At 37.4% G+C, this 130637-nt stretch overlaps 3 protein-coding genes and 2 long non-coding RNA genes across 10 annotated transcripts; 3 read left to right on the forward strand and 2 right to left on the reverse strand.

The window, feature by feature from the left end:
- The first annotated feature begins 1151 nt into the window (after positions 1-1151).
- On the forward strand, positions 1152-92979 carry LOC139106295 (lachesin). Of its 3 annotated transcripts, XM_070662926.1 has the most exons (8): positions 1152-1626; positions 2935-3047; positions 3324-3369; positions 6251-6358; positions 35348-35556; positions 58231-58430; positions 82825-83044; positions 92357-92979. In XM_070662926.1, the coding sequence occupies exons 5-8, from the start codon at positions 35424-35426 to the stop codon at positions 92767-92769; spliced, it is 966 nt and encodes a 321-aa protein (XP_070519027.1). In that variant the 5' UTR covers positions 1152-1626; positions 2935-3047; positions 3324-3369; positions 6251-6358; positions 35348-35423; the 3' UTR covers positions 92770-92979. The 3 variants fall into 3 exon arrangements, with proteins under 3 accessions (XP_070519027.1, XP_070519025.1, XP_070519026.1); XM_070662924.1 differs by having other exon boundaries at positions 3324-6358; XM_070662925.1 differs by lacking the exon at positions 6251-6358.
- Positions 7044-9375, reverse strand: LOC139106296 (uncharacterized). Of its 3 annotated transcripts, none has more exons than XR_011546331.1 (3): positions 9320-9375; positions 7851-9027; positions 7044-7453 (listed from the first exon to the last, which is right to left on the reverse strand). It is a non-coding gene; the product is annotated as an uncharacterized lncRNA (long non-coding RNA). The 3 variants fall into 3 exon arrangements; XR_011546332.1 differs by having other exon boundaries at positions 7851-8615; positions 8845-9359; XR_011546330.1 differs by having other exon boundaries at positions 7851-8119; positions 8276-9353.
- LOC139106297 (uncharacterized) lies at positions 61576-78124 on the reverse strand. Its single transcript, XR_011546333.1, has 4 exons — positions 77601-78124; positions 77230-77483; positions 77023-77074; positions 61576-61940 (listed from the first exon to the last, which is right to left on the reverse strand). It is a non-coding gene; the product is annotated as an uncharacterized lncRNA (long non-coding RNA).
- A 14973-nt stretch (positions 92980-107952) lies between the features above and the next one.
- LOC139106034 (F-box/WD repeat-containing protein 9-like) lies at positions 107953-110655 on the forward strand. Of its 2 annotated transcripts, XM_070662489.1 has the most exons (8): positions 107953-108309; positions 108440-108599; positions 108754-108890; positions 108974-109221; positions 109354-109612; positions 109700-109819; positions 109903-109984; positions 110256-110655. In XM_070662489.1, the coding sequence occupies exons 1-7, from the start codon at positions 108109-108111 to the stop codon at positions 109972-109974; spliced, it is 1197 nt and encodes a 398-aa protein (XP_070518590.1). In that variant the 5' UTR covers positions 107953-108108; the 3' UTR covers positions 109975-109984; positions 110256-110655. The 2 variants fall into 2 exon arrangements, with proteins under 2 accessions (XP_070518590.1, XP_070518588.1); XM_070662487.1 differs by having other exon boundaries at positions 109700-109984.
- A 262-nt stretch (positions 110656-110917) lies between these two features.
- On the forward strand, positions 110918-114020 carry LOC139106035 (transmembrane reductase CYB561D2). Its single transcript, XM_070662490.1, has 3 exons — positions 110918-111808; positions 112376-112634; positions 112963-114020. Exons 2-3 carry the CDS (start codon positions 112380-112382, stop codon positions 113461-113463), a joined length of 756 nt encoding a protein of 251 aa, XP_070518591.1. The 5' UTR covers positions 110918-111808; positions 112376-112379; the 3' UTR covers positions 113464-114020.
- Positions 114021-130637: the final 16617 nt, after the last annotated feature.

The following is a 130637-nucleotide window of genomic DNA, read 5'->3' on the forward strand; positions in this document are numbered from 1 at the left end:
AGATGTGAGAAAAATTAATATAATGTAACACTTTTATTAAAAAATATTTTGTTAATAATCTTTAAGTTTGCTATTTATTTCTTATTTGTCTTATTAAAAAATAAATAAAACATCGTAATTTCTTACGCAAATATCGTCGTGAACATTTTACACCGTAGAAATTTTTCTGTCGCAAAACCATTTATTTATAACGTTTTCAATTGCATACTAGTTAAATCTTATTGCTACTCGTGTCGAAAATGCAGCGATTCACCGAGTACAATACAAAAAGCGTAAGAGGAGAATACGGGTGGTATAAAGCATCGCGTCCAAAGTGAACCGAAATAAACAAGCCAATATCATATCGACTGACTATATCGATCTTCGAAATCCCCGACGCATCCGACTTGAATTTTCGATTTTTCCATACCAGTGGCGTCGGATCGTTTCGCGGAAAGAAAGAGTCGAAAAGAAGCCGCAGGGCGTTCGGTGCGAAAAAAATAAATAAAAAAAAAAAACCCCGTCGACGCGTTTTTACGCGTCTTTTTCGAGGACAAGCGTGTCGGCAGGCAACGTACCACTCATAATAAACGATAAAGGGAAATAAAAGTGCCTAACGGAACGTAGAGAGACCGGTCGCGGGAGGAAGACGAACGCGACGAGGGGCCGTGACGCGGAGGAAAGGAAAAAGGGAGAGAAAGAGGGTAGGAAAAGAGAAAGGGGAGGAAAAGGCGCGTCAGCATGTGTGCGAGTTCGTTTTCAACGGCGCGACGTGCCTCCCCGTGCTTTTTGTTTTAATTTTCTAGAGGCCACCGGCTCCATCTCGTCCGCCGCTCGGATCGCCCTCTTTTTTTTCTCCCCCTCGTATCCTCCTCCCCCCCTCATTCGCCGCGTCGCCCTATCTACCGTCACGGCTTCCGCCGCCACTGCTCGTCGTCCCTCGTGGGAGCTTCGCGAAATGTACCACGGTGGTTTTCAGCACTGTGGATGCTGCTAGGGTATATATTCTCATCCTCCCTCCCTCCCTCCTTCCCTCCCCGAGCTATCCCCCGCTCACCCCTCGCCCGTCTTTCCCTCCGCACTGCCGTCCCCACTGCGTCTCTCGTTTTCCTTTCCCTCCCACGCCGTTTATCCCTTCCTCGCGCTCTCTCGTGCCGCCACCCCTTTGCCACGGAGTTAAGGGCTGAACCGGTCAGTACAATTCCCGACGAGATCGGCGTCGAGTCCGCGTCCCCGGCCTCCCGGGAGAACGCGCGCGTCGCGCGTTATCTTTTCATCTCCGTATACCGTCGCTACGCACTGTCATACTTTTTTCCATTTCCCGCGGCAAATCACGGTCGTTTTAATTCAACTAACGGCGCGTCGGTCTCGTCGGCTGTGCGAAACGTCTCCGAAGCGTCGTCGGATACTTTCCGCGCGGAGGAAGTGGACGGATATTAAGAGAAGGCCGATCAAACGGTCGAAAAAGTGATACCGGTGTTAAGAGTGGACAGTGCAGCTACCGAAATACAAAATCGCAGATGGAGTCGCGTTCTCGTGCTCACGCAGAAGGGATTAACCGACGCGATGTCAACGCAGTGTGACGCTCGCCGCAATGTGCGGAGTCACGATCCAGCGATCCGATCCACCGATATCTTGCCGCGACACGTAAGTTCCGTTTCCGTGCGAATTCTCAGAGAATATACTTTAAAGAGAGGAGGAGGATCCATCGGAATTCGGTGGGCGCGTTGCGGTCCCGTATTGATCAGATTTACGTTGTCGATCGCAGGTCGGCGGGACGCTACGTCTCGACTTTACTTTCCTTCTGCTGTCCCGGTAGAGTTACTTTCGGTAATTCCGGCCTTTCCTGCGGCGAGGATTTCCACGGCGTTCCCGCTAATTGAACACGCCCGCCGATCGGCCGATCGACCGAATCCGCTTAACTCGCGCGAGTCCAGGATTTCCCCCGGCCATCTTCTTTTTTTTCTTCTATTTTTTTCTCGCTCGCGGAAGTCGCCTTACGACCGCGTCGCCCGCGGACGCGCCCGCCTCCGGCGATTAATTAAAATAATCCTTTCGCGCGCGCGCCGCGCGCGAATCATCCCGGAGTACTACCAGGGGGTGTCCACAGAGTCCTGGGACCGAATGAATGAAACGGGGAATCGGAGCGGACGGGAGATGCAGATTGATATTGACGTGAATGCCAATCAATTGTTTGGAAATCAATTTTTTTTTTTTTACCGAATTTAAATTACGTTCGCTCGGCGGGCGAACAATGACTGTCGCTATCCTGTTAAACCGATCTCGGGGAGGGCTCTAAAAAATCGCCATTGTTATTTCCAGTTCAGCGTTATTTAATTTCTTCGCGTCGCGCCAAAAGCTATTGTCCGTAGAGTCCGAAGGGACGTCACCCAGGACGCCACTTTTCGCGAAAACGTGTACTGTTCGGAAGTGCCCGTCATGCTCCAGCTTAATTTTACAAAAATGTCATTCGATGACTGCAAAATTAATATGCAAAAGAGGCAATACTTTGTTGTTTAACGAAACACGATGCTGTCACGAGCGAGAAACATGATGTGACGATGACGCGAAAATTATTCACAATATTTTCTTGAGTATAATATTTAAACAAGCCAGCGCGAGGTGTAATTAGAAATAAAAATAATTTAAGTGAAAAATTACCCGTAAACGTAAAAATGCGTTTAAAGTTATTTAATGCTTTAAAAAATTATTGACTGATTGATTGGAACCCGAGTCGAAATATAGACCCTCCGTAAAATCTAATCGTGCACTTTTCTAGAGTCAACGGAGGTTTGCAAACCCTCCGTTCACTCAGTCAAATGGCAGTTTTTACCTATTTAACGTTATCGGAGGTTACACGGAAGGTCCAAATTTCGACTCGGGAACTAGTAAAATAATAATGTAATGAAAAAATATTGTAATTTAAACAATAATAGAAATTTTTTTCTGTTTCAGGGAAGATTTCAAAAGTGTTGTATGTGCAAAAGAAGGATCTATATCAAGTGTCTAGTGCTGAGAGGAGGAGGAGGCCCGGGAAGGGCATCCTGCTTCAGCGGAGCAACGCATCGGTAAGGATTATTTTTAATTATATAAAATTAACGATTTCTCGCTTGTCATTTCGATAATAATTAGAAGCAAACTAAATTTCAAAATTAATAAAGTAAAGAGTTGTTACATTTTAAATAAAGTTTGATGTATGAGATTCTGTTTGCATTTTATTTGCAGAAGATAACTTTCTGTTTTATTATTTAATTAAAAAATGAATTAGAAGCTCGTGGAAATATTTATTTAATGATAAATATTTCAAACATGTCTACAATAATGTTTTATATTTTCTGTTATAGGATCGTCGCATTTGACTGATTATCTCCGCTGTTGCGCATCGAACCGGTAAGTCTTTTATGAAACCTACATAGAAGTGCCAAATTATAAATCCCATTTTGCGTAAAAAGTTCTGCATAACGAGGGCGAATCTCATTTTACGCGAAAAGTTGAAAGCTCACATGAAATCAGATTTAATTATTACAATTTAAAATACTTCAAGGAACGTTTAACTTCAGTAACTTGCAGTCGATTTAAAATTAAAATTGTTACGGCAAATTGCAATTGCGTCACTTTAGAGAACGCTTAACCAAAGGCATTGATTTGTTAGCATATTTATGCAAGCTCGGGTTTGTAAAATCATTCTCAAACAGTTTTCTTACGCGGGGGCTTTTCCTTCGATCATTTTCTATTTTCCGCCGTAACATCCACCAACCATTTTACTTTACGTTAAAAAAAAAATAAATTTAATACTTCCATTCTCCACATTACTGGAAAGGAATATTAAAATAATCCGACCATTTAATTATGCCTTGAAAGGAAAAAGGCTAGCTCTACGTAGAAATTTAATTTCAAAAAATCCAGCTAGATATACGTAAACGACATCTTGTACATCTTGCATACGCAAGAGCCGAGAATGGAATAATCCGCGGAATAGTCGAAGCCGACATATGGGACGGTGCACACGTGCATGGAAAAAAAGGCGCGGAAAGTAAAAAGGAAGCCGATTTTATCTCGATTCGCTGGAATTATTAACGCGGTCAAATATATACGTATACAGGGTGTATCATTTATTTTGTATCAAAATAAAGACAAGACAGGTAAAACTGCCAGGAAGTTGGAACAACCGGCCCTTAGTGTCTGTGATTTTACACGCAATTTTTGATTTACATTCACGTATGATTTGTCTTTATGCAAGAGGGATTTTAAGACTGCGGTATACACGTGAGCTCGAATGTCGGAAAATTTAATTACGATAAAATCTATGGAAACGTTACTTATCCGTAATCCGATTGCTCTTTGCGTATGACGTTACAATTCCTACCTATTTGCCGCGTAAAGAGAATATTTTGTGTGTAATTAAAATGTTGCACGCTGGCGCATGCGGCGCAAATCATATGTCTATCTTCATCTTTCTTCCTAAGTAGATAAAGATAGACATATGATTACCTGACAAGTAAATCTGCCAGGAAGTTGGAACAACCGGCCCTTAAACAAGCCCGATACGCTGCGGCGATTGATAAAATAAAATCTTACGTTCAAAAAAAATAAAATAATCAGATAGCAAATATCTGATTTCCTCGGAATAAAACGTGTCAAATCATAATCATAATCGTTGAGAGACACGCGCACATTTACGAAAGGAGTTATTTCAAAAAGTGTCGTTCGACAAATACGTCTGACAAATATCTCTCATAAATCTTTGTAAAAATTCGAACACGGGAAGGGCGGAAAATGCAACGGCGTCTTCCCCGAGCTTACCGGGCTTCACGTGAATTAATGCGATCTAGTCCATCCTGATCTACGACAAAATCTTGTTAGTATACCTCACTGAGCGGCTGAAATTCATGTCTCCGACGATGTACCAAAGACAAACGTGCGTAATTAAATGTGCACGTGAACGATATAATGAGCGGACATTACGGCGCGAAACGGTATCATTTTCCGCGGCTTCTAAATAGCCCTGAATTAAACAATAACAAATATCCAAGTCACAATTAGATTACATTAATATCCCTAAACGATTAGCTGAAATTCACCACGGTGGTAGGAGTAGACGAAAATCGCACGATATACACGATCAATAACGCACGCATTTATATGAATATGAATGCAATATTAAAAATCAAGCTCGTAACGCTCGATTCGTTTATTTCCTGCAGATAACTTCATATTTTATACATATCGCATATATTTGTGAGCTAATTTCGAAATGCGAATTCCATAGGTGACTCTTAATTTAAACCTTTTTAAATATAATTACAATTTTTTGGCTTTATTTTTTTTTGTCACATGTATGTAATATTTATTTATACATATTTATGTATAATTTTAAAGTCGAATAACTAAGCTACTTCTTTTAGAAAAAATTCTAGCTTAAAGATATACTTAAAAATATATCCAAAATATTATAGTGTAATATTTTAAATATATTCCGTTCAGAACCCCGCCAATAAATCAGAAATAATGAAAAAAAAAAGGAAAAAAATATATTTCAGGCACAAATTAATTGTGCTAATTTTGCAGATTTTTTGCTTATTCAGCAAGCACGATGTTAACTAGTAACAAACGGACGCGCGAATACGTTGATACATGTATGGGAATAAGATAAATTAAAATGCGCGCTTACGGAAATATCAGATGGACGCACCATACCAGTGCATACTGTGGCGCGATTCTATTTTTATTAGTAATTTTTATTTGTTTCGCGGTTAAGACAGTGCATTTGGAGATTGCAACAAGCTACTCCACTGACGCGTTTATAGCGGCATTGCGGCGTTTCGTGTCACGACGGGGCACGCCGATAACAATTGTGAGCGATTACGGAACAAATTTTCGTGGCGCGGAGCGGGAGTTGAATCTCGCGGCTGAGAGAATTTCGAAAGAATCGGTGGTTCAAGAATTTGTATCAACTACACGCATAAATGGCAGTTTAATCCGCCTGCAGCACCTCGACGCAACTATTTTCCAGACGCAAGCTGTGTGCGACGTTTCGGCGAGGAAATTAGCGGATCGTTGCCTATACGGCGCTTATAGCATTGTTAATTTTTAATAAATATAATTTATATTTCCGAAATTTAAATTAAATTATTTTTTTTTTGTATATAATAATCTGCCCTGTCCTAACTTTATATTTCGTTTTTCTTGTAAAGTTACGCTAGCAAATAATATCAGAATATCTTATTACGATAAGATACAAAATACGCTATTAGGGTTTTTCTAAATATAGGTCGAGATCAAAGGACTAACAGGAGAGATACGATTCAACGACGATGGACGGTGACAGAATTATACGCTTCACGTTGTCGAGATGACTGTCAATAGCGCTATAGTGAAAGTGAGTCTAACTTTTTTCTTTAAATAGTACCGATTTAATTATTTTTATTTTGCCCCATAATAAAATAACGCAGATACAAAAAATTTCTCACTCACCGATTCGATGCGCAGTGGCAGAGATACAGCAACGCAAATGGGATGAAACTGAAACATAAAAAAATATATTAATTATAAAAATGTTCAAAGAGTAATTAGTAAAAAAAATATTAATATTAATCAAATAAAAAATTATGCTCACCAAAACGTTGCTCTGCCAAAACAGGATGCCCTTCCTGGGCCTCCTCCTCCTCTCAGTTGGAACGTGTAGAGTCGTCCTTCCTCGTACAGGAAACTCGCGACACTCGCGACCGGGTGAATTTACTTTGTTACACGCGATAGAATACGGCACTCCCGATTTAAAAATTCGTATAATAAAATAACTCGCCCGAATACTTTGACGAAGTTCGCGAGACGACCGATGAACCAGCAGTGGTTCGTGATTATCGGCGGTAACGGCAATTTATTCTTCGGATATTATCAAAGCAAAACGTAAATTTTGCTACGATAAAATCCTCGGAATAGTCTGCTGTAATCATATCAAATTAAATTACATAGTTGTGTGACAATGTAATTTAAATTGGATATGTAATAAAAAATGTAATTAATTAAACATCCTATCATACATCCTACCTATGTATATGAATTGAAAGTCTTTAATTTTGTATTTTATTTTCCCGTATACCTAATACGCGTATATTTAATTTTATTTTGCATTATTAATATTAAATTTGTCCGCGTGAAATTAATGTGTTTCCCACCCAAATTTCTAATATTATGTAAAAAAAACCATGCTACTAACTTGACCGATGCGCAGCAGCGGAGTTTTGTGATGATCCTGTAACATACAAACAAAATTTAAATTGTAAAAGCGTTCAAAATAATTTTCAATGAGGAAAAAAAAATTATGCGCTTTTAATTTTACATAAATAAAAAATAATACGTACCGTGGGGTTGCTCCGCTGATGCCCGATGCCTTTCCGAGGCCTCCTCCTCCTCTCAGTCCTGGACACTTGATATGGATTCTCATTTTGGGCTCAAGATACTTCTGAAATCTTCCCTGAAACAGAAAAAAAATTTATATTAAATAATAAAGAAAATCAAACATATCAATATATTATAAAAATGTTTTCGCTTCGTACGTACTATCCGCGGAAAAATAAAACGCCGGCGAGTATCGAGACCTTTAACTTCGTCGTCAATCGCGCGAGACGATCACAGATAACATCACGCGCGCGAGACGATCGCAGAGAACACAACACGCGCGAGCTCTGTCCTTCACCGTCGTGATTGTCGTAGGTCGTCTTGTAGCCGACCAGCTGCGTTGCCTGCCGCATGCACGAAAGCGACACGTGAACACTACGCCCGCGCGAGTCACGTACACACCGCGCGATACACGTCCTCTGCCCGCGCCCGCTAAGCATCGGCACCACGTTACATGAGAATGTCTCACTTACTTTGCAAGAAGGATGCACGGTCGTAGATGCTCCCAGGCTTCAGAGTACGGGTAGGGGATGACTTGGGCCCGCGCTGCTCCGTCCTCCGTCCAAGATACGTTGTATTCGCAGTACGAATATTGCGTCGATCTTCCGTCGATCTTCCATGGTCAGAGGGTGCGGGGGGAAGGAAGGGAAGACGGCTGTGCGCTGTACGTTCGGAGCTCACACGACCGAACTCCTTCGAACGTCTCCGAGTATGCACGACCGAGCTAAACCTTTAATCACACCTGCAACGTATGTGTGTATTTAGCGACCTTGGTGAGGAATTTACGAGGCACATACACCGCCTGCTATGTGCCTTCTGCCCGCCCCCCTCCCTCCGCGACCTCGGCCCATCGCCCACTACGCATCGGCACCACGTTATATGAGAATATCTCACTTACTTTGCAAGAAGGATGCACGGTCGTAGATGCTCTCAGGCTTCAGAGTACGGGTAGGGGATGACTTGGGCCCGCGCTGCACCGTCCTTCGTCCAAGATACGTAGTATTCGCAGTACGAGTATTCCGTCGATCTTCCATGGTCAGCGATCGCGCGGGGAATGAGAGGAAAGATGGCGATGCGTCGCAACACGTCCGATGCTCACGCCACCGAACTTCCCCGAGCGTTCTCGAGCCTGCACGACCGCGCTCGACTTGTGGCTGCATGCACAACGGACCCCGCGCGTACCCATTTCCCGCGTATGCAAATCCTCCGATATTCAGCGTCTTTGTCTGTCTCAATCACTGTAAAATTCAATACGATTAAAAAAGCCGCGATACACAAAAGAGTTTACGCGAACATTTCGTGGGCGGCAGAACGCTGCATCAAAGTTAATTTTACTTGATATCTCATCGAAATGGATTTAAGTCGATTGTTAAATTAGGCGTGAACGACTCAGAAAAATTAATATAATTAAATTATAAATGGGGATATACGACTTACGTTAAAGAAAGGAAAGATGATTGTACGTACTCTGGCATCGTAACTGGCATCGTCGTTCGTCAAATATCCTTAGACTTTCTTGACAAGCGGACTACCTCTTGCACACGTCCTGCCCGGTCGACTGCCAGATTGGCACTGAAACGGCAAGCACAAGGAAGTAAGATGGCTGACGGCTGTAGTTCGCAACTCTGGCGGCGCTTGAGTCACTCATATCTGCAAATATTGAAACGCTGATTACTTTAGCTATCTCAATTGCTACGAATTTTAACATGTTTACAAATTAAATTACCCGAATATGACATTAAATATTAATTAATATTAAAAATTAAAAATCAATGTAACGCGAATGAATACGTTGCTCTGTTCAATCTGCCCCGGCTGCATCGATAATTGATTGTTTAACAGAATATTGTTAACTTTCGAAATTATCATTTAAGAAAGTCTGGATAATTATAAATGGGGATATACGACTTACGTTAAAGAAAGGAAAGATGATTGTACGTACTCTGACATCGTAACTGACATCGTCGTTCGTCAAATATCCTTGGACTTTCATGACAAGCGGAGTGCCTCTTGCACACGTCCTGCTCGGTCAGCTGCCGGAACGGCACTGAAACGGCAAGCACAAGGAAGTAAGATGGCTGACGGCTGTAGTTCGCAACACTGGCGGCGCTTGAGTCACTCATATCTGCAAATATTGAAACGCTGATTACTTTAGCTATCTCAATTGCTACGAATTTTAACATGTTTACAAATTAAATTACCCGAATATGACATTAAATATTAATTAATATTAAAAATTAAAAATCAATGTAACGCGAATGAATACGTTGCTCTGTTCAATCTGCCCCGGCTGCATCGATAATTGATTGTTTAACAGAATATTGTTAACTTTCGAAATTATCATTTAAGAAAGTCTGGATAATTATAAATGGGGATATACGACTTACGTTAAAGAAAGGAAAGATGATTGTACGTACTCTGACATCGTAACTGGCATCGTCGTTCGTCAAATATCCTTGGACTTTCATGACAAGCGGAGTGCCTTTTGCACACATCCTGCTCGGTCAGCTGCCGGAACGGCACTGAATCGGCAAGCACAAGGAAGTAAGATGGCTGACGGCTGTAGTTCGCAGCACTGGCGGCGCTTGAGTCACTCATATCTGCAAATATTCAAACGCTGATTACTTTAACTATCTCAATTGCTACGAATTTTAATATGTTTACAAATTAAATTACCCGAATATGACATTAAATATTAATTAATATTAAAAATTAAAAATCAATGTAACGCGAATGAATACGTTGCTCTGTTCAATCTGCCCCGGCTGCATCGATAATTGATTGTTTAACAGAATATTGTTAACTTTCGAAATTATCATTTAAGAAAGTCTGGATAATAAAAACTTAATATTATTCTATTGTGCGTTAACGTAACTCTTCTTTTTTTTAATCGTACAATTTCTCTTTGTTACATTGTTATCTCTCCAAATTTTGTTATCGATAGTAGTATTGTAATTTCCTTAGTATTTGCTATTATCGAAACGCCACGGTGACTTATCTCGTGTACACCGGTACGAGACGAAACTACGTGCGCATTAGGATGCTACAATTGTCATAGTCATTACATGCACAGTTGGACAGAATTTGCGACGCTAAACTTTGGTTGATATAGTGGGATATGATATGCTGTTATTTGCGCTCGAAACTGATTTCTATTCACGGAGTGTTCAATATGTAAGTTGGGACTTTGCCTTTAAGAAGGATTCTGCATCCGTCCATTTAGCCAGAAATATCTGAGCACACCGATCTTAAAACGTCATAGATTTAAAAAAAACTATTTCGCGATTGAAGTATTTACAGGAATCAAAACAGGAAGATTTCGTGTGAAAAACATTTTTTTTTTTTTTAAGTAATTACAGTTTAAATAAATATATTTGGGTGGGAGCAAAAGAATTAAATAGCCATTCGGATATGAAACGTTCTCATATTTTCGTTTAAATTTATCTGGTGTGAAAAAAAAACCTAAGGTGCCGAAGACCTAAGAGTGGATTTTAAATCGAGTTATAAATTTCTGAGGGGGGGTGGAGGGAGTCCAAGTTATCTCGAGTAATCAGGCACGAAGGTTAATGAAGAAGGTAATTTCGGGACGTAATTTGCGAGCTGTGAAATGTTGTAGATGATTCGGTTGGCGAGGAAGTGTCGAGCCAGTCGGAATATTGAAAAAGTAAAATGACCGAGGACGGTTTCTCTAAACGATAGTCTCGCTACAGTGAGTTTATCAGAGAGAGATGAAGCTTAACTGCTCAGAAATAAAATAAGCAATTTCTACTGCAACTGGATTTCTTGCGTTCATATAAAGTTCAGAAAAAATGTGACTTCAAGTAAAAAATTGTTTTTTTCTAATTTCAATTATCCCTCGATTTTATTAATATCTTTCGCATTTTAATCGATTTTAAAGTCAAGCCGAAATAAACTTTGTTTCTGTCGAAAAAGAAAAATTTGACCACATTTCTGGACAATGATAGCAGACGTATAGGAAACAATTTACAATCGTAAATCGGATATGATCCTTTATTGAAATTCTTTTCATGTAATCGTTTGATAACAATGCGGGCTTCCAGTGCAGCTTATCGCGTAGCAATAAAAACGACCAAATAAATAGACAGAAAAATGTTTTCTCAATTTCGGCCTTTGTTTTAAAATCCTATCGCGGTTCTTTTTCTTGCATACATCTACATACATACACTTTTACCGGCTCACTTCCGCCTACAGCTTGTTTTCTGTACCATATATTTTTTTTTTCTTTTTTATTTAGAAATATATTTTATATTTATATATGCGAATAATACGCAAAAACAAAACCTTACGTATACAAAATTTTTTATCCATACCATTGAAATTCCAAGTAAAAAACTGAATTTTAAATCCGAATAAATATCTGTTTTAATTTATATTAAAAATGTTACGTGAATAAAAAAAATTCTTAATGTAAACTAAAACTAATACATTTATATAAGTTTCCGAATAGTTTTCCCCTGAACCTCTTTACTCTCGAATCGCCTTCAATTAACAGATATCATGAAAAAATAATTTAAAAATGTTTTTCCAAGATCTAAAACTTGATGAAGAAACGTAAAAGAATTCTCGAGTTCTGAAATTTTATGTGAAAGAGCCCCTTTAACACGGATATCCTGTGTGCTTTCCCGTCTTCATTGGAAGTAATAGCAACCCGTGACAACGTCGTAAATGGACGAGCAATTACATTGGAGAGGAAAAGAATTTCGCGGAGGAATTTCGCCTCCGCCGTTTCTTTTGTCCTCTGTATTTCTTGCCGCTCTCGTTGTCGGGCGTTTCTCCGACGTGCGGCAGAAAGAAGCGGCCGGAGAGAGTTCGGTTACACTGTATTTTACGGGATTACGCGTTATGACTGGACGAGACCGTTCGTCGGAAAAAAAGGTTCTTTCAAAAACCTACGAATGGAAGGCGGGAGGAGGATTAGGACAGACGACACCGCGACGAAGGCTCATTAATCTCCGCATCTCCGTTCTGGATAATATTAATTCGTTGACGCACACTCATTTTTCCCACCCCCTCTCGACCACTTCGAAGACGCGCGCGCTAGAATCACAGTGAAACAAGTTCCGCCGCTAATTTCGCCCTTCTCAGGTGACTGAAAGGGGAAAGAAGTTTTCGTTAAATGAGCGACGGTGGCGGCCGGTCCAAAAAGGGAATCGAGAGGGGAAGGGAGGAGGGCCTTGCAAAGGGGGGGCAATTAAATGCCTGTAATTGCGGTGATTACCGGCCGATTAATCGCCGTTATCGGCAGCTTCATTTGGCGCGTTAATTTCTCCGGCGTCGGCCGGCACAATGCGGTTACGATTTGCAAACGATTATTTTAATTGCGCCGAATCGCTTTTACCCCGAATCGTTGTCCAAGTGGTAATACGCAACAATAAATACCGCGGAAACGGCGACAGCGGCCGATGAGAGGGCGGGGTGGGACCAAAGCAAAGGTAAAATAGTTTAATATTTGCGCAAAAGCGGGTTGTGAAAGATAAAAGATAAAAGCCAACTCGTACAAAAGAGAACGTTACTTCTGTTTGCGCCGGACAACGCGACCGGGTTTGTTACTGTACATGTAAAAGCCGGCTGATTGTTCGAATGAACTCCAATTTTAATCGCACACGACTTTTCTGAATGCGTCGCGGATAGGTTTCGCTCTTCCCTAAACAGTAGACTAAAGGTGCACAATGCCGATTCCTAAGGCGTAATCCCCTTCGTAGAAAGGAATAGCACAATGCGCCGTTGAAAATGTTACCGCCTGTTTGTTGAAGTTATTTTCCTGGAGAATCGCGCGCGACCAGATCTCTGCTATTTTCTATTTTACTTTTTTTCCCCTTTTTTTTTTCCTTTTGTTTATCCTATCGGATACGTTTCGGTTGGCCGCGCGAGCAATCGTATCGAACAGTGACTTTCAACTTCACCGGAGGAAACTTTATTCGTCGAGACGTGCGAAATTAATAAATAGATTTTATTTCGGGATTGCGAGGCAAGATTAAGTGGAAGATTAAAATTCTAACCGGAGGAGACGGAGAATTTTTCATTTTTAGCGCGTTATTTTATTAACGCGCTTCTTTTTAAGCGTAAAAAATTAGATTAACGTTTTAAAATCGGTCTGTCGGCGGCGATGTATATTGAAAGGGATAGCCTTGAGTCTTATGGAGCAAACGCTCCTCTACGTCATCTTTTAAGCAAATTCGTGATAATTCGTATCGGACAGAGACTTTTATCGACGGATTTGGGAAACACTGACGTAACGCACGTTTTTTGCGGTGCTCATCGGTTTGTACATTTTATCGCCTGTAGTAGAGCGATATTTTCTACATTCAACGCGGAAGGAACTGTGATAGCTCGCACAAACCCGTACACCTAATAAACTCTACGATATACATCTCTATCTTGATACCATTTGTATTCTTGAGCACAAGTTGAGTGTATTCTTTGAAATATTTACAACTGGATTTAAAAAAAATTGCATCATACCATTCTCTTTTAAATATAACAAATAACAAGTTAGTTTCAAATGTCAGTTTAAATATATATTTCTTAATCTGAAACTAATTACTCTCGGTTTAAAAGAATAATCTGCACTACCTACAAAATTAGAGCAGTTGGATGAATTTTTACTGTGGTATACGAATACTTGAATTAACTGCACAATCAGTATTTTACTTTATACGAGAGTAACGTTTTCAACTTTAAACTAATTTTTTTTCTGTACAGATAGGACTGTACATTAAAAAAGATTTTTCTTTTTTTTTCTAACTAAGAAGACCATGATTATTCCACCTATTCGGACAAAAATTATGAATCCGGATTTGAAATCTGAATATCCGGATCGGGATCTGGCTATCCGGATCGGAGATCCGGGATCCATCGCAGAATCCGGTTTCTTGGATTTTACAGTTCTATGAAGATAACGAATTTGCATTTATATACTTATACCAGAGACGCTTGTAATCAATAGATCGGAGCTTTTACTGAAAAGTGGTTGGATATTGGATGTAATCCACGAAATTAGTGTATTTTCGATGCGATCCATTTAGCTTTTTAATTTAATTACAGAGCGAAAAATTGATTTTCTGGATGATTGACAAATTTTGATCTAAACTCATTGATCAGATTAAATGGGTAATATAAATTTCTTTTCATATTTGTCGAATCCGGTTCACCGAGTTTGAGCTATATACTTTAATTTTATAATATAAATTATAATAAATATACCAGCGGAGTTTATTGTTGACGAGAAAAGCTATTAACTTTTGCACAGACGTAAAAGCATTGTTATAATTAAATAAATAACAAAGCTGATAAATTTGGATATAAATCAATGCTCTTATTAGGTACTTTTATTTAATAATCGTAACCGAGGAGTGCCGCTTTTTGATACAAATAAATACAATGAAGAAAAATTATCACGCGCAGCACTCGATAAAGTACTTGATAACACGAAGCGCATTATATACATATATATAATATATATAACGTAATTACTCATTTCTGATCAACGATACTTGTGCTGCAACCACATCACTCTGTGGTACATTTTAGCACCTAACTTTATTATCGAGGTCAGCCCGCTTGAAACTTTAATGGCATCTTAAAAGCATGATGTTTTATACCGTGATCAAATATGTATTATGTATACATGCATCTTAATTTATTCTCTCTTCCACCGCTTTTCTATCACTCTCTCTCTCTTTCTCTCTCTCTTTTCCATTATTTGCTTAGCATTTCTGCAGACGAGTAAATGTTCGTCAGCCCGGGTACGATCGCAGAACGATCAGATTCTGCGAACGTACATTTTATCGTTTAACTCGGATTGCGGAAGGTTTCATTACTGTTAACAGCATTTTCTGTGTTTGCCATTGACATAACAACGCAGCGGAACACGTGCGGTTCGTTGGCGAGATAGATCGAATGTCCTCGCTGATAGCTTCCTTCAGTTACCTTCGCGCTTCACGATGATCAATGATACTGTCGATAATGATGAACGACGTATCAGAAGCACATTTTTCCGTACTACGGCATCATTGCGAGAATCTCAATCGAAATTTTATACGCCGCTTGAAAGAAAGTAAAGACTTGTTAATGCTCGTAAAACTCGGCTGAAGCTTCGTACGTAAATTTTTCGTATTCATGACGTAATCGCAGCTCAGATTTCTTACTTAGGCGGAGGTAGAATAGATCTGTGTAATCTGATCGGTGACGTTAGTTTTCCCTTATGCGTATAAGTCTAAAGTTTAATAGTTTGTAAGCCTTACAAGACACAAAGCGAAAGCGCGTGAATAAAAAAAAAAGAATAAAAATATGGGTCCTATCATACAAAAAGCGAAATGCAGTTAACAGGATTATTTCTGGTGACACTTTAATTTTAGTGCTACCGACTCGCCAAGAGATTGCCGTGAACAAAAGAAAAGTATATCAAGGTCTAATGGAAAAAATAAGCGTAGTAGCAATATATATGGCGTTATTTTCTGCCAAGCTTTCAGGGATAATAATGCCGGGAAAGTGGAATGAGTTAAGCGAGGTGCAAGCAACTTACTGGTTGTTACGTCAATGGTTTTTCTTTTTTTTTTTCTTTTCTTGTTTTTTCTTAAACTAATTTTCAGTGAAAAGAGAGTAAAAAATCCCTCAATCATTCGACTCGGTAAACGCATCAAACGTATCGCATATTTTTCTGGCCATTTTTAATGTGCTGCAGGCGAAAAGCCTCGAGGTAGTCTTTAGTGTCTGTTGTGCTCTCGTGAATCTCGTCGTTCTTTTTATAGGTCGGAGAATTTTTGCAAATCTATCTTCTAGATACGATAAAGGTTGAGGCTCCCGCTGGTTCGATTACGCAAACTGTGTTAAAAATATATACGCCACACTTGACGAAATTATAATTTAAAAGCGCGAAAAATTATATTATAAAATTAATTTATTTCTGTGACACTTTTATTGAAAGATATTTTTATTGTTATGTTAATTATAAGAATTTTAAAGATTTATCGGAACACGCCGCAGTTATTATTATTTAATAAGTTGATATTATTATTATTTTAATATATTTAAATATATTATTATTTAATAAATTTTGTGAGTATCAGTAAAAAGACATCGCTACGCTATTTCGAAGGTGCTTATTATTTTTTCTCGAGTCAATTTTTTCAGACCTGCCGACTTTGCTCTTGCGCAAATGAAAGCGAGTAATGATCGGTATATAGCAAATCGCGACAAAGCCAAATGTTCTTATTTGCCAAAGCGCTATGACGAGCCTGAGGAAGTCCTACTGCACAACCAAAGTAACGTCAGCAAATTGCAACGTATGCGTTTGATGTCAAGTAAATAGTTAACTAACAGCAGACTTGGCTTGGGGACAGAGGGGAGGGAGAGAAGGCGAGTATTACGAGTTCAATGTAAACTTGGCCTAGAATGCAAACCGAAAAGATATTCAGTCGAAGAGATACTGTCGACTCAACTCAGTCAAAACTCTGTACGAATTCTCGTAGGTGTGGCATTAACTACGTAAAATCGGCCGTGTACATACTTTAAACATTGTTTAACTTCGACATTTAACTTTCTTGATATCTTCGACAAATTTATCGACGGTACACGCGTTCAACCGTTCAAATTCGAAACTCAAAAGTCGACGTAAGAAAGGCATTTACTCCCAAAGATCTTTCTAAAGAATATCTGTTAATTCGAACTAGTAAACCGTCCTGCTTTCCTCAGCATTATGCCTCGCTCGGGACACGCGATATTAACTTCGTCACCCCTTCGGCGGCAATGATAACTTCATCAACCAAAGCACCGCCTAAAGGGCACGTTAATGGTCTAGTAGGTTTCGGGGATCGTCTTATCCCGGCGTTTCAGTGGCGATACGGTGTCCAAACTGGCGCAATGGCCATAATCGTAAGATTTCCGGCGGTGTGCAGCTGGCAGTCCGCAGACCGCGTTCTCGCTCGTTTTGGGAAGCGGCGCTCCTATGATCTCTACCATTTCGCCGACTACTTCGATAAGTTCCGCGCACTTTGCATTTGCAACCGGATCCCATTCGCTCGTTACCGCAGCACGAGACCTCTTCGCGTAGACACTTCCGCGAGGCGGGAAAGAAACTTTCAGGTTCCGCGCCGCCGCTTTGCTTCTTCACCGTGTGTATTTCTCACGCGCGCGAGAGATAACGGAGCAGACGTCGGTCGGGGTGTAGCCCCCGACGTTCGTTCGTGACCCAGAAGCTTTCCAACGTTCGCCGAAGCGTTCACCGGCGTGCATTTTCGAGCCGTCGCGGATGCCACGCGTGCGGATCTTCCATTTGGCAGCTTGCATTCACCTGGCGTCTTGTCCTGGAAGCGAGAACTTTGATGTCTCGCTTCGAGGAGCAGCGTCGTTACTGAGTAAAGAGTTGAAGAAACATTACGCTGTGGTGCGCCGCAGTATCATAGCCCGAAATCCCCGTAAGATCAAAAAAAAAAAAAAAAAGAAAAAAAAGAAAACGGAATATTTTAGTAAGAGTTCGAATGAAGAAGTAATGCGAGAACGAAACGACGAGTGGAAAGAGGATTTTCAAGGCTTCCCAAAGTATTCATATTTCTTGTCTCGCGACAGTTTAAGGAGAATAATAGTTGGCTTACTGCGCGCCTCTGAAATATTTCCGAAAGGAAATTACGTTACGTATATAAAAGTGTATGTAAAAATGCACGATAATTTCTAATTTGTTAAATAACTGGGAAGAAATAATTTATCTAAGCGCGAAGTCAGTGCGAACGTTTATATAATTTAACTACAACGGCGATTTGTGTACCCAAAAATTCAAACCCATACTTCATTTATGAAATTTTATTTCGAATTCATGTCACGTGAAATCTGATAAGCGGTATAGCTTTAAGTAGCTCTCGGAGCCAGTGCTCCTGGAACTGCTTTTGGAAGAAATACAACTTTTGGAACACTCTAAACGCTGTGAAGTACTACAAGAAGCTCTTGAATATTATATCCAACAGCAATTCATAATCCAGTTATAAATTTAGAGCATTGAGAATGTGATACGGAGCGTTCACAACAAGTACAAAGGAAATTGAACGTATATGTAGAATTTAATGATGACTCGCATGACTTAGGTTTTCACTGCGGATATTATTTCAAAGGGAATTATTCAATACTATTGTCGCAGTTCAGGAATACTTGTAGCGAATACAAATCGTATAATATCACATTTACAGATTTTCCACTGCGCAAAAAATTATAATTTTATTATGAAATTTATATTAAAATAATTTCTGAACGATTCCGACAGTTTTATGTTAGTTTTAATATTTCTCTAAAGTTTTTTAATATATATGAAAATAAATTTCTTTTTTCTTTTTTTTTTAATAGAATTTGACAGTCATTCTACGTTAAGCAACATTTTCGAAAAGCCTGAATGCAAGCTGCCATATTATTTTCCACGAAATTATTATTCCACGCCGCGAAAACGTCTCGCATATCAATAAACATACGTGCATTATCTGCAGAGAACGTTACATTCCATAGCTGGTGACGTCTCACGTTTCTCATAATATTCACGCAGAGGTTACGCCACTCTGGAATGTCTCAAAGACATTTATCCGCAACATTGGAAAGACAGATGGTGTCGGGGAAGAAAGCGCTTACGGGATGCCATTAGCTCTGTTACCTAGGACATTTCCTTACAGAGGCATGATATTAACTACGTGCTCCAACTGTCAACGTCTGTCTTTGTTACGGTAGTCACTGCGACCTTGCATTGATAGTTGTATAGAGAGAATGCGTTTTAAGAACATAAACATAAAGGGATTCGGGGCAAACAGTACGCGCGATTTGCATAACTTCAGCAGCTACGCTGCGTTATTCTGCTTCAACGGAAGAGAACGATGTGAGCGTAGACACGTATACAGCGACGCGTAACTCAGAATACAACAAATGTCGCTGGAGAGACTTAACGATACTCGAGTAGGCAAATCCGCCAGGAGAATAGAAATCACCGTGAAACTCACCACCCAACTATATCCCCTTCAAATTACCGCGCGAAACGTGTGAAACCGATGGAATAATAATTCAAAACGACCTCGGCGCGGCGCGCGTTATTTTGCTGCTCGGACCGCGCGTAGATATTAATTTAAGGGATGTAGGATTCGCCCGCAAGTTTGCGTCAGTTCGGCATCTCCGAGAGTCGAAACTTCCGCTTTCAAGGGCTTTCAGTAGTCGTACGATTTCAACGAGTACCCGAGCGAGTTATCGCGAGTCAACTATGCGTCGACAATTACGTAATTAATATTAATTCTCGCCCATTACTCCACACACCAGTGCAGTCGGGAGGCGCGCGACGTCTGTCGGAATATTACAAGAGCCACGGTGACGTTCTAGGTCACGGAACTACTTCTTCTCGAGGTAGCGTCAAAGTTTCTCTGCCTCGGAAGTACGGAAGACGCAAACTCGAAGATCCCGCGCGGACCACCTCCCGGTCCCGCGGATATTGTGCAAGTTTTGGAGATATTGCGCGAATGTGGGCACGAGTTACGCTTTAACGGAAGCTTTCTGAAACACGCAGTTAACGTTATGCCCTTCAGAAACGGTATCATACGTATCTTTGAGGCTAACTTTGTCAACTATCGTCGCAAGCACGCTCGTAGACCTTTCAATTTTTATCCCATCGCACTTGTACTTGCTCTCGATATATTAATTGCGATCATACGCGTCACCCTGCGCTAACAAACATACTTTTTATTTCATATTCGTTGTTTGGTGACAATAAATTTTAATTAACCATGTAAGCAATAATTTCTAAATATATAAATATAATTCTTTATCATCTAAATGTATACTTGAACGCTACTTTTTTTATCCCCATTAGCACGTATTTTTAATTCGAGAAAGATATAAACTTTTTTCACGCAAAGCTGCCCGTGTAAAAATCGAGGAGAGTTTAGAGATAAACGCGCGGAAAGACATTTGCTACTTTCACACGTGAGTGAAATTGCAGGTGGAAAAACGTTTTCTTTCTTACTTTGTTTATACATGAAAAAGACCACGACATTAAGCGTACGAACGTGCACGTAAATAATCCGCATTTTGCGAGTAACTAGCTGTTTATACATGCAAGCACATTTACAAATAAACGTTCAAATCTTTTTTCTACAATGGCATGTTAATTATATAAAAAATTTTACAAAATGTAGGCACGTTTGAAAAACCACGCTACACGGCGTGATAAATTTAATTTCAATTTTTGAGACGTCCGAGAAAATTGCTTTACTAACTCATTATCGACCCCAGAATTTTCTGTTAAAATTGTCATTAAAATGTGTAGTAAATTTTAATTGCTCGGTGTAAGACGGACACCATTAATTAGATCACATAAACTAACTTATTCCAACCCTACTTAGCCTAAATAATCTGTTTTGTAGCGTCCGTTTCATACTTTACGTGTCTAGAACTCGTTCGGAATTGTGGCGCAGAGCGCACAATAGTCACCGAAATAACAAAGAAACGACGGGGAAGTATCAAAACCGCAGCAATTAAAGTCCTGATAAATTGTCAAAGGAGTTGTGTCACCGTGTTGAGAGGGGACGCTATACGAATATCTTTATCGAACGTACATGCCGCGGCTAGTTCGTGTCTTTGTGGAATTCGAGACGAGGTTCATAAAGGATATCCCGGTCTAAGGCCTCTCTCGAATGTGTGGCTTCACGGATTACGAGGGACTTGCCTCTTTAAGGATCCACCGTCGCTCTTGAAATTCGAGCAAAGTGGATATAGTTCGCGGGGGGCAATTCGGCCTCGTACTATAACCAGGACATGCTCGAGCTATCGTAAAATGTTGAGGGTAAGCTGTTTTTTTGTTGAAAGCACAGGGAGTTCGGTATGTAAGGGATGCGTTCCCGAAGACACGGCGCGCTAACTTTAAAAGAACTCCTCGTAAAAATATAATTGCACGTATATCACGATTTATCGTACATATACGGGTAATTGTGGAGCTTAGAAAGTATTTTTATGACGCAACGTAAACTCGAAGGACATTATCTTTGCCGAGCCGCATAACCACGTGGAAAGTACCGATCCGATCAATCGTCGAATTCATTGTCTATTCATTATTTAAACGTTCGAATAATCGTAACTATTTCACATTTTCTTGAGAAAATTGTTCGATAGCAAAACGTTGGAAAATTAAAAAATTGAAATATGTCACGACTGAAATAAAAATATTATTATACTCTATGTGATTATTGCAATATCAAAGTAAAATTATCATTATAATTTTAATTCAAAATTATCATATGTCACGATTATTTAAAAGAATTAATTTTAATTATGTAAAATTTTAATTAATTGGAATTATTTATAAATATATTATTAAATTCATTTTTTTTCAATTTTAAAACGTGTCCTATTAACAAGTATTATGTGTCCTTAACACCATTAAAATACCTATTAACGAGAATTCAGTTTCAACGTGAGCCGAATCAATCAATATATTCTTATTATCATGCTAATGTGATGGTCTTATTCTATATATAATATCTTTTGTAAGTCCAGCATTACTTACACATTAATTTTATAAAAGGAGCTTTTCGTAAGAAAAGAATAAAGCGCTTTCTCTTAATTAGCGCGTTCGTATAAGCTTTCAAAAAAATCTCGGGGCTCTATGTGGCGGAGGAAGAAGCTTTCAAAGCCATTTTCTCTTAACGACTTTGCGATGTCAAACAACGATAAGAGAACAATGTAAAATGATACGTTAAGAACATTTCAATATTTAAGAAGAAATCGTCTTTGTGACGTTTACATTTCCTTTTCCAACAATCTTTGCAATGAGACTTATCGTCTTTTATGTCGTACATCGGAGACGCATATAATCAAATAATGACAAAAATGATATGAAGCAAACGCAAAGAGATACGAAATATTTCAGTCTTAAAAAAATCGCGGGTTGTAAAACTTCTCTCTCCGGAGCTAAACCGTCGTTACGCGAAATCGATAACGACATACGCTGATCAATCAAGAACTCCAACAGCCAGGGGAGTGCGTTATCGTATCGCGGAGAACGCACTTTACGAATCCAATCGTTTGTTACAGCGGCTCTTTTTCTCTCTCTTTCTCTCTCCCTCTTTCTCTCTCTGTTTTTCACCATCGTCGATTTAAGCGAGAGTGAAAAAACGTTAGTGCGCGCCCCTGGAAAATTTTCCGATACGTGTTAATCATTCTGAGACATCTCGATCCCGCGTCTACAGCGCGCCGTCGAAGGGTAGCTAAGTACAGCTTCGCAAGTGGATGGGCTTTTCGTATCTCTATTACGGCGAACGTTAAGCTCCAGAAGACGAGCACTGGCGCGAACTTTAACGAGCGACCTAGGCGATATAAGAACGAGTAATAAAGAGAAAAAATGAGGCGAAACGGATGCGAGCGTCGTTACGACGATAGAGACGGCGGAGCACGACGACAACCACTGTAAGTAATGATACAGCACAGATATACGCGGTGGATTGAATACAGCGCGGCTTAGATTAACCAATGGGCATTTGTACGGCAATACGGTGGATTAAGTTACAACCGGGGCCTCTCTCCCATGGGGAGGGGGAAGGGGGGAAGTCTCTCCGCACTTTATGAATACTAATTGCTATCGGAGAAGACATTTGCCGCGGAAATTTATCGGCTTTATCGGAACCGGACGCTCCCTCCATGTCCCGCAGGACCTCATTGAAAAGAAATATCTCCGCGAGGTGGACGTGGCTCGATCGTAATACCCGAACAAGCGCCCGCATTACGTAGCGAATTATATTTATAAACTTTTCTTTTCCTCCGGCGTGCAAACGCACAAAGAGTTAATTGCAATTGTCAGATTCAAACCGACGAGCCGCACGCGACGTAAACACACGCGAAAATCCCTTATCATGTCAGTTATGAAAGCAATTACATTCTGTTGTTTTAGCTGGAATTTTTTTTTTCAGTTGAAAACCTCCCAGTTAGCTGCAACTTTTATTTGCGTTGAAATTTATATTTTTAACGCACAACATGTAATTAAAAAACATATGGGAATTGAGTTTACGACATTAAGGACTAGTTGGTTGTTACATTTTCTAGGTAACTTCACTTAACCTAATATTACCAGAAAAAAAAATAAATTCTATGAAGAAAACTAAAAAGAAATAAATAAGAATAAAATATAAAAAATTAATAGAACATTAAAATAAGAATAATATGTGTTGTACATATAGTGTAATTACTGATTTATTTTGTCTCCTAACTTTATTTCAACTTATTTAAATTAATAACAAATTTAACGAATATTAGACTTTTTTTTATTAGATGCCAAATAATTTACAATGAATCTTTTTCTTTCATATTAATGCGTTTTCATCTTGCCCAGAATTTCGGGTGCTTCTCTAAACTACACATAGTTCTTTCATGCTTTTTAATGTTGAATAAACAATTTCTCAAAGTATAGATAAATTACAAAGTACGCCTGTCAAACTTTGAATAAAATTAGCTAATTAAGTCAATAATATTTGAAAGTATTTCTCAGGACAGTATTTTGCGGACAGCTACCGAGTTCGCGTGCGCTTGTCGAACGTGGAAACCTGCCATAAATGAAATTCCGACATTTGTCCGCGGTATAATTCGATTCTCCTGATAAATGCACATTTTTTTTTTGCGCGCGGTTTCAGTTTGACACTTTTGATGCATATTATATGTCCGTACAATCACGCGTGCGAGTGCACGCAGAGTGCTTTAACAAACTTCTGAATAGGTTTTTATCTTCACAGTTACGAACACGCGGCGAATATAGCCCCGCATAGAACCCACGTTCGCAAGTGGCTTTGCGGAAATGTAGATTTATGTTGTCAAGATCCGCGGTTTTACACGTCGTAAAGGAACAAAGTGGCTCGGAATGTGTACGAGAAATAAGTACCTATATTATTTTCAATTTATATTTCAGAAACGTAATCGCATAAATTTTCGAGAGAATTATCTCGCCCGTAATGACAGTTTCCTCACATTGTGCACGTATCAATACTCAGTTTCATTTTATACACATAAGAAGTTAAATACGATAAAACATTATAAAAAAAAAAAATTGTGAAAGATACTAACGCGTTGTGCACTCGATTGCGCCCGCGACAGCTGCCGCGTTATGCAAATTTTAAACTTTTAAATCGCGTTTTCTCAGAACAAAATAAAAGATTCATTGTTCCGCAATTATTCAACTTTTTAACTCGTTATGCTCGTAATTCCACTAATGTGCATGTTAGTTTAATCTGTTGAATAATTATATTTATGTAGTAAGTGCCTGTCGCAGTGATTTCTTTTTTTTTTCATATTTAGATTTTAAATGACAATTATCTTTCAAAAAATAAGTAATCGGATAAGCTGAGTGACGTTACCCCGAGGGAAAAAAATACAAACACCGGGAATGCACTAAATGAAGGTGTTATTCTCTCTGCTCTCCTGAGCCCATATATCGTTAGATAAAAAAAAGGAAAAGAAAACTAACTGGAAGATTCCAATTCCACGGTTTCACGCATACTATACCGATGATTGTAACAATAATGTTCCAGTGCGAGTTTACCTAGCCATTTTCCACCACTTGCAAAGTAATACTGGTTTATTCACCAGCAAGGGGCGTTCGTAAAGCTGTTTCTGTTTATTTTACTGAAACGGAGACAAAAAGAGAAAAGACTCACGGAATACATACACCGCTCTAGTAAGAATTACAATCTTAACGGAACTGTAGGAGATAAATAAGAGAGAAGAATTGTAATTTGCTAAAAATACTTCTATTGTTAAATTTAAAAAACAATTCAACAGTGTTTCCCGTAATTTTATTTTATTTTATTTTTTTTTTTAAGAAAGGAATGAGAGTAATAAAATAAAATTATGAAAAATATAACATATGTATATTAATAACATGAAACAACTTGGATTAATAACTGAATAATTATAATTATGGTGAATAATGCTACTACTTTTTAATTTATTTTGAAAGTGGATAACTCTCATTCTTTATTCAAATCAATACTCGTATATATTACACACGTATTGATTCAAGTGACTCTGCCTATTAATTTAGTTATGTTGATGAGATTTTAATTCATTCGTGTCCTATAAATTGAAATGTAGCGAAAAAGTCTCTAAATGGAATTGGAAAAATTTCAAGTCTTCTTTTTTTTTTTTTTTTTAATTTTTTACGATATAGAAATAGTTATAGGAAAAAAATACTATTGAAAAGTATATTAAATTGAGAGATTCAGATAACTCTTGGGCTAGATAACAAAACGCAATGTATCACTATAACTGACACCAAGAGGTCCTCACTTGCATGCAGCCTGCCGACATGCATTTGGCAATTGCAGCAATTAACTCTAGCATCACCTACAAAACTCCATCAAAGCGTTGAATCCCGCGAAGCGTGTATCGCTAACCATTTTCTCGCACATTCTATGAAAAGTTTCAAACGCCAGGTTTTTTTTGGGTTTTTTTTTTTTTTTTATATATAAATTAAACCCCACAGGCTCTCTAGATAATTGCCAGATGGCATGCCTGTAATGCGAAGACCATAGATGAAAAGAGATTGAATCACGAGTGAAACGAAACCAATTTGTTAATAAATTCATCGGACGATTTCTACTTGCTACTTTACGTTATTTCTATTAACAATTTAATTTTAACAAATTCTCGCGGCTTATAAACGCGTATCTTATATATGTATATACAAATTTGCGAGTTCTAAATTCAAATACTCGGCATGCTGCGTTCGCAGCGTTTTGCAATACAAAGCGCATTCGAGGGCCAAACGCACCGAAGTCAAAAACGACTGAAAGCCTGCTTTCGAACAAGAGGAATCGCGAGATTCCTCAAACGCAGCGGCCCGTAACGCAAAATTATTGGATCGATTTGTACCGCGATACGCGAAAATTTCCCCTCGCAAGACGCATCGGGGAAAATAAAATATCTCGTTCTCTAATCCGATAGCGCCGAGTCTCTTCGAGTGTAGCGCATCGCGTCTCACCGAAATTGTATTTTGCCGTTGCTCTACTTGGAAGTTGCATTCCGCCTCTCGTGCTTCGCGTGCGTCTATGTGCAAAACTGCGTCGCGGTCACCTGCGTCGATTAAAGAAGCGAAACCACGTTCGGCGCTAACTCAACAATGTGCGGCTCGGTATCGATTACCCCTATCAATTGTCACGAAATGATTTAACGTTTAATCGGTGGCGCGTGTCCGCCAGAAATAACAACGGGATAAATTTGTTTTAATTAACCCGTAATGACATTATTTAGATTAAACAAATAAATTAAATGATTCGTAAATATCGGTTTGGCAAAGTGTTATTGTGGTTTCTCGTTTCGTAAGAATTAGTTTAATTCACAAAAATTGATTATTTTAAAAAAGATCTTCGCGTTAAAAAAAAATTTTTTTTTTAATTAATTTACAGCGCACCCCCTTTCTTTAATCTTACAACAATATACGAAGTTTATTTTGCACATAGAAGAAAAGTGAAGAATTTAACTATTATATTCTTTTTTTCTTTAGTTATGAACTGTTTATTAATTTCTAAAATTAATATTGAAATACTCACAATCAATTAAAATATTTATATAATAATACTGTCTGCTAATACTGTTTGTATTATAGTATTTACTGTAATATGGTTTTCGACCAGATAATATTAAAAATGATATTATTAAAGCAACAATAATGCTTTCATCAATAATACATTAAATAAAAATTTTTATATTTAAATTGTATTTCTTGTTTCAGCAAATAATACTTGTTTGTCGCTATAATTAAATCTGAATTTAATTTTCAACATTTTATGTTAACCAATATAACCGTTTTACGATGCATCACTGGACGATTTAATGAGATTTATTATACATATATATTTTTTTTTATTCCGCCGGATCGAGTATGTGAAAAAAGTAAATAAAAAAACCAAGAACTTAAGCGCGACGCGCGAAGAAAATAATTGGAGCATAAATCGGACCTTTATTAAAATATTAATATTAACTAGCAATTAATATTTCATCTACTGCCACCGCGAAATTGCACACAAACGTGTACGTATTTGTAACAAACAAATAGATATTGACACAACAGAAATAAAGCTCACAATCAAACTATTAAATAGATTGCATTTGGATTTGTATATTGTTATTATTATTATTCCGTTCCATTGTTTCGTTCTTTACACTTATTCCGTTAATTAGAGGCTTATAAACTTCCCCAGAGAGATTAAAATTATTGCATATTTGAATTTCTCTCGTTGAAAGGCTTTTCTAATTATACGTGTCTGCGAATGACACGCTTGAAAATAATACGCGGAAAACGGAAAGTGTTCCTTGCAACCGGCGTCATCAATTATGCTACATTAGCTCATAAACCGAATATAATACATGCAAAAATAATCAATTGGAAATCTATATTCTTGGCGACCAATATTCATTCACATTGCACGATCTCATTATACACTGAATATCGACCTGTATTATATATGTGCATAATTTGTTTCAAATACCGCGTGCGCCGCGTTAACATTTTTTTCCCCGCCCTCTTCCTTTTTTTTTAATCGGCAAATATTATGCAGAAGCCAGCGAACCTACATGACATATTAATGGTCCATAGATAATATCACCGTGAAGTCGCGGGGAAAATTATATTCCTTTCGTATGGGTTTAGCGATCGCGACTTTAATTAAAAACTCTCGCGAAGGGCAATGTAAAACGTTTAGCTCTCGGTTCGATTGCCGAATTAATTACCGAATTTTGCGTTGACGGCTTGACGAATTTATAAGCTAAAAAACGTAAATGGTCAAGAGAGAAAATTTATTCTCGCGGTGTCATTTTTCATTTCAATGTGATGCTTTTGTATTTAAAATAATTGTCATGGCGTTGAAATGTACCGCGGACTTCCATTTTGTTGTAATTTTACGTATATAAGAAAACATTTATTTCCATTCCGGCTGTCAAGCGGCTTATTCTTGTCTTTGATTAAAACTCAATTTCATTGGATTTTGCATTAACTGCCGAAACAAAAGGGAGAATTTTTCGGTGCATTTCGCGAGTTTATTTAATCGACTGCGAGCGCTATTTTGCTGGGAAACGTTTTTATTTTAATGCACGTCGCAAGAATTTTTATAATACATTTTCTCTCGCTTTTGACGTCACGTCAATCCAAGATGGTCAGGGTGATCGCGAGTAGCAGCCTTAAATTGAAATTTTTACCACGCATATGTGATGAAATCCATAAAACCTTTTTAATTTTATAATTAACTTTCTATTGATATATTAATATAAATCTGTTCTAAAATATCTTGATTTATGACCCGTCACAAAATTAAATGTTGTAGATAAAAATATAACAACTTGTGTTAAAAAATATAGAAATAAAGTAATGTTCGCGTATTTCTTCTTCTTTTTTTAAAGTTGTTTGTCGCGAAATTAACAATTAACGCAATTCAGTTTTGTATTAAAAAAAAAATTCCAAAAAATATAAACTTAAAATATTTTTTAGACTAGTTTTAAGTAAAGTTGTACGTGGCAATCATTAGTTTATTTGACACAAATACTCTTAATAAATTTACATTTCACACAAAATAATGTCAAACGTTCGAAAATGAAGTATTAGCAATAAATAAATATTACACGTAGTGTCACAGAATATTCAGATTTATGTTGCGCTGCGTAATTTTCGAGTTTTTGAAGTTTTAGGAAAAATTCGAATTACTCGAATACCTACTGTACTATGCTAAACAGAATATGAATGTAAAGTAACGACTACTTCCAACGAGTGCGCTCTTCTTTTTTATCTGGTTTTTTTCTTTTTTTTTTCCTACAAGCTTTGCTAATGGGATCGGCATTTGTTCGCTAAAGTATTTTAAAGCGATTTCTTTTAGAAAATATTAAACCGCGGACATAACCACAATAAGAATACAAAGTGAATTCTCAATGGAACACATAAAGCATTTTTATTATTGAAATTAAAAAAATAATAATAATAATTCGCAACCGCGTATATCAAGTTTTTCTGCGCCAGTACGAATTAACATTTCCAAATCGGGAATTTATCTCGCCGTTACTAAAGACATTTATCAGAAATTTTAATGCACGTAAATTATTTTAAATTTTTCCATTCATTTTCAGTTTGCGTATTTTTATTCGACACGTAGATACAACTTAACGCTGCAACGAGCACAAAACACCCAAGTATTACAAATATATGTAAATATATTTAAATAAGTTTTAGAGTTGATTTTTTTTTCCGCGCCATTTCCGCAGGCGGTATCGAGACGTCGTGTGCATCTTAGAACAAAAAGCAAAAAAAAAAAAAAAAAAAAAAAAAGTCATTCAACTAATTGCGCGAATATTTAAAATGGAACCAACATACTTCCGGCGAGAATTTTTTTTAAACGGCAACGGAAGTGTTAATGCGGGGAAAAAAATATATACAGTTAGCGCACAGTGAGCAGGTGTAGGCAGACGTAAAAAATGCACGCAAGTGAAAACATTTTGAGACCTTGGCAAAAACTTTTGATAAAAAATTCGCACGCGCAGTGCACGATTATCGGGTCTGCTACGTATGTATCGTTGACCTCAACGCGAAACGTTTCATGCTCGAGGTTTTTTCGAGAGCGAAAAACGTCAGTGCCACGGAAAAAAAAAACGCCATTCCGGGATGAAACGTGAACGGCTGGAAATATATTTTAAATGTTATAAGCGATGCCGCTTACAATTAGCGACGACGCCTCGTACTTCGGTCAAAGTAAGCGAACAGGAGCCTCAAAGTAACGTTATCTAGTTGTACGACAAAGGTGCACGCACGTATCGATTATTGTATTGGTATTCAGGTAACGTACAACGTTATTTCTGTAGAAATGCGCTCGTGATTAGCGTCGACGTTGCGGCCGCGAGGACGTAATTTGAACGATTGAAGTCTGGTTGCGCGACTTTAGCGTTCGCCGAAATACGAAGTCGCAGCGTCTCTCTATTGCGGGTATTGCGAGGTGTTCGGAAAAATCAATACAAGTAACGATAAGTGATTTTAAATGATAAGCTTCAAATTTTCGCATTACGTTCGCGGACGAAATTACTCGTTTCGCACACAATTACTGCTAAATAATAATTACGCAGCAGTGTAATTGCGAAAATTATTAATAACCGCTATAGGTAATTGACTGAAATGCCTATGCAAAGTAATGCGAATTTATCTTGCTCGGGTTAATAATTTCTGTGTTGTATGTGTGTGATATTCTATTCTCAATTGATTTAAGTTCAATATAATGCGCGAATTAATAATGAAGTCATTAATCTATCGTTAAACATCGAAAAGTTGGTGAGGCAATTTGATATTTTCACAGATTTAATTCATAATTTATACTTTTAATTACATATTGCGTCCAATTAATAATTAAATATTTTTTATTTATATTATTTATTGTATGTTTTTTTTTTATTTTATGTAATACAATTTCCAAAAATTTATGGAATTATGTACTATATGTGTAAACGTGATTCGAAAGTTTTGTTTTTTCTCCTAAATAATTCAGCACAGTTAAAATCTCTTGTTTTTATTAATTCTACGTGCTGAAGATTTTAATTACATCGTTTTTAATTAATATTTCATCACGTTACTTCGCTCATTCCCGTTTTATTTGACACAAAGTTATTCAGTATCACCGCGACGAAGTTTTATTGATAAAGTACGGAAAATATGCAGGGAGTTACACCGAGACAAAGAAGTAACCCGCGATCTTGAAAACATGACCTCCATTTTTTAAATCCATTATTAGGTCGTGGGGAAGTTTCTCGCGTCGAATATATATAAAAAAAAAACCCCTCGATAAAAAGTTTAAAAACTTCCGCCATTTCAGAGTTCTTCTTTCTTTGTTTCGCATTATTTTTTTTTTTTTTATTTGCTCTCTCTCTTTGTACATTTTTTAAAGTCGACGCCGCGTTTAATTTTCGTCCCCAGAGTGGAATCTGAATTTCCGCCGATTGAATTAGCCATTCCCAATTACCGAGCTCTATGAAAGCGCGTGACGATTTAAGAATATTAACGGGAGGTCGACCGGGCGATTCTCAATTTGCGAAAAACGAGTGGAAGTCGAGCCTGATGTCGAGCTTTCTGGCTGGTGGAAGTCGATCGAAATAACCTTCAAGAAGGAACGGAATACGAGAACGGAGGTTTGCGAAACGTAACGTTAGCGTGCACGTGATTTGCTTGGTCATCAGAATAGAAACGCCGTTGCAAAATGTCTGCCCGACCCTTTCATTCGACGTTTCGCATTCGAAATTAGCAACCGAAGAGAACTTTGATGTTCGGGACGGTAGTACGTTGCGACAGTGGACTTCGAGAACGTTGTTACATTCCGTCAGTGAAAGATATTCTATGTAACCGTTATACCTTGCGCCGATAGACGCTGCAGGACGGAAAGCAGCATTGAGTAAAATACTTGCTAGGAAACGTTTTATTCCCCTTTTAGACTTGTACTGAAGTTCTCTTTACCGGGCCGCTGAAGCTACGACAGCGTTAATAATTCGTGAAAAAATCTTGTTCGATTCATTTTCGAAAATGGCGATTAATTACTGAATAAGTATTTGCTTTGCTGGGTAAATCGTTAGCGAATATCTTCTTGCGTGTCTTTATTCAAAGAAATGTTAAAGAAAGTCTGCGTCGAAATACTTGGCAAAATTAAAATATACTAAAAGATATAAAAAGTAACGTGAAGAAGCTAAATTATTCTTGCGACTCAAATCCATATCAAACTAAAGATTAAGATTGGAATTAAATTGAAATTTAATCAACTAAAAGAGAAAAAAAAATCTGAAGCGAGTGAACAAGAGTCTTAATACGATATGTTTTCATACATTTTTTGGATATACTGTCACACTTTGACAGAGCTTTAGTCGACAGGAGATAGACAGTGTGAGAGAAGATTTAGGTGAAGATTCTCGTCCGTTGAGGTGACGCATTCTAGATTACACTTTCTTACGCAAGACGAGTTTCTGAGATCTTTTGTTGCGCGAGAAGAAAATTTTGGCGCTAGTAACTACTCGGAAGTCGATTTATATCGCGTATTTCCTTAACGCAGAAAAGACGGAGAACTGAACTGGTTTACGTTGTATTAAATAACTTCGAAATATCCACTTATATTTAGAAGTTTCGAATTGTTTTCAAATTAAAATTATTTTAAAATGTTCTAAAACATATTTCAAAAATTATTCATTTTATTTATTTCTTACGTACTTGGCTAATTTTCTTATAAATTCAATTAAAATATTTTTTATATTTTTGTGTAAAAACCTAGTTCGTTTATTAAATTGATACGTGGGACATCTCTAGACAAGCGTGCTTGACATTGATAGAAATTATTCGGAGATCTTATATAATATCTCGCGACGGAATCGAGAGATTTTACGACCGACGAACCTGTTTACTCACATTAATAGGTACTATCGGCTTCCTTCGCAGTATGGTAGGATGATCACCGAACTATACCGCATCTCAAATAGCCTGATGCGTTCCAATCGATTCTCATTCACCGCAAGTAGAATTGGGCGATCAATACCTACTGTACCTCTCTTGAAGATTTAATTATTACTGAATCAGTTTCAACTTGTTTATATGTTTCTATATACATATATGAAAATATCAGGTTTCACGTTTGCTCGCCTCTTTAATTTTTTTATTATTTAAATTATTAACGTGTTTTCGGGTTTTGACTTTTTAAAACTTTTATTTCGAACCTCCCTGCGACAGTATTAAAAAAAAAATTACGTCTGACGTCTCTACATATACATATGTATGATCTAGTTAATTAATCTAGTATGCAATCTCATAATTTCTCACACTTAAGCCTGCGTCTCGCAATATACGTTTTCCCGTATAATTAGCTGTATGCTAGTTTCTATGACGGCACATCGCTTGCTTTGCTCTATACAGCGCTATGCGAAGCTAGTTTCTTTGATATGCCAGCTACATAATTTCAACGTATAGCATCTGTCAAAACATATAATACGCAGGACTACAACCATTGTACGTAAATTAAATTTGGCAACGACAGAGATTGCCGGTAATCACGCGATTATTACATCGCGAAGTAAACGGTAGAAATTTTTTAAGAGTTAATTATAACGAGTTATTTGTAAAATATATAATAATATATATCGATTGAGAGAAGCGCTCGCCTTTAAATTCAGCGAAACATACAACGTTCCTCACTTATTTAGAATTAATCGTTTGGGAGTAATTAATGGCATCATTCGTTAATTAAAACCATGCCGTTTTTCAGAAAAATAAATATAATTAGCCGGTCTTAGATAAATATAATCTGAGATAAATTAAACCCGTTAATCGTAAACATTAATAAAAAGATAAATTTGTAAAGAACTGCATATTTTTCGCGATTAAATTTTAATTTATTTTTATAATGAATTTATTGATCAGCAAATCTGAGTATTTTCGACTTTGAAACTCGCTTGCGAGAATTATATTCCCGAAAATTAACACATAATTGTTTTTGTTCGAACAAACATCAAGTTAATTAAGTGTATTATAAGTATATTATGCAGTTAAAATACAATTAATAAATAGTTAATTCCGTGATATACAATAATTATTAACACAGTTGTAACAACAAAAGGTATTGTTACGCAATAGAACACAATAGAACGATTGTAAAATTAATAAGTTGTTAATCACTTTCTTTATAATATATGTATACATTTTAACAATTCGCTTTTAAACGTTTTGTAAATATCATTACATTTTTAAATAATATTAGAACAAACCTTGTGCACGTTTCGCGTAAGCCATTTTCCGAATGGTCCTAATTTGTGCACGTAATTATAATTGAGTGATCTATGGTTTACGACGTGTTATCGGTTTCAGAGACTCGATTAAAAACTACAGAAAACTTGTAAATAAAATTAATAAAAAAAAAAGTATAAGTTTTTATATAATAAAACAATGTTTTTTCTAACTCAATTTACTAGGAGAGATTATAAAAGTTCGTTACCGACTGCTTTTGTAGTCGGACTGTTAATTACTGTGTCTCATTGACTTAATTCAAAAGGTTTTATTCTTTTGACTCTCTTAACAGTGTTTGTGTTATCTGGAAGCTGAATAGCCCCGAGGTTTACATGTTGACGAGGTCTGTTTTTATGACTTGCAGCAAATTTTTTTATCTCATCCCTCGCGTGTGCTATACGCAAGGCTTTGTGTGGGTCATTATTTCTCGCATCAAGAAGCATTATTTATGTTATTTAATATTTTGTTTTTGAAACGTTGAAATATTTCAATGTTACATTTTTTGATGCATTCCCAGTGTTGTAAAGATTTTCCCGTCACCCAATATATTTTTTCGTAACGAATAATAAGTTCTTTCTATTTTTTTCTATCTTTACACGTTTCATATGCTATTTCGTTGTTCGTTTCGAAATTTTTGGAGCAACTGCGTATAGATTTTTTGTCGAGTTTATTTTATTATAAGCTATAGTCATTGCTACAGTTTCATCGGTCAATGTAACGATCGTAATACTTCCTAAAGTTGAAATATCATGAGTGCAAAGCAAACACAGCACGGGTCCCAAGACAATATCTTGGAAAACGCTCGCCTTAAACTTTCTCGTTCTTAAATAATTCTAAACGCTCTTACTCTTTTTCAATAAAATATTGTTAGAATCCACTTCGGCACCGATCGGATCGGACAAAACTGACGCTATAGATCAAAGTAATTGTATCTGCGACGAGCAAGGGTAAACGCGCGCGTAAGTCGCGTCAGGAATTTCCGAGCGTCTCAACGTGACTAATATCTTATCGTTTCTCTTGCAAAACGAACTCTCTCGCCGTTTAAGCTCGCGTCGACGGCATTCGCGAGGGCGCGAGCTCCTCGTGGCTCGTAGAAGTTGTAGATGCGAGATCGAGATGCGAGAATTATGTCACCGAATGGCGTTCGTGTTACATCGTTTGCCGCTCACGTTGCAGAGTGCCGGCGAATGAGGACGAGGGGAGCGCACATGCGGAACGTCGACGGCCTTGAGGCTGGTCTGAACGGGAAAATATGGTGCACGAGGGCACGGGCGTATGGCATGCGGCAGGATTCAATGCATCGAAGTGGCTGATGATCATAATACACGGATACCGGGTCACCACCCTCGTCCTGTACATCCTGCTCAACGTGCTGGTGCGCACCGGTGAGTATAACCATCTTTCCGGCTTCCCCTTCGACTGGGGATGTTTTTCCGCGGGTTGTTTGCGCACGCTCTCCCCCATCCTTCGTCAAAGTCGAGCGGATTCCGGACCGCGCGGAGTAGAAGCAGCTACGAGCATTATTCGCGCGCACGTATTGACTGCTTCCTTTTGTCTTATCCACTTGACATTCACGTATTCTCTCGAAAGTTTCTTCTCCAAATATCGCGCTTTTTTCAGTTTAAATATTGGATTACAATTTTTCGTTGCTGGGCGATCGCCCGCGAATTAATTCTTTGTCTTTTGATATTATTATTGGTATAAAATATATCGTAAAGTTTGTATTACTTTATTGGGGGGAAAAAAAAATCTGAACTGTATGAAATTTACACGATTTTAAAGAGGAGGGTGTTGAAGATTCGAAACAATTATTACTTGGTAAACACAGATGCATAAATGTAAAAGTAGATTATATGTATAATAAGCATACATATAATATAATAATTATATTACATCTCATTATAATATTAATTAATAATTGTAATAAGTTACATCTGTGTCACGTAATTTCAACAAACTGTTTAATCGACATAATTCTGGTAAAATCATTTGAGTAGGCATTTTAAATAAGGAATATAATTTTTTCTTTTTTTTTAATAGTGGAGTTCCTTATTCCACACGTAAATAAATTGATAAATTTTTTAATTAAAGAATTAATTTAAATATTAATGAAATAAATTAATAAATATATAATAATGTGTCAAAAGACAAAACCAGTCAAATAAAAAATTAAGGGAAACTTTCCTTGTTTTCAAATAATGTGTACATAAGCGTCAAAAAATACAAGAAGTACATTTTCACTTAAATATACACGCCAGTTTATCACACGGCATACGTTGATTAAACATTTTCTAATTTTCCGGACGCTCGTGTTTATATTATTTACACTTGTACTCTCAGTGGGTACTCGTGTCAGATGAACGTACAGGACGATTAAACGTGTACCGTATATTTTAAAACATGTGTTTAACCGAGAACTTAACTCTTTATTACTCATTTATAACTAGAAAATTTAATCTTTTTAATAAAAATGTTTAGTTAAAAAATTTAAAGAAAATAATTTTTGTACATTTTTTTAAAATAACCTTCTTTATTTTTTTTATTGAAATGCGATTCTTTGAAAATTTTGGTATTATAATAGTTTGAGCGATTTAGTTCTGAGGTAGAATGTTGAGTGAACTCGAGAAAGAGAGACTATATAAACATGATCTATTGCTCGCTCTTCAACTTCCTAAAGAACTTCTTCCAATATGATTTATTAAAATGATATATTAGAACGAAATTCTCTAGAATGGTATTTGGGACACATACAAAATTAAAATTGAAAGTTTGAACAGAAGCTTCTAAAGTCAAACAGTAAAAATTGAAATCCAAGTGTACGTATATCTGAGTAATAGATAAATAAAAACTTGCAGAGAAAAAAAAAAGAAAAAAAAGAAAAACTCAAGTGCGATTACTTTCAAAGAAAGTGGAAATGATACGTGTTATCGTGTGTCATAATTAGAGAAGTAAAGAACGGAAAGCGAGAAAGCGAATATTGATTCAAAGGATTACGAATGAAGGGGAAGAGATAAGAGGACTCTTCTGACGAAAAGAAAAAGGGAGTAAAGAGGAGATTGAAAGAGAATTAATAAGTTAAGCAATGGACCTTGGAAGAGTTCGATATTCCTTTGTTTAAACTAAAAAGTTTTGCTTCAATTTATACGAATCACTTCTGAAACAAGAGTTTTAATGTAGAAAGGTTCGTGATCTAGAATTTTAATGTGCAATGTGCAAACGCTTTTTCTGTAGTTTGGAAGTTACGGTTATGATACTAAACTCAATTTCAGCAAACGTAATTCGTTACGATGTCAAAAAGTCTCTTTTTAACGATTTGTCATTATCAGCTTGAATGTTTTCAAATAAATATGTTTTGATTTGTTTGAATGTTTTTCTTTTTTTTTTTTTTAATTTTTATTTTGTTATCTCAACGATTTGACGAGACAGTGCGGGATGACGTTCACATAGATACCTCAATTATTCTGTGTTGTTTTTGAGCATTAAAATTCATAGACACTCTTTAAAGTATTAATGTGTGTGCAAACATGAAATTTATATCAACAACCATTTACCTAAAAAAATTCATGAAAAATCGTTGTTTTTTTATTCTTTTTTTTTACTTTTATTTTTATTTTTTTATTTTTTATTCATTTGCTTTCAAACCAAGTAATTATTTTAATTATTTTCGTAAAATTACCATTTACTGAAAAAGAAATATAGATACTTTTGTATCTAACCATAACTTTATAATTATTCATTACTTATTTGTCCAACCGTTAATCTTTTATCGATAGTTATTAATAATTGTAAATAATTGTAGGCTCGTGACCCGTAATGCTTACTCGTATTTAACGATAGTCGAACGAAATCTCGTTTAAAATTCCGGTACACCTATCTTGTTTATCTCGCGAATGTAGCGGCAACGACGATAAATCGACGTTGCCTCTCCAGGCGTACGCATGATATGACGATATATCATAGTTCACCACTCAAAGGATTAATGCATTTAAATTACGTCCTAGTATGCGCAGATATACTGCCGCATATCGATACGAACATTAAAAGTGTAATCTGGTCGCGGGCGCGTACGTGTGCTCGTCATATTATGTTTTATGAATTCGATATAACATTGGTAAACAAAACATGATGACATACTTGCCACTCAATCACTTGCAGTAAAATTTATGAGGGTATTTACTTTTACGCCAGCATCAATCACGTTATCGATAACATTTTAATCAAACTTTTTTCATACTTCGGCGGTGCTAATTCTTCCCGAAAGAAAAGATCTTACGCGATATGCAATGCGTTGGAAGCTGCTAGTCAGATTTTGCACATCTCGCGCGCGTATATGTGTGTGACGTGTTACGTTACGAGTTAATCCATATTTGGAGCAAAATGTCTCGAGCGTAAATAAGAAATCGTTGCATTAACATGCGCGAGCGGCTGAAAAAAGTAATCGTGCATCGTGGAAATAATAAATACTCGATATTAAATGCAATTTTACACAGTTCGCACCCACGTGAATTTATTTGTTCGATTTATGCATTTAAACAATTACTCAAAGTGCTATGCATCATGAACACGCGCGATCGTGAACGCACACGCGCGCACACAAGTCATTCGTAACGCTCATGTACAACATGCAAAATCCGACCGGCTTCATCTCCATTGCACATCGCGGGTAATTCCAATGCAAGTAGTACCCTCTAAATTTTTTAGATTTAAATCTCACACCAAGCCATTCTACTGGACTGAAATGGGATTAAAAAAAAAAATTTTTTAAGCAGTTTAGTAACGAAAATAAATAAAATAATAAAAGAATTATAGTTGTAATTTTCACGGGAACAAATGGACAAGTCGTTTCCTAGCTTCCGTTAAAAAATGTGCAGCTGGTTATAAGACGTTTCTTCTTAAAAAATCGTGTCTATAAATCCACGCGCAAGATTAGCTACACGGCGCAATAATATTAGAAATAAAACTAAAAAGAAATAAAGTAAAAAAAAAAATAATAATAAAGGAGTAGAATTTGTTGGTGTCTAAGAAATTAAATTTCAATAAAATGCAATTAAGCGATGCAGCGTGAAATTTTTATGCGGCTGATTTGAAGCTCAACTTTTCAAGTTATTATTTCCTAGCTAGTGCATTCGTGACTTGTTGAGGTTGAGATTTCCGAATACTTCAACAGTTTAACAGAAACAATATCTGTATGAGAGAAATCCGGAACGAGCTATGCGCTGTTTACCGTCGATTCAGTCTTTAGCGACTCCACCGTTAACCTGACAAAGCAACACGATTGCATCCATTCAAATATACGTTTCAGCCAGCGATGGTTGCGATCCAATTATCGGCCTGTAAGTTTCAATCAATTCGAGTAGAAAGTATTCGCGTCCGACAGTTTCGATCAGAATCTCGATCTGAGGAAAACTTTCAAACAGGAAATTTCCGATTTGATCGTAACTTGGATATTCGGAAGAATTCTATCTATAATCACGTCTATCTTTTGCAGAAAATTGAACATGGTCAAATAAACGTATAGTGTCTCTTTCTCCCCTGCAATCCCACCTTTTCCCTTTCTAGTTATTTTACAGCTATTTTATTTACGTGTGCATAAATATTTTAATATTCATCGAAAACTATCGATTTTTATTGCGCACAATTAAAAAAAAAAATTTTTTTTAAAGAAGAGAGAAAGATGCGCGGTAATAAAAAGATCTACGCATCATTAGTAGCTTTAAAAAGATAAATACGAGTTTTGTTTTCTGTATGTGCGATGATAAATTCGTCATGTTGCGCTCACCACTCCGGCACGATTATATTATTTCCTGGATGCTGCAAGTTGATAGTGTCGGTAGGAAAACGTATTTTCTACGAGAAATGTAATGCTGGAAACTACAAACTACTCGCCGCGATATAGAACTCGAGATACTTGAGGTATCATCGTGCGCAAGTAGATGATAAAGCGCCGCAAAGACGACGTTTTTGTTTAACGGAAATGACGTTTAAATCACCGTTTTCTTTTTCTTTTCTCACTAAATATCCGCGAAAGTATAAAGTCCTTAACACCGAAAATAAAGCGATTGCAGTTGAACAACATTGCGAGATATAACGAATTTGTTTTATACATTATACGCGCATATAATGGAAGCGTTCCAGATGCGCACAGAAATAACGGACACCACTAATTGGATTAAACATATAAATTTATTTTAATCCTACCTTAGCAATCTGATTGGTGGTTTCCATTTTATACTTTGCGCGTTTGAGATTCACTCCATATTATTATTTGTCTTTTACATACGTCGGTTTGCGTTTGTAGTTTAAAACTGCTGGACATCAAAGAGAGCATTCCTATATACCAGAGCTCTAATTAAAAAATTCTTACATTATAAATTGTTTAAATAATTTCTCTGTTGCGCGACGGCGCGATTCCTTTCAGTTAAAAAAAAAGGAAGAAAGAAAAAAAAAAAAGAAATTAATTCTCCGTTTCGCTGAGGTTATAAAAAGTGATTTTGTTGTCGGCTTTTACTAACTCGCACAAACTGTTGAAAGAATAAAATAACTTTAGGCTAAAAAGTTATCGTCTAAAAACGTAAATGCCATAACTTTGAGTCGGTACAGTTGAGAACTTTGTTCGATAACTAACCTCGAAGTAAACGGCAGCAGTATATCCGTCGTTAAAGAGTCCGCAGTTTTTACCGTTTATGAAAAACGAAACAATCCCCACGGGAACTAAATATTCATTCACGAAACTGTCATTGAACAAATTATTGGATCGCGGCTCGTGCAATTTCATAATGTCAAGTAATTATTTAAAGTGAAATAATTACTGAAACTTGTCGAGAATATTTCAGAGCTACTCGTGGATGTACGCGATCAAATAAATTTATATTTCTTTATCTATTCTCGCTGAATAAATTCTGCAATATATTTTGCCGAACACTTACGATTTATTCGTACGTCCTGAATTATATTGAACGAGGTCAAGCTTAGTACCACCGAAAATCTAGGTATTTGAAAATTTAGTTGAAGCAACAAAATTATCTTAACGTCAATGTTTAAATGGTACCTCCCTTATTCTGAATTAATTTCAGAATGTCGGTCGTTTATTTTTAGATTATTTCGTTGAATGCATATTTATTCCGCAATTTAATCTGTATTTCTAATTATTTTTACATTTAACAGGCATGTCATTAAATTAATATATTTCTTTTTCTCTCTTCTATGCCAACCTTTTTGTCTATTTTAATATTTACTTATGATAAATTTTAACTTTCTATAAAATCGTGTATTTATTCCGAAATTTAACGCTTGAAGCGTCAAAATACTACACAATTATTTCTGGATGATAACGATCTAGAAAAGCTAGATGTCTAAACATTTTTCGCCGCGTACTAATCTATTATGTGTACTGACTTAGCCAGCGCACGCTCGACTGTCGCGGCCGCTGATCTCCGGGACCGTCGACCGTACAACAAAGATGGTTGTCGGCTGACGTAACGTGCACGTGCTCGCAGCTGATCGCGGGCCCGGAGGTCATCGACCGCGGCAGCCGAGCGCGCGTTAGTTAGGTCAGAACGCGCAGTAAACTCGGTACGCGGCGAAAAACATTTAAATATCTACTTAGATAAAATTGTTTCTTGGTTAATAAACTTTTGGTATATGTATGTATAAATGTAGTAATATTCCTTTTTCTTAGAAAAGTATTTTAGACAGCATTTTTTTTTATTTGCGCATAGTATGAAATCAATTAGTCTGTACGTTTGTTTTCTATTAAAGGGGAAAAAAAAAGAAAAGAAAAAAAAAGCGGTGAAAGGGATTTGTCGTCACTAAGTCGTTGTCAAACATCAAATTATCGTTGAATGCCTGGAAAGCCAAGGCTTATTTTGGACATGTCAGACTCACAGATGTGTAAAGCTTTTTTTATACCCGTTTAAAAAGCGTCACGTAAGGTATTTTCTTTCAATTTCGTGTTAATTTTTTTACAAACAGTGCATTTTGTTAACAGTTTAAAAGTATTAGGAGTAAAAATTGAAAGAAAATTTATTTACAAAAGCATAAACTAAATCTTTTTTTTTTGGAATTTAGATTGTTTTCTTTAGAAAGGCAGTATTGTAGAGACGCATTGTGTACGTACACAGGTATATCCTCTGAATAGAGTTTGGAAAGTACTGCTTTAGTTCGAGAGTAACTTCATCCTGACCAAGTGAACGCAGCATAGAGAGTGCAGTGTCATTGTTTTCGATCTCGAGACAAAAAGTACTCGATATGCCGACAGCTTTTGGAGTAGTTTAGAGTCTAGACAGAAGTGTCAACGTCTAGAGTTGTATTATACAACACTTTGCGAGGTTACGAGAAATCAATTTCATATTACTATGCAAAAAAAAAAAAAAATAAATAAATAAATAAATAGAAAAAAAAGATTTATTTAACCAGTGTGCAAATTTACTGCATTTATACATACAATATAGCATGCCTCGTAAAGAATAATTTTATATATTTTCGTACATCGTACCATTTCGCATATTTCGTCGGACGGAATTCAGATCCAATCGCTATTTAATTTTAGGAATACTATTACGTTTATTTGGAACACTATTTATTTCTACCAGTGACGCACCGCTCTCTCTCGTGCGGAAAAAACGTGCAAAGCGCGAAAAGTGCGCTTAATGGATCGATCACCTCCCGTCACGAATGTATAATAGAACCGTGGAGCGCGAGGTGGCGAGGAGTTGCGAATTACTTTATCGAGAAAGATAAAAAGTCAGGACGTGAAAGATTAATCTGCGCGCTCGCGCGCGACAAGCTCGCTCTTTCATCAGGCGGCCGTGTGTATTCATCTTCGAAAACTGTCGCAAGTCAGCACGCCCGTTCCTGCGTGCGCATATTTGCGATTCAAATGAGCGGTGGGACGTGTCGATAGGAGTCCTTAAGTGTATAAACGGCACCAGGGCGAGGCGGTAGGGGCGGCAGTGCCAGCGATAAAGTGACGGTCGACCGCAAATTACGGAAGACGGAGACGTTTCGCGTCGAACGCTGCGCGCCGGCTGTGTACGTTGATAATCGGGGGGCGTCAGTAAAATACCTGCTCCGCCGGCAATTAATTACGCATATCGATGTAACGCGCGCGTAAGTATCGCTACCGCCGCCGAGCTGTCGTTAAAGTGGAACGGAATGACGTCCGAAATGAAGGGCCCTCGCGTAGATAGATCGGTCGCGTGTTTCGAGAACAAGCTAATAGAAATATAGATGTTTCTTACGGGAGAATTATAGTTTACTATGTTTCTACTCGGCTGCTTTTTCACTTTGTCAATTCCAATAAGTTTCTAATTAATTGGTGGAACTTTTTTATTATTATTATTATTTTCTTTTTTTTTTTTTGTTAAGAGCTTTTTATATGCAATATTATTTACTTCATTTTATATACAAGATTGTGCAAACAACATCATCGATCTGTTTATTATTTAAAATCGAAGATATTTTAATTTTAAATAAGTTTTCTTTTTATATATAGAAAAAATGTGATAAAATTAATTGCGAAAACGTAAGTAGAATTTTTATATTTTCCGTGAATTCAAGTTCTATTAATTTATGTGAGATGTTAATAACTGCTGCGGCAGTTATGACCTTGTTTATAAATTACAGGTGTGCTAGATGTACTTGGAATTAATTCATAAATTTTCTCGACGAGTAAATCACGCGGGCAAACCTCCGCTGTAAAAAGCGCCTGTGAATGATTAATCCGGTCGCGCTTGGAAGCTGAAATATCTTATTAATGTGTATTAGAAAGCGCGCAAGATCCCCGGCAGCAAGAAAGCGGATTTAAATTACCCGCTCCGTTTAAGAATTAACACTTGGGAGTCATTAAAGTTGGAATTCACCCTTGTTCGCGAAATTATTCTCTCGGGTGTCCTCTCCCTTCAGAGAAGCGTTAATACGATGTAAATTGTCGTAATACTAGCTTTACGTGCTTCTCACTTTATGTGCCGCGATGCAAATAAGACTGCTTTCGCGCACGTACGAAAGTAAAAGTCCTGTCTGTTGCGAATTGGGTTAGGTTTAACACGCGAGAGGTTCATATACAACTGCTTACGGCGGGGCATGTTCGTGAGTTATTCATACTTTGATACGGCAGCGTCCCAGATGCGCATAGCGTAAAACGAACGTCACCAATCAGATCGCTCAGTCAGACGAGATTAAGACAAATTCGTGTAATCTCATTGATAGTATCTCATTTTGCAAATTTATCTATCTAAGATAATAACACGATAACAGGGAACGTTTAATCTTATTTACCTTAATCTATATTTAGTAAGATAAATCGCATATCACGTTAATCTAAAAACGGCCTTACGGCACCCTCCCGGAATTCTTTCCCCTCCCCCCCCTTCCCTCCCGGGTGCCTAATACTTATTAAGAATTCGCGTCAGACTCGTTTGTAACAACGAGCAGCCCCTAGTGACGTAATGAAGCGCGAAACAGCGAATTGCTGTTTCGATTTGCCACGAAATTTGGCTCCGGGTTGCCGGTTGCCTGCAACTTTCCTGCCGTGAGGCACGGGTAGCGCGCCAGGTGTGTTACTTCCGTTTATCTTACACCCTGATTTGTTTCCGCAACGGCTTAAGCGCCAGCCCCCAAGCGAACGCGCTCCTCGGGAGAAATTTCGCCGTTCTAAAAAGCTTACCGCCGTAAGCCCGACCCCGAAGAGTTTCAAACGCGGACGGGAGTTCCTCGAGCTGTTTAAGGTGGTACGTGGCGCGCTGCAGTGGGCGATCGGTGGCTCGGGATTTAACCATCTCCCTACCCCCCCCCCTCCCACCCCGCGAGGGGTTAGTCGGAGCCGGAATTTTGAAGGGACTGCGCTTACTTCGTTAAAGTTACCGCCCGTGGCAGACTTCCTGAGATCTCCTTCGTTTAAAGTCTTTCGTTAGTGATTGGTGAGAACGTTAGATTCGTAAGGGGGTGAAGGGTGGCTTATCCGGGATGATTTGGAGTAATTGGCGGAAGCGGTGGACCCAGAACTTTTAAAGGAACTCGGATAAATCAGAAAGATTTCACATTTCTAATTGAGGAAGATAATCCCAGTCTTATAATTGGTAATTGGAGAAAGTAAATGTTAAAGATCTTAAAAATGTATCTTTAATAGCCTAAGCTACTTTTGTTTTCGCTGCCGCATTTGCGCACTTGTACACGAGCGTTTAATAATTAATAATGTAATGCGTGTTATGAGTAAGATGGGATTTTTCGCTGAATGCAAGTGTGCGATTATAAAATATACAGAGTATTATTTTCCAGAAGCGTCAATGTTTATGCACACATAAAAAAAAAAAACGAAAGATTATTCTATTATATCACATGAGTAATAATTACGGCAGTGCGGTCATATTTTGCGTGATAATTGCTTCTTCTATAAAAACTTAAAATTAATTAACTCTGCAAAACGCACGAAATTTGCTTCGAATATAAAAAGTTAAATATCAATCAGGTTCTTTGGCATTATTAAACAATTCAGAAAAGTTAATTACTGAGCTTGCGAGTAGCTGAATTATTTTTTCATGCCGATAACGTTAGGTACGTCAATAATTATTACATGAACACTCCGCGCACGTAGAATATATCAAATTATTTTTGTATTTTTTAAATACAATATTCATATTGCGTGTATCCGCATTATATATGTTTTAACGTATCGAATAGTATTCTTTTTACGCTTCTGGCTATACATTTAATCCTTCCTTTTTTGTTACGCATATATATCATCTGTGTTTTGGTACGACTTTATAATTCTTTTCTAAATCTCTTAAGCAGAATCAGTTAAATAATGTAACAAAATTATTTTAAAAAAATCCCTTTAAAATCTAAAATAATTTTAAAAATTATTCCGCATCGTATACAAGTCGCATATGGGCACGGGCCACGGAGTTTAAGTAACCTCGAAACAAAAACTTCAGCTTTAACCAGACTTTCATATAATTACTTTAAAATTAATGCAAATATCTCGACTGTAAAATCTGAATTATACGTAACTGCGAACTGCGGGATTCGCAAATGCGATATTAAGCGAAAACTTTTTCTCGAAACCCCGTTGCGGTTCCCTTGCACGCTGGCCGTGACGAATACAAACGTTTTGTCGCAAAAGAACGGAGGTGGGAAGCGAGGGGGCGATAAAATTTCATTTTTATCTAGGTCGCAAATTAAAATTTTTCACCTCCCCGTTACAATTCTCTAAGCTTCTCACTGTGCATTAAATTTCACGTCATGCGCGTTTGTGACACGCATTGTTTAATCTGGTTAAACACGGACATTTACGCCGCCCATTGTAAACAGGTAGGAATATCTCCCACAAAATATATTAAATTTGGAATCGAGAGTTTCTCCCATTTTTTAATTTTTTTTTTCCCCCCTTTTTTTTTCTTCTACGTTTTTAAAACTTGTTGTTGAACGAGGTTGAATGAAGTATTTAAGCGGCAAATAAAATCGATCAGACTAATTGGATGATCGGGGTATTAATGCCCTTTAAAACAATGGGCTCGTTTAACGAGATGCTAACATCGCTGAAACTCAATGTCCCCGGGCACTCTGCAACGCATTATATGTAAGCCTCCAGCGAGATTTTGAAACGTAATGCGCGGCCGAAAAGCAAATTAATCTCCGTAACTGTAACGCTCAGCCGTCGGCTAAATTTAACGCGATTTATTCGAATTTGGATACACGGCGCACATCGAGGTGGACACTTTAAGCTCGCATAGCCGCGTGGTGTAATCACGCGATACTAAATAAGTCCTATCACCGCGAAAGAAAGCTGGACCGACGCGCGATGCGTACCGGGGACTTCTCCACCCGCTAAATATACTCGCGCGAACCCGAGCGAGATGAAGTTCCAGGCTTCGCATTCTGTATCCGAGACCATCTGCACATCCGTTTGGTGGGAGACTGCTCCCTTATCTTTTTACTCTGTTTCTGAATTCCCGCGCCTCCACACAAATCATACGCGCAGAAATAACGTGTTTAGGTGAAACATATTAGTGTGCGCGACATGTGATATAAATTTAACGATTTACAAGGGGTCTCTGTAGAGGATCGGGGGGGCGGCAAAGAAACCGTAGATATGTGTCGGGATGAAAAAGATATGTATAAATATACGAGCATATAAATATAGACGTGTATATTGGCGACATTGTACCGCGTTCGTTAAATGCGCTGTAAAATCGGGACTCCCGCGAAGCGCGCTTCCATGCAAAGCCACCTCGACCTGGTTGCAAAAATATCGACAGCATTTTTCACTTCCGATCCATTTTTTATATGGAATAATGTGTCGTATTGGGTAACGAATTGCGGTGACATTGCAAATTGTTAGATCGAGAAAGTACATATTTATATACCGGTACATACGGTGGCGATTGCTTAATACCGAGCTCAATACCTTTAATGTTAATTTTGCATTGAAATTTTACTTTGTTGACTTTGTAATTAAGAGATAATAAGAGACTGTTGCCTGCTAGATCGCAAATTGCGCTTATACGTTAATTTCTCATATTTAGTTTTTTTTCTTTTTTTTAAGTTTATTAAAATACCAATTTATTGTTTATTAAAAAATCATATTTATGTACAGTCTCTTTATAAAAATGTATGAAATAATTAACGTCAAATATTTTTATAATAGAAAAAGAAAATAAAGTAAATTTTCGGCGAGTAAACTGACCTAGCTAACTGCGTGCTCGACCAGCGGCCGTTGCCCTCCACGGACGAACACGTAAACACCGCTCGCACCGAAACCTAACGCGTGCACAAAAGAATTTATACCGAATATTAAATTCGGAATATATCGCAATGCTCGTCAATCAACTTTCATCTCGGCCGAGTTCTGGCCGACAAATAATTCGCCGCCTAGTACGTGCTACCTGTGTATCGCCCGGTTAAGAAACGCCGAAAGAAGCGGAGAAAGAAAATCAAGCGAATCTTACGTCTCGACGGAGAGTAAAAATCGACAACTTTTTAACCTACTCCTTTATCGTTCAATGTTCACTTGTGGAATACTAAGTGCCTCGGAGAGCACGTTAATCGTATCACCATTAGCGACTGGAATAAACAATAGACGTACAAGAAAGTTCGTGACGTGGTAATGTAGTTTTTATATCAAGATTGAAATCCAATAAGTTGTATTTCAATTCGGAGACGTTTTACGGTCTTCATAGAGCAATGCGCTAACTCCTCGAAAAGAATCGTGCCAATTTACTCCGCGACGTCGGCGGGGCAGTCCCGTATTTGCACGCGGCTTTTCCACGGACAATTCAGTATCGCTCGGTGTAAACATATCCATCTTAATTTCAATGTAAATACATTTACAACTGTCTCGCGTCAAAAGTACCGCAGGGTACTTGCAAGTGGATTAGTTCCTTAAGTGTGAAATCGATCGTTTGCGGGAATAGAAGGCAGAAGTAGAAGTAATGTTTCGTCCACGTTTAGCTTTTTCTGGCGCCATTGAATACTTGAAGATTTGAATTTCAAACGCGCCTCGCGATCTCGATGGCTAAGGTGTCAAAGAAACGCGACTCTTACAGTTGTACTTTTTACATTAAGCGAACCAAAATTACAATAGTATCGTCGGCGGCGAGTATGCGGATAAATTTGTCGCGGTGGTTTAATTAAAAAAATTTTATCTAAAGCAGAAAATAATGAAACAGTGACGGGTTTACGTATCGCGACCAATGAACCAATGTTGCCCGCCCTTTTAATTAAGATCACGACGATTATGCGTATAAATCATGAGTGTCGGCTAGACGTGCAAGGGAGGATTAAATGTGCAGTGTGAGGGCGAAGAATTAATTGCATTTTGCGGCCTCTCTTCTTTAGGTTTCCTTAGAATGTAATAATAAAAGGTTATTATTACATTCTACGACGCTGCTATTGTTTTCGGCCTCTAATGAAAAGACATTCTCTATGTGTAGTAAAATATTGCGTTACGTACACTTCTTATGTGACTTATAGACGTACTTTTTGCTGTGAAATTTTTTTTCAAGCAGTCGTAGCATAACTTATTGCTCTTGACCTTTTTGAGGCGAGTTCGCGGCGACACATTGCGAAATACGAGGCATTCGAGGGTTACGTTTTGATAAATGGAAGCAAGTTGAACTTTCTACGCTAACAACGTGCCCTGTACTGATGTCAATTAAGAACTTTAAAATATATAATATTTTGAATTAATTTGCTCGTGAAAACTTTACGTAGAAGAAATAAAAATGGTGTCGCACATTTTATTTTCGAGGTGCGCTCGGCGTGAGTAATTTTTATTTTACATTTCTTTCTATTTTTACGATTCGTTCTACCGCATTATTTCGTTGGCCGTTTGCTTTCTGTTGCATGTTGTAAAAGTGACCGCATATCGCCATGTATAATGTATCTAATTATGAGACAAATTCGAGTGACCGCAATGAAATTGTGAACACGGACGAGCGAGGTAAAACGAGCATTCGAGACGACTGCAGTATTTTAGTTTGGCTTAACCAACGCTGAGAGAAAGTTCGTAGCTGAAATTAGTGCGAAAGATGCACGTTACGGAAATTCAAGGAAATTACAGTTGCTTAACCGCATAAATTTCCAAAGTCCCAGGGTGCACGCGAGCAATAAATCATAATTAATGAATTTTCCAACCGAGAAAAATTTTTACTCGCGCGGTCTCTACGAAGGAAGGACTGATACAGAGAATCCGATCTAGTTTCTCGCGCATTTGTCAAGCTTTAGGTCCAAAAATGGCTAGAAACAAACGCTATTTATTTACACGTTTAATGCATAAAATTGTTGCGCACCTAAATTTAAGCTATCACGAACTAACAAAGAAGAGATGATTTATTCTGATATTGCTATTTCCTAGCTATTTATGTTTTATAGAACATGTAACGTTTACATTGTTCCTCATGTTTGCCATTAGCTACATGAGGCAATCTAGTGCGTCATCTTTCTCTCTCTCTCTGTCTCTCACTCTCTCTCAAAATCAGAATAGACAGCGCATACGTCGAGCGAGGAAATACGTAGTTATCTTCAATTATAATAATTTAAAAGTAAAAGAAATATTTTCATAATTTTTCCATCATGACGAGAAAATATTGATAAAAGTTCGCTGTCTTGTTGAGAGATAGCTTACTGCGAGCAATCGCTCGTATTAAGGTAGAAAAAAAATTATTAGAAAAAATAGAGGGAGTATCATATGTATAATGTATGTCACATCAATATTATAATTATATCGGAAATATTTCATCTATTTATATGTCGCCTTTACCGCGACATTTTCTTCGATTATTAGAAAAGAAAATAGAGTAGATAAAAGTTTAAAAAATGTAAAGTTTCCATCAATTTAAATTGTATTACAGCAGTAATATTAAAAAAAATATATACTTTAAAATTAAAAATTTTTATAGAAAAAAATGTTATGTTTATATATTAAATTTGTTAGAGATTTTTCATGTTATTTATACATAATTAATGCGTCATTTTTCCCCAAATTATTACTTTATTACAAATATTTATATTGAAATCCATAAAACGTGCAAAATATATTTTTTTTATAATTTACGTGCAACGTGAATATCTTTTTCACATATAATATTCATTTATTTGTACGTGGTTTAATAACTAAAATTAATTATGGTAATCTGTTATTTATGAGCCTGTCAAATCTCAATTTCCTGACATTTACTTTCATAACGCGAAGTGAGCCAGGCGAGAAAACTAATTAGCATCGCGGAAAAGAGACGACAATAAATTCAAATCAATCTAACATTTTCTATTAGCGGATCAAATATAAGAATATTAAAATAAATTGTTCAGGTTAAGAAATCTTTGTTTAAATTTAGATTTATGTTTGCCTAAGTTGGACCTGATAAAAAATTACATAAATATAAAAAATCATTAATAAATAAAACGTTGGTTTAAAAGCGAAACGCGGTATTGCAGTGGTCAATTAGAATTAGCGTTTATAACAGCAGTACGTTTAAAAAGCAGAAAACTGAAACTAATAATCAACGTGAATTCTGACTGGGTCAGCCTTTCTACTATTTGCTTTTCCACCAAGGTCTGAATGCGCCCTTATTCGTTTTGTAGTACTTTTTCTCTTCGTTGCCTTATTTGTCACCGAACGCGGTGATGTTTGATCAGTAAAACGTACTATAACTCAAGTGGTTCGACCGTTTCTTTCGACGCGCTTTTACTCGCCCTGTACGACTATAAAATTTAATATTCTAATTAGTACTGCAAATATCGCAAAACGGAATAAAATTTTTTTATGTATTTTAATCCATTTTACTTCCTCGCGGACAATGAAAAAAAAAAGAAATCCTATTTAAAACTTTATTTGCGAGCTTAAACGATTTTGCCTCTCTATCATGCTAAGCGGGAGAAACAGAGAATAAATAGAAAAAGGCTGATACTATACGGGCCTATTCTGACGAAACTTTAGCGCGCATTTTATTTTATTTTTTTTTGTTTGCGCTCAGTTTCGCTCTCTCAAGGCGATGAAGAGGCTATGGAAACGCTTGGAGCTTGTGAGCAAAGTTTCGAACGGGCCTGATGTAGATGAGCCAAAAATGAGGCCATAGTAATTAATTTTATTTTTTTTATTTTTCTAATTTTAGCGCTAAAGTGCTTGATCTTTAACGTTTTATATCTAAAATAAATTTCCTATCTTTTGTTTTATGAAGTTAATTGATGTGATAAATAAGCGGATTATAATGAAAAACTGAGGAACAAAAGTTTTTGCACGTAAACGAAGTTGGTGGCGAATATTAATAGATTGCGCACATCGCCATTAATAGAAATGCGCGGTGGAGAAGACGGGGCCGGGGCATTGCGTTTGTTGTTTGTAAAAATAAATTCATCGTTATTTACCACTGATTACATAATTCATGAGAGTGACCGGAGATCACGAACCGGCGTGAAACTTTTCCGGATACATCTAATTCTAGGCACGAGGGGCGAGCACATTATTCCGGCTATGTCACTTGAGGCTAACTCACTGTGCTCGCGAAGTGCAAGTGGAACGCGCGGGCTTAACGTCGCAATTTAACATGCCGCGTTTCGCCGCGAAGTGCATGGCAATCCCGCAGCTGGTACTTTTAACGAAGTCAGCGAGTAATTAATCGAAAAACGCGGTGTAATTACGGTTACGTCAAGAGACGCAATCGTTGAAATTGCGTTTACAGAGAAGTATAACTCTAACTGTTTTATCGCCGGTGCGTTGGATTGTTGATCAGAAAAGCAAATCCAGCCAGATAAATAAATTAAACACAATATACAAGTAACAAAAGTTGCGTAAAGTTGATTTTGTGTAACAATTAGCGACGAATAATCTATGAGACCTTTTTTTTCAATATTTTGCAAAATGTAAATTATTTTTCGTCAACTAAAAATGCAATAAAAGAAATAAAATTATCTACACATTTTACGAAATTTGTTTGTAAGAGTTTAGAGAGAGAAAAAGAGAGAGAGAGAAATGAGAGAAGAGAGAAAGGAAAAGAGAACACTGCGAGGTTAAAAGTTAGAGTTAAAAAAAAAAAAAAAAGCAAAAACAACGAAAACAAAAATGCTACCTCGAAACACGAAGAATTTAGATCGTATAGCTTTCAAATTGACTGTATAAAAGTTGTACGAGTTCGCGTTCCTATGTGCGGAAAAAGTTGGCCGCAACTTTCGCTCGGGAGTTAAAACAAGAGTAGTTTTTTAAACAGCTGAATATTTAAAATATGATATAAATCAAACGGTTTTTACTTGTTGCGATGTCATACAAAGTTGATAATCGTGACAAATACGATCGCAATACAATCTCGCCTGCGTTTCATGTAACGCAATGACATATTTTTACTTTTCGTTCAGCTGCTTTTGATCGGGAAACTTTGAGACCCTCAGATTTGTTTACAGCTGTTCATAGTTTCGCGATTAAATGCATTCCCGATAACGTTTTATTAAAAACACGCGGCACGCGTGACCTTTCAGAAAATAAAGGAACTTCTCCAACGACCCGAAACTTTCGCTATTCGTTTTGGGTCCCTCGGGGTTTATCTTCGAGTTGTATCTCGCGGCAACGTGATGCCCGAGATTTGAGGCTGCGCGTGAAAGAAAAGCGAATAAGAATGGGAAAAATTACAGAACAAAGGGAAACAGGAAACAAAAGGCAGGCGATATTGTAGGCGATGTGTTCAATTTAAGTTTCTCAGAAATAATAAGCTCGTCCTGCTGTTGTTCGCCACTTATCAGACTGTAAGGCCAATTTTATTTCGCGCGACGTCGTATCGAAAGCCATTCGCTCGCTCGCTCGCTCGCCATGATCGAGATTCGCTCTCGGAATCTTTTTTCTTTTTTTTTTTCCCCCCCCATTTTTTTTCTTTATTCCTCCACGAGGTTGGGGAGCGGCGGTTTAATAACCCAGCACGTAACTGAAAGTAACGATCTCTCCTTATAAAAAGTTACTGCGAGAAGGATAATGCGCCCCACGAGTACACAGCCATGGAATTAAAACCTCCCGCCGATCGCCAATTGAAATCACCGTTAAAATTGTTCGCCGAAACCGCCGCGTGTTTTCCCATTTCGCCCTGACGTCGAAAATTAAACGCTATTATTTTCTATCGATTAACTTTGCGCCGCTAGAACACATGTTCCGGAATCTCGTTAATGCATTTTAATAATTTGACTTGTACCTTTTCGAACTTCTAAAGTAATTTGAAAATGCAGAAGTTAATATTTGATTTAGATTAACCAACATTTTCTTACGGTTTTAAAATTACGCAATTCATATAAGAAAATGTTGTGTTAATATTAGACTCGGTATATTGAATTATTTTACATTTATGCTTGAATAATATCGTTGTACTTTGTTGCTGTTTTAACATTTTTAAGCTATAAATGACGTGCTGAATTATGATAATCTATACCGATTTTCAAACATTGGAATTTAAGAAAAAAGAGAAAGGAAAAAAAAACCTTTTGTTATTTTTGAAACGACTCGAATATTAACATTTTTATGACTTTTTCACTAACATATTCTCTTCCGCAGTGTTTGGTATATCGATTGAAAACAATACTTGAAAATTGATAGATCCCAGGATATAAACAGAAAGAAACTTTGAGCTTATGCTAATCCACGAATGGTGAATTATACTACATCGACTAGAATAAAACACTGTTTGAGAATTAAAGTGATACAGAATATTTTGTAGTAACTTTAGGACGAAAAGAAGCTTTAACTATATTGTTGCAAAACAATTATCTTTTTTTTTTACGTCCTAACTTATCCCAAGATTAAGTAAAAGATAAAAAAATTTAGTATGTGTAACAGTGCCCTCGTTGCTTATGTCTTTTTGTCACAAAAATACAAAAATTTTATTCAGAGATTGACGAACAGAGAATTGCGCTTGAAAGGAGAAAGTTCTTTGATAAAATCTTGGAAATATTTTCGGGCAACCGAGCGGATTGCAAATCACCGAATGCGCCTTTATCTTTGACGGAAAGCGGGTCAAGAAAGGCTAGCGGGATCAAAAGACATCGGCACAAAGCTAATATCTCGAATGCATATCGTGCTCGTGCCTTGAGGAGCGCTGCGCGGCAACGTTTCTCGGGAATCTCATCGAACGGAAATTTCATCGTCGCAAAATGTGAACAATATCCTCGCACGGTACGGGGGCTGATGTAAGGAGTCTTCATTTGCGAAAGCGTGCATTCCGCTTTAGAACCCCGCGCGTTGTGTAATTAATTGCACATTTCATAAATTTACAATTACGCATCGTCGTGAGGGGCGATCGCGAAAGAGAAACCATGGAAATTCTTGAATAATTAATCAATGGTAATTAATGCTTGGGCTCTGTAGTTCCAAAACTTTGACACCCGATATTTCGACTTGAATTTCACATGGTAATTAGGAAGCTTTGGGAGGATTCTGTTTCGCCGAAGTTAAATTACAATCTATTGATCGTCATCAAAAATCGTTACCTTGTTATTTGACTGGGCTTCCCCCAAATTTTCCACCGAGGCGCGTGTATTATTTAAATCCCGTCGTCTTTCATATTTTACGTTTGCCACGTCGGGCGAGAGGCAACGGCTTAAATCAAGTTGCTACAGCCCTCGATATATATTTTTCGCGCACCTTCCCGTGTTTTCGCGCCGATTTCTTTTCCGCGTCTTTTCTATATTTCACGTCGGAAGCTGGCGCGACTCCAAGCTTCGGCTTCTGCGTTTAAACTTTTTTGCGCCCGGCGCCCTTTTTACAAATTTCGTGACATCTCGCCACGGCGTATCAGCTTTGAACCTATCATTTTCCTCAACTTTCACCCGGCCGGAATAATGGCGTGGCGGGTGCGCGAGCGATCGTTAGCGGCACGGTCCGTCAACAAAGACCCGTCGCCGAGCGGGCGGCCTCCTCGTGAGCATTTCCTTCTAACGAATTTACCCCGTTGATTATATCGCCGGGCGCGATAAGCGCCCGCTCTGAAAAATAGACGTTAAATCAAAGCAGTCGTTACGAGGTTGAACGAGGTTTAACGGTTGCTCACTCAAAGCCTCGACGTCGCGTCGTAAGGATTCTCGTTAAGAGGCTTTCCATCTAACTCTAACCACCCTTGCGCACCACGATCGCCCTTGCACAAACATTTGCACGCGCAGGAACGTAGATTTTTTTTTTTTATCTATTCGATACCTTTTTCTCTTTTTCGCGGCAAAATGGACGGCGGTCTTACGGGGATTCGCGTGACGTGAACGGATAAGCGGCTCACACTTCTTCCTAATCGTCGGGAGGGGAAAAAAAAAAACTGTTCTGGCAAAATGACGCGCCCGGTGTAACGTAACCACAGACGTCGCGCATGACTGGCAAAGTTCCGCAAATTTTCATGGATGAAAAGTGATGCATATGGTAAAGAATACTCTTTAGTCGTACCTGCGAATACCCGCGGCGTAGTAAAAACGTTAGCATGCTGAGGTCGATGAGCAAAATAGCTCAAATATAAAAAAAAAAAAAACTGGAAATATACGGTGGAAGGGAAAAAAATTTGTTTATGCTTGTAGGTAATACTTATTTCCAGTTCAGATAATGCTAGTGCGCGAGTAAAATGTATGAAATTTTTTGTATGCGCCCACCCGATGACGTGGATCTCCTTGTGAAATATTAAACGTATAATATTAATGTACGTTGGAACGTGAAAAAAAATTGAAATAATGCGCATTCTGAGTTGAACCGAGTAACGCAGTATCAAATTTGCGCGTGATAAAAATTTTTCTATATTTAAAATCATTTTAAACTTCAATTTTGACCATTTTAGCGATGCGGCGCAATCTAATTTCACGGCTACACGTTTAACAAACATACAATCGAATTAATAAAAAAATTAACAACTATATTTCTTCTCGGTGTAATTTATAAAAATAATTTGTTACGACAAATAAATGGTAGCCTCAGTAAAAATTCATCAAGCTATTCTATCTTCAAAAAATAAAGTTGTCGTTTAAAGAAAAAGAAACAAAGTCTGTCTAGTATCGGTCGTATAGTTTTTGTCCGGTGTGTACCGTGTATCTAAATAGACGTCTAGACTTTTTTTCTCCGCGTACTTGTTTATACTACGCGACCAGACCTTACGCAACGTTCGCTCGACTGCCGAAATCGTCGGGCAAACCGGTTCTCGCCGCCCGCCGCTCCGCGCGTCCTCCACCTTGCGAATTTCGAGCGCAAGGTGCCGGCCGATAAAAAACATACGCACGTACTCACACTACCGCGGCGGTCGACTGCCGAATTCGCCGAGCAAAACAATTGCTGTCCGCCACCCGCGCGTCCTTCACCTTGCGAGCTTGGAACGCGAAGGCTGCCGGCCAGATGTTGACATACGGACGTACTCACACTACCGCGGCGATCGGCGAGCCCGGGATAGGTCAAGACTCGCAGCAAGTTTTAGCACGCGGCGAAAAACGTATAGATATTTGGCTTTTCTAGATCGTTATCAGATTGGAAAAATTATCTCGCACCTACTACGCTTCGAGCGTTACATATCCGGCTCGGTGCTGGACAGTTTTGCTAGACAGCGACGAAATAAACCACGAATTGGTTGGCTAATTATTAGATAACGGTGGGAATTAATTTCTACTCGAGGTTTTTTCCGTTTTCTTTTTTTCTTTTTTTTTTTTTTTTTTTTTTAGCAAGCTAATCAAAAATTTTAAACGAAGCCAACTAATGTTTAAACATTGATATAGATTTATTTCTCGATAGAAAACTTATTGGTTTTCTTTTTAAGTTTAATGTATACTTCTGCGACATTTTTAGACCGGACTTCATATTGATGAATCTTTTAAATTGCTTTAAACTGCTGCAGTATAAATATACTTTTGATTTACGATTTATTTGTATACCGCTGCGAAAGCTATTAATTATAAGTCGTTTGTTAATTAAATTAAATTTTATAGCTGAAGGCGGTGTTTTAAAAGTGAAATATGAAACTGAATCTTGGAATCATATTCATGGGCGAGCTCATATTCTAAGAAAGTTTGACTTCATAAAGGTTATGGTGATTTAAAGCCAATTTCTGAGCGAACTTAACAGTGTTTTTCTCAAGGATAGTCGATGACCCTCCCAAAAATTCTACCATTTTAATATTAATTAATTCGACTTATCTGTTTGTAAACGAACGTAATGCAATTGAATTATACGTATGAATTGACATTTAATGAGAGAAACAAAACGCAATGTAGAAACCATAATATTGTACTTGCAGGAAGTATTTAGATGAAAATTGACAATAATTCTCATTTAAGCTCGTATCGAATTAATTATATATTTATGCAACCATAAATGCCATTCGCACACTAATTATGAAATTAATTAATAATTTCTTGCATTAATTATGCAATTTATTCAATTGAGCTAATATTGAGTAAGGCAAACTCATTCAAATGGTATTTTCTTTTCTAGTGTTACTTCCGCGTTTAATTAACGTTGAATATTAGATAAGTCGTAATATTACGTTGTGAATTCTTTTTGTCCGCGAATTAACATGGTGTAACGTATCGCTACACGATCAGATTTTAATAATAACGATTGGGGGGTAAATTTGTTTCAGACTATCCAGCAACAGTCACGGCCGAAATAGTCGATGGCGGCATGAACTCGTTAGACGGTACGACGGGAAAGCCATTAGATGTCGATCTGCCACCAACTCTGCCGATGACTTTCGGCACGGAAAATTCAACATCGGTTTCGGCGCAATCAGGCTCTACAGCCTTGATGCCCTGTGTTGTCCACAATCTGGGAGAAGGCACGGTAAGTGCTCGCTAAACCATGTAATCCGTTGATTGGGGCTTGTTTGAATTTGTTACGCGACGCATGACACGTTATATGTACACTAATATACATAGAAAAAGTTTCGTACTAATATTAAAATTCCTTTGCGTAAAAAGCTTGGCTTTAAATTTTTAACACGGCTGTGTGTTAATGTAACGCAAATAAAAAAATATAATTTACTAAATATTTTTATTTGTTTTTCTAAAAAAAAAAATATTAAGATTTCTTAATTTGTCAATTTTTTTTTTAAGCTGCAAGTGCATTAAGTAATTAATTATTTTTGGTTAAGTAGGTAAAGCATGTAGCTACCAATATTCCGTAATTAGCACAAACGAGCTTTCTCTGTAACTGACATTATCATCGTGAAGCTATATTCATTAATTACCCTCGATTTTGTGATAATCAGTGTCACTATATGATATGAGAAAATCGAATTCTTGCCTAAAGCACGAATAATATGCGCGTGTAACGTGAATCAGTAAAAATAGATGAAATACCGTATGTTAACTAAGTATAATATCGTAATTCTGCGGGGAGTATATAATTTCTAACAAATTAAGCGTACCGATAACGCGACAATTTATCACTGAGTGAGTTATCGATTTGTTTGCTTAAAGATCAGCACCAAGTCGGTTTTTATTCGTTCACCTTAACGTGAAAATACTGCAAAAGCGCTCGCCGTCAATACCGATGGAACAGTCGAGGCGGTATCAGTAGCCAACCGTCGTTCGACGATATCGTTGTAAAGTCGTAGCGACATAGAATCACAATTGGGTCAATAGTGACGCAAGGGGGTAAGTTCAACGTCGACTTTACAATAGACATTATTCCTGATGTTTGCTCGGTTGAAAATACCTACTGATATCAATCTCTTAAAATTTTTCTCACCGGCGTCCCTAGCGCTTAATTATTGAGTAACACCCGCCCGATGGATTGCTTTTTGCTACGCGCCATTCCTTTCATAGTTAATCTTCACGGCGAAGTAGCGTTATGCTTATTTGAGCTTTAATTAAGTGCACGAGACGTAGCCGAGTGACGGCGACGTCTTCGCAATTGTACAACGTAAAAGCATTAGTGTCATCTAATTTCGGCACGACAAGATAACAGGGGAAATAAACGAGATTCCACCGGTCCGGGAAATTTTCATCATCACCGCTCCTTTTCGCGAATCGTAACGACGGCGCGATAAGCTCTTTTGAGATCGACAGTCAGCATCGGGGAAATCGCATTGCCTAGCTCTTTGCAAATAAGACTGGACGCGCGCGACGAATAGCGTCTTTCCGAGGTAGTTTGTTGAAAATTAAACACGTATTTTTCATACCGAGATAACGCACACGCGTACGTAAGTCATAACTTTCGTTGACGCTAAAACGTAATTTTCGGATTTTTTTTTATCCGTATATTATATTTGTTCTTTCGTATTATTCTTTCATATGGCATTCTAATTGCACCTCAGCTCTATTTAATTTTCTTTTTAATAGAGTATATTGCTAAAAGCTTTTCGCTAACCGCAATTTTCAAGAACATGTATTTTGTATACGTTATTCTAGTGAAATATTAAAAACAGCTCATATTACTTTTCATTAAACGTAAATTTAACAGTCGTCGAAAAAGCAGGTCTTTCGTTACAGTATTATAAATGTAGTTCTTTTTTTTTAATATTACTTTTAAATGTTAATATAATAATATTAATTCTAATTAACTTTAAATATTGTTGTTTGAAGTTTTTCATACGTATAAAATTTTTATATCACGCAATAACATTTCAAGTCTAAATCGAGTCGCTTATTTGAAAAGTGTACGTTCAGTTTTGAAACGTCATGAATTTCAATGAGACGCGAATGTAAACTGACACGTGATCCGTATCGGTCGTTCTCGAAATTGAAAAGTTGCATTATTTCCAAAATGCATCGATACACGGGATACGTTATTAGATAACATGCCGATATCTGCCACGTAACGAGATCGTGTAAAATAATAGAGAGCTCTTGCAAATCTGCCTTGTGAATGAATAAAGTGATGTCACAGAGTCGAAAGATGAAAATACGCGCGCGTATCTCGTTTCACGGTAACCGATAACGTTGTGACATGTTTTATATATTTAATTAATTCCTTAAATCTATACGCGATAAAATAACCTTTCGTTAAACCGAAAAATTCAGGTATTATTCTTAACACGTTAAAGAATTAACGTGACGACCGCGAGTTTAAAGCGCTGTTTAATTAATCCGATGTTTTCACAACTGCATCCGCGGTTTCTTATGCGCTGAATCGCGAGCTGGGTTACGGCCGCGCGACAACTTCTCCTTCGCCGGTGGTTAACGTTGTTATCAAGTTCGTTTTCTTTCCGTTTGTTTACGTGACAGCGTGACAACTTCACCGGGGTATCAGCGCGAAGTTTTTTTTCCCCCCTTCCCTCCCCCGTGAAAACCTGACGACGGAGACGCTTGCCGCGGATTACGCGAAGAGAAATTTTTTGTTCACGAAAAAATATATACGAATGCTCGAGATGTCCGTTTCGTGCGGCAAAAAGCGCCCACTGACGTTGTTTCAGTGGATGGATGTCAGCATATAGCCCCGTCATAACTTAATACAACTGGCATTTGCCCGCCGCAATGTTGCGCTGATTTAACATGCGACGCAAACACATAGCAATACAATCAAATAGAGTTTAATGAACCGTTTAATGAACCTATTGCTTGTTCAACTTCATTTACCACTACACATGCACGCGTCAAAGTTTGATAACATGATGCGGAGTATTAATTACCAACCGTATGTAAAATAGTCAGCGGTTCATTGATCGGCAAAAATATATAATGTATGCAACAATAACCTTCTGCAACGTGAACCTATTCATCGCTCAAAATCTTTTTCGCCCCGAGCAATATCTTTGTCTTACTTATTATCTCTTCCGCGCGTAATTTGCGACACGTTGAAAAGCACGCGTTCGAATGCTGATCGTAATTGTAACTGTTTGACGAATTCTTACGCGCGAAATTTATTTAATGATAAACTTTCCCCGTAGTTCCACGGGTTTAATAAGATTCTCGATTTCTTGGAGGGACGCTTTAAAAAATGGTGTCGCGCGAGAAGAATGCAATCCACTTCCGTGTACGACGTTTGACCATTTCCAGAATCTCAAGAATTTAATTAATTAATTTGCAGCGCCCTCGCGGTTGGGTCTTATTAGAAATAGTTCCTTTTGCTTTCTAGGGGAAGCTGTAGTTACAGCTAGACGCGAATTGTCGCACGACCGAAATTCCAAACTGCAATATGGCATCAACGTAACGGTAAATAAATTTAAAGCGTGACTTATTTAATTCAACCGCGGTGTTCTGATTGCTACTTTTATTTCTATTAAAAAAAAAAACATGCGCACGCTTCGCGTGCGCTATTTTTCGGACAATTTAAATTCGTGAAAAAAAATTATGGGATTTACCTTAATTTGTATAAACTTCAGTGGAGGTGTAGTGTTTTGCCGGTTGACTGTAACATATAAAAAAAAATATTAATGTAGACATGAATTAAATTAATAAAATTAATAAAACATACTTATTAATTAAATATTAAAATTAAATTAAGATTGAAAATCGTCGACTTGATAATTGACACATTAATGCGACTATTGAAACCGAATTTTTAACGTAAAAGAGATGATAAATTTTGAGACATATTTATTAAAAAACGGAATATTGTAGTTTTAGGAGGAACAGCAAACTTTTTGCAAAAGCAGCAATGGATACTCCGTTCGCGATACGATTTTCCTTTGAAGATGAAAGCACACCATAAGCTCACATTTCTTTGCGTGATGCATTGCCGTGCAAACGCGAAGTTACAATGATATCGCGAAACTGATATAAAGCGCGGAAAATTAAATAAAATAGCCGCGTAACCGCGCGTCATTTGCATGTCAAATGACGAGAAATTTAAGCGAAACGCTTGCTCGCTCGCGTACAATATTTGCACGGGGTGTATAAAAATCGAACAAAAATTGCGAGGCGCGTATCACCTCCGAAAAAAAAAAGAGGGAAAAAAGAAAAAAAAGAAGTTACGATTGGAATCGCTCTCGTGGTATCTCGTTTGTGAGTTATGCGGCTGCTATCGTTCTCGCTGTTCCTCGGGCGATGTTCCGGAAGTTATTACGGAATTATTACGCCCTTGCCGAGCACTCGAGAATAATTGGCGCGTTATAGGGCAGAGGAAAGCGGCCGCGCGCTCGAGTCAAACGGACGCAGGTGGAAATCGATAGGGGCGGCCTCGTCGAACGACTCGCTCGGTTGTTATACCCTATCTACCCGGTCGTCGTTGCCCGATACTGCACGCATCGTTTCGCGAACATATAAGATTTCATTGCATCCGCAAGCTCGGGGTGAGCGGGACCCGCGGGCCGCGGAGCGACGGGCCGAGAGGCGAGTCGCGATAATACGAGTGAGCTTTTTCCATCGTTTCGTCGAATTTACATTTTCAACGAAAATTAAATTTACGCGGTACACTCAGCCTCCCGATGATCGCGGGACGAGAAGGTGGCGTTTGCCGTTAGAGGACGATGAGGGGGAATCCCGTGCGTACGTTTACAGTCACGGCAGACGTGAATTATGATGCGGCGTGTGGGTAACAATGGAGATAACAAATGATCTATCGTATCCAGGAAAAGATATTCCCGGCGCAGCTAAAATTTTCTTCTTTCAGGCGGATAATGCCGCTGCCACGCGATCGGCAAAACCGTTCCGTCGAATGAACAAAACTGTTTTGCGAGATACCGTCTGAGTAATGAGATCTTGTCATATTTACGCAATAATCTGATTCTCGGACGAAGTGCTTCTCACCGAGCACGCGGAGTGATTCTATAATGAACGGCGTACTTTTTACATTAAATTATGTTTTCGGCAAGTTTATTAAGACGAAGAAATTTGCATGAGAAGTCCCCAAATCGACTGAGCCGTCTTAAACATTGTTTCGCTTTAAAACCGAGTAAATTTAATTTCGAAAAAATTGTTTTTAATTTAATATTTAATATTTACAAAAAAAAAAAGTTGAATATATCTCTGCGTCTCACACCTCCGCGCAGGCTTTGCGACGACAAATCTTCTCGATCACCCAATCTTTTTTTTTTTTAGATAGAAAACAAACATGCAAGGTTGCTGGTTTTAAAATTATGAGCAAATATTATTTTAACTCGGACGTCTCAGTCCCACGCAGACGCACTCGATAAGTTATATTAGATCACCTTCAAAGAAGTGTTAAAATAAATTTAAAGCTTCTTTCAAAGTTGCTTTACTGTGTTTATGTGAACGAGTAGCGGAATAAGCTGCATGTATCGCGCAATAAGGAAATACCAATAGCCTTATAACTCTATCCAATTAAGTAACGCGATTATTAATGTTCGATTAACTCTGCGTTCAATCGGGACAGTTTCTAAATTCTAGGCCAATTATATTCGATTATTCTTCCCCCTCTGATTCAGCCGTGTGATCGATTAACTTTCACGGCTTACAAGTACTGCGGGCCGTTAGTTGAATAAGCCCCGGCATTTCTCGAGGAAAATTTAAATCCGCGTTAGCGTGAAATTCGGACGCGTCGAGTTCATCGTAAGTCGCAAGCTCGTATGGATTGCCGCGCATCATTTTTTTTTTTTTTTTCCTGTTCGAGCGAACGGAAGTAACGATGTTACCATTCCGAGTGCTCGTAGGTTGCGGAAATACAATCACGACCGAGCGAACTGGGTCGCACCGCCAACCTTTTTATCCGTAATTTACAGCAATATTTGGAATTCGTTCAAGAGAGATGAACGCCCCGGCATAAATCTAATTATAACGGAGTCGGCTAGATTGCGGGACCCCCGCAATCTGGGAGGGGGGGAGGGTGTCTCGATATGAAAAATACATGGATATGCGCGGGCTCCTCGGCGTGTGTTGGCAATTTTAATGAAGTGCGATTGCGTGTATTCTACGGCCGGATAGGAAAGACGTCAAACGATCGCCGGAACGATAAATCAAACGGCGCCGGTAATTTATGAAATTCCGCGACAGCGACGTCGGTGCTGGATCTGAGAATAAATGAACGGGGAAGGAAATGGCGGTTGCATTCACTGGATTTGCGCGATCGTGGATGCAGTAATTGTTTATCGGGAGGGGGCTCTTCGAGCACTAATTGGATAACGCGTGTTAAATTGCAAGATAAATTATTCCATTGGAAATTAAACATTTGTATCAGGCGCAGGTCTGATGTAAAAGATTCACGAATCAGTTTCTACTTTGGGGCGTAAGTATGTTTGTTTGAGATATCGATATTTAAATGTACACGTATCTCTCAAAGTATTTGAGAAATTCTTACATGCTTAGATGAATTCTCTTCGTGAATTGTTATGCACTCGGAAAAGCGTTCTCTTTCTATAGAATATATTTCTTTATTTTACATACGTTTTTCAGAGCGTTTACAAATATTCTGTCTGTGAAAACATTTATAAGTCAATTTTATTAAAAGCAAGGAAAAAAAAAGAGAGAGAAAGTATTGATAAAAATTTTCTTTGACAGGATAAAAATAAATAAGAAAGTTGTAAGAATTGGGAAATAAATAAGAAAATGTTGAAATATGTAAAATAAACCTTACAGCATTCTGGGTCATTGCGTACGCAAGAGGGTGACTTATTTGAAGTTATTATTTTTTGGAATCGTTAAATATTGAATGGAAAAATATGCACGAGATTTAATCTTAAAAATTTAATTTTACTAAAAAAAAAAAGAAATTATTAAATTAAGAAAATATAATGATTGATATTTGTGTCACTATGCATTTAATATTCCAACTAGTCAGTAGAATGCTCAGTAAACTCTGATGTTTGAGTGACGTATATTTTTAGATCTAAAAAATGTGCTAATGAACGAAACAATTATTCTGACCAATCCACATGTATTGGATTAAATATAATAATTAAATAGAATGCTTTTTTATTATTATTGTACGTTGTGCTGTGCGTTGAAAAGGCGATTATTTAAAAAATAAAATCGCATGGTGATGCAGCTTTATTCTTTTTTTTTTTGTATTTCGCTCATTTCTCGTCCATTAATATCGCGTTGAAATATTGTCAAGAAGCGTGTGGACATAGCGTCATTAAAATATTCAAATCAAAGCGAACGCGTGGTGGCTTTTGTCGCGCGCATCTCTCGTTTTGCCTTCTCCCTCTTTTCGTTATCTTCTCTTCCGTTTCCTATCTCGTCTTTCTCTTACTCGTTTTTCACACACGTACATATAAAACACATTGTCTTTCTTTCTTTATCTTTCTCCCGCTCTTTCTCTCTCTCTCTCTCTCTCTTTTTCTCTCTCGCTTTTTTCGAGCATGTGGCAGGAATCGATTTTCATTTCATTTCTCCGAGACTTCGTGATTTTTCTACAAGTAATCTCCGAAAGTGTGGCAGCCTAGTTCTCAACGGCGAAGTGTGCGACACATAGTTTGTTATGCAAGGCGATATTTTTGCGGCGGTCAGTGATTGATGGAGTAGCGAGAATTGGACGGAGGAGGGAAGGAAAAAAAAATATAAAAAAATGAATAAAACGGCAAAGGGTTGTCGCGCGATGCGGCTCAAACTCTTTGAAAATTGCAAACGACCTGTATCCCGGTAATTGGGCTGCTGCAGGGGGGACCGTCTGCGCGTGAAAGCGGCGCGGGGCGCAGGGCGTTGGCGCTGGATATGCCGTTCTAGCGCTATCCGACCATATCCGAATATCGCTCAATAAGCGTGAACCGCTTATGGCTCAGAGAGATGCTCCGAGAGCCGGGTAGATAAACATGTATCATCGGTCCCGGAGGTATTCGGTATTCGATAGGTGCGAGCGCGCACACCTGCTCGCACGCGCGCATCCATAAAGGCGGTGCCTCGAAAAATCGCGTCGCGACCGATGGAGCATGGAAATAACGCGGCGCGACTTTCGGTGAATTTTAACACCGCGCGACACACAAGGAACGAGGTAGCGTATCAGATGTGCAGCAGGTGCGTCCGCCGACGGGCAGATGAAATCACCGCGCGAGTTTTCACGTTATCTTTGTCGCGCCGTTTTCTCGAAAAGTTAAATAGGAGATGTTTGCAACGGAGACACGCGGGTGTCAAGCGTCTTGCTAGCTTACCCCGACGTAACACATGAATAATATTATTTATTCAGTCCGGTTATTTATGTGGCTACTTTAAAATCCGTCGTTCTCGTTGCAGCTTTATTAATGTTTTAATATTAACGAACGGGGTAGCGTCTTTATGCTATTTTTCGCTTAGCGAATTTTGTTTACTTCCTTTCGTCGAATATTGCGCCTTTACAAATATTAACCCCTATCGCGAGTCGTAAATATTTCGAGCCTGACCGATTTTTATTTACGAAAGTTTCTTGAAAACTTTAAAGATTCCCTCCCATACTTTACTCCCCCCTCTGCCGAGTAAAGTTTGCGATGAGGGGAAGACCTTTGTGCGGCGAGGCAATCACGGACTAGGTTTTTTTATAAACAGTATTGAAGAGATCTGACCTGGACTTCAAATATCCATATTTGTATTCCACGTTTGCCTTTTGGAAAATATTTCTTTTGTTGGAACAAAAGATTTGGAACGGAATTCAGATGTTGAGTTGCGCACTGGTGTTGCGAGCAAGATAATGCTGAACTTTTTCGCGAATACGGATATATTGTTTTCACGCGAAAATAGAAAACCTCTTTTGCAAAACTAGATTTTTTTCTATTTGATCTCTGTCGAAAGTTATTAATATTCTTACGCGCGAATAATAATACTTTATCAAATTTTTTTATTTTCTTCAAAAACTTTATCTCAAAATTGTAATTCTTTTATGTACGTTAATTTATTATACATACAGTTTTACTTTTCTTTTTTTATATCCAATTTCAGTTTAATCTGTGATAACTAAATTATACTACAATTTATTTCATTTTATTTTTAAGTAAAATATAAATAAATATTTGATTTAAAAGCTTGTAAATACGTTCATGAATTTTTGGAGAGTGTTTGAGCCGTTTTAAGTAAATAAAAAAAAAATTAAAAAAAAATAGTTCAATTCAAAATGTGATTGTATCGATAAAACGTCGTTTTTCACATTGGAAAAAAAAATTTTTTTTACCGTATCCGATCGTTAGTTTTATTGTCCGATAGAAATTACAACGGGCATACAAAATTAGCAGTCTGGTACGTCATTCAATCGGTTAATCTGACGTGAATTCTTTTCAGGCGTATTGCATTGTAAGAGTTAATTAAATACGTAAATCAAATGGCTTGAATATTTTGTAAATTTCATTATACAAACGTTTATTTACTATACGCTCAGATTTAACATTTTCGCAAATAATCGGAAATTTCCCCGCTCAATCAATATTTACGATTCAGTTGCGTCTCTTATTGAAATACATCGGCAGTCTCCCAGAACATAAATCGATGTCGGAGGTGACAGCCAGGTAATTTCTTTTATGGAGAAGTTGTCGCGATGGGAGAGCTGGAGCAGAAGCGAGGAGGGCCGGCGGAGGGATTCGCGAATCGCGAAGATGGACAACGGGAACTCGTGCCATGAACCGGAATCACGCGTGGGCTGTTTCGTTGCACATAAATTCAACGTGCACGATCGATGTAGCCGATACTTTCGGTGTAGTAAGACTCGGCCGTCCCGCTCGCGCGTATGAGGCACCGATGGCTACGAAAAATCGCGCCGGGGAAGCGTGACGGGGTCGGATGCTGAATATATTCGACGTGAATTCCCGCTGCCGCGCGACGAGCGTGTGTGACATAACGTGAGAACTGACAAATATCATGCAAGTGCAGTGGATTGCAGGGTCTGCGAAAATTCTGGCGACCGACCTTCGGAGAGTCGGAGAGTAAGATCTGAAATACCAGTGAATCGCGGTGCGCTATAAATCAATTTGCCGTGTTTTGCGTTGCCAAAGCTGCCATTATCGCAGGGCTTGTTCTTCGTACGAAAATATATCGTTTTCGGTCCCTTCAATAATAATCGTTAGCGTAGGGATTCGCGTAAGTAGAACGACGAAAATTGCGCGGCGTGTATCATATATCGAATTAATATCTTGATCGTTATTAAATTAAAAAGTATTTGCAAATAATAATTGTACATTAATTTTTCTTTTCTTTTTTTTTTTGTTTTTATTTAATATATTTAATATTTTAAATGTCTTTATCAACCACCCTTGCTATATATGAAATAATTTGAGAAAGTTGATAGAATTCGGTGAATAAAATTCCCGAACAAAATCCTTTTTGCTTATTTCTGATGCATTATGCATGTGAATGTGCTAATGGGAGACGAATTGTTGGCTGTTGCTCATACATTGCCGTTTTTGTGCGTTATATACATATGCTTGTCTCGTACTAGATACTTATTTAAAATATTTAAATCAGCAAAAATATTCAAGATTATACTTCAATAAAATAATTCTATTCCAGCAATTCACGATAACAATTTCAAAAAATAGTTTTTAAATGTAAAAAGCAATACTAATACAAATATACATATATAAAAAACGAGATTTGCGATAAAAAAAGAAAAGAATATCTCGATCTGTGAGATAAAAAAATTTAATAATTGACCATATTTTGATAATTGATAAAAAGGAGTTTAAATTATTTGCAACCACTTTGCGACTGTAGCTCTGGGATTATAAATACGTTGTTTGTAGATTAACTGGAGATTATAGAGCGTGTACATCGCGCGCGTTATTAAATTCGCACATTAGTCAACTATATTAATTTCTTTAGAATAATTACAATTAATTAATCTTTGAAAGGAACTGAATTGACTGACTGATGAATTTTTACAATAATAATAAAAATAAAAATTTAAAAGTATTGAAGTACGTTAAGAACTGTGCAATGCGGGCACTGCGGCAAACATACCGCGTAACAACGCAAAAATGAAAAATAATAACGCCCGCGGTACGGAAAGTCCAGCCTCACGCACCGTTTCTGACCGCTCGCGCATTATTTCTGACTTGCCACGCATTGTAATTTTGCACGCGACACGTCACTGACGCCACTACGTCGCAAAATATATATTATTTAGCGAAATTTATTTGGCGAAATGCGCGATTGTTCGCCAATACTTTCCAATAAATATTTCAATTATTGGAAAAATTGTAAAACAAAAAAAAAAAGAGTCTTTCCCCTCGCTTTATTGTGCTCTGTAAACGAGTGTTGACATCAACATTACGAAACCCCATTTATTTGTCAAGCTTTAGCTTGATCGTGAATTAAAAAGAAGAAATTAAATAAATAAATTATCTCGTTCATTTTTAAATTAATTTATGTAAATTGTGTAACAAATGTAAGTGAATATAAAACTCATAAGTATTTAATGTAAAATCATATTCAAATCGCGAATTGCATTAAATGTTTCTCTCGTCGAGATTTAATCGATTTATAAACTTTCGAGTGAAACAAACCGCAATATATCATTTCCACACGGGTATTAAAAATCTCGGACAAATTATACAATAACAAACGCGAATACGAAAGTAAAAAGTTTCTGGAAATATGCATTTATTTTCCTTTCACGATTCACATTGAAGAGAATATAGAAGCGCGTTTTGATGGTCGTCGTCTATGCGTCGACACAGTTTTCAAGTAGCTTTCAATAGATTGCAGAATCCGGATAAAGAAGAAAAAAAAGAAAAAAGAAGAAAGACTCTTTTTGTGCGCCGATAAGATCTTTTACGCGCGCGTTTCTTCCGCTCTCTCTCTCTCGTGTCCGTCATATTTTTTTGAACTACCATTTTCCAGCTCTTCTTCGGCTTGAATATAGCGTCGCGACGTTAAAATTGACAGCACCCTCCCCCCCCGCGTCGACTCGCGCAATTTCCGAGATGACTATTCGAATGTTTACCCACTATCCGCGGATATTTTCTTCGCGGCGTCTTTTATCGGGGAACTTCCGAGGCGGACGATGCACAGCTGTTTAAAAGCCGACTAAAAGAATCGTAAGGAAGGGAGAACAATTGCACGAGTTGCGAGCGGGTCGTGCCGTCGGAAGAATAGCGGAAATGAAAGAAGACCCGAAGCGAGATGGATAAGCAGGAAGGGATGATGAAAATAGCCGTCGGTAGATTCGCGAAGATTTTCCGTGCCTGAGCGTTGAAATCGGAGTGTCGCTATGGGGAAGCGAGTCGACGTGCCGTCGAAACGCGAGTGCGCTAATAGCGCATTGCGCGTAATGGGAGATTCATTAAGCAGCAAATTTGATTTCCGACCAATTATCAGGGAAAGAGAGAGAGGGAGAGAAGGAGGAGAGGGAGGAAGTTCTCCCGCGCGAGGCCACAGTGACGTGAGGGTGTCGTACAGCCGAGCGTCGTTGTAGAAATTTAAAGCAGCTTACGGCGAATCCCGGCAACGACAACGATATGAATCGATGATGTAGTAAGTAATCGAGACGCGCTTAACGCGTCAAACGTGATGCACGTACCGTGGAGGGCGTATCGAACGCGAACGTGCTCGCCTTGCGCGATGCTCTCGCGAAAAGGGTATTACATAGCCACCGGCTGCAATTTTATTCGCGCTTGAAGGAAGAATTATTGATAGCCACCTTCAGAGCTTATTACGCGGTGCTTTCAATCTTTCTCGCCTTAAGAAATTTCATAGAGTGTATCTTGTGTGTGAAAAGACAGATCTTTTTCCGCGTAAATGTGGAGTGCAGATTAAATTGTTCGGCAGCTCCTCTGAATAATTGAACGAAATAAATGACCATAGAAACGTTCATGATAAACAGAAATAATTACGATACAATTAATTATTGTATTGTTAGAAGAAAAATATAGTAGTACAGATATATTATTAATTTATGGCAAAAAGAAAAAAATCAATATTATAATTTAATATTTTTGACGTTAAAAAAAAAGAATTACTTGCGATACAATTTATTGATATTTTGTTACGATAAAAAAATTATTGTATATTTATATATTATTGTCATTTAATATTTTTCACATTTAAAATTAAAAAAAAAATTAATAAAATTTAAATTTGTAAAATAAAGAGGGTATTTGCGCGCATGAAAAACTGCAGAATCTCCACATTTCTTAATTGGAAAAAAAAAAGTTCAGTGAATTCATATTACAGATAATTAGCGTACGGCTAATTGATGTTAAAAGAGGCAAAATCTCCTTACTTCATAACTTATGAATAGTGTTTCCACAGCGGTATTGAATTTATAATCTTCGAACGTAATAAGAAAAACGTACTAAACATTTGTTATCACGTACCGTTCAACGCGCTATCTGTCGAAATATTTACATTAAGGTTTTTTGCAGTCAATTACAATTATCTCGCGACGTTATTATGGAATTTTCGATTAAAAGCATTCTATCATTCCGTAAATATTTTGCCTGCGAGTGGCGCTTGGCATGTTAATGTCTCCCAGACAGTGGAATAGCGCTCCATTCGGCAAGCAAGAGGATTCCGTTCGGTACGAACCACGGATCATTAAGCTGCTTTAACAAAGTGATAAATACTCTCGTGCTTTACAGCTTCCAGATGCAATCTCTCTTTATCCTCCCTTCCTCCCACCCCACGCCTCAGCCGCCCTGACCTCTCGGTATTTCGCGAGTACGGCAAAACAAATATCCGTGTCATCGGTCGCGGCACATATCTCCCCGACTACGAGGCGGCTGGGCATTTATCTTCGAGGAGAATCATCGAGGAGAAACCGAGAGGGATAAACGCGTGAAAAGACGCAATGCTGCCCGCACCGACGATACGCGAAGGGGTTAAAATAATCACGCTCGTACCCTAATCGATTTCATTCGGCTGATGAACGCATCTCCGATATCTGAAGATAGTCGCGCCGTGCATACGCGAGGGGAGGGGAAGGGTCATTATCCGCACATCACGACTCTTTGTTGCGTGATTCTTTTACCGACTCCCGTAGGTATTCGATTCTCTCGCAACGGATGCGCGCAAATTAGCGCCGAGACGGAAGTTCGCGGGGAATAAAATTAATTAAATAAATAAACTAAATAATAACTAAATAAAAAATAACTAAAATAAAAACTAAATATAAAATAAATTAATGTATAGTGCGCATGGTTTCTTGTAGTTATATTAATAAAATTCTAAATTGAAAGTAGCTCCTCTTATTTTAAACGCAACATACTACGAAACGTATAAAATAACTTGTATATTTTTAATTTCAAAACTATTTTTATAACTCATCTCTCATTGCGTGGAATAATTTTATTCAGAAATTTGTACTTTATTGCTTCGCGAATTAATTAGTAATGATGTCAATACTGTAATTCAATATACAATGATATCATTACGATTTAATATTCTATTAAATGCAATTAATTATCGTTATTAAAAACTTAGTAAGCCGTGATGGTATTATAAAAGAGGCGGATCAGACAATTACCAATTAATTATATAAATGATTTTTGCCCGTAGCAGACAGTCGCGCGCGTGAAAAATAATAAAATCATTAATTAAAAGTTTCCGTTATCCGTCGCGGCATTAATCATTCTTGCCGCGTTACTTTCTTCCCTCAATTCCAAAAGTAATGTAATAAATACAAGACATCGCACTTGTAACACGCTCCTCAGCTATAATAGCACTTTACCGTATCTTCTCAATCCTTCCGCGGAGTAATTTCTCCCTCCGGCAGTTTCTCGGGGAATAAAGAAGCGTAATGTACACGGAATGTACGTCTATGAAAATGCGCCGTACTTCAAATAATAGTCGATGGTAGACGTAAGGTTCAGTCTCGCTTAATAATGTTACGTGACACTTCATTAAACGTTAAAGGACCAATTTCATCGTCGATATAAATGGGCGATAATTACACTCCGCTTTGTGAATTTTCTTTCTCACTCCACCCGGCCATTTTTAATATACTTTCTTATTTAAAATTAATTTTTGTCAGCGCCTTTGTTTCCTCGCATATACGTATATATTTATGTATATATAAATTTTTGTAATCACGCGTACTTATCTCGTGCTCTCCACGATGAAATATGCATTTTGTTGAGCTGCGCAAATTCTCTTTCTCGACCACACGTATGTGTGTTACGTTCGCATGTGCGCCGCCTGTTTTCTATTGACTGGATGCAAATAATATGTTTGCATATCCAAAAGTACCATTTTTATTTTTTTTATATTTTTTTTTTTTGCGGATCACTCTTAATTCACGATGCATCATGATTTATGCATTTCATGCCGTTCTACTTTTTTGGCCAACTGGTGCTCCGCCGTTGTATTATATAGTTTTACTTAAAATTCGAAAATGCAAATACTGTCCTTCACAGTGAGACCAGAAAAAAAAAAGAAAGAAAAAAAAAAAGGGGGGAAAGAAAAATACACGCTGATGGTCAGCGCTTTATTTATTTTTATATCTTTCTACGGCGCCCGAAGAGCGTCGAAATAAAAATATATCGGGGAAGTAGAATAGAATGAATATTAATACGCTTTAACGCTCTTCTCGAAAATAAAAGGGGGTCGCCATTGTTTACGAGCACGAGTTAGTTTTACTTTAACGAATTATATTAAATGCCGCGACGTTAAGCGTGAGCTACGACTTGATAAGGGTGATTAATAGTAACAAATGAAAGCCCGCGATAATGTATATTATTAACAACGACATTGCTATTCCGAAACGCACCGACGTTAGTCGATATGTGAAATTCGCGCGACCGTGCGACCCTAATAGGTTGCCAAATGTGTACACCGTGCGTGTAACCTACGTGCGCGCAAAAATCGCACATGTGCGACACACAAAATATTTAACGCCGCTGTACGCGGAGCGTATAGACGTTCTGATTCGTAGGTACATTTTTTATACCCCCCCGCGCCATCGGTTTTCCGATCGTCATCGGCGAATGCCCGCGAACTGCACGCGGGGATTACTGGCGGGGCTGTCGGCAAAAAGTCGGCAGTTAAGAAAAAATGGATTAGCCGCGTGGTCATTGTCCCGGAAGCTACGCCGAATGCCCGGCGCTCGATCAATTTAGATCGATCCTACAGAGCTCGGCGACGCCAATAGAAGCGTCCCTTTGAATGGCCGCGCACGTCGGTCAATTTTGCCTTTCGCGAAATCTCTTGTTCTCCCATTCTTCGCCTAGCGATTGTCGTCGTATCGCCCCCCAACCCCGCGGTAATCAGCGAATAATCAACGCATGCAGATTGAACGCGAGTAGCACACACGCTCTAGTAGCCCGATTCGTTATTTATTTATTTATTTTTGCGCGCACCGCTGCACTTCCGTGCGTAGTGACCACGCATTTTACGCGGTTAACGCGCTCACGTTTGTGCGTTCCGTGTTTTATCTCTTCCTCCCTTTATTTCCCTGGCCCGCGCGTCAACGCGGTAAATAAAGTTTTGCCATTTTCTGTTCTTCAAAATTGTAGATAATAATTTATTATCCAATTTATAATGTAGAACCGGCAACACCCGGGTGTCTCTCACCAACGAAAAAGCGTAATCGTATTTTTAAAACGAATTCCGACGACTAGCCGAACGATTAAAAAAAATATTAATGTAGCAAATCTATCGAGAGAGATAATAAAGCTTTTGAGGAAAAATTAAATCTACCCGGATCAACATCGTGAATGCGACCCGAGCACGTTAAGATTTCGTCGGAAAATATTTTGACGGTACGTACTGCCGACGACGGTGGCACTACTGTGAGACGAGAGGTATAACAATCAATATCCGTTCTCGCAAGCTCTTCCGGAAGATATACAAAGCCTAAAAACGGTCAGTTCGGAAGGACGACTATCAGCGGGGATTATCTGGCAAATACGCCGTTCCTCGAACGATGGGTCCCCCCCCCGTTTTTCCTAGACAGAATTGACCGTCGAAATCGGAAAAGAAGTGGTCTGTCTGTGACGATAAGATCTCTTCGTTCATATATGTCCTTATATTTCCCGTACAGTTCTAAGCACCTGCTAAAGCGAGCTTGTAGGACTTTTTCTCGTGGAAAATTGAATTCCATCGATCGCACATGTTACGTCGTTGCGCCGTCCAATTCTGAACATTGGACATCTATGACGCTTTAATCGAAACGGTTCAATCAATCTCATGCAACTAAGTTTTGCCGACAACCGCGCGTACGCTATCATTATGGATTTCGTTAAGGTTCGACGTTCTTCGCTTTATTTATTACAAAGTTTAAGTAAAAAGCATTTTTAAAGGATATTTTTTTTATGTTTATATCGAGAAGACTTTTTTTTACGATTATTTTGCGGTAAATTGTTATAAATTATTATAGGATAAAGGCTCGTAATGCTACCATATGTAACGCGTTGTGAACACAGTGCTAATGTTTGACGGTACTGAACTAAATTAGTAGCTAAACATGTGTGAAAGGACATAGTTCGAGGGTTAGTTATTATATTTTGAACAAAACGTTCGCTGTAGAAGGCAAGTTTAAATGAATTTAAATTGCAGAGGTATTTGGTTAAACGTCTGACTTTGTAGTGAGAATATAATATAATGGAACGTTGTTTTCAATACATGAATATTTACTAAAAATATATTTGCAATTTATTACGCGATTGATATTATTAATTTTTCTAATTCGGATTTGTAGTAATTACTCCAAAATTACGGGCAACAGTTTTCAATTTTTCTTTAATTAAAAAATATTGTAACCTCGTCATTACCACGCGTGGTTGTCTTAGAAATAATCTTTATAGGTCGCTTATATACATACATTTTCATGAACGTACATTTCGTATTAAGCCGGGTATCATTGCGAGTAAATGCGATACCGTTACTCACGTGTAAAATGCGCGCGATGCATTTTATACATAAATAATGCATTCAAATTTTACACCCCGAGGAAGCTCACACACGCGTGAAATTACAGTCGCATCCATCACCGTCACCATGCACCTCAAAACGCATCGGTATAATGAAAATGTTCGAAAATGAAATTCTGACGAATGCGTCGGGAAAAGCGAGAAAAAAAAAAAAAGTAAAAAAAAGTTGGTGCGAAATGAAATATCAAACAATGATTCCTCCAATACCGCGCGATGGTTTTAGAAAGAGGATCGCGGTGATTTTGCAATTCACAACCCGTGGACGCGGGATATCTACATAAGCACTCGACCCTTCTACGCCGACATTTGCATTCGTATCGCGTACAAACAGATAAAGTTATGTCGTGCTTGCTCGCGCGTATGCATATATCGCAGGCATTACTCGTAAACTCGCGAGTGGATAAAATAAACTAAAAATTTTCGTTTCGTTAATTTATCTCGGTTAACAGTTAGAATAATAAAAATAATTGAATAAATTATTGCGACAAAAAAAAATTAATTTATTTTAAAGAATTTAAAGAAAAAACAATGTCGTATTTAATTTCCGCGTTTTTCTTTGAAACTCTGATTCTTGATACGATTATTTACCGTTTCGGTTGCTTGCGATTTTTTTAAACAAATATAATATACATGAGGGATGAAAAATGTTTTTAATTTTTATAGGAATTTATAATATACTACAAGAAACCATGCGCACGCTTTGTGTCCGCTATTTTTCGTGTCGCTATTTTCGAAAGTCTTAATTTGTAAAAAAAAAATTATGCAAATTACCAAGTTGTATAAATTCCAACGGAGTTGTTGAGGTGTTAAGTTCCGCCTGTGGCTGCAACATACAAAGAAAAAAATTATTGTAGACGTGCTGAAAATAGTTTAAGTTTAAACAAAACAAAAATTACGCGTACGAATTAATTTTTCAATAAAAATAAATAAAAATTAAATCAATAAAATGATAAATTAAGAAAGAGGCTTAATTCTCACCTCGTAGATCCTTCGTCTGCGTATGATGCCCATCCTGAGCCTGCTCCTCCTCCCAGATGGGACGTGACGAGTCGTCTTTCCGCGGCACAGGAAACTCGCGAACGCGCCCGGGTGAATTTAAAATCGCGATTCTGACTTAACACGCGCGCGTTATTTATCGGCACTGCTGAAAATAAAATCCTGAAAAGAAAAAATAATTAGTAAACTCACCGAACTGCATGAGCTTCAGCGGAGTTGTTGAATTCAGGCGGTGGCTGAAACATAAAAAAAAAAATTAATGTAGACATGAAAAATTGGCAAATAAAATTAATTAAAAAAAAAAGTACAGGTTTTTATTTAATAAAGATTGTATAAAAAATATTTGTACTTACTTAAGAGTTGCTCCGCCGATGCCTGATGCCTCCTGGTGGGCCTGCTCATCCTCTCAGCTGGGACGTGACGAGTCATCCTTCCGCGGCACAGGAAACTCGCGAACGCATTTCCGTAAAAAATAATCGTACAAAAAACGCCCGAAAATTAGCGGCACTCCCGGTACGACCGACGAACCGATGGTTCGTATAACATTGATCGGCGTGCGGCACACTCGCGGGATAGTCCACGGAATAGTCCAAGAGTCTCATCGGCGGAATGAACGTCGCCAGAAACCTGCACCGAACAGCAAACGAGGACGAATCGCGACACTAATTGTTCCTCGCGCACTTTGTTTTCTTTAAGTCCTTTAAAAATCACTCGAAGCGGGTTAAGACTCGCGACCGCGATGGAGAAGACGCGCGAGGTGCAGGAATCACACTCCGACAATGACGGTCGTCGGAACTCGCTGAATGCCGCCCAAAGAGACGGCGACTGAAGCGAGTCGGTAATACTCGTCGCGGACGACGCGGCTAATATCATATCTGACGCTCGGTGAGCCGCACTCGCGACGTAACCTTGTCGTTCCGAAGCAAGTTTTTGAGACACGAAACGAAGCGCGGAACGATGACTCGGATGACACACGAGCACAAAAAATGATTGTCTTTTCCCGACTGACGACGTTGATACTGACTGTACGCGAGACTGTCCTTACCGCGGTCGAAACACCGCGTAATTGCAGAGCGATTAACAACGCGTCCTCACGCCCGAGTTCTCTGCAACCAGACTGAAGTAACCGTCGGATTTCGGCCCTTAGAGGAACAGAGAGAACCGCGTAAAAAGAGACGGCAATATGGCCAACCTCGCTGTCCTTCTCGCACGGTGCGCCGCGCTCGCGATGCAACCTTGTCGTTCCGGAGCAACGTTCTTGAGACACAAAACGGAGCACAGAACGACGACTCGAATAACACACGAGCACGAAAGATGATTGTCCGTTCCTGGGTCGACGACGTGGACACTGCCTTGTATGCGAGACTGTCTCTACCGCGGTCGAAAACTCGCGAAACTGCGGTGCGACTAGCGACTCATGCTCGCGCCCGAAGCTCAGCAATTAGACTAAAACAGCTGTTATAGATTCCGGCCCTCGGAGGAAAAGAGAGAACCGTGTAAAGAGAGTGAGTGAGGCCGTTTCGATGCTCGTGGTATCGCCCAACTACAGGTACGTAAAGCTAGACATGACGGTGGAACGAGACAAACGGCGGTGTCCCGTGCGGGTCACTGCGGTTCGTAGGGCCCCAGAGCAACGCGAGACGTAGGTACGCGACGATAAACCGCGAGAGAACCCACGCAGAAGCCTTGATATCCGTCGCGAAAGCCGCAGCTCTGCACGTGGCCGGCGTATTCTCTCGACTGCGCAGCGAGTTACGCAGACCGGCAGCGGAATCAGGCCATCCGCGGAGCGCTGTGATTGGTCGGCGCGCTAGTGACTTCTAGTACTCCCCATATTGTCGAACATCGTAATTTGCATACGTTCACTAGTGATTGCGTAGGAAGCACGGGAAGGTCACGAAGGCGATATGTGCCCAGAACATATTAATTTAATGTTAAAATTAAGTCACTGCTCTCCGCGTGGTCGGTGTGTTCTCTCAACTGCGCAGCGAGTTGCGCAGAAAGCGTGAGGGATCAGGCGATCGATGGAGCGCTGTGATTGGTCGGCGCGCTAGTGACTTCTAGTACTCCCCATATTGTCGAACATCGTAATTTGCATACGTTCAGTAGTGGTTACGTAGGAAGCACGGGAATGTCACGAAGACGGTGTGTGTCTAGAACGTATTAATTTAATATTAAAATTACGTCGTTGCTTTCCGCGTGGCCGGCATATTCTCTCCACTGTGCACCGGGCTGCGTAGATCGCGTTAGTGATCAGACAATCGATAAAACGTTGTGTGACTTGTCATCGCGCTAGTGTCTTCTAATACTCCTGAGCGCCGAGCAACATAACCTACAAACGTTCACTAGTGGTTGCGGAGGAAGCACGGAAAGGTCACGAAGACGGTATGTACCCAGAACATATTAATTTAATATTAAAATTAAACCGGATAAAATCTCAAAAGTAGTTTGTGTAAAAGGAATGTCGTAAAATAACGTCAAGGCAAAGAAAATAATTTATACAAAAATTCGTTTAAAATGTCAATAAAAAAGAGAACAAAGTAAATTACATTGCAAAAGAAACGTTGAAAAATGCTTATTTATTAATCTCGTGTATTGTTCCTACTTAGTTTAATGCGAATGATCACGGGACCAGCTCTTTAATCACTCGAGTGAATCACGTAATTGAATATTTCGTTGTATTTTCATATGATACGGTAATTGGAATACGGACTGCCAACGCATCTGTCGCAATTGTTAGTCATAACAGTAGGTGACTACTGTCCGTATATAATGAACAGTAATCACTGCCCGTTCATAACAGTTAGAAACTACTGTCCAACATAGCGATCCGCAACTACTGATACGCGCTCGTAGAATACAAACAGTAAACTGCTGCGCGTAACTACCGCAGTCTGCAGTTCTCGTTATTACATTAATTGCTCGTGTCTTAATTCTGCATACGCAACTATTTGACAACGTTAACTAAACAAAGGGTGCACGTATGCTTCACGTGCCTGAAATATTTCTCGCGAGTTAACGTTCGATTTATTACGTCGTTTCCTGCAAAAGTACGAACGTGTAAAATAAAAAAAAAAAAAATAAAAAATACTAAAATAAGACGTAAGTTTGTTCAATCTTTCAAAGAAAAAATAGTTTCGTATTTTTATAAAATTGCAATTAAGGTTGCGTACAGATACTGCTTTTATACACGCGTCTCTTCTTTGACTTCCACTCATTTGCACCAAATTATAAGCTATAAAGTTTGCGATGTCAATTAACTGCACACATGTGCCGTCACACGTAATAAAACTTCTCAAATGTCGGCTGGACGTTCACGTCGGATAAGAGAAACTCGCACAGGTCAGTAACTGCGACAAATATACATATACGTGCTCGGTAACTAGAGGACATCAATAACGCTCGGTAACTATCGTACGTATTTCCACCGGACTCGTATCACCTGAAAGCCCTAAGAAGGGCCGTCAGCCAGAATAATCCGACTGTGCCGCGAGATGATTGTAAGGCTCGTGACCGGAATTGATCGTGAACTCCAAAGACGTTTAGATCCCCCTTGATAACCACATATTTCTTACGCCCTTTGTCACGCTCTTCCCGCGATAGAGAAAAATATACGTGTCGAATGACGAGCTCCGCGATGCATAAAACATTTGATGTTTATAAACCGAAGATGCATTTGCATCAGAAGTGCGACCGGTGCCTTATACGAGGTGTTTATTCCAAAACGCAGCGAAGACGTAAACAATATAAATAATATATGAAAATTAAAGCTAAAGAATGCCGTTTGCATTCAGAAAAATATTCTGCGCGGCACTATTCCAGCATCGGGACCGATAGTTTGATTTGTATCTTTCTACGCGATATAAACCGATGCGATATTTGCTCGCAGAAGGATATACCGTTGGAGTAATATCCTACGGAGTCGATCAGAAGGCGTATCTCCGCAAGAAAAATATTTTACGGCGATACGACTTGGCTGGTATCCATTTTCACATTTTACCGCGGCGGAAAGTTCACAGTCTGTAAAGTCCAGCGATCGTGTCGTTTGCCCGGGCAGGACACGCGTCACGAATTGGTTAACTTTATTGCGCATTTAAACGTGCCAGACACTAAAGAGATTTAAAGTGATTTTCCTGCTACGCGCGAAATCTATTTTCGACCGCAATTTAAAACGAAGGAAAATAACTCGGTGCGATCATGTGTCGAATTAAAAATAGGAAAAAGTAAAGAAAAAAAAAAAAAAAAGAAAAATTTTGAAATTAATAACTATAAACATTGGAGCGCCTCGCGACAAACTTATCAATTTTTATGAACCTGAAACTCTTCTAGTACGTTCAATATACAAACGATGTCTGTAAATGCAGAGTATTTTGCAAATAGCAGAACGAAATATTTGTAATGAATTCGCATGTATATACACGCTGGAAGAAATAGCGGGAAATTTACATAGGAAATGAAGGTAAAAATTTTTCTGGAGGAGCTCGCAACGCGGAATGTCTGTAAATAGCGAAGAAAAACAACCGGCGGAAACAAAATGTAATTAACTCTTTTATTTCAAATGACAACGTATCTCGGTATCTCTGACTTTCCATTATCATTCTTTATCATCTCGGTATCGGGTATTACTTGTTTTCTTTATTCTACACTAATGACTGCGTATGTAATAAAAAAAAAAAATTTTATTTACCGCGTGCTTTTATAAAAAATTAAATACAAATTCATAAATTTGTTATATTTATTTTATAAAAAAAAAAACGTCAGGAAGTATTTGAAAGTAAAATCGCTCACGTGTATCGCTGACTGTACAGACGCAAATTAAATTATTTTAAACATTGCTGTAGTCATATATTTATATATTTTAATTCTTAATATATTTTTTAGAACTTTTAATATGTAATTATAATTTCTAATAATATTTATGATACATATGTAGTTCACGGTATTAAATGTAATTTAATACCGACATACTTTCGAGGCTGCAAAACTGTTCTTTGTCTAATCTCTAAAGACATACCCTATTTATTTGTCTGCGATAACCCGTTATTTACGCGTAGCACACTAACAGGCCGGAATCTTTTATCTTAACGAGGAAATATTTTATGTGTCACCTGGATGGTCGATACCCATTAACCTGTAATTTTAATGGAGTTGTATTTTGCAAAATGGTATAACAAGCAAAACGTAATTAAAATTGTATTGCATGTGTGCACGTTTGTGTATCGTTGCAAGCTTAGGTGTTGTATTCCATCTCTTACTTATCAAAAAATTTCAAATAATCTTTAGCGAGGAAGCACAAAAGAATCGTAGCTAGAGGTTACGAGGAACCGAAACTTACTCCGTAATAACGAGTAGAATCGGACAAGTTACATGTTAAATTATTCCACCACAAACAAGAAAATAAATCTTTAATGTAACGAAAATATGCGTTAATTTAGGTAGATTAAATTCAGAGTAAAGTATCGCAAAATAGAATAACTGGAACGGTGTTCCATTAGGTTGTTAAAAGTAGCCTGCGTGCTTTTATAAATAATTCGATTCGTGGATTTATATTTATTAGTGAATTTTGCTTGCTCGCAGGTATCGTGGATTAAGCGGAAGAATATCCAGTTACACGAGCTACTAACCGTAGGACTCACGACGTACGCTAACGACGAGCGGTTTCAAGCAATTCACTTCCACCACAGCGAAGATTGGACGCTTCAAATAAAATACGTTCAACCGAGGGACGCCGGACTGTACGAGTGCCAAGTGTCCACTCATCCGCCCACGAGCATATTTCTAATTCTTGAGGTCGTCGGTAAGTACAAAACTATACTACTAAGTTAAGTGCCTCTAACAAGAGCGTGCGCAACCGAGTTATTCTCGCGATTAATATAGAAAACTGTCGGGAAAAGGAACCAAACAACCATTCCCCCTTCGTTAAAGAAACCTTGAACAAGTTTAAAAAAAAAAAAAAAAAAATTATCCCGTACATTAATACCTATTTCTGACTTCTCAAGGTCTGTTTCTATCGTAATTATAAAAGTTAATCAACTAATGAAATTCTTTGAGCGAGATAAACTCTAAGCAACACCTCGGTGTTCCTCTATATACATTTTTTTGAATTATCTTTATATATTAAACTCACGCGTTATACGTAAAATATACACGCGGCTTTTGCGCAAATCTATAAGAAAAACGGACGAGCTTTCCTATGCGCGGCATATGTACGTGCGTATCGTACCGTATATTTCAGCTTTTCGCGGAAAGAAGGGTAGTTGTGAGGAGCCATTGCTTGCGAAAAATGCCGCAATGCTTTTGTCCATTTGCTGATAAGAGCACATCTATGAATATATATGTATATATACATATAATATATGTATATATGTATATCGTGTATGTATACATACGCCGGAGAGCTTTCTTTCCCATCGTTCGTAACGCCTAGCGTCTGAAAGGGAGGGCTCGATAGTTTATCCACTTGATACACATCCGCGCATTTTCCACGACATTCCTCGCGTAGTCTGTCGTTGTTCTAAGCCGAAAGACCGCAATTATTAAGCGTCTCCGTGGGAGCCGTCACCAGGCGATGCCGGTACTTTTATTTAGATTTTATTAAGCAAGGGGCTAGGACGGGAGATCGATAGCGTGAAAAATACTTTTCCGCCGTGGTGTCGCGGGAATTTCGCGAAATACGCTTTCAACGCGACCAGCCGCCGCGCGGCGCTCAATGCACGCGCGCCAGCCAGCCGCATATTTGCATTTAGATTCGGCTTTTTCCGGGCGCGCATCTCTTATGCGCGAGGCTATCTAATTTCCACGGGATTTTCCTGGTCTTTTTTCGACACCGCGCGCGTAGTCGGCGCCCGCACGGCTCCACCTTTCCTCAGAGTGCTTTCGATATTTATGCCCCTCGCAACGCGGGTTGTTGAGTATCACCTTAGCACTGGTTTCCTTTACCCCATCGGTGCTTTCCCTGCTCGCAAACGATTCGAGAAACTCTCGCCTGAACGATAATTTGAAGAAAATAATCGATGACGATTGGTAAATTTCTGACGATTCGAAAATTATTACATCGCCGCAGACCCGGCTGTAAATATCCAACACTGCTGAGAAATTAAAATACTTCTATTGGGGTGATTTTGAAACTAACGACAGTAAAGAAAAAGTATTTAGTACTTTAATTAAAATTATTATTTTATTTTAATCGTTAAATATCGAAGCTACAAGATGATAGTTTATTATCCCGCACTTCTAGAATAGATATCGAGCTGTGTATACCGATATTTTTATTTAGTTGCACATTGGAACAAACAAAAAAATTTATTTAACGAAAGAAATAGAAAGAAAAATTTTTTTTTTAGTAAAAACTGAAAATATTTGTTAATCTAAATCCAAATATTTCTTTCGCTAACAGTGTTTTCTGTATAGAGCTTTTATATTATATAAACGTTAATAGTCGTTTCATGGCAACAGATATTGCCTAGAGCGAGCAATATTTCACAAAGTTAGTATGGAAATCTTTACGTGCGTGCAACGAAAGCGAGGTAAACTCGAAACACAACTAAATTAAAAAGTAAAAGATGAAAATATCTGTTGAGGCAGAATTTTTACATCGTAATATCCTGTTCGGAATAAATATCTAAGTAAGAAAAATACCCTCTGTCAAATAGCTCAATGGCTTTTTTTTCTTTTTCTTTTAACATAACTTAAAAAAAAATAATTTATCGTTTATAACAATATAATTTTTTTTTGTTCCTTTTTTTTTTCTTTTACAAAATGTTATACGTAAAGTTGTACGTAATAAATGCTACAAATGCTTTTTCATCTGCATAATTTCCTCGAGGTTCGGTTTTTACTGTTGTTATTTCTTATTCAATTACATTTACATGTGCTTATCTTTCTCACTGCTTTTCCTTCATATTTATGTACTCTCCGAAGTACATTGGGTATATTTCTTTCCGCACGCGTCTTTTCTATTATCCCTAACATTTTCGGGGGTTCGAAGGGTAAAAACAATTTAAGGAATTGAATTAAACTTTACATTAATCGAAACGTCATAATACATTAATATAAATGCAAATCGTTGAGGCATTTGAAGAAATGCGCGCGCTATTTTTTAAGAGATCGCAATTACAAACTACGAAAAAAAAAATCATATCATTCGGCCGGTGACTGTAACATAAAAATAAAAATATTAATGTAGACATGCCAGTTAGTTAATAAGATTAATAAAAAAAAAGTAAAGGTTTTTTTTAAATAAAGATATTATTTAAAAAATTTATACTTACTTAAGAGTTGCTCCGCCGATGCAGGAGACTTGCTTCTCCTTTCTGATGAGACGTGTCGAGTCATTCTTCCGCGTATAAGTCACACGCGAACATCGAACAACGTTTTATTTGTTCCTTCGCGCAAGTGCTTAGCGTCGTTCATTCCGCCGACGACGAACCTTTCGAAAAAATTTCTACTCGGGTTTATGCATGAAAGTTAATTTATGCCAAGTTGTTTATAATGCGTACTCTAATTTCTGACAGTCCATATTTTATGTATGCAGCATCGTAATTTTCTCGAGATGTCGGCCCGTGTTTTTACCACCGAAGCGTCTTGGCGCGCTACATGTAACTAAAGTCTTTTCTTACGTGCTTTTAATATTTATATTTCTCTCTGAAGCTATCTTATTTGCAGAACTTAAGATATTTCCTCGCTGATAAATTATATATATATGCATATTGCCGTGCGTTGCGACATTCCCTGAATTTCGACAGATTTATAATTAATCATTTAAAAAGAACCTTTAACAAGATGTGAATTCTACATTAATCGTTTCTACGGCAAGAGAAAAAAAAAATTAGATTTATTATTTAAATCTACTTAAAACGACGTGCAAATCTTTTTCCGTACGTGCCATATCGCGATGGAGAAAATTGAAATGAACATGTCGAAATTCCTATACACCGGCGCCGCAAGTAAATGAAAAAGAATTCAATTGAGACGGCAAAAAAAATGGGCTTCGGGAGGGAAAAGGTGAATTTAATGGAGACGGTGAGTTGGAAGGAATCCGGTATAACTTTAGAATCAATATGATCGTGATATTGTCTTTGAAATGAAGATAGTTTTAAACTCGGCCTTAATGAGCTCTCATTAAAATACAATCGGAGCGAGATGCGCGCCCGCGCTCTCGTTGTCATCTATTTGTTCTAACTCCGGGCATATTTCGCTCTTAACAGGATCATCGCCGGTCCTTCTCCCTCGGCAAGGCCACTTTAATCATCCGATAATGGCACTCCGTCCTTAAGTTCGCAATCGCTGGGGCGATGTTATGTTTCGTGCCGTTATTAGCTGCCCAATTTCTCGCGCGCGACATCGAATTTCGAATTTACATGCGGGGTTTCCCTAGTTTCCCATTTAATTACAGTGTGCGGGTGACGCACCCGATAAATCGCGAACGATACTCTTGCGCGCGTCGCCGCGCCGCACGTTCTTCTTATTAAACGGCACAATGCTTTAAATTATTAACCCTCAGCGGACCAATAATGTTCCCCGTGTCACGCATTCTGCGCCGTGCCGCGCGGATTTATTGTCGGTTTTATTATGCTTTCATGCGCCCCGCGATGAGATAGGCAAGGTCATGATGTCGCGTTAATGTCTCGCGCTGAGATTTTCGTTGCATATTCGTGAAAAACAACTCGGGGCTCCGACCAGAAAACAATAGCGAACGAGGTTCAATATATTTAAAACACAAGTTGTGAATGTTAATGTAAATTTTAATTTAGTTTGATGCGCGATAAGACCTGCAGACAAACATTTATTTTGTAAGATAAATTAAATATAAAATTAAAATTATTAAATATCGATTTTAATCAATTTTGCATTTAAAAAACAACTTTATTTAATACGAAATTTAATACGAATTTATGAACAATTGATTTCTTTTTTTTTATCGTCGAATGAGAAGGACTTGCGTAAAGAACGGAACTGGTTTTGACTGAAGAATTATTGAGGCATAAAGAAGTCAATTGGAAAACGTTAAAAATGCATAAAACGTATGATTGTATTACCGTATATATCTGCACGTTTATATCGCTTTCCTATAATTTTCCATAAACGAGCCAATTATTGTTTATTTAATTAATTAAATATTAATTTGTTTTTCTCGAACCACGCTGGTAAAGAAATGCATTATTCTAATAGATTTCACTACTCGTTCTTTTGCTTGAGAGCAGCGATTGCTTAGCATTACTTTTTAAATTAGTTTTATATTTAATCGGCAATTCAGAAGAATCTCAAAAGTCCGAATTAACTTCAGTGAGGAGTAATTCAAGCGCACAAAGGGTTTAATTAAAAGTGTAAAAACTATATCATTGACATTCCTATTTACGAATTTTGAATCGACCTTAATTTAATTTGCCACAGATTTTCACAAAAACTAGTTGGCGTTTATTTATTAAACTTTATATCCAGCTTTCCGAGTGGATTTATGTTATTTTACCAACCAGACAATATTTTAAAATTCTGTTTTATTATAAAAAAAAAAAAAAAATTTTGTAGAGTGTTGTTTTAATTTTTATTTATTTAATGTCGTGTTATCTATATTAATTTTATTTTTGGTCGTTAATTGTGCGGGGATTATTTTTGAAAGACGCAGGATTCTTGAATGAGAAAAACTTTTACGGTGAAGTAGCTCTCTAATCGGTATTCAGAATAACGTCGCTAACTTAGCTTTTCTATTCATCGAATTAAATATCCCGTGACTTTCATTTACGGAGATATTTAGAGGGCTGCCTCTACCTGAATAACTATCCTGCAGTTGACTATTTGAAAAGCAACGCATAAACCGTTGTCGAGAGGATTCGTTTACCGCAATCCTTGAAAAAGTAATGAATAATTTTCGTAAGTGTTTAAATATGATAGTAAATTTAATAACGTTAATCCCTTGAACCACAGTGGCATTTATTTGGCACCGCTTTTCGCAATTGAGAAAAATTATATTAATTCTACCCTGATTTACTTAAAACTACGTCACGTTGTAATTCTTGAGGTCACTGAATTTAAATTTCTAGTCAGAATTGCAAAATTTTGATACGCTGATTCAATATGGCGAGTTTAAGCTTGACAAATTTTCTACTTTAGAAATTTGTAGAAAATCTTATGTATTAAATTCTTTCCATTATAAGATATATTAATTAATGTTAACGAAAGGTTTCATATCGTTAAAATCATTTTGTTATTTTGTTAAAAAATACGTATGCTGGTTAAAATTTTTCTGTTAAATATTTAAAACATGTAATAGTTATTATAACATACTGATCTTGCGTTAATTAAACGTAAATGTAAAGTTATTGAAATTATCTGGAAAGAAGTGTGAAAATAGTACAATATGAACATATTTTTAATTATATTTAATGGGTACTGTGTTATGGGATCTATTCGATAAAATTTACAGAAAAATTTGCCAAGTACATTGATTTATTATATTTATACGCAAGTAATTATTTTCTAAAATTATTTAATAATGTAATATAATAGTAATATATACTTTAGGTACATATTATTTTAAACCAAAGTTTTAATTTTACACGTGTAAAATGTAAAAGTAACTTCTTTCAATTTAAACTTGTTCATTGAAAATGTATTGATTATACATGAAATTTATGTTAAATTACTATATATTATATTTATTTTGTGTTGAAATAATAACATGATATTGGTGTTCTCGTTTAACATATTCATATTACGTAAAATTTAATACAAACTTTTCAACAGTTATGAAGCGTTGAATTTAAATTTGAAGTTAGAAAGTTAAAATTAGCGCTTAAAGCAATAGTTTAAAGACACTAAGTTTTGTCTAACTAGACAACAGAGATATGTGCAGCATAATAGCACACATAATAATTTAAAAGTATTCCGCTTTCTCTTTACACAAAACTCCGCATAGTTGCGCAATATCACGAAAACCGAGTCATTTAAATTTACCTCCACTTGAATCGCGAAAATTAGAATCTCTCATCGTGCAAACAATCCGTAAGCAGTAAAAAAAAAAAAAAATAAAAGTAAAAAATAGAGAAAAAGAAAAAAAAGAGAGTTCGCGAACCCGCAGAAAATCTGTGTCGCGCTTTTTAGGAACCACCGGCATCCTTTATCGCGACAAAGTTCGGCGGCGGGAGGGGGTGGCCTGCGTAAATGTTGGGATAAAGGCTGTCAAAAAATTGTTCGAGCAAACGTCGGACAAGGACTCGCGCTCCACCGATTTTAAACTGCAATAGTTCCCACAGGATCGATGCCCATTCACTCCGGGGAGCCCTCAGATCGCGTGCAAACGTTTCGAATCACATCTCGACTATCGTTCGCGGCCGCTCGGCCGTGACAGCGGTCGGCTAGCAGTAAAAGCGTATCTGGATTGGTCGGTGCGGGTGTTGGCGGCGTGTTTACAGTGTTACCCCTCGCGCACCTGATCCTATAATGCCTCGCCGCCGACGCGCGGCATGTCAGGTCGCCCCCGAGTGAAAGGGTGAAACGTGCTCGGACGTGAGCAGACTTAAAATTCGCGGCGCTGCTCGCGAGATACCGCAGAACGTGAGTCATCCCGACAGTATTTCTCAAAGTCCGGATCAGAGAGTTCTTTAAAACTCTTCTGTATTACGCGAAACCGCAGTCGATGCTCGTTACGAATGACATATCTCAGCGCGATGTCTTTTTCATATCGCTTATAAATAACGGCAATAAGTAATGGGAATTATAATAATTAAAATTTATTTGTATATTAATACAGCGGGATTGAATAAAGAGTTTAAATGCAGACTTCATAATGGAAACGTAATGTAATTGTACGCTGTGTGGGGACGCAATATCAGAGAAAGACATTGCGTGAATTTAAAAATCTCAATCATTCCTTCCATTGTTTCGAAAATAATAGAAATAGGTGCATCGCTGATTAAAAAAGATACACAGAAAGAAAGGCTTTTTTACATTGAATAAAATTTTCTTTAAAGTAATAAAACATAAAGTTTTTGAAATAGTATATCGAGTATACTTACTGCTTACTAAAATATGAAACCAGATAATCAACAGTAGATATAAACTTTTATTTTTTTTTTATTTCTCTTTTTTATCCTTTAAAATGTACAGCTGTCAAAGTATCAAGATCGCATCGCGTGTTTGTAATCACTTTGAAATTCTGCATCCAAATCGTGAATTTATCAATCCAATGTTCCCGCCCAGTTTAAATATTTGGAGAACCCTGTGTCACATGCTGCTCAGTGCTATCGAATCGCGAATCAATATCGACAGGGGAAAGGATAAACGATTTCAATTTATGATAAAACCTGTTAAAATTTCATACTCCATAATTGGTAACGGAAAGATATCAAAAAAAGATTATCCTTTTACACGATTGATTCCATTCTCGATTGATTAGCGATACATGATGATAATCCGCGATTGTGTAAAGGTATTACCGAGGCGTATATACTATTTTCAATCTTCGTTAATGTGCGCCATTTTCATTTAAATAGCTTCATTTAAATGGCTTTATTAAGCCAGTTAAAATAAATAGCTATTACGTACGAATATAAATAGTACGCATTAAATTTCTACGATTAGCGTAAATAAATATCTTGATCGAATATCGGTTATTGAACTAATAAGCTCCTCCTTCGCCGTGATTGCTCTTTAAAGTAAAGCCACGCTGAATGGCATCTGATAAAGTAATTAAGACCTATAGGGAAGAAGAAAGCGGATGATAATTTACTCCCCCTCGCGTAATAGTTTTACGCGAAGACGTTTGAATAGAAATAATAAATGTCACTTCGCGCGGTAAGTCGCCGATAAATTAGGATCCCGGCGAGCGATACTGATTGCACGTGACAGCTATTTCGCGGAGAAAAACGTGAGACACGCTGTTCCGGGACGCGGCCTAATTGAATGCTTAATTAATGGACAATTTACTCAATGAGGTGAATTATTCGAAAAATAAATTACCTCGGAAGAATTGCCCTTATCGGGTAATTAATTACATTGGTAAACGCGCTTTTCGTTGATTCGCTGTTTAGTAAAAACAGTAAAAAAGAAATAAAAAATTTTTTTTAATTTATAAAACTTTAAAATGGTGTGTTTTTTTCTGTTTTTTTTATAATCTCGATAACGCGTAAAAGGAATAAATTTTTTATGGCACGTACGCACCTTTTAGAGATAGAAATTTATTATTTAAATTAAGAGAATTGATGCTATTGTTCTGACGTCGAAATGACGGACGGCAGAGCAATGGACATCTTTGTGACTGATACCCGAGTGTCATAAATGCGATTGATGCTCAGCTAATGGAAACAACAGCGCGCGGATCCGCTACTCTAGATGAAAGGTTAATTATGCGATCGGACTGCTTTTACACAAATACAAACACGCACACGGCTATGATTTACGTGTTAATTATAATTCTAATATTATTGAATAAAACATCCTATCATCGATTCCGATAAATCATCTCGTTACGGCAATTATGTCGATTGCCTACTACGCAAAATTCATAGGCCAAACATCGTTGAGGTTCCTCTGGTCAGATAAATATTTTATCCGTTTAGTATTAGAATAAATTGCAACACGCTCGGCCAAAATAATTGCCAGATTATAGATATTCAGGAGCAACTACTGCATGCGTACAATGTATATTAAAAGCTCTTAAAGAATAAAACAATGTGTGTAGCTAAATTTTTCTACAAATATAATTTTAACGATAACCGAATATGTATAAATCAATAATCTTTAATTTAACGAATCTCGCAAAAAATTTTTATTATCTTTTAATAAATGCAATTGTTGATAAATAAAAATATGCATCTGTCACTATATCGCGTACGAGGTCGCGTACATAGAAGAACATTTTAAATGAGTTCTATTTTCAAATGCAGCCGCGATTATTTTTTAAAATAGTCGTTCGCTGAGTCAGGCGTTTTCTGGCCCTTGATGTTTGAGAAACTCTGGTGGGACGTGTGCTAGATCCTGTCGTTCTTACACAAGCTATTCTCATCTTCCGACCTCGGGACGGGCTCTCACATAACCATGTAGTAAACAATGCTCCCGACTATCTAGGACTACGAACGCTCGCGTCTCACGTATTACATTTGACCATTTGCAGAAGCCAGAGCGGAGATAGCCGGTCCGGGGGAGAAGTTCGTGAGGCCGGGGAGTACGCTGCAGCTTCACTGCTTGGTGAAAAAGTCCACGGAAGTGCCGTCGTACCTATTCTGGTACCACAACTTCCGTATGATCAATTACGACGTTGACCAAGGCGTCAATGTCAGCACCGACCTCGTCAGCAGGGAGAGCTGGCTGGAGGTGCCGAGGGCGTCGGATCGCCACTCGGGCAATTACACCTGTAAAGCCAGCAACGCCCAGCCGGCGCGCGTCCTGGTGCACGTCTTCAAAGGCGACAATCCGGCCGCTATGCAGCACAGCATGGCATCGTCGCCGTCGCTGATGGCCTGCACCGCTCTGCTCACCACGTTCGCCACGCTTAAGCTGGCCCTGCAGACGAACTGGAGTTTGTGACATGTGTAAGTGCAAGACTTGCGAAAATCTAGGGTATATTAGCGAAATTGTAATATTGTCATTTATCGTGTCGCGTGATCTATGTTCGTGCGAGGATGTGCCCTAGTTTCGACCGCCGAAGTTAGTAGTGCGGCGGTATGATCATAGTGGTTCCAGTTAAATTCATCACTGTTATCGGAATGATGGCATTACCGGAACTCTTGGGTGGGGTGGGGGAGAGGGGGAGAAGAGGGGGCTTCAAGATTGGCTGTGATTGATTACTATCCAATCGAACGATCAACCTTATTCGCTGCCGGGCAAAGTAGTTCCGAAAGACTCGTTGTGTTTATTTGTGTCGCCGGGAGGTAAATCCATTTAATCCATTCTCCGCACGTCTAATCATAGCTCAACGAGGAGTATATACAACAATGTAATATGCTAATGCAAAGCAGGATAACTGTATCATCGTCCTTTCGAGATTAATAGTAATCGATCATCGTGCCCGATAATCTATATACCGACGATTTCTGATCGGAAAAACAAAAGTTCAATTTAATAAAAAGTATAACGTATAACAATAGGTCGCGCGTGTATCGTAAACAGTATTTTCGTTCGCCGGAACGAAAAAGAAGTTCGAATGCTAGCATGTTAAACTGAAATGAAGAGTCGTCATATCTTCGATATGAGTCACACCGTGTTTTTTATTCTCTCTTTTTCTTTTTTATTTTTTTATTTTTTTCTGTTGTTGATCGGTCGCTTATATTCCATGTCACATATTGATATGTTAAGTAATGTGAAGGCAGACGACATCGAGGTCGGATCAATTTCTGCTGAGATCACATTCGCGATTGATCGCTTACGAATCGCGTGCTTCGCGGTAAGAATAAACGAAGACGGACTCGTTGATCCGACGTATCCGACGAAGAGTTCGACGTATTAATTTAATGAACTGGAACTTGTATGTATGGGTGAACGTGCGTGTGTGACACATACTTAAACGTGAGAAAATTATTTGGCATTTGGATTAAAATTTACCCGCGTAGAAAGTTTTGTGTAAAATTTCTGACACAGTTTCACGTTAATTTAACATATTGTTGCTATATCATTGAGACCTCTACGTTAAATTAATTATTAATTAAATTAATTATTTTTAGGAAGTGAAAGGGCACTGTTTCATGTGTAAGTACATGAGTTCTTAATTACTTATTCGACAATGTTTTTGTCAAACGTATCAATTTAACATTTAATTTTCACTGAAACCATCGATACCAATTTTCTTTTAATGTCAAAATAATATTGCTGCTGCAAAACTCTGTTGCAATTAACGCGAACGTTGAAGAAGGCAAAACATGATAATGTAAAGTGAATTAAATTTAACACAAAACTTTTTTACCCTGTACATGTGAATATCAGTTGTTAAAAAGACTACGGTGCGAGATTATTTACCTGCTCGTACTCGACTGGGTGATATATGTATATGTAATTACGTGTTAAGTTTAAATCGATAGGAAAATCAAGCGCGCGCGATGAACACTTCGCCGTGCGTACGTTCCATTTGCGACGGGCGTGAAAGTAATGTCGATAGCGCGGATCAGAATCTATCTGCAATACGAATCATCAATGGTTGCTTCGACGATGCCTTCAAGGTATACCGACGATGACTCACGTCGCTCTGCGACGAGGGATGTCGTTAATCGCACGGTATCGCTGCCGCTTCGTTTTACGAAGGTGTCGTAAATACTTTGCGGAATAATCGCACTTCGGTAGGCGTCGGAAAAAAAATTAAATAGAGGAGACTGTCGGCCTCGAACTCGGGATCCCTCGTATCGACGCGGATCTATCAAATTTCATACATAATTTATAATTAATTAAGAGATTAACAAACACACATAATAATATGAAAGTTCATCTTTCGGTATCGTTGGGTTATTACAAAATTGGTTGCAAAAAATCGAATTTTAATCGCCAAATTAAATCGCGAAGCGTATTTCAGTGGTGTCGAGATTGAAATATTCGGCAAACGTGCGTCAAGCGTGCGTGCAACTTTCAATAGCGCTGCAATTCCTTCTCAGTTGGACTCGACTTAGGGAAATTCGTGCCGCAGCCGAATGTAAGCGACTCTCGCAGAGAATAATCTTGTATATTCGGTGTACGTAACTGGCGCACATAATTAATCGCGATAATCCTGGCGTGATGCAGCGCAGCCTAACGACATTATCCTCCGTCGCTGCGCCGCTGACCTTGTTTATAACGTCGAAATTAGTTATACCCAACATTCACGAGAGATCGTGTTTCCGGCTACAAGTTGCGAGGAACATTTCCCAGCGGATTTCCCGGCGTATCGTCGCATGCGATGCACGCTGTGTTCGTATTTAACCTTGGGGCAACGGGCTGGGAGCGGAAACAGGTGGTGGAAAGATTTGACATTAATAAATGCTAAAAAAAAAAAAAAAAAACAGGGGTAAAAGCGCGATTTTCCCAACGATTTTTTTTCAGTTGCGTATCAGCTTTAGGCAACTATCTGCTCTGATTTTCTGCGATTTTCACGAAGCGTTTCAGTCGTTTTTTCCTTCCTCCGCTTTGGCGGTTTTTTTCCTTCTGCTCTGGTCTCGCGGTGTTCTTCCTTTTTATTTTTTTTTTTTTTTTTTTTTTTTTTACAGTTTTCAGTGGTGAAATATCGTGGAAAATATGTCGCGTTGGATTTATTCGCTGTCGAAGCAACGAGCTGATGCGATCATGCCCCGTTGTCCGTTTTTGATGATTGCTACTCTTTTTGTTTTTTTTTTTTTTTTTTTTTGTATTTTGCCGAGAAACGCGAAATTCGCACTAGATCGCTTCACTCTACCAGACTTGTCTCGCGAAATAAAAGTGGTGGTCGTGCCGCTGTCCGCTTGTGATGATTGATACTTTTTTTTTTTGTGTTTTGCTGAGAAACAAAATTCACCCGCGTTATATCGTTTCGATCTAGCGGACTTGTGTCACTTGGTGACAGTGGAACTCTAATTCGTTTCGAGGCGCTCGCTTTTTATAACTTATTGTCATTTCTGAATGATTGGTTCAATTAAGTGAGGAGATCGAATATACCGCGAATTACCAGAGAGCACTTAACGATCGGATTATTAATTTTTCTATCAACGGACGGGCAAAAAAAAAGAAAAAATGGTAACCGATGCATACCTGGCAATCAGCGACGTTGCGAGTTTAAATACTCGCTTCGTTCGTTCTGTTCCCCCATTAATTCATTATCCTGCAATAGGCGTCCCTAATGGCCATGTATCATGCGCATTTTCAGTGAGAATAATCCTTCGTACTACGAATGGCACTCAACGAACGCATCATTCAGCACCGTTGAATGAAGAAGTTTCGCTGTTGTGTGAAATTCCGCTCGGCAAACTATCCCCTTAATATTAAGAAACACGTTTTAACGACTGACTGCTTCGAAAAGAAATCGATCGCTCGATGTACGATTTCACGTAACTTTAAACGATAATATATCTGTAACTACATCGTCTGGAATATTGTTTAATCGCTAAGCATATAATAAATGGTTTAAACAATAACCTGTCATTTCTTTAAATACAACTATATCTGCTGCTGTATTTAAGGAAATTGTTGCACACAACTGCAAAATAAAAAAAAAAAAATAAAAATGCATATGTATAATTCTAGGAAATACACACTCTGTCGAATAAATATCAGGAAAAGATAAATAAACTATAAAATATTAGATTAATCGTTTAAAGAAGTTTTGTTGGTGATAAAAAATTTTTTAAGCACTCTTCGTTAAAGCACGTGTGGTTTAGATGCAAATAATGGTTTATTCGGGAAAGATGGTATTCTATTTTAAAGCGACGTGTAATAAATTAATATAAGTATAAAATGTCAAAAGGATATAAATTACTTACGGCGAGATATAAATGTGATATTTCACGGTTTAGACAATTTGGGTTGCGAGCGTTCTGATTGATACCTTCGGTAAGTGTAATTACTACGTTGCAATTTGAAGCGTTGACCTCGATAATATCAGCGTGCTAATGACATTGTTTACCACATTAAAATTGACATTCCCATTCGACCGGCGCAAGTCGATCATTGCGCCGTGCTCAAATAGCACACAGGTGGATAGTTTCTCATTAATTTACGGAAGGTGATTCTCGTCGTCAGATAATTACATCTCTGAATTGCTTTACGGAAGGTTACCGCCGAATAACGGTTTTACCATCTATCCCGTCTATAATAAATGACAAATTTGTTGGTTTATTAAAACAAAGAAAAATAAATTTTGAGAAGCATATAAATTCATTGTGCTCTTTGCGTTGAGTTAGAATTTTATACGAATAAAAAGGAATTTATTTTAAATTAAAATTAAAGGAATTACTTTAGAAATTAATATATTTTATGTATGATCGTATATGGATCAAGTTTTTAATTATACTTTAAATGATGGAGTGTTATTGTAGAGTAATATTATTCTTTAATTTAACTGGAACTTTAGGAAACTATTGATTTGTACTCGTAAGCAACATGATTTATATCAAACGTCAAATTTTTTTTCTTTTTTCTTTTTGCGTACATTTTAAATATGTAAATAGGAACGCAAAGCTACTTCAAAAATCGTAGAGCAGATAGAGAGTAAAACTGATGAATTAAAATTTTTTTTAAAGAGTATGAACGTTAAAAATCTCGAAAAACAATTTTTTTTATACATGTATTATAATAGCACGGGCTTTTAAAACTATTTCTGTATTTATTTCTTTTTTTCTTTAATTTGTAAAATTGAGTTTTAGGAGAGCTAAAAACGTGAAACCGTGCGCAATCGACAAAGTGCTCGCGCACAAGTTGGTTTTGGGGTCACTGCTACTTTTCACCCCTATCAAGTTTCCTCGTATTTTTGTTATCCAAATCTGTGTGGACGTGTAGATGTTTCGATTCGACTCTAATGTAAAACAAGAAATTTAATGAAACTTTATTGTCATTACCTTTGCAAGTAGAACTGTTTGAACTAAAAAAGAAATTCTTTTTCGCTATTCCATGTAGTGCACTTAAAAAAATTTTATTATTTCGTGACCACGTTTAAAATTGTTTTAATACATGCTTGGTTATGGAATATTATTTTCATATGCATGACAGAAACTTTAAATTGAATGATTGGATTCAATTGTAATAACATGATCCAGATGATTTCCCATGACCGTCTTTTCTATCTCATTCTATCCGACTCTTTCTCTCTCTGCTCTCCCTTTTGCACGTGTTCCTGCGTGCGTGTGAATGCATGTGAATATATGTATGTAGCGCGTGTACATACAGTTAAATTACGATAACTGTTTGATCTGTATAGACTATTAGATTAAAGCCTCGTATGTTATTCCATAAATGTAAACGCACTGATGAAACAGTTTGCACCCAAGAGCGCGCTGATTACCTTAAGAAAATCAAATTTACAAGATTACGTTCAATGAAACGTAGGCACGTGCAATCTTAATCACTAAATTGATGTTAAAAGTTTAATTATCACATATGCCATTTGTTTTTTTTTTTTTTTTTTTTTTTATCAAGCTTGTATATTTTAATTATAATTGATATTGAGTTTCCGTGCAATGTTACAATTTAATTCGATATGATTACAATATACAGAAAATCCCAGGGTTCTCCCGACACCGCTCGCGAAGTAGTAAAACATGTTGAGATAAACAAGAAAAGTTCTACATTGCTTTGCGATATTTATAATAACAAATCCAGATTATAAAATTTTAGATTAAAGTGAATAAAAGCACGGGGATAAAAATCATCCAGCTGTTTGAATTTTCGCACGGTTTTCTCTGTATCTTATTGTTAGCTTAGACGATTTAATTGATTAATTTAGTGCGCGAAATTCATGTGTTTTTTTTTTTTAATTCGATCTCCAAGGCAATGGAAATCTTACTTTCTTGCTCCTACTGCTCGAAGCTTGATATCACATTCATATGTATTAATATTAAATGTAAAAAAAAAGTATAAAATTTATTTCTACATATATTTGTTCTGTGCATGTTAAATAATGTGCTTTTAAATTAATAATAAATTTTTCTTATATAAATATATGTATAATATATTTAACAGTTTTTTCGTTTATATTAAAATATATTTTAATTCAAATTCATTAAAAAATCAAATCTAAATTGATTTTTATGAATGTGCTTTTATTACTTTGGTTTAAAAAGAAGAAAAAAAAAAAAAGAAAAAAAACATTTGTATCGAAAATTAATCCTATCAGATTATAAACGATTTTCGAGTGATTGATTGCAAGATTTTCCGCGTCGGCGAAATCGGCAGGCGTTAATCTTCCAATCGTGTGCTAAACCTACCAGAGTTTCACCCCCTGAGCCAGTCTGCAAACAACGCTTCATAATCAAGTAAGTGCATTAATGTCGAAATACTAATCAATATTTCCGCTGCAGTGTGAACAACCGATTCTTTAAAGTTACACACGTACACATTTTGCAAACGCGGAACAATCGATTCTTTCAAGTGCATAGCAAACTCTCTTCTAGTTGATTTCGAGAATTGGGTACACCAAAGCGATTCCAGCCAACGTCCAGAGATCTTTAGTTAAGTAAATATGAAGCTTGCCCGCACATTTATGCATAAACACGTCGCGCTAATCGCCGCTTGTGTAAATTTGTAAAACAAAAAAAAAAGAAACGGGGAGGGGAAAAAAAAAAGAGATTGCGAGCAATGCACGTTATTGCATCGTCGAATAGGGCGCTGAATTCACAGTCAACCACCGATATCCGAGCGTGCTAAATTTGAATCGTTAATATCGCGCAGCGACACGTCGTCATTATTCCAGGAAGATGACTCTAATTTATTCCTGCGGTCTCGTCACGGGCGTAGGACCGATTGTGCATACACACATACGTTTGTTGATGCATGTCCTCGATAGAAATGCCGCTGTAGTTAGATATGCACACAGCCTCTCTCTCTCTCTCTGTCTCTCTCTGTCTCTCTCTCTCGTTCTCATCGATTCACTGTCGCTATTCATGACCATCTTCCTGAGTGTATCGCACCTAGGCTACGGATCTCGAAGTAATTTCAGGTATCTTATCTACAATCAATCAATCGGGATAAAACCCAGGATTATTACATGTACTCGCTATATATAATCTTTCCAGCGAACGAACAGAACGGAGTGTTAGCTTGAAAGCTATGACAGATATCACTCTCGCTTCTGATAACAATACCGGTAACTGCCTCCACGAATCCAGTAACATTATGATATTGCTGTGAGCCACGGTTAATTGATTCGTGTTGACTTTAACTTCCTCGCCGACGTAATATGCTAAATTAAAATTCAGTAAATTACTAACCAACGATTTAACAGAAAAAAAATTGCAATGTCTTTTTAATTGGAGTAATTTTATTAACCCATTAAAGCCCACAGCTAAAGTGCTTAAGTTAGGAAAAAGAAAAAGAAATTAATTTGACGTTATAACGTAAAATACACTTTGCCACGTACGCTGATAATTTTTAATTTTAAAGTTTTAAAGACAAGTTATTTATTCTTTAGTAAATAGTATAACAACTGTTCGGGAGATTTTATCGCGAATTCTATCTCAAATTATATCAAAACCACTGAGAGCACCTGAGCACTTAGGCAATCAAATCAAGAACCTCACAAGACCACAATGTGCTCTCTCTTTGTATAATTGAGCATCGCTACTGTAATTCAATTATTCGTAATTGGTCAATATGATTTCTATACTCTTTATCAAGCAAGTTTCCTTTATTTCTTAAATTATTATTAAGCAAAATGCGTTTTAATGTCTCATTTTATGTTAAAGAATAAATACATATATAATATAGCATTATTTTACGTTTCACTGTTTAACGCCATGTATCGAGATAATTATTACTTAATTAATAACGACTTAGAAAAATTAGATATCTAGACGTTTTTTCACCGCGTGCTAGTCTACGGCGCGTCCTGACCCAGCTAACGCGCGCTCGGCTGCCGCGGTCGACGACCTCCGGGCCCGCGGTCAGCTGCGAGCACGTGCGCGTGTTACGTCAGCCGGCAGCCATCATTGTTGTACGGTCGCCGTAGTAGGGATTCGTGTGGCGGCGGCTGGCGGTCCCGAAGGCAGAGAGCCCAACTCGGAATCGCGGCTTCCACGCGTAAAGATACAGAGGCTCGTCCGTGTGAAGCCAGCGCTAATAAAAATAAAAATAAAAAGATTTTGTAATTATTTTATAATTTAATAATGTCTAATAATTACAAAATCTTTTTATTTTTATTAGCGCTGGCCTCACACGGACAAGCCTCTGTATCTGTACGCGTGGAAACCGTGATTCCGAGTTGGGCTCTCTGCCCGGAGGTCAGCGGCCTCGGCAGTCGAACGCGCGTTAGCTAACAAAGTCAGTACGCGTGATAGACCAGTACGCGGCGAAAAACGTTTAGACATCTAGATCGTTTTCTAGATCGTTATCAGCCAGAAATAATTGTGTGGTATTAAAACGCTTTTACTGTATTTTATTTAGATAGGAATTGATAGTGAAATTATTTTTTAATAGTGGATGAATAGTCTGATATCTGTGAGTGGCATCGGCATTCAAGACCACCGGTGATATCCGCTTATAATTCCAGGCAGAGGTGTGCACAACCGTTCAAAGTTCCGACGGAATTACGCGAATTACTACTTGTACCCAATCAGTCCTTTACTCTGAAGTCCTGCAGTTTAAATTTTCACCGGGTTTGAAAGCATTTATCGACCTACTACTATTTAAAAGAAACATTTAATTTAATTTTAATTTAAAAACTTGGTTATAACTTGAGGATTTTAATTTAAATTTACACAAAACATTACAGCAATATCGAGATCGAATTGAAAAGAGTAAGTAAAGGGGAAATTAGTTTTTGTAAGGATTATTTCTGAATTGTTTGTAACGCGGGCATTCTGCGATAATTATTATAAGTAACTTTATATTCTTTTTAAGCATTTACCTGAAACAATTATTTTTAAATAATTATTTTATACTGTGACGTTAATATTTTATTATACATATTTTATTCCGTCGAGTATAATTACCAGCGTTAAAAGAAACAATCCAATCTGGTTGAGACGAGTGAAATCGGGCTCTTAACGTTGAAAAATAAATGACGTTAAACTGCGAAGGGCTACGGCCGCTTAAACTCTCTTTACCTTTCGAATTCTTGTCTTTTTCGTTCGCCGAACGGTCTATTCATTGATCCGGCTTCTGTTCTGCAATTCAGCTTGGCGTCATACATACGTATTTCCAGCTGACATTCCATAAATTTCGTAGTTAAAGGAATGTCTCGTGTAATTGTCCTGGCACTGTCACGGCTGGGACTTTCCTGCGTTCCTGTGAATAAGGAGGACGACGACGACGACGACCGCGATAATGACGCAGACATACACGGCTGGCGTCGTATGCGTCACCAAATGACCCTGTACACGGCTCGTCCTGATGACCATATCGACCGCATACGAATTGACGGCCCGGCGGGTAAGGCCTTCTGTCGACGAACGGTGATGAGCTCAAATTATTACACACTAAGGCACCGAGTCTGACGTGTTTTGCGGTAGAAAATTAACCCTCGAATAGAACACCGAGTCAGGATAATTCTCGGTACGATTTTCAAACGCTCGGTTCATCTTCGGCGATGAAGGCTTTACGATCGTCGCTTTTATGATTGGCAGTCTAAGTCGCGTTTAGAAATTTTTGATCGCAAGCGCAAATAACAGACCGGTTATATTTTTCTAACGGATTAGGCGTAACGATGATGTAAACGACTTGTCGGATTCAATAGCTCGTTTCGCATGTTAGCTCGCAAACGTGAGCTCGCGAACGTAAGCTCGAATGCAGAAACGAGCTTAATTGACGCCGACAGGCAGTGAGCGCGATGCTTAGTGTTTACTCTTTCCAGGGAACTTGGTAGTAACATTTAAATAACACGGAATTCACCGACGAAATCTTGCAGAATTTGTATTTTAAACATAAACACATTCTCCTAATTTTCTAATATAGGAGACATCGGTAAAACGGATAAATCAAGCGGTAGGAATAATATTTTTTAATAAATACGTTAATAGCGTAAATTAGACAAAAAGCTTGTTTGACAAATTGTTGACAAATTAATTTTATAAAACGAAAAGTAAAGAAAATTAACACAATTAACTCTTTACTTCCTACATGCATATTTATATTTTTATAATTTATTACACTCTTACATTTTACATTACATTTTTCTTTTTCTTTCTGGTTAAAAAAAAAATTAGCGAGGATCAGACTGCAAAACAGTTTACGGTTGTCGCGCCGAATACATGTAGCAGTCCGCCAAGAGACAACTCCGTTAGGATTCCCACTAGGATTTGCTGTTTCTCTTCGATCAGTTCGCTTTTCGAAACTTTCCAATTTTATCCTGATTGCATAAGATGCACGAGACTTTGGTAAAACTTCGTCAGATATCGCCGGGCAACTTCAAGATAAATATTAATGATACAAGCGTCGTGGAAAAAAATTTGGTGCATTTAGAAAATATCTTTAAAAGTAGTAAAGAAATAATTGGAATCGAGGGATTCGATATTGGAGTAAAATTCACATAAGAAATTTCTTAGAAGTAAAAAGTATATTTTATTTTTCTTGTTAAAAGAACTGATATATTTTATATATGTATATATTTTTGTCGAATAGCGAAATAATTTCGTACGATAATAAATTGGTGTACTAGAGTGGACAATATATAGCTGGTGTATAACGAGTACAAATTTCCGAGATTCAAGGAGCAAGTCTCCTCTTCGAGGATCCTAAACAAGCTACTGGCCTGAATGCACACAGAGGATTATAAGCGAATACAAGCGCGATTATATTTGCATACGTCTAGAAGATACGTTTACTCACAAGACTGCACTGCAGGATCACCATAATAAAATGAACAGTTAGCGCAGATTGAATGCGTTATAATTTGGATTAAGAATAGAAGCATTTCGCTAATGACGCTAATTTTATATTAATACACTAGGGCTTTTTAAAATTTATTTTTAAATCCTTGAAGTAGTCGAAAGTTTTGACTTAATTAGAAGACGATTTCACGATTTGAAGTACGCATCGTGATATCTTAGTTTGAACAATATGTAGAAAAAAAAATAAAAATAAATTTATGATATAAATAAATTAATTCTTTGTAATAAACATATTTAAAAAAAAAAAAAATATATATATATATAATGAACAGAGTTAAAAGGTTTTGAAAATTAAATAGTTCAATCAGCTCGTTTTCGTAACTTTTCAATTCCATTGCTTCTTTATTGCATAAAGCAGATTTCACCTTTAAACGAAGTTTTGAATGTAAAAGAAACTGCACTCTAAGTCTCGCTACACAGGTATTTCGTAGATTCGTATAAACTTTTGCGAGAATACGCCGCTATATCAGAAGTCGACTGAGAAACTCGATCGTCATGTATGTATGTTTGATCCTAAATGGTTACCGCTCTGCGAGAAGCATTAACCTTTTTATTTTTTATATTTTTTTACACTTCAATAAAAATGGGGTCAGATCGTAGGATGGAAACTTCCATCAACAAATAACATTCTTTTTTTTTCTGGAAACGTTTAGCAATTTATACAAAATGTATTTTGCTTTTTTATTGAGAAAATAGTATTATTCCTATTAAACTAATAAAAGTAACTTTATTATAAATATAATACGATACGCTTATTAATTGTGAAAAAAAAAGAGAAGCTCAAATGCTCGCACATTCAAACAAAATAAAAGAATTATTTTTAAAAATGCAAAAAACAGAACAGTGGTCGCAGGTTTGCACGTACTTTCACTCATGCAACTTCCATGACAGGTTTTCCTGGGCGCACATTAATTACGCGACAATGAAAAAAAGCTCCCTATGGCGCAATTCCGAAAAAACAGAATTTATCGTTGGCACGTGACTTCAATGAATATTAATTTTCGAACGTGCACATGCAAGAAAGGAGAGAGGTGGAACGGGGAAGGGAACGAATGAAGAGACAGGTACTTGACGATGATGCTATTTAAACGATTTTGATTTTGAAATATATTGAGAGTCTTTTTATTTTTTATTTTTTTTTCGTTCGTTCGTTAATGACGCGTATCAGCCAGCTAGTAGCTAGATTTTATTTTTCCATTAGATCGAATAACGGAATCAAGTCCGCAGTGCGTCGCGCATTAAGGATTTACTTAGCCGCATTCGCGTGATTAATTTAAAATTTGCCTCCGACCCAAATCAATGCCGACGAAGGACCTACTGCCAAAGGGTGTATTGTCATTGGGATCCGAATCGAAATTCATAATGCTCTGTGCATATGTTCCGAACGTCGCTAATATTTACGCTCCGCCACGGTTTACCAAACACAGTCACTCGTCGTGCGCGCTATCTCGTTCAATTGGTATCACTCCATTAGCGCGGCCAGCGAATTTCACTAGTCTCGTCAATGAAAAATATAACCATTTCATTTCATGCACGTATTGCTGCTTTGTCAATTTTTTTCCCTCCTGTAACGTAATCCAAAGGTTCGTACGATACGCAGATGTATAGAGATTTATTTATAATATCGTTATTGATTTTCTACGTCTTGATTTCGCGTAGAAATTAATAGCGTTTGAAATATCTGTACTTTACTTTTTTTTTTTCTTTAAAATATACGTCGATATGTTGAAAGAAAAATTAAAGAATGGTGTATTATTAGTAAATTCGAAAGAAAGTTTAATGTATTCAATGTTAGCAGATCGCGTTAATACATTTTATGGAGCTTGCTATCTTCATTGTTTTCTCTATAACTTGACGACTTCCAAAGCGTTTGCCTGGGGTCGCCTGCTCGCGGTCGGAAAACCCCTCTCATATATCATATTTCCCTATAGTATGAAACTATATAGAGTGATGTGGTGTGGGTGTCCCCTTGGCGAAGCATTAATGAAGCTCAATGTACACGTATGCGGATAAAGATGAGAGTGTAGAGCATGGTTCATGAAGTCAGTGGCCTTGCTCATAAATTGGACTAACTTGGGACTATCAGTAATATTGGGCGCAGCGGCATAATGCACTTTACTTACATATATTATCTACTAAATACACATTTTAACTACAAAGTGTTTCAGAGTTATGATCTTCTGACTCCGTACGAAACGGTAATTTTCATGTTTGTGGAAATACGCAGGGAGAGATAGGAAATGTTAATTGCCAAAGCATGACATTGTTAAACATTAGTATAATTTAGAAAACATTAGTTTAATTAAAAAAAAAATAATAATAAAATGTGGATCGCATATAAAGATAATGACTCTAAACATCGAAGCAAACTCCACACTATACAAGTGGAAAAACCAATTTTTTTAATTTGATAAAATACTTTTTTTTTAGCTGCTTTTATCAGACACTGTATATGCTGTATATGCGATTGCATGCAAGAATGTTCTCTTTTTTCTACTCACGAGTAGAATGGATTGAATGCACATAAAAGTTCCATTCTACGATATTCACAATATCGATGTAGGCCCACTTCGACCGAGCTCTGATTAATTTAATCGGAAGATCTGAATTCCGATAAAAGAGAAGTTTCATGTGAAACAAGTACTCCTATTTTACTTCCTATCGAATTTAATCTCCGATTAAATTAATCGGAGCTCGGTCGAAGTGGCCGTAGTAATGTTGAGAGGATCCTAAAGCCAAGCCCGATCTATACATATATGATAAAAATGTTAAGATAGGAAAAAGAATTTAAAATGTTGATAATTAATACTTTCGGTCCTATTATTATTCCAGCTTACAGGACATACATACGAAATACTTTCATAAAAACGCTAGATATGCAATCTAATTTTGTCACTCATAAAATAATAAACTTTTGTAAATTTAAAAAAATAAAATAAAAAATCTAATTAATTTGCTTTTGCCGGTTTGTCTGGAAATACGTGTAAAATAATACCAAGTTTTGTGCAACATCGAGTTCTCGCGCTATGTAAATGGCGCATTACCACTTTGCAGTTATAAATGCAACGATATGTCAAAACTCAGGTTGTGTATTTCGTTAAATCAAGTTAATTAATATTTGATTGCCAAGACAGGCACGTAGAGAACGTAATGGTATGTTGATAATTAATTTCTAATTATAAATTAGCGCGGTAAGCGATAAATTGACACTCGCATTATTGGTAGTCGTATTACGAATTTAATTAATAACGTATTATTATAATGGAGCAAGAAAATCGAACAGATATTTGTCCAGCTTTTATTTTGCCATTCGTAACGCAATTTTAATCGACGTGCGTATAAAATTCTTTTTTTAATTTAAGATTTAGAAAGACAAAAATAAGCACGTTTGACATGTAAAATATATGTAAATGAGGAATGTGAAATTTTGTTGCTTCTGCTATGTATTACCTTCTTTCATTTTTTTTCTCTTTTTCTTTCTTTTTTTTTTTTTTTTCCTTACTACATGTTAACTGACGCAAGGCAACGTATACATCGTATGATGAGATTGCATGAAAAACAGCACTAATAATATCACGTTGCTTTATTTTTGCAAAGCAAAGTCTTCGAGATGCCTCTGCAAAAAGCGTTCGAAGCAAGAACATAAAATATACCACAGATATCGTGTGTAAGTGAGCGTGCGATGTAAGGGTGCCAATTCATGGGCTTTGGAAAGGCAGAATGGGTGGTAATCAATCAATCAGAATCACGTAAGGTCATCGCGTTCTGATTTTTATTGCCTGTCGACCGAGATATTCGAGTTCTTCGAGTTTTTGGAGTTTTAGGAAAAATTCGTACAAGTTTGGCGACGGCTTTAGCTTCCCCTTAACGCGCGCATGGTTTCTTCTAGTAAATAAAAAAAATTTATTTATACTTGTTATTTTAAATCATAATTCAGTATACAAGCACCATCTGGTATACATCGCCGGGGACAACCGCTAAACTGATAAGAACCAGTACGAAGTCGATAAGATCGTCCGCGTTATCACATGGTAAACCGTATTGCGAAAATCGATGGGTGTTATACGAGTTCCACTGTACGTTGCTGTGCGTAAAGGGCGCTATACACAAATTTCCGTAAAATATGAATAATAAAGTTTAATAATTGCATTTTGTAATTTTTAAACAGCTTTAACAGCGCCAAGTATTTTAAATTAAATATTTAATTATATTAAAATATTTTAATTTCCTTTCCGTATACATATATCAAAGTAGAACTAAAAATCTAATGAAAAATGAAAAAGAAAAATTGATCGAAACACGTTTGTATTCGTGACATCATGGAAAGGAGTGTCATTTATATGTATGCGGCGATCGCGTTTTTATCAGATAAGAAACTAAACGTGGTTACTATTACCGTATGATAACGGCACTTGAGTCACCGATAAACGTCACGTTTTCATTGCTCTCAGTTACTTTCGTTAAATTGATAGTATCGACCATGTCAATCTCGAGCAGACTCGAACGCGTACATTTGCAAAGCGAGGAAGTAACTGCCGGAAGTACAAGCTGCGCGAACGACAAGGGAAATGCCCTATCATTGCTGGATCTTCCGGTGGAGGTTTGTACGCAGAAAAGAAAAAATGAATATTGATATTGCGGACATAAGGTTTCCTTTTTATCCTTTTTTTTTATCACAGCGTTTACTTGCAAGTATTATACTTTTAATTTTTTATTGCGCTGCTTTACAGATATTCCTACACATATGCTCCTACTTAGAAACGTCGACGTTAGTGCACCGTTTGAGTCTCGTGTGCAAACGGTTCTACTTAATTTTGCAGGATGACTTATTGTGGAAAGCACGAATTAATAAAATATGGCCAAGTGTTAACTATCCAATTTTATGTCCCGGTTAGTCCAAACGAACTGATTTTATGTCTTGCGCATTTAATTATTTTGTAAATAAAAAAATTAATTACTGTTTATTTCGCTTTATTCGACTCTGATCATTTTTAATTTCCACAAGCATATGCACGTAATTGTTTCATACATTGTTTTATTACAGCAAAGACTGATAATTTGTTTTGGAAGTCGTCGTGCGTCGCGATCGAGAAACAAGCAGGACTGTGGAATTCTATGGAACATTTGATAATAAATGAAGAAACTGTTACACGTGACATATCTGCTGTGTTATTAATAGAGGTTTATATAGATTTAATCGGAGTATTTCTGAACATTTATTCTTAAAAAAAAAAAATGATGATAATCGTGATTTTTATTTTTAGAATGGAGATTGTGTAATTGCTGCGAGAAATAATAGCTTAATGTGCAGAGGAAACTTATTTAACGTCCCGAAAACATTTTCTTTATTTGACAAAGAGCATTTTACCTCCGTAGAATTTGCGCATAATGGAGAGATTGTCAATCTGACAGCGATAGACAATACAATATACAGTTGCGGTAGACATGATCAAGTTATTAAATCGTGGCAGCTTTTTACAACTGGTTTGAGGCAACAAGCAGCTTATGAAGTGTACGCGATAGCAATACTGTTCCTTTGGGATGATCCCAAATGCACACAGTGTAAAATTAATTAATTAATTAATTAATTAATTTTTTTTTTGCTTGTTTTGTGATAATATTAATATAAAATATATTTTTACAGAAACTTAATACGTTCTCCGTATCATCTGGCATCGTGTCGCAAACGAGGTCTGTTAGCGACATCCGTGGACTCTTTAAGCGAGCTAAATACTGTATTCGTGTTCGATCCGAGAGCAGGACCTAAGCCGATATTGCAGTATCAACCACGTGCATCCGTGAAGAAACTAGTCATGAACACGGAGTACATCGTGAACACAAGCTATCATGGAGAGGTGTCCGTATGGGATCAACGGGCTGCACGCACCATCAAGTCCGTCAAAGTAATGTCATTATGTTCTTTTTTTTTTTTTTTTTTTTTTAATATTAAACAAAAGTTACAACTACGATATCGCAGGTGCACTTCTTAGTTTTCAGATTACTCCCCGTCGTGTTTAAATCTGCAACGAGATTTTATTTGCGTCGGAGGTCAGAATCTCGATAGCGGAATAGAATGGTGTTACGTATTAGATCCAACTAAAGACTTCGAGGTAGTGAAATATTTTCCTACCGAACATAGGGATAGGCTGATGGGAATTTATCTGATACACGGATGCTTGATAACGATTTGCAGAGACGGCTGCGTCGTAATTTCGAGCCTCACGGATCCTCCGAAGAAGATCGCTACTTTCTTTTCAAGTTATAATATTTTCTCTGTAAGTATCACACATGCGGAAGATGCTGCCGAAAATTGTCGTCTTCTTAATTTGGATTAAAAAATTTTTTAACAATAAATATATAATATTAATGTTAAATTTTTATTTACATTCAAACGTTACAATTGGACTTTATTATTAATTATCTTATCTTGAAGAGGATATTAAGAGGATTCGAAGTCGAAGACCGAACGGCGCAATATTGTATACAATAAACGTATGGCGTAATATATTGTTGATTTTTTTCTAATTTATATTTTTTATGTTGTAGGTGGACTACTTGAATGACATCTTCGCGATTGGGAACGATAGAACTATCCAATTATGGTGTCCGACGTCTAAGCGTTTAACATAAAATATCAAAATTATGAACAGAATAAAATTACATCTCGTAAAGAAATTATTAAAAGAAAAAAAAAAGGTAAAAAAGCATCTAGTATGCGTTCTCTTTTTATAAAAAAATTTGGTATAAAAAAAATTAAAACCGATTTTGTAATTGTATTACATAACGATTGTTAGTAAAATAATAAAATTAATAAGAACCAAATTGACGTACAAAAACTTTGCGCGCTTGAGTCATATTAAAACCATTTTCATCTATTGTGCTAGTTAATAGCGTGCAAACGCGAAAGGAGTTTCGAGGGTGCACTCGAATAAACCACACAAACCAATTTGTTTTTCTTTCTTTCCTTGCTCAAATACAATTTTTATTGCCAGCAATTGTTACGTATATTGTCACAAAGAAATAAAATTTTGGCTGCAATCAATCACCATTTTTTCGTATCAATACTGGGACGCTATATACATATAATTTTCCGACGCATGAATTTCTTTACAAATTGCGGGACAAAGTGCAATCGACTATCATTAATACTCAAATCTGTGTTTCATTACCGGACATTGCGTATAATAATTAGCTGATAAAATTATACTTCAACATTTTTACCAGTATGACGATAAAAATGATCGCACAAGCGATTGCAAGATCGGTATCGCAAAATATTATCACTACGTGAGAAGTAGCAGGTATATAGGTAACAATGATATATAATAATTCTGTTTTTATTTCATATTGCTTTCTCATTTAAAATATCATATCAGATTTTTATAATTTGCAACGTGAGATTTTTATCAACGTTTACACGTCGATTTCCTGTAAATTCTAGTAGTAGGAACTATCCTTTATCTTTTTTTTTTTTCTTCTTTTGTGTTTCTTTGTTATTATATATTATATTAATAGAATTTCATTAAATACGGAGATGTGTTATTTCTTTTTAGGTGCCTACTATCTATCATTTTATATTTTGCAATGTAGTTCAGTGAATTCCAAAAATATACGCGACTCTGATAAAAGTTAGTGCCACTGACACGTCTCAAAAATTATTCGATAACATCTACCGCGCACTCGTATTTGTTCCATTAATGCAAAGTGAGTCATATGTGTGTGCTAATCGTCGCGAGTTTATCAAGCACGAAGCGCGCATGCAAGCAGAAACGTCTTTGGGATATCCCGTTTTCTTTTCCCCTTATTCGAGACTCCTTCGATTAACGCTAGCTCAATCTTTCGACATCTTGATATTAATCTCGGCGAGCCTCACTTGCGGAGCTCCATTCGCGATCGGTCATCTGCGCTCTATTCACATTAAGCGCTCACGTCGCGCGGTTGCTAGGACATATGTTATAAATTATCACATCAATTAGCACATACGTTGTAAATCCAATATTAACTTAGTGCTTTTCCTTTTATAAACGGTTACTGGCCTGTCGTTCGAAAGAGTTAATTTCGAAAGTGTTATTTCAGTCTGCGTTGCAACGTTAACTTGTGTAAGTAACGTTATGTATTTTTTTTTTCTATTTCTTCTTTTGAACTGGGGAATTAATTGTTCCTTTGTTAAATGTGTATTAATTACGTATAGAACTATGTTTTAAATAAAAATAATAATATATTGGTTTATAATGAATTTTAAAATAAAATACGTGAGTTTTAATTAAATTAGAAAATATAAATTCGACTTTCAGTAAGATTAATTTTTGCATAAAGCTACTCTTATTTAAAAAAAAAAGTTTTATTTATAAAAATAATAATATAAAATAATTGCAACATGTTTAAGACATTATTTTAATTAATACTTTGAAAAATAATTGTTAAAAAAATTGTTTTGATTTATTGTATATCCGTATAATATTTTAAAAAGTATATAAATATTAATAAAAAAACTGACACTAATTTATAATTTTTAGTGAAATAATAAAATTGATATAAATCGAACTCACTTATAAAACGTTGGCGCGTTTAGATCGTATTAAAACAAAATTGTGGCAGGTGTTTAGTAACCATAATTCTTTTTAATTAACGTTTATAATTCTGACGATCAATGGTATATATTACAGAACAATGGGGGATAAAGCCAAAGAAAGTGAATTTACACTTCAGTCGACAAAATCAGAATTATCACGTAACTACTCCACTAAAAGCATCGTCAGTTCCGATAATAAGGAACCGGATTACTCTGCTGAATGTATATTTTTCAGTATATTAGATATGATCAATCATTTATTGATCGTATTGGTGACGTTGTTCATTGTGTACGAAGGAGCCAAGGAGTATTACAATGTTACAAATATACACGTGATCCTTTGTACTATTGGTGTAAGTATTTTAAGAACGATCCTAGATTTGCAGTGTAAAATCGACACCGTTAATCAGATTGCTCCGTTAAATTTGGTTAAAAAAAATTTATATTATCTAATTATAAATATTCCGTTTAAAATACGTATCTAAAATTTCTTATCGTGTAAAAAAAAATACTTTTGATTTCGTAAAGCCAATTTAAAAATAAATTTAAATTTGTAACACATGGTGAAATATTAGATAAGATAGAAATCAAGTTAAACGAAGATCAAGGTTGATCTACGGTGATAAAAATGATTCTAATTTAGACTTCTTAATCTCTGACATATTAATTTCATTTTCCTAGTATATTCTTTTGATGTCGGAAGCCTTTGTCGTCCTTGCAAGTAACAACGTGTTAACTGGTTCTTTTTCACATCAAACCAAGAAACATCTTCACTGGATTTTACAGGCTCTCGGGCTTATCTTTAATTTAGTCGGTGTAATCTTTATGTACAACAATAAAAAAGTACATTTCACTTCGATTCATGGTATCACAGGTCTCACGTCACTAGTGATAGTCTTGGTATTAACTGCTTTCGGATATCCAGTATGGATTGCTTTTCAACTTCGCAAGTTCGTGCGTCCGGTAATTATTAAATTTTTTCACAATTTTCTGGGTATTTCTAGTTTCGTTATCGGCATGGTCTCACAGTGTTATGGTTACAATCACTCTTGGGTTTCCGTTGTGACAAAAATAAAATATGCCGATACTATTTTAATGATTATCACTATAATAATTACGTTATTATCATTAAGGGGAGCGCTCATTTCTCTTTACAAGCAAGGTAAAAATTGTCTAAAATGAATTCTTTCTGCTTTGAAATCTGTTTAATATATGATATAAATGTTGATATGCCAAAAATCTTCATAATAACCATAATAAAAATAATTTATTTTATTTATATTTAGTTTTATAAAACGCAAATAATTATTAACAATTTTATTATAAATTTGTTATTATAAAAAAAAATATTTTTGCGCAACTCTTCGTTAAAATGTGTAATCTCACATATGTTAGTTATAATAAAAAAATTAGATAATAAATATTAGGCATACATATGATGTGTTAGATAATTTTATTAGATCGGAATAGATTGATAAGTACATATAAATAATTTTAATAATATAATTAATTATTTTAAAATAATTTGTAAAACTGTTGTGGTCAGAATAATCGATCGTGTGTGGCAAACGTGAAACTCTAGAAGCGTTTGCCGTACTCCTCTGTACTACCGATATTATTATATGGATGCTTCTCTCTAGACTAGTTACAGTTATAACGAGAATAATAAAAATTAATTTATCTTAAATGTAGAAATTAAGAAATCTAAATTTGTACATAAATAATATTACAAGGTACTCTATTTTTAAATTCACTAATTATTTTTCCCTGCCATATTCTCGAAAGGGAAGATCCCGAGGTAGATGTCAAACTTACACAAAGTCGATATAGTAGGGAAAATAATTAAAATTATGGAAATATGCTGTAAACGCATTTTGTTTTTGCCACTCACATGATATTTCTTTTATTTAAAAATATAAAGAGTATATTTAAATATAGGAGAGGGAGTGAGCCTTCGAGTAATCGATCGTATGACTTTACTCACATGGTATTTGTCTCTTTCCCTTTTCCCTACGTTTTCTAATTGATACTGCCATCTGTTCAAAACGATAGCAACTTATTTTTGCATGTTATCACTAACATGTGTACCATAAAAAATCAATAATAACCATTTTTATTGCATGCATTACAATACAATACATTTTCGGAAGCGCTCTTCTTTTTCTCTACATTTCTAAAGTCACTTTTCAAATGCACGATATTGTTCTTTGATGTTATCTGTAGTTACACAAATATTATACTATAACAAATAAAATCTGCATTTCAATTAAATAATTTTTTATTAAAAATTATCATTTAAGTTTCATAGTCAAGTTTATTATTAAAGCTTTTCGTAAAAAAAAAAAAAATTAAAAAAATAATTTTCTTAAATTAAATAAATAAAATATTAATAAATAGTTTGTGTAAAATTTAAAAAATTATTTCTCTTTGTGTGAACATTTGTTTCAAAGTTAAATAAAATTTTTATATACTTTTACGTATTGTTTTAGAAAGTGCACTAAATAAAAACGTTATAGCTGTTCGATTTTTAGATTAAAAATAATGGTAATGTTTTTACGTAATTGCACTTTTGGTAAACTTTAAGGTTTACAATTAGATGATGTAGTGGTAACCTCGACTACCAAGTTTTCCATATTCATGAAACATCAACGCGCGTTTAGATGGGGGATATGCCGGTGAGTTGATCAAAGACCGCTCGACTGTGACATCGGTGTCCTTATAGCCCCTGCGCGAACTTTTCGTTCTTTATTACTCAAACAACTCACCCCGACATTCGAAGTTCAACTGTACTTTTCAAATAATGATCTTGTCATATTGTATACCTTTGCATTTCTGCATTAACAACCCGTAGCTTTCTTTTAATGTTTTACGATCGATGATGACTGCGCGATGAAAGAGGAACGATAAAAAAAAAGCAGCATTTAAAAGAAAAAAAAAGAAAGAGGCGAAAAATAAATTCCATTTACAAGATTTCCAAAATTGAAACGTATCTGTATAGCGTAAAATCAAAGTAACGTTATTTATAAACGCTTCTTTAATGTATTAAGATTACCAATTTGTTTCTATAATAATTAATTAAATAAATACGTGTATAATAAGTACACGCTTACGTTGCCGAGTATATCAAATCATAATTAATCTTATCGTTATATGTATAGTTAAAAATAAATATACCGATCCATCGGAATTTTGCAAATTGGTTTGGGACTTGGCTAACGAGATCACACTTTGATAAGCATAATCCAGGAAGGAAAACAAAGAGAGCCGACTTCAGAGCAAAGAGACCGATTCCTTTCTGTTGAGTGGCCGTGGAGACCAAAAAACAATCGCACGGGGCGTCATTCCTTTGCCGGCAATGACTGAACGACGCGCAGCTGAATCCAGCAGTCTCTGGAGCATCGTCGAAGTGGATAAAATAACAGCAGGGTTAGTTCTAAAGTAGATCAAAGCCGTCCGCTTCGCGGGGGTGGCCGGCATGACGACCGACCGAGAGAGCAGCCCTCCTCGCATTCGTCTATACTCGAGTTCGCTCAAGTGGCATCGACTCTCTAGAAAGGAATAAAGAACGGCCTCGACGATAGGTTCATGCGTGAAACGATGCCACTGCAAACAATCTCGTGATTTATTTAGGTATAACAATCGGTCTCTTCGTTCCGCTTTTCATTCGCATAACAAGATCACCCACCTAAACGCGTTAAACCATCGATCGTATATCTGACGCGATAATAAAGCTAAATATAAATTTCTTTTTTTTTTTTTTATATACGACTTTAAATACCATTCGGAGCTGCGATAGTTTTTCGTCTTGGTATTGCCAAGAAATTGTCTTTATTTCTCTATACTCGTCATCTGGATTTCACCCTCCCGGAATCCCCTATAACGCGGTAGAACAAGGGATTGTAGATGATTAGCTGTTAACGCAATAATAGGTGACGTGACGTGGATATGAAGGTCTCCCTCCGGAAAGGTTGAAGACCATTGTCTCTCAATCGAGTCCTTTTCTATCGCTTTCACACTGCCAATTTTCGTCGAGTATTGCTTAAATTAATTTTATTCTTAAAACTAAAATGCTTTGCATTAAAAAAAAAAAAAACATGTAACAAGGATACGATATAAAAATGTAAAATAGTAATTTTATTAGATATTCTTACGTGTGGAATTTTAATACATTTTAATATACATTTAAATAATAAAATTTTGTGTAATAATGCAGAATTAAATATTATTTAAATTATAATATAATTAATATTATGAGTAATATTTAATTAATTAATTAATTAAAAAAGAAATTCTGAAACTTATACAAATACATGAGGTTCTTTTTTTTTTCTTATTAAATTACGCGGCCATTGTGTTTAATGCACATTTTTATTTCTTATTGCCTTTTATAACTTTCTCTCATCGAGCCGTTTCTTTCATCGAGATAGAAATCAACGAAGTGAAAAAGATCTCTTGTCTTTGAGGTTGAAGTGTCAGATTGAACAGATAATAAACCAGCATATTACTTTGTCAGATAATCAGTCAATCACTAATAAACGACGTACTGGTGTCGTACTATGATCCTTTTAAGAATGGCTTTTCGAGAGTGAATAAAGCTTGTTATCGCGTCTTAATTCGCGAAATCCTTTTAACCGCAATCTCGCGTCCGCTCTTCTTCTACCAAAGATATTCCTTTGCGCTTTCATTCTCGAGAATACTCGTTCCTCTATCGTTCGTCTGCCTCGTCAATTTCATCCTCTCACCCTTATTCAACTTTTCCTTTTCTTTCCTTTTTTTTTATCCTATTACTTTTTCACTTATTTGAACTTCCTCGCAACTATCAATTAAGCTTGCGAAGTTTCCGAGGCTAAGCGAATATCGACTATATTTAGATATAAAAGTAATGATTTTGTTATTTATAACTAAACTAGCTGCGCTAATTTAAAATCGATCCTTTTCTCTTTACATTGGAAGAATAAAGTTAATAAAGATAAGTTCTAAACATGTGCAGTCAGTTTAGTTAAAAAAAAAAAAAAAAAAAAGAAAAAGAAAAAAGAACAGGCTTAATAATATAATTTGTTTTTAATAATATTTAATTTATTTTCCACGAAAATAACGAACTCTATTTCTTTACTATTTAGTGTTTAAGTATTAAGCGAAAATTAAGCGAATAGAATGTGACAGGAATTAAAAGGGAAGCTGATATGTGACAAAGTCGATGGGCGTGCGAAGGGTTAGCAGCAGTCTGGGATAGCGGCGGTAGTCAAAAGGGGGTGCAAACGAGCAGAACCAAATAGGTATGGAGAAAACGAACCACAGGTTGGTTAAATAGATGAATTAGTAAATGATTTACTGCACATCCAGTAGATTTATCAATATCAGGAATACATTCACACCTTTTATTAAATGCTCGAAATCGATATATACAATCAACTTTTCACTATACGCTCATATAAGTAATTCACATGCATACCTACACGTGTAAATTATAAAATGCTGATTTAAGAATTTTAATTTAATATCTATATACAAATTCCAATTGCGTGAACGTTAACGACTGTCGTTAGAATTTACAAATAGTAAGAGTGCATTTTAAATAGGCTTAGATTAATTATAAGTATCGATCAAATCGGAAAGCGCATCGAAATCGAGTCTTTGCCAAGATAAGAATTATAATTAACAACGAGTTAAAAGAAAAGTGTATATTTCACATTTAACGTAACGCCAAAGAATTTTATTATTTAAAATAATTTATTTCAAGCGTACGAATAATTATTTGTTTCATTACGATCGATTAAAGGAATCAATTTGAGTGGTCATCTGAATAAAGAACGAAATAAATTGGACAAAGTAACCAGAAGAGCGTAAAGCGTGCTCGAAAACAAACACTGGCATATGTCCGCATTAAATACGACCACCGAGCTCCCAAACAATTTCAGTCATTTACGTAAGTATCTTGGTGATCTCTCGGGTATTTGAATATAAGTTTAAATAATTAAAACTACGTTTTGCAATTGTAACAATGAAATAAACGTATGAAATTAAGCGATCTCCGTTTGAAAAATGAAATAAGCAAAAGGTATATACTTAGCGGTGATTTACAAATACGAATAACTCCAACATATTTGTGCATTTTCTGATAATCCGATATATAAAGAAATGTAAACGGGGTTACGGATCCCTTTCATGTATTAATACCACGATGGTCGGCGGCACAGAAACGGGGTCGAATACTAGAACGTAAGTACATTCGCTTTTAATGCCCGGTTAAAGCCAAAGTATTACCGGCATTAGGAAGATAAGCTTCCTGTAAGCCTTGCTGCGCGGCCAGCGAAATCTTCTTGTGTCGTTGTCATTTTGATGTCGCTTCTTTTGGAAATAAAATCTCAAAGGGCTGAATGAAAGCAAACTTGATGAAAGCAAAGCTCGGTGAACGATATAAAATATTAGCAATTGGAATAATTGAACTAGTTTAAACGGGAAATTCAAAAAGAGAAGTAATCGGAAAAATTCGTTTGACGCATAAACTCTACTAAAAAGAAAAAAGAAAAAAAGAATTACTTCGTACGATGTAACACAGCCAAAAATATACGACAGAGATTTAAAAGGTAAACCAATTTTTTAAATTTAATTTATGTCAATTTTTAAACGGCTCGGTATCTCGATTGCTACATTTCTTATTGCTCTTATCTCAGCCCTTTACTGTATCAACTTTTTTTTTTTTTTGTCGCTTGATATTAAATTGTCATCGAGCGCAAGTTCTTTATGTTAATTCATCGACACGTACGTGTACGTCTTTTTCTCTTGCACCTTAGTAACAAAGAGTTACTCCACCGTATTAACTCGGTAGCGAATAGTAGCTATTGCCGAACTAGAAGTAAAGCCCTTAGGGTGACGCGGTCACGTCTGGCATGAAACGAGAACAGACGTTTACAACTGGGTGTTTGGAAAGGCTGTCAGCTCTTGTCATCATCATTGAAGATCCCGCTACCGTGGATTTTCCCCTCGGCACTCCTGCGGGCATTACGGGAGCTGTGATCGTGAGGTCGAACTCTCTTACACGGAGATTTCAGCAAGCCGCGTTGTTCCGCACGAATACACATGTATTGTGCGTGTGTTACATATCCGGAAACCGCAGAGTTCTTTCGGCAACTTGTAACCTTTACCCTTGTACTATTCGAGCAACGACTAAAACCAGCTTAACCATTTACAGAGAATTCCATATAGCAACAGCGTAAAGTACGCTAGACTTTTTTTTTTAGAGCTTATTATTTATTTTTCTTTAATAAAAAAAAATCGGGGCGACGCCTGAATTATCTGTTCATCGATTTTATTATTGCCATTTATTTTTGCTGCTTAAAATCGTCGCGGATTTGTTCTCTCTTTTAATTTCTATCTATAATAATTTAATCTCTTTTACGGTTGTATTAATCAGCTATTATATCGGCGATGTTGAGATTCGGATTAATTTTAACATTTAATTAATATGTTCTGATAAAGACGGTTTCCCTCCCCTCACCCCGCGCCTCACCCGCGATCCCCAGCTATCGTCTTCGGGTTAAGCGGCAAAAAAGTGCCTGGCCCGTGAAGAGATGGGTGACCCAGCGCGCCGACCAATCACAGCGCTCCGCGGATGGCCTGATTCCGCTGCCGGTCTGCGTAACTCGTTGCGCAGTCGAGAGAATACGCCGGCCACGTGCAGAGCTGCGGCTTTCGCGACGGATATCAAGGCTCTGCGTGGGTTCTCTCGCGGTTTATCGTCGCGTACCTACGTCTCGCGTTGCTCTGGGGCCCTACGAACCGCAGTGACCCGCACGGGACACCGCCGTTTGTCTCGTTCCACCGTCATGTCTAGCTTTACGTACCTGTAGTTGGGCGATACCACGAGCATCGAAACGGTCTCACTCACTCTCTTTACACGGTTCTCTCTTTTCCTCCGAGGGCCGGAATCTATAACAGCTGTTTTAGTCTAATTGCTGAGCTTCGGGCGCGAGCATGAGTCGCTAGTCGCACCGCAGTTTCGCGAGTTTTCGACCGCGGTAAAGACAGTCTCGCATACAAGGCAGTGTCCACGTCGTCGACCCGGGAACGGACAATCATCTTTCGTGCTCGTGTGTTATTCGAGTCGTCGTTCTGTGCTTCGTTTTGTGTCTCAAGAACGTTGCTTCGGAACGATAAGGTTGCATCGCGAGCGCGGCGCACCGTGCGAGAAGGACAGCGAAGATCGGCCATATTGTCGTCTCACTCTTTTCCTCCATGGGCCGAAATCCGACGGTCACTTCAGTCTGGTTGCGGAGAACTCGGGCGTGAAGACGCGTTGTTAATTGCTCCGCAATTACGCGTTGTTTCGATCACGGTGAGGACAGTCTCGCGTACAAATCAGTGTCGACGACGTCGGGTCAGGAACGGACAATCATTTTTTGTGCTCGTGTGTCATTCGAATCGTCGTTCTGCGCTTTATTTCGTGTCTCAAGAACATGCCTCGGAACGACAAGGTTACGTCGCGAGCGCGGCTCACCGAGCGTCCGACATGATAGCCGCGTCGTCCGCGACCAGTGTTACCGACCCGCTTCATTCGCCGTCTCCTTCGGCGGCATTCAGCGAGTTCCGGCGACCGTCATTGTCGGAGGGTGGCCCCCAGCATCTCGCGCGTCTTCTCCGTCGCGGCCGCGAGTCTCAATCCGCTTCGAAAAGTGATCTTGGAGGAACTTGAAACAGACAAAGTGCGCGGGGAACATTTCGTGTCGTGGCCCGTCTCGTTCGCTGCTCGGTGCGGATTTTCGGCGACCGCCATTGTCGGAGGGTGACCCCCTGCACCTCGCGCGTCTTCTCCGTCGCGGCCGCGGTTCTCAATCCGCTTCAAAGTGATCTTGGAGGAACTTGAAAAAGACAAAGTGCGCGGGGAACATTTCGTGTCGTGGCCCGCCTCGTTCGCTGCTCGGTGCGGATTTTCGGCGACCGCCATTGTCGGAGGGTGACCCCCTGCACCTCGCGCGTCTTCTCCGTCGCGGCCGCGGTTCTCAATCCGCTTCAAAGTGATCTTGGAGGAACTTGAAAGAGACAAAGTGCGCGGGGAACATTTAGTGTCGTGGCCCGCCTCGTTCGCTGCTCGGTGCGGATTTTCGGCGACCGCCATTGTCGGAGGGTGGCCCCCTGCACCTCGCGCGTCTTCTCCGTCGCGGCCGCGGTTCTCAATCCGCTTCAAAGTGATCTTGGAGGAACTTGAAAAAGACAAAGTGCGCGGGGAACATTTCGTGTCGCGGCCCGCCTCGTTCGCTGCTCGGTGCGGATTTTCGGCGACGTTCGTCCCGCCGACGAGACTCTTGGACCATCCCGTGGACTATCCTGCTAGTGTAAAGTGCCGCACGCCGTTATCAGTGTCATACGAACCGCGGACGGTTCGTCGGTCGTTTCCGAAGTACCGCTACTTATCGAGCGTTCTTTTTTACGATCTTCTTTTTTACGGGAGTGCCGAGAAAAAAAACGCGCGACAGTGTTAAGTCATAACCGCGATTGTAAATTCACCCGGGCGCGTTCGCGAGTTTCCTGTACGCGGACGGATGACTCGACACGTCCCATCTGAGTGGAGGAGGAGGCCCGGGGGGCATCCTGCACCAGCGGAGCAACTCTTAAGTAAGAATAAATATTTTTTATACAATCTTTATTAAATAAAAACCTGTACTTTTTTTTTAATTAATTTTATTTGCAAATTTACATGTCTACATTAATTTTTTTTTTTATGTTACAGTCACCGCCTGAAATCAACAACTCCGCTGAAGCTGAAGCAGATTGGTAAGTCGCAAGACTTTTTTTCGTAGTTTGGTTGCTTCTAATAATAATAAATAAAATAATAATTAATAATAAAACGTAAAGAGATAAACGGTATGATAATATAAATCTGCATAATTTGTATTTAAACGAAAGTCACAATATTCCACGAAACGTAAAACAAAACTTAAAAAATAAATTTATTAGTTTTATTAAACTCTAAAATCTAAAAAGAAATCGAAGCTATTTATTTCCGCTAAGATACATCCAAATTTATTATAACGGTAACTCGGGGATAGGGGGAGGGAGGGGTTTGCGAATTGCGTTTTTGAGAAACATCTCGTTATCGAACTGAGCGTGACAAAGAGAAATTACCTCGCAGCGCGGCATTTATGAAGCGCCGCTGCCTGTCACCGCGCGCACCCCTGTTCTATTTATTTTCATAGGGCTCTTTTTTTACATTTCAAGCGTTTCTGTCACTCAACCGCAGTTTTCCGCACTCTTTAACAGCGGACAATCGCTCCTGTCACAGCAATATCGCGGCGGCGGAATTAATCGAGATTGAAAAAGTTTGATCTCGCTTTGACATATGTACAACCAGGCGTCCTCGAGACGACGTAATATTGATTTGTAATAGCGAAGAAGTGGGTCATGCTTCTTCATCAAAAACGTCCTCCGTTCTATAAAAAAAAAAAAAAAAAGAAAAACTTATCCTCTATGATTTTGAGTCCTGCAACATGCATTTTTAATATTATTACACAAGAAACTTAAACTGGCATATATTTTATAAAGAACTATAGAGAAAGAATAACGCGATAATGTTATATTAAAATCAAGAGCTTTGAAAATTCATATAATATTTAATTAAATAAAATCAATCTTAATCAGCTGTTTAGAAAAAAGAAAACGCACTCTTGTACAATATTTAAAATATATATAGTGCCTTAACTTAATTTTTGCATAAATTAGCTTATTTATATAATACATAAATGTAATGTCAAGATTATCATTTTATATTTTATGCGTTACAAAATATATACATAAAAATAATTATATTGTAAAGATTTGACAATGTGATATAACGTGAGGTCGCTTTTGCTATTGACTTGCCATTTAAACCATACACAAAAGAATATATAGATACAAAGTCTTTAGTATAAATTCAAGAGTCCATGAGTTTGTGCACTTTCCGGGCATTATAATAGCAGTATTACAATGCCTGTATTATACGCCGTTTTATAAGCTAGATACATATGGGTAGGTTTACACGGGAAGATACAACACTGAGAGGGGCGAGGACGGGTTCCGAATGATATTTGGTATACATAAGAGCATCTTTTTGTACTAACAGCTTGCCACTTTGCTTCGAGGTTGAATTCGAGAGAAGCGTATTGTTCAGCTCGTCGTACAATCTTTTCAATACGCACGCACGGCATTACCGTAAACTTCGATAAACGTAATTCATCTACTTAAATACATGGGCGATATATCAATAAGCGGTAATAGTCTATTACAATTAGAATCGATAATCCCCGCGGAAAACAAACATTAATCAAATTCGTCAGATTACCGGCGCGAAATCTGCTTCCATCATGCAGATTAGTTGATCTCTAACGGCTTTCAATTGCACAGAAATATCATACGCTTGTCTTTGGCTGAAGAAAGAAAGAGCTAGAGGGAGAAAGAGATAGGGGGGAGGATAGGCGGGGAAGAAGATAATGCATCGTCGCGGTAAACAAGGGTGAAAATCGCGGGTCGTGGTAGAATCGTGTCCGCATGATGAAAGCCGCGCGAACTGGGGTGTGGCGAGCCACCCCTCTAGAATTGGCGAGATTTCAGTGTCTGCTCGAAATCTACCCCTTCGTCGTCACTATCCCTCCGTGCCCCCGCGTAGCCGCCTTCGCGCCCTTCCCTTCCACCCCGTCCTTCCTGCGAAAACCGCGCCGGGCGTGTCACGCACGTTGTATTGTTGTATTGTCGACAGCAATCTCGCTAAGCGTTTCACGGCGACACAGAAATCCCTCGCATGCACGTGTTAACCTCTCCACCCACGTCACGCACACGCACACGTAACGCGTCTCACGCATTCAAGAACGCGCTTCCCATCCTCCCCCCCCGTGTCCATTCCCCATGAAAATCCCCTTTGTCGCACGCAGCGTGCCCCCGCGGTTGTCGACAGCGTTGTGCATCGCGGTGAACTTGCACTTGTCTTTATTTTCTGCCCCGTGCATCACGATTCCGCGCGATCATCCAGGCGAACGCGTGTACGTTTGCGCTTTCTTCTTAAAACTGCAGCTTCAATTGCTGATGGGAAAAGACAACTATTATTCCATAGCATTTTTATAATACTGAGGGTTTTTTTTTTTTCTAAAAAATCTACTTGAGCTAAAGTCTTGGAAATTATACGTTTTTATGTTATTTATACCGAGGTTGCGTTAAATAGTTTAACAACAGAAGGATCTTATTTTTTTAATTTTCTGATGAGTATACGTCGCTTTTAAAAGTGTTACGCAACACGCTGCAGCAGTTTTTGTTATTTTATTATTATTAGTTAAAAATTGGGATGCGTTGTTTAAGATTAGGATTAGGATCTTTGTATGATTTTATAATATATTAACGAGCACATTTTTTAGTATAATTTTTGTAATAATTTAATTATTATAAAGTAGTAGTATACGTATAAAGGCTTCTATATTTTCTCAAATTAAAAGTCCTGGTAAAGCAAATTTTTTCACACAAGGCTTCTCTCTTTTCTCCTTTGAAGAAAAAAAATTTCCGAAAGAGATTCATTCATAATTTTTGAATGAACCGTTCTCCACGGGCATAGAGCGGACGTAAACGAGCCGTAATAAACAGATAATCGTTAATCTATTAGATTATTATGGGAATTAGTGAAACGAACCATGGTTCAATTTATTGGTCATTGGCTACCGGCTCCATTGTAATCGCCGATCCGTGTTGTTGCCGGCGCGGGTTCTTTAATCCTGAGCCGATGTTAAAATCTTCAATGAATCTACTGTCAACTTCTTTTACCATCAAAAACGACACGCGGATTATTGACCGTTTTGATTCTAATATGCTTGCTCGTATCGAATACGAACTCTTCTCAAGATTTTAACGTTGATCTCTTCCAAACTAAATTGCTGAAAAATATGTTTATTTTAATTGATCTCAAATCTTATAGACATATCTAAAAAAGAATAAAATTAAAAAAAAAACAATATTTAAAAGTATACAGTTATTATTAATTTTTTTTTTTCTTTTTTTTTTTTAATTAAAATAAATACCCGCAATTCGTCTGTTTCTTTAGAGTTCGTTTGCTGCATTCGAAAAATCTTTAGAGTATTCGAGATGGGACAGGTATACCCGAACAGACACAATAGCTCGTACTATTTCAATGGCCCCTTATTATCGTCACTGTTGAAACAAGTTTCTAAATATATTCATTCCCCCATTCATTCGTTTTCTCTTCTCGTCGGCGTAAAAAAAAAAGAAGAAAAAAAATAAAGAAAGATGCACGCGTAATCGATGAAATAAGCAAAATATATCTAAATATAATTTCGATATAATCTCGCATAACGCAAACCGATATAATCAAATTACCGGATAAAGTTATCCCAACATCTGTGTTACCATTCGTAGGAAGGGATTAAAATGGAAATCGCTACCGCGATTCAAATTGCATCGTAGGAATGTGTTTTGCGAACGAGAGCCGTAAAGTATAAACGGAATTGCCACGATGCGTTTTTAATACCCTCCGCGTATCTGCGCGAGTTCGCGCGATCTCACCGCTCACGGTTTCGCGTTAATCCTCTGCACCAAACCGCTTTTCGTGCTAAAGCCGCTTCTAGGTGATACGTTTGCTTGCTGGATACTCGGCAAGCAGGTATCGCATTGTACGAATGTAACTATATAATATGCGCGAACGTAATAATCTAATAAAACTCGCGTAACACAACATATTCGCGTTTTAAATAAGCAATAAATGAATATATTGTTTTTTAAACCGGTTTCAACGGCGTCAACAATCGATTACTTTTCTATTCGCATTGTGCGGCGGTGGTTTTGAAACTTATTTTAAAATTCCTTTGCTACGTTCTATCGCGACTATGTCGCGCGTGAACATTTTCGCACAATCGTTAATTCAACGACTTTCGCCGGGCGATCGATGATTGATTAGGAAGTAGAGAAATAGGTAATTAATTATACGAAATTAGATTTGAAAAGAAATTAACGTTTAGAGATTATTAGATTAAAGCGAGCATTAAGAAAAGGCGCTTACAAGTATTAAAACGTAGATGTGTTATAAAAGAAAGGTAAAAAAAAAAAAAGAATTCGTCTCATAAACACCCGAAGTGTGAGACACTAGTTTTGAGCACGTACATCAAAGTACAGGAGTGCAATAAAGGAACGCAATCTCGCGTCGTCTTCCTAACTTCGGCTGGCGCTTCTCTCGAGGTGGTGACGGCGGCGATAGCGACGGGAAAGGCGTTTGTTTGTCGCTTTGTTTGATTTAGTATTCACGGAGATAGCTTTCACTTACGCGCCGCGTACCAAGATTAAACAGATTCAAAAATGTCACCAGCACTTCTGGCGGCCGTCCGTCGCCCAGCGCGACGTTAACCCTTTCTTTTGAAAATACTTACCCCTTTTTTTTTTTAGAGTAGGCGCGTGACTTTGTGCGTGCGCTTTTACCGATTTGACGCTTGTTCCTTTTTCGTCTAATTTACACCTTGAGAATTTATCTTAGAAGAATTATATATGTTTCTATTTTACGAAAAGATATTTTTGTCTCACAATAAATTAATTATAATATAATTATTCAAACATTTTTTTTTCTTTTTTTTTCTTTTTTTATATTTTTTATTTTATTTTATTTTATTTTTTTTTGTAATTGTAAAAAAAAAATTATGCTGTGCAGACTTATAGTAAGTACAACTGGAAGGAATTCTCGATGTCGTAGAACTGTAATATTAAAAGTTAGTGATACGTTGGATTTCTATAAAGATATAATACGCGACGTGTAACATCAAACAATAAGATAACGTAAATATATAAATATAAAATATAAAATCTCGAAAGTGTATGTTTTATCGAGTGTCGGTTTTTCCGAGTCGTATTTCCATTCGATTTTCGTAAGAGCCCGACGATAATGAGGAAGGCGGTTCGTAGAAACGTACAATTTTACGAGAGCCAAGAGGTCGAGCGAATCGATGGCACCCCGCGCGTAAGTACTTAGATTTGCACAGGCATCGCTACCAAGGGTGAGAAATGCTGCCGTTCCCAAGAGGGACGTCATTATAATACATTGCGTCGCGCATCCATCGCCACCAACCACCCCCTTGTTAGATCCGCATGCGGGGATTCGTTCTCGACTACTTTCCTCGCGATTCGTTACGACAAACTTTGAACCTCCACTACATCGTTTAAATTACCGTTCGTCATTCTCTAAGATACAACGTGTCAACTTGTTACTGTCTGTCCGAGGATGATGTACGGAGTTCCTTATTATGGCTGAGTCAACTCTTAGGGTATCGTTCGAAATGACTCGAAAGTGTCATTGGAAAAAATTTTTTTTTTTACTAATACAAACGTAAATAATGTTGAACGTATACGTTTTTATTACGTAAATTATGTTGCATATGAAACGATCTTAATTGTCAGATTTAACTGATTTATATATTTTCGGTAGTCCATTTAAACGAAAAGGCTTTAAAAAAAATTCTTTTATTACACAATAATTTGTAGTACGCGGTATCATTAATATAAATCCTCCGTCGTCATTTTTTAAAATAGATTTCAATTTTTTTATTAATTTGTCGCAACCTTATTATTATTTTTTTTTATGCAATGTCTCTTTGTCAGTTTTAACAAAGAATATCTCGGGATGCATCTCTGTAACAAAATCTTACTAACGATTAATTATTAAAAATGAACAAATAATTTTTGCGAATGCATAGAAATAGTGGCATTACCACGAAACTAAAAATAGTAACATCGTCGACTTTAGAACCTGTCCCGACGTTACTCTGAAATCAATAAAATCTATACGCGGTCCATTTTATTACTTAAAAAAAAAATGCGAAAGGAATTAGGACTCGTCTTATGGGGGGTAACAATAGAAAATGCTATGTCTGTGAAACGGATACGCGATCGTTGAATGCTCGAGCGCACTTTTTATATTCTTTTCGCTAAGTATTTCCACTTAGTCGAATGATTTGGACGGAATTGAATGACTCGTTGTCCCCGTTGCGTTTCACAGAGGCGTCGAACCGTATCTAACGCTCGGGCAAGACACAATGATCGAGAAAAATGGGGTTACGCTGGGCGATGGCCCAGTGACACCTGATACTTTGTAATTAGACGTCGACCGAGGCACGGCGGCACAATGCTGCGGTCAACAAAGGCGATAGCAATTACTATCGAAATATTACGGGCGCCACGCGTACGCGCTTTTACATTAAATTCTAATTAAAACAATATTAGTTACAAACATAATAAATAAATAAATCATTGATCAATCGAAATGTTTTTCGATAAATACGAAACAACGTACCGTACAATGTAATACGGCGTATTGATATAAATGATCATCAAAACGTTATCGGAACGAAACAAATATGTGCGATAGCAGCATGCGAAATGATCGCAGCAGGAAGCTTTAAATCCCCCTGGCGTGATATTGAGTCGCTCGTAAATACGACCCCCGGGGGCTGTTTCGCGACCAAGCCACCCCCGTTAATATCCTTATAATTGGTTAAAACCCGTAACTGATGAGCGAACTGTAAGTTATTATGCGAACAAGACCCTTGGTTCGCTTGGTTCGGCGATGGGAGTTTACAAGATACGGTTCGACACCTCTTCATTACCCTCTTCATCCCTCCGTGGCCTGGGCGACGGCGTGTCAGTGCAGATGCCTGGCATTATAGCGGCCTCCATACCATTGTCATTGTATTACGGATCGCCGAGGATCGTCCGCTCCACTACGGGATTCGCGCGAATATTCACTCGACTGAGCTGATACGCGCAAAAATTCGCTCGATATATACATAGATATACCTACATTTCGGACGCATTCTGTTTTCATATTTATTGAGAGAAAATCTACGGCGGATTTGCGGAAATTAACAATTATTGAGTTTATTTGCTCCGCGATATGCTACATTGCGCGCGGTACCTCGTTAAAAAGAAATTATATACATATATCGCATTGTTTAAAATTTATTTATATAGATTTATAAATATTATTTAGATTAACAAATTAATAATTAAACAATTGAACATTTTTTTAGGGCAATAACTAGCCGAAGTTGTTTAACATATAATATGCCTAATAGAATTTTGCTTTATAAATGTTTAGTTAAATTTTTTTAAATTATTTTCTCGAATATTTATTTTCCTTTTTCGAAATACCGACGGACATTTCGAGATCGCGCGGTTCTTAGCCGTTGTAACGGTGATTTTTAGCAATTTCACGGTACGTCAAATTTCATCCTTTATACGCCCGAAATTCCGGGACCGGAACCGTGGTAGAACAACCCGACTTGAAAGACGGCCGCAGTTACTTTGCGCGATCTATCCACCCCGACGTATCCGTATAAATTCGTGGTTCAGAGGATTCGCAATAAAAGCGAGAAGCCGACAACTCAAGAAGCGGCACGACATCGGTTCCAGGTGTTAATAATCCGCTCGTAATTGTGCTATTTTATTGTCCAGCTCAGATAATTCCTATTAAATGCCACTAAATACTTGTTTGTATACAAATAATGCCGCGTGATCTCTTTTATATACTAAAAAAGCCGATATTTCCTGCTATTACACACGGGAGGGAAGCTTGTTACTTTTATATGCCCTTTAGTAACCGCGGCATTATCATTGGAGGTGAATAAAAATTCCGGGAGAGATGGACTAGCAAATGGATAGTTCTCAGCAAACACAAAATATTGCAGCAACACTACAGTAATATTACAACGCTGCAGCAAAATTCGCGTGGACTTTATTCATATTTAAAAATATTATATAATTACTCCGTAATAATATTCGTAATGAATATTAATAAAATTAGATTGACGTCTTTTGATTCTTTTTTTTTTTATTTCTTTTTTTCTATAACATTTCTGCGATAAATTCATACATCTTTGTAATTAAATTCCTTTGACAAGAATCCTTTAAAACCAATAATACGGCCAGGATAACGCGCCGAGTATCGCGCGCTATCGAAACCCCATGCAGATGCATTATTAAGATACGATGTATTTCACGTATCGACCACGAAAGTATTCAATAGCGCGCCGCGTTACAACGCCGCCGTATTTCTCGTTGACACGTAATCTGAACGACGTACTGTATAGACTCACCGATCCCGTAATGACCGACGGCATTTGATAAGAGACAGAATGGCTCCGATGGTCGGGCGGGCTCAAATTTAATGGATAGAGAACAGATTCTGCAGATACATCAGAGGACCGGCGCGATATCTCGCGCGAACATCAGGAGAGAAGCACGTTGTCCTCTCGCTTTCCCTGTCCCACCTTGACGCCCTTCGAGCACCGCACCCTCTTAGTCATCCATTTCCAACGCGTCTCCCACTCTTTCACGTAATTGCTATC

The sequence above is a fragment of the Cardiocondyla obscurior genome, linkage group LG10, assembly GCF_019399895.1.
Source record: "Cardiocondyla obscurior isolate alpha-2009 linkage group LG10, Cobs3.1, whole genome shotgun sequence".
NCBI classification, from domain to species: Eukaryota; Metazoa; Arthropoda; class Insecta; order Hymenoptera; family Formicidae; genus Cardiocondyla; species Cardiocondyla obscurior.

What these genes read in the sequence shown, in the direction of transcription:
- LOC139106295 (XM_070662924.1), top strand. Translation starts at nt 35,424, where the DNA reads ATGGTGCACGAGGGCACGGGCGTATGGCATGCGGCAGGATTCAATGCA. An exon ending in ACAATCTGGGAGAAGGCACG is followed by an intron (nt 58,431 to 82,824) that starts GTAAGTGCTCGC and finishes GCTTGCTCGCAG; the next exon opens with GTATCGTGGATTAAGCGGAA. An exon ending in TCTAATTCTTGAGGTCGTCG is followed by an intron (nt 83,045 to 92,356) that starts GTAAGTACAAAA and finishes GACCATTTGCAG; the next exon opens with AAGCCAGAGCGGAGATAGCC.
- LOC139106034 (XM_070662487.1), top strand. Translation starts at nt 108,109, where the DNA reads ATGATAACGGCACTTGAGTCACCGATAAACGTCACGTTTTCATTGCTC. An exon ending in TGCTGGATCTTCCGGTGGAG is followed by an intron (nt 108,310 to 108,439) that starts GTTTGTACGCAG and finishes GCTGCTTTACAG; the next exon opens with ATATTCCTACACATATGCTC. An exon ending in GCACCATCAAGTCCGTCAAA is followed by an intron (nt 109,613 to 109,699) that starts GTAATGTCATTA and finishes TGCACTTCTTAG; the next exon opens with TTTTCAGATTACTCCCCGTC.
- LOC139106035 (XM_070662490.1), top strand. Translation starts at nt 112,380, where the DNA reads ATGGGGGATAAAGCCAAAGAAAGTGAATTTACACTTCAGTCGACAAAA. An exon ending in TGATCCTTTGTACTATTGGT is followed by an intron (nt 112,635 to 112,962) that starts GTAAGTATTTTA and finishes TCATTTTCCTAG; the next exon opens with TATATTCTTTTGATGTCGGA.